Here is a 122,280-nt window from a genome sequence, read left to right as displayed (position 1 = left end):
TATTTTCTTTTAAGTATCTGAATAAAAATGTATAAAGATAGTTTTGATATAACACATCATCTATCAAATATATGCAGCCATTTTTTGGGTCCAATAGCTGCATGGTTCAATTTTTTTATTTATCAGAGACTTATATAAAAGATTATTTGTTAAAGCTTCTAATTTTATAGGTAAACCATCCAATATAAATTGGTTTCTTTTTATATTAACAATACTTTTTATAGAATTTTCCGATTTTAAAATTGCTGCCCAGTCTTTTGGTATAGATTTCTTTACTAAATTGATTTCAGCCAACCAGTTTGATTTATTTTTTAGTTTATTTAAAATGATGTCTTGAGAATTTCCCAAGTCAAAGTGAACTGCAGTTATTTAGCAGTTAATTAGCATTCACAGTTCCCACTTGACAGCAGTTATTTGGCAGTTCATTAGCATTCACAGTTACCAAATATAAGGCAATGATTAATTTGCATAAAGGCATTTCAATAGCATTCCGTAGCTGTTTCTTAGCAGTTTATTTAGCCTTCACAGTTCTTTGGCAGTTATTTTTAACGAAAAATTTAAATGAGATCTGAATATTCATGAGAACTGCTATAATAACAGCTATTAAATAATGAATATTCATGAGAACTGCTATAATAACAGCTGTCAATAATGAATATTCATGGCAACTGCTAAGTCATACATCCTAATATGGTTTTATAAACTGCTAATAACTGCTGTGGAATGCTATCAGATCTGCCAAAAGTTGCAATACTAAAAGGTGACACATGAATACTGGTAATCAATATACAGTGTACAAGATACGAAAGCAAAAATTATTAAAATTCTTATATTTTACTGTTAGTCTTTGTGAAATTTCAAAAAGTTGTACTTAAACTTATATTTGTAATTAGAGCAGTAACTATCCTATCTCCAATAAAGGACTTAATTTTAAGGGAACGTAAACAAAAATGTGAGAAGCACTTACTTTAGCTGGTCTTAGATCCCTTATTAATTATGTTAGTGGCCGTAATGATATAGGATCAATTAAAAAAGCACTTTAACTATCAAGACTTTTAAAAAAGCAACTTATTGAAGAGATATTACTGCTAAGAGGCTAATTACTACCTTGACTAAGTGATTTTCAAATTAGAAGTTATTTCATTTATCATTATTTTATTACCAAACATGCCAAATGTACTGTTTTTATTCTATTAAATGTGGAACAAAAGACAACAGTTATATCCTCTTTCTCTTTTGGAATTTTAAACAAATAAATTCTTGATACATGTAATATATATTATGTTTCTTTTTTTCTAAAACAAACTATTATGTTTCTTTTTTCTAAAACAAACTAAAGTAAAATTATATATTATAAATTAATTTCATTATTTTAACCAATCAGCTATTCACAGTCTACTGGTTTACCTCCCCCTTTTTTCAACTCTTGAATATGATAAGATTGTTTTTTTAACAAAATAATAGATTAAAATAATATTCATATCTATATTTCTTTCAAATAACATCTTGAGCTGTAAATATATATGCTAACATTCTATTACAATCCTGTCAACATCAGATATTCTATTTAAATAAACAACAATCCCCCTTTTTTGGGCTTTCTGTATGATTTCTGTTTCCCCCTTCAAAGTTATGTCAGATTTGAGAATATACAAAAGCATTAACTATAACTTTCAACTTACTGTACTGCAGGTGTGTAAAAGTATTCAATTCATCCAACATTAAGCTTATATTGACAAAAATACACTTTTTCACTAGCAAATATTATCTTCAAATAAATGTTTAACTTCAAGCTGAAAACATAGCCAGATCCAAGCATTTTTATAACAAAGAATTAATAGGTCAACTGCTATCGAACTGCTGTCATAACTGTTGTCCCGACTGCTAAGAGGAATGCTAAGATGAATGCTAAGACGAATGCTAAGCTGAATGCTAAGACGAATGCTAAGCCGAATGCTAAGAAATGGTAAAATGTGGCAGTTTTTCAAACTGCTATTAGATTGAATGCTTAGAACAGCTAAAGGACTGCTAAAAATATGAAAAACTGGTAAATAACAGCTAAAAAACAGCTAATAATAGCAGTTCAGTTTGACTTGGGAAATACAACCTTTTTCATCTATGATATCATTTACTTAAATAAGATCGCTTTTAATCCAATATTTTAAAAATATAACTTTATTTTCAAATTTAATAAATTTATTGTTCCATAATATTTGTTTTCTTATATCTGTAAATGTTTCTGGTTTTTAAGTTAGACCTCCACCAGTTAATTTCCAACATTTAATAATATCTTTATAAAAATCGGGGATGTTTTCAATGCTTTGGTCTGTCTTATCCCCACTGTTTGTTTGAAACACTAACCAGTTTGACCCAAAATTATAAAAATAGTGTTTAGGTATAATTGTCCACCCTCCTTCACAATCATTTACTAGTCTTTTTACCCACATAGCTTTTAAAGCAGTGAAATAACTTCTGATATCTATCATATTCAAACCCCCCTTTTCATATGGACCAATAATTGAATTTCTTTTTACTTTATCTGGTTTATTAAGATTTTTATTAATATTTTGTATATCGGTATCCCTCAATGATTTATAGCATGGACAGATTGAGAAGAAATGGTATTCATCCTCAATTTCTTGTCTGTTACAGGATAAGCAAATGCGTTTACTAATCTTTCAGTGTTGGTATAACACCCTCTTTCAATTGCTAGGGGATGGGCACTTAGTTTAAATTTACTGAAAACTGATCGGTTATTTTTGAATTTACATATATATCAATATATGGGGGCCTTTTTCTAATTGTTTTAGTATGACAAAAGAAATTTAATTTTTCACATTTATTGATAGAACAATTCATAATTTAATATTAGCCTGGTCATATATTCTTTGTTGGATACTATTTACAATGATTTATGTGATATTTTAAATTAAAAGTATCAAAAGTAAGATGAGCAAAACCTAATTTATTTAACCAGTCTTTTACAATGTCAAATGAATGTTAACCCATTTACTTGTTTTCTGTACATTATTATATATTTTATGGACTAAAGTGTTAGGCGAGTTTACAATGTGGTTTAGAAATTTTATAGCTGAAAGCTGAATTTTAAAGTACACAGGGATTCTGTTTGTTTCAGTTAAACAGGCTACATTTGTTGTTTTGCACTGCACTCCTAAAGTTTCTTTAATAAATTTAATATGTAAATGTTCAAATGGATCTGAATCTTTGAACACTTGGCTTACACCCCAAACTTCACTTCCATAAAGAGTTATTGGAACAACTAAAGTATCAAATAATTTTTCAAGCACACTGCAGGAATTATCTAAAGAGACTGTTTTTTTTAATTTTAAACCAAGCCTTCTTCCTTTTTCCATTAGATTTTTTTTTGAATGACTTAAACTTCCTGAACAATTTATAGTTATTTCAAGGTAACAAATAGATTTAACAGTCTCAAGATGTTCTTTTTCTACAGTAAAATAATTACAATGAGATTTTCCATTAGAATTGAATATTATAATTTTTGATTTTTGTTTGTTAACATCAAGTTTCCATTTAAAGGGAACAAAATTTAGTTAACTCATTTGAAACATGAAACATGAAAACTTAATTAAACACCTATTTCTACATATACAATATGTATTCAATGGCGTTGCACATAAATGACATATAAAATACAAAAATACTAAACAAAAATACAATATGTATGTACTATACCAAAAAATGAAAATATATACTGTCACATATTTTGAACTTTTCTGACTTTTTCTTGTGTATCACAGTGTGATACACAAGAAAAAGTCAGACAGTGTGATACACAAGAAAAAGTCAGAAAAGTTCAAAATATGTGACAGTATATATTTTCATTTTTTGGTGTGATACACAAGAAAAAGTCAGAAAAGTTCAAAATATGTGACAGTATATATTTTCATTTTTTGGTGTGATACACAAGAAAAAGTCAGAAAAGTTCAAAATATGTGACAGTATATATTTTCATTTTTTGGTGTGATACACAAGAAAAAGTCAGAAAAGTTCAAAATATGTGACAGTATATATTTTCATTTTTTGGTACTTTGGTAATTTGAACTTTTCTGACTTTTTCTTGTGTACAAGAAAAAGTCAGAAAAGTTCAAAATAATTTTCGAAATACAATGTTTTCAACCGACATTTAAAAATATCCAAAGATTCAGAGTTTCTTACATTTATACCTAGTTCATTCCACAATTTTGGCCAAATAGTACTAAAGCTTCTATCTAAAAAAGTTTTCTTTTTTTTTAGTGCATTTTGTAGCCCTTGTTGGGTGTCAGACAATAAAAAAATGTCATCTGCATAATAATGATGTTAGTTTAACATCTCCTATAATAATTGGTTTAGTGTTTGCATGATCAAGGTCATTTACAAGGCCATTTATATAAATATTAAACAAAGTGGGGCTAAGTACATCCCCTTGTTTTACTCCACAATTTGATATAAATTCATGGCTAAATTCAGCTAATACCATTTTGAAATTTAATTCTGCATTTGTTCCAAAGCAACTCCTGATCAGGTTTTAGAAGTAAACTTATCCCTTTGAAGTATAAATAATAAAACGGTCTGTAAATGTTTGTATGGATTTACGCTAATAATTTTTGTGCCCTTTATAGCTTAATTGTTGTTCTGTGTGAACCAATAGGCTTGGTTTGAAGGTCTTACATTGACCTATAATGGTTTACTTTTATAAATTGTTATTTGGATGGATAGTTGTCTCGTTGGCACTCACACCACATCTTCCTATATGTATTTAAGATATCTTGAATGAATAACATACATCAAACATTATCAAATACAATTACAACTACAATGAACTGTTACCAGAATCAGTATTACTATAGTACAGAGTCAGATGAATTAAACTAAAGAAAGCCATTTCTTAAATTTTTTGGTTCAACAGTTTTGATCAGGAAAACTAAGAAGAGGGTAAATATGGTAAAGCAGGTAAATATTGTGTGAAAATCTTAACTAGAAGAATGGTTCTGATAAGGCTAAACAAAAAGTATGTGTGTTTACTGTCATGACTGTACCCTAATTTTTATTTCTTACCCTACATATTCTATATATTTGACTGTCATGTCATAACAATATTATTCTCATAGACTCAATAACAGGCTATTATTTGAACTTGGAATTATTTTTAATTATGGAATTTGCATAATTTCTTGTGTCTTAATTTTTTAATAAATTCCATGTTTATTTGGTATTATAATCTTTTGAGCGGTTAATGACACTTTCCATACAACATATTTTGGTTAGATAGTGTTGTGTGCGGCACAGTACATTGTATTGAAAATATACTATTTTCTTTGTAATAGAAAGTGTTGTGCGCAGCACAGAACATTTCAGTACAGAAAAAACATGGAATTTATTAAAAATTTCAATAACAAGAAATGAAGCAAATTCCATAATTAAAAATAATTCTAAGTTTAAATAATAGCCTGTTCAATGTAAAATTTGTTATTAAAGATGAAAAAAATCCTTACCTCACTCATAATCTTCGGACCCGATTTTTTGTCAGCATGTAACAGTTAACCCACATACTATTTTGTTTGGCCTAAACTATAGAGTGAATATTTTTGTCTTTTTTAGACAGAAATGACAGCTATAAAACATACATTACATAGGGACGTCTTTCTACCTAATGATGAACAACTGGTAGCATTTGTTCATGTCACAAAAGTGGGACGGAAAAAGAAAAATAGTTTTCTTTGTGCTGTTTGTAAGTTGAAGAATTTTAACATTTATAAAATCAATAAGTTATTCATCATGACCATGGGCTGTGAGAACAAAGATCTTCTTAGTAAAATTTGATTCTGCATCATACATGTCATATACAAGATATATAGATTTTAAAAGATGTGGTATGAGCCCCAATGAGACAATTCTTCATCAAGTCATGATTTATAATTTAACCATAATGATCATGGTTAAAGTAAGGTCTATAACATGGAGCTTACACCAACAGTAATCAATAAAGGGCATAAAAAATTACTAGTGTAAAACTTATTAAACAGGATACCAACAGTCAAATCTACATGTATGTAAAAAATGAGAAACAAGAAACACTTATGAACCACATCAACAAATGAATGTTTGCTGTATATATTTGATAAAGGAAATAATTGCATTGTATATATTGTACATCTGACCTACATATACAGAACCAGCAAGGTCAGACAAATTCCAACTGAAATAGTTTTAATTCTTGGAGAGTTTATTGTGCATATGACAGGACTATAAATTCGTCTGGTTTGTTGAAAAGATGTGCCATCATGTGGGAACAATGTCTTTGGGCCATAATAAATAATAATTTTTGAATACCAAAACGTACCTACCCAGAAAAAAGCTGCCTACTCGAATTCTTTTATTGTTCTGATTTGAAGAAGTTTTTTTTTCAATCAAATAGGCATGAAGACTAATAAACATCTGATACTTCAATTTCTTTTAAAAAAAAAATGCCTACCTACCTACCCACAGTCTCAACCTTTTTAAGTAGGGTTTGGGCAAACCAAAATATTTTTAAGTGTGGCCTTGTTGGGTTAATATTTTGAGCCAACTTTAAATTACATGTAGGATAATTGTAGCTTATATTTAACTTCCAAATAGTGATCAATATAAAAATTTATTGGGAATTCACATTTGATAATTTGATATAGAATACAAGTACAGAAAATTTCCAATTCTTTTAGTTTTGATTTTTTAAAGAACACTTTTAAAAATAAAAAAGTCAATTTAAGTGTAATTATCATAACAAACGTCATTTAGAAAAGATAAGTTTACCCAAATTTTATTTTACCATTTACCCATAAATTTGTAAAAAGTAGTGGGTGCAGAATTAAATCATGTTGATTATAAGGAGTACATGTATTGAGTTGAATTGTTGGTTTATTTCAGTATCAACAGATATTACCCCTGTACAGCCAAGAGTATACCAAGTGAAGAAGGCTGACAAAGGGGAGTCATATAAGAAAAAGTTGTCATGGTTACTGAGAGAACTAAGAACTGTTGATGGGAAAAGTACAAATAAGGTTAGTATAGACTGTAGTAGATCCTATCACAGTTATATAAAATTGAGAATGGAAATGGGGAATGTATCAAAGAGGCAACAACCCGACCATAGAAAAAACAACAGCAGAAGGTCACCAACAGGTCTTCAATGTAACGAGAAATTCCATGTACATTTAAAAAGAAGATAAGATAACTCTTCACAAGAGACCAAATGACACAGAAATTAACAAATATTGGTCACTGTATGGCTAAAATAGCTTCCAAACTTGTCTAAATATGATGTTGACTTACATTAAAGTGAAACTATTTAGAAGCAACTTTTTTTGGCCAATGGGAACAACTTAAGGTGGTACCTAACACTACAGGGAGATAACTCTGTGAAATCAGCAGAACATTTTAATGATGTTGTGTTGTTAAGGGAAAATTAAGCATCTCAATGATCAAAATAAGTTTTTGTCAAACTGCTATGTAACCAGTGTAATTTTTCTGATAAAACGCTCGGTTCAAATTTTTTGAATTTTTTATACGACCGCAAATTTTGAAAAAATTTTCTTCGTATATTGCTATCACGTTGGCGTCGTCGTTGGCGTCGTCGTTGTCGTCGTCGTCGTCGTCCGAATACTTTTAGTTTTCGCACTCTAACTTTAGTAAAAGTGAATAGAAATCTATGAAATTTTAACACAAGGTTTATGACCATAAAAGGAAGGCTGGTATTGATTTTGGGAGTTTTGGTCCCAACATTTTAGGAATTAGGGGCCAAAAAGGGCCCAAATAAGCATTTTCTTGGTTTTCGCACTATAACTTTAGTTTAAGTTAATAGAAATCTATGAAATTTTGACACAAGGTTTATGACCACAAAAGAAAGGTTGGGATTGATTTTGGGAGTTTTGGTTTCAACAGTTTAGGAATTAGGGGCCAAAAAAGGGCCCAAATAAGCATTATTCTTGGTTTTCGCACAATAACTTTAGTTAAAGTAAATAGAAATCAATGAAATTTAAACACAATGTTTATGACCACAAAAGGAAGGTTGATATTGATTTTGGGAGTTTTGGTCCCAACAGTTAAGGAAAAAGGGGCCCAAAGAGTCCAAAATTAAACTTTGTTTGATTTCATCAAAATTGAATAATTGGGGTTCTTTAATATGCCGAATCTAACTGTGTATGTAGGTTCTTAATTTTTGGTCCCGTTTTCAAATTGGTCTACATTAAGGTCCAAAGGGTCCAAAATTAAACTTAGTTTGATTTTAACAAAAATTGAAACCTTGGGGTTCTTTGATATGCTGAATCTAAGAATGTACTTAGATTTTTGATTATTGGCCCAGTTTTCAAGTTGGCCCAAATAGAGGTCCAAAATTAAACATTGTTTGATTTCATCAAAAATTGAATACTTGGGGTTCTTTGATATGCCAAATCTAACTGTTTATGTAGATTCTTAATTTTTGGTCCAGTTTTAAAATTGGTCTAAATTAAAGTGCAAAGGGTCCAAAATTAAACTAAGTTTGATTTTAACAAAAATTAAATTCTTGGGCCTCTTTGATATGCTGAATCTAAACATGTACTTAGATTTTTATACGACCGCAAATTTTGAAAAAATCACGTTGGCGTCGTCGTCGTCGTCGTCGTCGTCGTCGTCATCGTCGTCGTCGTCGTCCGAATACTTTTAGTTTTCGCACTCTAACTTTAGTAAAAGTGAATAGAAATCTATGAAATTTTAACACAAGGTTTATGACCATAAAAGGAAGGCTGGTATTGATTTTGGGAGTTTTGGTCCCAATATTTTAGGAATTAGGGGCCAAAAAGGGCCCAAATAAGCATTTTCTTGGTTTTCGCACTATAACTTTAGTTTAAGTTAATAGAAATCTATGAAATTTTGACACAAGGTTTATGACCACAAAAGAAAGGTTGGGATTGATTTTGGGAGTTTTGGTTTCAACAGTTTAGGAATTAGGGGCCAAAAAAGGGCCCAAATAAGCATTATTCTTGGTTTTTGCACAATAACTTTAGTTAAAGTAAATAGAAAGCAATGAAATTTAAACACAATGTTTATGACCACAAAAGGAAGGTTGGTATTGATTTTGGGAGTTTTGGTCCCAACAGTTTCGGAATTAGGGGCCAAAAAGGGACCCAAATAAGCATTTTTCTTGGTTTTCGCACCATAGCGTTAGTATAAGTAAATAGAAATCTATGAAATTTAAACACAAGGTTTATGACTATAAAAGAAAGGTTGGTATTGATTTTGGGAGTTTTGGTCCCAACAGTTAAGGAAAAAGGGGCCCAAAGGGTCCAAAATTAAACTTTGTTTGATTTCATCAAAATTGAATAATTGGGGTTCTTTAATATGCCGAATCTAACTGTGTATGTAGATTCTTAATTTTTGGTCCCGTTTTCAAATTGGTCTACATTAAGGTCCAAAGGGTCCAAAATTAAACTTAGTTTGATTTTAACAAAAATTGAAACCTTGGGGTTCTTTGATATGCTGAATCTAAAAATGTACTTAGATTTTTGATTATTGGCCCAGTTTTCAAGTTGGCCCAAATCGAGGTCCAAAATTAAACATTGTTTGATTTCATCAAAAATTGAATAATTGGGGTTCTTTGATATGCCAAATCTAACTGTGTATTTAGATTCTTAATTTTTGGTCCAGTTTTAAAATTGGTCTAAATTAAAGTGCAAAGGGTCCAAAATTAAACTAAGTTTGATTTTAACAAAAATCAAATTCTTGGGCCTCTTTGATATGCTGAATCTAAACATGTACTTAGATTTTTGATTATGGGCCCAGTTTTCAAGTTGGTCCAAATCAGGATCTAAAATTATTATATTAAGTATTGTGCAATAGCAAGTCTTTTCAATTGCACAGTATTGTGCAATGGCAAGAAATATCTAATTTCACAATATTGTGAAATAGCAAATTTTTTTTTAATTAAGAGTTATCTTTCTTTGTCCAGTATAGCAAGCAAGAAATATCTGCAAGAATTTTTTTTAATTGGAGTTATCTTTCTTTGTCCAGAATCAACTTAAATCTTTGTTATATACAATATACAATGTATATTCACTTTTTACTACCAACTGATAAATTTAAATAATCTTTACCATTCAGTGATAACAAGCAGTTTTTTTACATCTTAATATTTTATGATGTATTTAAATGAGTAGTAATTGTTGCAAACTCCATTAGAATATTTTAATTGAAATTAGTTTTGGAATAAGGGAAAGGGGGATGTGATTAAAAAATTGGGTTCAATTTTTCTCATTTGAAATTTCATAAATAAAAAGAAAATTTCTTCAAACATTTTTTTGAGAGGATTAATATTCAACAGCATATTGAATTGCTCTTAGAGAAAACAAAAATTTTAAGTTCATTTGAATACATTCATTCTCTGTCAGAAACCTATGCTGTGTCAACTATTTAATCACAATCCAAATTTAGAGCGGAATCCAGCTTGAATGTTGTGTCCATACTTGCCCCAACTGTTCAGGGTTCAACCTCTGCGGTCGTATAAAGCTACGCCCTGCGGAGCATCTGGTTGATTATGGGCCCAGTTTTCAAGTTGGTCCAAATCAGGATCTAAAATTATTATATTAAGTATTGTGCAATAGCAAGTCTTTTCAATTGCACAGTATTGTGCAATGGCAAGAAATATCTAATTTCACAATATTGTGAAATTGCAATTTTTTTTTTAATTAAGAGTTATCTTTCTTTGTCCAGTATAGTAAGCAAGAAATATCTGCAAGAATTTTTTTTAATTGGAGTTATCTTTCTTTGTCCAGAATCAAATTAAATCTTTGTTATATACAATATACAATGTATATTCACTTTTTACTACCAACTGATAAATTTAAATAATCTTTACCATTCAGTGATAACAAGCAGTTTTTTTACATCTTAATATTTTATGATGTATTTAAATGAGTAGTAATTGTTGCAAACTCCATTAGAATATTTTAATTGAAATTAGTTTTGGAATAAGGGAAAGGGGGATGTGATTAAAAAATTGGGTTCAATTTTTCTCATTTGAAATTTCTTAAATAAAAAGAAAATTTCTTCAAACATTTTTTTGAGCGGATTAACAGCATAGTGAATTGCTCTAAGAGAAAACAAAAATTTTAAGTTCATTTGAATACATTCATTCTGTGTCAGAAACCTATGCTGTGTCAACTATTTAATCACAATCAAAATTTAGAGCGGAATCCAGCTTGAATGTTGTGTCCATACTTGCCCCAACCGTTCAGGGTTCAACCTCTGCGGTCGTATAAAGCTACGCCCTGCGGAGCATCTGGTTATATTTTTGTTACAGGGTCAAAGTAAATACTTCGTCAAAATTTTTTGAAAATTAAACGAGCCAAATTAATTTTAGTGAAAGTGTTGGGTACCACCTTAAATATGATGCTGACTTACATATATGCATTAAAGTGAAACTATTCAGAACCTTTTTTTTTTTGCCAATGGAAACAACTTAATTAATGCAATTTTCAAAAAAACATTTTTTAAGATTGTTTTTTTAATGTAATAGAATGCAATTAAAATTTTACTGTTCAATTATCTTTGCAGGAAACAGCAGAATTTGATCTCCATTTTGAGAAAATATTTAAATGGAGTGCAAGTAGTGTGGCAGAGAAAGAATCTTTTCTTTCCACTCTCTGGAAGGTACATTAAGTTATTTATAGTACTACTAGTCACAGTAAGGTCTTTCAGTTTTAAATTACTGTATTTAATACATTGAAATTTTGCTTATATTGGTAATCTGTAAAACAAATCATTGTTAAAACTTCTATTTCTGTAAAGGCATTATTAAACAATTTTGGATAGGTTTTACCACACTTCATTTACACATTACACAATCAGTTATACCAAAACACATGAAAAGTCACATTATTGGTTTGTATTATCAATTTCAATCCTTGATAAATATATGTATGTAAACACTTAATTTCACCTGAATTTGCCTAAGGTGTGATTAAAAGAGAGGTCATAGTGTATTGATTCATGACACAAAATTTCTTCATGAACAAACCAAAAGCAGAGGCGCAGTGCTTTTTTTGCTGTACTTTATTATCTCAAATCCACAGTGAGCTTAACCATTGAGCTATTGTTCACAACTTACTACAAGCTCAAGATGGCCCCTAGTACAGTTTGGAATGATTTATTTGTTTGTAGGTTGATAAGTTGGTAACACTGTATCTGTGAATTAGAAGCCTACATATCAGGTGGATGATATCTGTAAATCCCAAAATTTAATAGGTTTACTTAATAAATATACTTATAATACGTTTCTTACAAGCATTACAAAATATATGTGATATCAAAGCCTTAATGATTATTTCATCAATTGCATTTCAACAATTTTTGAGGACTGAAGATGGTATTGTAAAATATTGTCCTTTGACAAATGATTAATTTCACTCTACTGCATTTTCTTTTCAGTTAAGCCAAAGATACTTAATACAAAAGGCAGATTTTGTTAATGTACCAAGACATTTACTTCAAGGTAAAGTAGATTGTTCTGTAAGGACCATCATGTGGGAGCTGTAATTCAGAAGTGTTTATCTTGAGTGAATTTCCTACATGACCTCCTCATACATTGTCATATGAAAAGTGCCTGTTCAGATAATGCATATGACAATTAGTTTGTATAACATGTAGTTGATCAGTTGATATTATTTTTTTTTAGTGATATTTCTTTTATTTATTTGTTTTTTCCTATTACACATAAAACTGCATGCACTAACATTATTCTTAAAAATGTTTTAAGAAAACAAACAATGATGTCATCAAAACAGAATGTTCAGAACTATTAATGTTTATAACAAAAAACAATTATAAGTACAAAAAAAAAGTTTCACATATTTGCAGGTCAAGTGTCACAGATATCCAAATACATGTAGTGATAAGATCTATCAAGTCCTTTATTCTGTCATTTTCATTTTCTCCTGAATTGTAACTTATATAATACACAGTAACACCTTTCCAATTTCAGAAGTAAGTAGACCAACAGAACGAGTAACACAAGCAGCAGATGATATCGAGGTCTTACAAGAAGATTATCAAGCATTATCATCTAAAGAAGAATCAGACCTTGACCAGTTAATGTCAGAATGTCAGGCAGCTATTAGTAATGCTGAGGTGTTTTCTGAAAACTTGTCAAAACAGCTGTCAGTCTTAGATGGGGTAATTATTCTAATGGTGCAATAGATTGATTTTAATAAGATGGATCATAACTTTAACATTTCTGACTTGTTACAAGTGTTTTTTAATGGAAATTGTGAGTCATACCAACAAACCTACAATCTACATATACATAGATGTAAGATGATGTGGTATGAGTGCTAATGAGACAACTCTCCATCCAAGTCACAATGTGTAAAAAGTAAACAATTATGGATCAAAGCACAGCCTTCAACACAGTCTTGGCTCACAAGGAACAACAAGCTATAAACAGCCCCTAAACAACTGCTGTAAAACCATTCAAACAGGAAAAACAACAGTTTTATCTATGACAGTTATTGACTGTTCTATATACTTAAATTTGTTCAGACAAATAAAAAAAAGTAATAATACTCAAATTTACATCTTCAATATGCATGATATTATTACCACTGGATGTTAAGCAACCACCAGTCAATCAAGTTAACTGTACCTTCTCATCAAAAATGTGTAGGTAATAAATATTATATAAGGTATTTCTTCAGACATTTACTTTGACAGGTAAAACTTATAAACAACATTAGGAAAATATAATTCCCTCCTTTTTGTGTAATGCACACTTTAATCATGTTAATTGTTATTATATGTTCAAATGTGTAAAGGAAAAAAAGTTGATTTCAAAATAAAAAAGTTTTTTCTTTTATAAATTAGGCCAACATACACTCCATAATGGGTTCAGAAGACCAAGTTCTCAATCTAATGAGATTGTTAGACGATGGAATAAATCAGGCAGAGAGTATTGAAGGCAAACTAGAATCCTATGATAACATATTACAGGTAAATTAGTGGAGGATTTAATTTCGTTTATTTTGTAGGAAGAATATATCCATGAAAAACTTTCATATAATATCAGTTCCATTTATTGGAAACCACAAAATTAAATCCCAATGAAATTTGATGTAAAAACAAAATGACGAAATACTAACCCCACGAAAATTTATGTTTCTGCAGTATATATATGAAATATGCTTAGATTGTATATCATCTTTGTAAGTTATATTAATATTTATCATTTATTTAGTACAAAATACAGCTATTTTGTATATCTAATAAAGGTTCGTTTTTCCAATCTGTATCACCTACCCTGTATCGCATACCCCGTATCGCATAGCTAAACCCGTATCGCAAGGTAAAACCCGTATCGCATACCTTTTTTTTTTTTTTTTTTTTTTTTTTATACATCTAGTCAGTTTTTTTTGTTGTTTTTTTTGCTTAAGAATTATTTTTTTTGAATGACGTCATTGTTTGGTATGTAACGTCACGAACGTCAAGTTTTCATATTGTATGTGACGTCACGAACATCAAGTTTTTACAACATATTTTTGGCACACTAAATGCAACTATAAAATATACAAAACACTCAAATAAATACAATAATAAACAAAATATTTTCAAAACAACAGATTGTAAGGTTACCCAAATAATTGAGCAGTTATTTTAAGGCTTTGAAACAAGACAAAAGCAGAACTGAAGGTAACCCAGTGCTATGGATCAGAAAACAGTTCATATGATATAATACTCTTCTGTTGAAACATATGATAAAGCGTATAATACATGGCAAAATCCGTATCACATGCCGTATCACCCTCGACCAATATCATCCCTCGGGCCTAAAGGCCCTCCGGCTGATATTGATGTCTCGGGATGATACGACATATGATACGGATTTTGCCATGTATTATTCTCTATTTATCATATACTTGTATACAATATTACTAAAATTTTACAGTTCAATAACATTTGAAAATATCGAAAGGCTATGAAAGGATTACTAGGTTTATTGACCAGATTCTTTAGAATTTCAATAGCGGGCTGATAAAGGTACCTTTATTGACTGCGTCCGGATTGTTATCACATGCCTTTCCGTTAATTTCCGTGACGTTTATCACATGCAACTTCAAGCATTTCCGGAAATTTGATTGACGACGACAACAGAACGCGGAAAACGGCAAGTGATAAGATTTTTCCAAAAATAGTTGTGGAGCAAAAATGAATTATGTTAAACTTGTTTTAAAAGACATACGAGGTGGCAATATTATTGAAGAACATGACAAAACAAATAAAATGCTTGTTATATCAATAAAACAATAAAAGTAAAGAATTTGTTTAAGTTGTCTGTAAATATTTTCTGAAAGTGCAAAGACAAACAAAATTAAATTTTAATAGTTCTTGTCTGTATATCTTCTGCTGAAGTATATGATAAAAAGATAATTACATGTCATTTTTCATATCAGACCCTTTATCGGCCCTCGTTCATGATATCAGAATACCTTGGGCCGATAAAGATATCACAACCTTGGGCCGATAAAGGGTTTGATATGAAAAGTGCCATGTAATAATCTATACATATCATATAAAGAACCAAAGAAATGCATTGTTAGTCTTGTATTGATTTTGTATAAGGATTTTGACACTATTATAGATTGATATTGTAAAAAATGTCATCTTTTTTTGTTTCCCTTTTAGATATATGAATAAATATATAAACATCTATAAATAAGACAACCCTTAATGGCATCCTTTTATGTTATTTTTGTAATGGTTTATTTTTGTAAATTAGTTAAACTGTAAACAAATAGTTTATCACATGTTTAGGTTTGAATGAAGTAAATTATGTTTTCTTCATGAATGGTGAAAATGGTCAAAGGGAAGATGAGCAATACATAATGTAATGATCTATAAACAAGTTAACATTCTTGTCTGAAATAAATATTGCTGTCAGAAGATAAATTTATACAATTGAGGTTTGCACTATAACATTTTTATTCTATATATTTTATGATTTTATAGAATGTAAAAGAACAGATGGAAGTGATGAAAGATAAGGATACACTGATAAAAGTCAGGAATACAAACCATCAGAAACTACTGGAAGAACTGGATAATGTTGTGGTATGTATTCAAGGGCAGATAAATTTTTATGCCCCTGCCACTATCAATAGGGGCATTAAGTGTTACCCTTGACCGTTCTTCTGTTAGTCTTTTTGTTTTTCTGTCATTCTGTCCATAATATTGTGGTATGTATTCAAGGGCAGATAAATTTTGATGCCCTCACTGCTGGAAAATGGGGCATTAAGTGTTTCCCTTGACCACTCTTCTCTCAGTCCATCTGTTTTCTGTCAGTCTGTCCATAATGTTGTGGTATGTATTGTATGTCCGCACTGTAGGCAAAAGGAGCATAAAGTGCTACCCTTGACCGTTTTCTGTTGGGCCATCCGTTTTCTGTCATTGTGTCCATAATGTTGTGGTATATATCCAAGGGTTGATAATAAATTATGCCCCTGCCAAAAGCAAAATCTTTGTTTCTGCACTCTTTCTTAAGTTTGCTGCATACAAATTTTATGAAACTCATACACGATGCTAAGAACCAGATCTTGCAGACAGAGTTCAAATTTAGGCAGTGAGTAACTATAAACTTGGCTAGAGTTATACCCCTTTATAACTTGAAAATTTTCATTTCTGCACTTTAGCTTAAGTTGTCCTTAAATGAAACTCATTGAAAACGCTAAGAATCAAAACTTCATCAGATTTCATACGAAAGCTTTGACTCTGTTTAATTCTGTTAAAAATGAATTTTCTCTGTATTGTAGACACAACTAGACTTGGATACCAAACATCTGAAGGCTTTACAGGATGGTGAACTGTCAACTCCTAATGGAATCTATGAGTGTACTGCTGCTGCTCTAGCACTCCATAAATGTGTCAATATTAATATTCATCCAGGTAAGTGTCAGAGCAGGAGGTTATATGTCTTGCTTCCTCATTTCTGTCACGCTGGAATATCAGAATATTTACGAAAATATATCTTTTTTAATAAAAAAAAATATCATTGAGTGAATTATATATACCTTTGTAGACTACATTTTAATAAAATTCTTATGTTTTTGTGATTTTTTTGGATTTTATTTGTGGATTCATATTTTTTAAAAGAAATCTTTGAAGTGTTTGTTCTCATGTTGATTTTGTGCCTTGAGCATAAAGATATTTTAGATTTATCTTGGCTATCATTATTCACCAATTATCCTTTTTTAGCCTTAACAAAGATGGCCGCTGTAGAGGAACAACAGAAGAAGTTCACCAAGTTTGCTGCTGGTTTTGCCAAAAGACTTGCCCATCATCTAAATAATTTATTTATACATCAGGTATTAACTTTTCATCTGATTGAATATTTTAACAGTAAATTTAGATATATTCTATAGAAAGAAAAAAAAGAATGTTCAGATTAGGTGTATTTAAACATCTGTAAAACGAACTACTAAAAAAATTCAAAAGATTACATTTTTTGGCTACACCTTTAAACCATCACTACCTTATCTTCTCATTAAAGTGAAAATTGATTTTAAATATGAAAGTTACGCTGGAAATTGCTTCCTAATCTGGTATAGGCTATCTCTCAGTACAACATATGCTATAATGAATCACATTTTTACCTGAAATTTTAACTTCTGTTTTGACAGAGAATATATTTGAAATACAAATTCCAAATTGACTCCTTAAATTTTGTTTATATTTCACAAATATAGTGTTTCAACTTTTGTAAAATGATGGATTTTGTTTTTAAATCTAGCTGACAATATTCAGCTTTTTAGCTCACCTGGCCCGAAGGGCCAAGTGAGCTTTTCCCATCACTTGGCGTCCGTTGTCCGGCGTCATTGTCCGTCGTCGTTAACTTTTACAAAAATCTTCTCCTCTGAAACCACTGTGCCAAATTAAACCAAACTTGGCCACAATCATCATTGGGGTATCTAGTTTAAGACAAATTTGACAACCCATCGTTGGGTTGTTGCCCCTGAATTGGTAATTTTAATGAAATTTTGCTGTTTTTGGTTATTATCTTGAATATTATTATAAATAGAGATAAACTGTAAACAGCAATAATGTTCAGCAAAGTAAGATTTACAAATAAGTCAACATGATCGAAATGGTCAGTTGACCCCTCTAGGAGTTATTGTCCTTTATAGTAATTTTTTAACCATTTGTAAATCTTAGTAATCTTTTACAAAAATCTTCTCCTCTGAAACTACTGAACCAAATTAATTATAACTTGGCCACAATCATCTTTGGTGCATCTAGTTTAAAAAATGTGTTTGGTGACATGGCCATCCAACCAAGATGGTCGCCGCGCCTTAAAATAGAACATAGGGGTAAAATGCAGTTTTTGGCTTCTAACTCAAAAACCAAAACATTTAGAGCAAATGTGACAACAAAGTTAAATTGTTTATCAGATCAAGATCTATCTGCCCTTAAATTTTCAGATGAATCAGACAACCCATTGTTGGGTTGCTGCCCCTAAATTGGTAATTTTAAGGAAATTTTGCTGTGTTTTGATATTATCTTGAATACTATTATAGATAGAAATAACCTGTAAACAGCAATAATGTTCAGCAAAGTAAGTCAACATGACTGAAATGGTCATTTGACCCCCTAAGGAGTTATTGTCCTTTATAGTCAATTTTTAACAATTTTCATAAAATTTGTAAATTTTTGCTAACATTTACCTCTGAAACTACTGGACCAAGTTCACTATAGATAGAGATAATTGTAAGCAGCAAGAATGTTCAGTAAAGTAAGATTTACAAGCACATCACCATCACCAAAACACAATTTTGTCATGAATCCATCTGCTTCTTTTGTTTAATATTCACATATACCAAGGTGAGCGACACAGGCTCTTTAGAGCCTCTAGTTTAGAACACCTTGTAGGGTAACTCATATATTAATAACAAGATATTTATGATATCTTTTGCAAATTTATTAAGAAAATAAGTTTTGTATTTTACCCCTAGTTTGCTGAAATGGTAATAAGTATAATGAGCCAGTAATATTTCCAAATTATATTTCTGTATTACAGATAAGATTATTTAGAAATGACATGATCCATATAAATTTCTTCTTTTACTCCAAACTTAATGTTGACAAGTGGCACACATCCCATCTTTGGTCTATAACTTTATTTACTTGCTCTTTTGCTGTCATATTTAACAGATTTATACATTTGTAACTATTCTTCTCATTGTAATCACTTGTTCTATAAACTATAATATATTTGAATGCTTTCAAATGTATAACCTTTTCTTATGAAATTACAATTTTATGAGTTTGTATCTTAGGTCTTTATAGATATATTTCTGATTTCTATCCTAGATCCCTGATTTGATTTAAAAGAAATAACTGATTTAAATTATATTCTATAATTGTGTTTCAAGAAAGAAGGAACATTAAATCAAGAATATGCAAATATACATCAATTTAACTAATTAATCATGTGATTAAAGAAAGGAAAACCCATATTGGTAAGAACAATACACTAGGTTGTTTAATTTTTAAAGATAGTTATAGAAGTAATAGCTTATTCAATTTAGAACTAAAAATAGTCACAGGGCTTTTGGAGACATTATCCAGAAAGATTTAAGATTATAAACTAACTTAATACCATCATTTCTTTTTAATTTAAAATATTGTAAAATAAGATAGACTTTATGTACACAGACATCTAAGGATAATCTAATTACAATCCTACATGATTGACAGGGTAATGAAATGGGAGAGACATTATCCAGACAAGCTGCTGAGTATAAACTCACACCACATCATACCCGCCATAGAGATCTTACTCCTTATGCTGATTTAATGGCTTGGCTTAAAGCGGCTGATTCAAAGACATTCACTGACCTCTCAAAGGTAAGAACATTCTCTGTTAACTTTACTCACTCGGGTTTCAACAATTCAAGTATACTTGAACCACTCATATAAACCTTTCATACTCTGGTTCCAACCCTCACCAAGCCAGGGTTGAACTTGAGACGTCAAACCAATGAGATTTTTTCATGTTTTTTACATGGTCAGGGCCTTACCCTAGAGTTGCTTAGAGTTGTTCTGAATACCAACTCTTAGACCCCATTCACACAAGAATTTTTTTTTTTTATCGATCTAATCTGAATCGATCTAAATAAAACCAGTTAGCGTTCACATAATCTTTAATCATAATGATCTCTAGTGCGTTCACACTACAATTAAAAAGGCAATCTATCTAACCTTTTTGCCCGTAAAACTGTAAACACTGTGTATAAATAGAAATGATTTATCAAATGCATGTGTTGATACACTGATACAAACACTTGGGGAAAAAAATTGGATACTTGAAGTTATTGTTTCTCTTGAAGCACAAGTTAAAATTTTGATACTGGTGTTTTTGCAGTTTTCCGTTTAATATTAAAAAAAAATAACGGTAGCAACAAAGTTGCAAGACAACACTGGAAATACTGTGGTTCCTACAAAGAAAAAAATCAACAGAAGAAAAGAAGACACAGATTTCACAAGTCTATGCTACGGCGAAGACAACATGTTTTCAGTTTGATTTAAAGGTCTTTTAACACAGAAATATCATGAATATAGGTTAAAAAACAAACCTCTGAGATAGTTTTGCAGCTACACATGCGCATACGTTATTTTCGATTCAATAGTACTAATTTAAACTGATTTATGCGTTCACATCTAAAGTAAGATAGGTTTACTTTAGATTGATTCAAATTAAACTACCTCTTTTGGTGTTTTAGTTAAGACCGATTGAAGATCTATTCAATGCGTTCTCATTAGCCCTTAAACCGATCTAAAGTGAACCAGTCTAGTTTAAATCGATAAAAATGTCGTAGTGTGAACAGGGTCTTAGTGTGTTTACATGATACTCTTCAAACTCTGAAGTGGATTCTAGAGTGTCAAGTGAACTTGGCCTTAGAGTCCCACTTTTTATCATGAATCAGAGTGTATATCTGATTTACTGTCAATTTGATGCAAGGAATCATGGATCAGAAAACATGTTTTTACAAGAAAATGGGTCACAATGTCCTACAATTTATGTAGGAATTAAACAACTGGTGAATTTTTACTAAAGTTGATCTACAAGGTTAAACCACTCGCAATGCCTGTTCAGTCCTGTTTCTTGTCATCGCACGAAACCTTTTCAGATAATAAGGACATACTATGTTGTTGTGCATATCGACAGGAAATTGCAATTCACTTTTTTTTCTAGGAGTTACGTCCCTTTGAACTTACTTTAATGTACTACTGCAACAGTTTGTCATCGCAACTCCTCTCAAACCGCACAACAGAATTCCATGAAACCTTTTTAGCTCACCTGGCCCGAAGGGCCAAGTGAGCTTTTCCCATCACTTGGCGTCCGTCTTTAACTTTTACAAAAATCTTCTCCTCTGAAACTACTGGGCCAAATTTAACAAAAATTTAACAAAATTTGGCCACAATCATCATTGGGGTATCTAGTTTAAAAAATGTGTCCAGTGACACGGTCAACCATCCAAGACGGCCGCCATGGCAAAAAATAGAACATAGGGGTAAACTGCTGGTTTTGGCCTATAACTCAAAAATCAAAGCATTTAAAGCAAATCTTACAAGAAGTTAAATTGTTTATCAGCTCAAGATCTATCTGCCCTGCATATTTCAGATGAATCAAACAATCTGTTGTTGGGTTGCTGCCCCTGAATTGGTAATTTTAAGGAGATTTTGCTGTTTTTGGTTATTATCTTGAATAATATTATAGATAGAGATAAACTGTAAACAACAATAATGTTCAGCAAAGTAAGATTTACAAATAAGTCAACACAACTGAAATGGTCAGTTGACCTCTTTAGGAGTTATTGCCCTTTATAGTCATTTTTTAACCATTTTTCAGAAATCTTACTTATCTTTTACAAAAATCTTCTCCTCTGAAACTACTGTGCAAAATTAAACAAAACTTGGCCACAATCATCATTAGGGTATCTTGTTTAAAAATTGTGTCCGGTGACCCGGTCAACCATCCAAGATGGCGTCCATGGCTTAAAATAGAACATAGGGGTAAAATGCAGTTTTTGGCTTATAACTCAAAAACCAAAGCATTTACAGCAAATCTGACACGGGGGTTAAAATGTTTATCAGGTCAAGATCTATCTGCCCTGAAAATTTCAGATGAATCGAACAACCTGTGTTGGGTTGCTGCCTCTGAATTGGTAATTTAAAGGAAATTTTGCTGTTTTTGGTTATTATCTTGAATAATATTATAGATAGAGATAATCAATAAACAGCAATAATGTTCAGCAAAGTAAGATTTACAAATAAGTCAACACAACAGATATCTTCAATTGACCCCTTTATGAGTTATTGTTGTTTATAGTCAAATTTTTTACATTTTTCATAAATTTTTGTTGACTTTTAGAAAATATTTTCCACTCTAATTACTGGGTCAAGTTCATTATAGATAGAGATAATTGTAACAACAAGAATGTTCAGTAAAGTAAGATTTACAAACACATCACCATCATCACCATCATCAAAACACAATTTTGTAATGAATTTGTTTAATATGCACATAAACCGAGGTGAGCGACACAGGCTCTTGAGAGCCTCTAGTCAGATAATAAGGACAAACTATGTAGTTGTGCATATCGAACGGAAATTGCAATTCAATTTTTTTTTCTAGGAGTATCGCCCTTTTGAACTTATTTACTTTAATGTACTTCTGCAACAGTTTGTTATCGCAACTCCTCCAAACCACACAACAGAATTTCACGAAACCTTTTCAGATAATAAGGACATACTATGTAGTTGTGCATATCTACGGGAAATTGGGATTCAATTTTTTTTTTTAGGAGTTACGCCTCTTTGAACTTATGTACTTTAATTTTCTACTGCAACAGTGTGTCATCGTAACTCCTCTCAAACCACACAACATAATTTCATTTTACTTGTGAAGTGAGATTTTGTTTCTCCAGTGACAATATGAAGACGTGGGGTATGTGAGCGTGCTCACAAAGGTTCTTTAATATTCCTTTACATTTTAGATATTGCTATTGCTCTGTGTAAAATTATAACATGTATAATACAAATTTAATGCCTAAAACAAAGAACACAGAGCAAGACATGAAAGAGTTATTATTAAAGTAGAAGTATTGAAAAACAAAACACCAACAGATAATCTAGATATATATTACTTATAGAACTTACAATAATCATGTTAATACAGTAACATTTATAGCAATTTATTTAGCTTACCAGTAATTGAAATCATGATTCTTACAACTGTATAACGAACATTACAATACTTAATTGTTTGTTAATTGAACTGTATATCAACTTTTTGTAGGTTTATACAGAGAGTTTGAGTAAATTGTATAAAAAAGAAGTTCAAGATTTTATAGAATTTTCTAAACAAAGATTAACCACAATCCCAGATAGAGTAAAACTAGGTGGGTATAAGTGAAGATTTCACAGAGAATTAATTTGTTGTGAATTAGAGTTTTTACTTTTAATAATTCTACAGTGTACATGTACCATAGTTTAATAAAAGGTTGAAATAGAAATTATTATACCGGAACTTACACAAATAATTAATATAGGCAGAATGAAGAATTTCAAAAATTACTATTCTTGTCTGACATTTTCTCGAACTACTGACTATCGACAGCAACAATGAAATAGCTCACATATAACCAGTATTATAAACATATTGAGATGGGGTTTGCTTTACAAGGAGACAACCACACCTTCAACAATGATCAAACCTATGCCATAAAGGAAGTTATAAAAGTCTTATATTTTCAAGTCATATTTGAATGTTTGTAACAGGTGCACAAGCAGCCTCAATGTTGTCAGGATCATCAACAAGTTTACAGAGATTTGAGGCCAGTAGAAAGAGATCAGGCTCCATGCAGAGTGTAGATTCAGCAACTGTTTCATTCCATGGGTCAGATGCAGATATAGCCAGTCGCCATTTCTTTGATCAGGTTAGTGAGGCTATATTTATGGTCAAAACCCTTAAGATTCCAATGTCATGTTTCAAAAATTGCAATAGGCAGGGTTGGTACGGGTCCTTGAATCCTGGAAAAGTCATGGATTTTTATTATGGGGGGGGGAAAAGGCCTTTAAAAGTCATGGAAAGCTATATTTTCGTGAAAAGTCCTTGAAAAGTCCTGGAAAGTTATTATTGCTTGAACTGTAAACTTTATTAGGTGTCTAGAATCATTTTGCGTAGTTTTTGTAAAAACTGTTTTCTCAATAGAGCTACCAACAAGGTCCCAGTCTTGGTAAATGTAAAATAAGGATTTAAAAATTTGTTTCTTCATAATTTTAGGTGAAAATATACGACCGAATCTGGTTCCCTGTTATCCCATTATTTTTGCAGTTTGCTTCATTCAATAACATTATCAGTTTAAGATACCAGTTATAGGAATATTTTAAAAAAATGGCTTGATTTGATCAGTTGATACGAGAAAAATGCCAGGTAACTGCCATTTTCAGTTAAAATGGTTGGAAAAAACAGAGTGCAACAAATGGCTAGTGAGGGGGAGTAACGATTCAAAAGCAGAATGCAGCCTTCGTCTGAAAGAGTCTGACGTTTCAAACATGGGAGAATCTGCCTTGAAAAGCCACTGTCAGAGCTCCAAACACATATAACTATACTTCTACTACATTATTCAATTGATTAAAATATTTCAAAACTTGAATAAATACTTTTATACTGATGTGTAGGTCATCCTCTTTCAAAGAATCTCTATTTTACCTTTTGGTTTCCTGTTTTTCTGGGTATGGAAATTTCATAAAACATCCTTGAAAAGTCATGGAAAAGTCCTTGAAAAATGGAACAAAAAAGGTGTATGAACCCTGAATAGGCCTCCAGGTCACTTTTAAGCAATTGGCAGTTTTATGTTTAAAAATAAAATTGTATTGAAGGTCACAGGTGAAAAAGAAGATAGGTCACAAAGTTGCCTGCCAAATACAAAAATCCCATGGCAGTCCATTCAATTTCAGAGCACCGAGATCACACCAGTTTATTCATTGTGTTAATCATGATCAGTCTAGTGTTCTATGCTGTGTCTTGTAGAACAATAAACCTGTATATTTGTTTGTGCATAGTGTCTGAGATGCCTAATAAGAATTTGTCACTTCTTTTAATGTATATAGGGGAGAGTTTGTTTGAAATGTAGATTTTTGAAAAGGAAAAACAGTTGGTCCAAGGACACAGTTAATGTCCTTTTGTTATTTGTCTTTTACAAATTTATTGTCTAAAAGTAATGCACTACGAAATAACTGTGTTCTTTCCAGCCAGTTCTAGCAATGTCATTCCGAAAAGTTCAATTTTATGGATACTTGTAGTATGAATTAAAAGAAATATGGTGTAAAGTTGATTGACATCAACCCAATATAAAATTAATTGAAAGTCAGATTTTGTTTTGTGATTAATGATGTAAATGACTGAGTACCATTTTGTCCAAATGTTTACATTTTGATACATTCTAAGCTATGGAACATAAAATACAGGTTACTTTTTTACTTGAATTTTGGTTTAGGTATGCACTGTTCAGAGCATTCATGCAAGGTGGGGTTATCTGTGATCCTTAGATAATTTTATTCTAGTTTTATATTTTTTTTTAATCAAGTTTTAAGAGTAAATAATATTATTTTTGTTTTTGTTATAGGTACTGGATAAACTTTTGAGCGAGTTGGAGCCATTTTGTTTGGCAGAACAAGATTTTTGTGTCCGATTCTTTCATCTGATTGGAGATCCAATGAAGGATGAAAAGGAACAAGTCAATGTAAGATAGTTATTGTTTTTAAAACTTTCATGCAATTTTCAGCAGCATCTTTATTTGATATTACTAACCTGAAAATTTTCATAACAGAATGGTTTTAACTAAACTTGCCCCCTCTTTAAAAAGAAAAAGCCTTTCTTTTTATGCCCCATTTATGAGCATTATGTTTTCTGGTCTGTGAGTCTGTCCTTTTGTTCGTTTTTGATCCAGGTAGTTTTTGATGAAGTTGAAGGCCAATCAATTTGAAACTTAGTAAGCATGTTCCCTATGATATTATCTTCTAATTTTAATGCTAAACTAGAGCACACCCGTGATATCGAGGGTCCGTGACTGAATAAAAGTATATAACTATGCGCAAGCCTTATTTTAGTATTAGTATTGTCATCTGATAAAGTCATGCCGATTTTAAGATACACAGTTTTCTCTGCTTTCAAATCTTTCTGTTTTAACCCGTCGAACTGGAACTTATCAATTATTGGTAATATTAATTATTTGGAAACATGACAAAAGTTCCTGCAAGTGGAATGGGGTATTTTTTAATCAACAGATTTGTCCTTTATTAGTTATAAATAAAGTTGAATTCTTTGATTCGCTGTTTAACTTCATACCCGCTGACAAATTGAAAACTGTACCTATACGCCTTATTTTTAGTCCAGATTTTTAGTATTCATATTGTAAACATCTTAGAAAGTCTTACTGATTCAAATACTACAATAGGTAACAATTTGACAATTAGGAGTGTCAACCCTGTGATTATAACCCGTGTATATAGCATATTAATCCTGAATACATCGTTTGGTGGTGCGCCTGTCAGATGCGTAACGTACAGATAAGGTAATAGGTAACAGGTGACTATACTATTGGTATCGGTATCGGACTCGACCCGGAACTTCTTAATTATTGGCAATATTAATTACGTGGAAAACAAAAGGACCTGGAGTGATGTAATTTTTAATCTACACCTTTGTACTAAATTAGTTATATATAAAGTTGAATTCTTTGATTCGTCGATTTTACGTGATGAAGGCTGACAAATTGGACCTTGTCTTTTTAGTATTATAGATTAGAGATTTTTAATCCATTTTTCATGGTCCACTGAACATAGAAAATGGTAGTGCGAATGGGGCATCCCTGTACTTCGGACACATTCTTGTTGTTTCTACTATAACAAAGTGTACTTGATTGATATTTAAGCTGATTCTTATAGTTTGTTCTTATGTTGTACTTTAACACCACTGTTTCAGGTTAGGGGGAGGGTTTGCAAACTATTTCAATCCTGCCACATTTTGAATGTGGCTGTCTGAAGTTAGGACGCTGCAATTTAGTGGTTGTCTTTTTGATCCTTTATATCATATTTGTTTTTTCGTTTATTGTTTTGTACATTATTGAGAACATAAGCTTTCTCATTTACTGTGGATTCATTTATATTCGTTGGATACCAATTTTTTGTGGATTTCGTGGGTACAGGAGAACCAAGAATTTAAATGTTCAAGGAACTACAAATTTTCTAAAGGAATGAGTGTAGACTTTGCCAAAACCACAAAATTATTATATCCACGAATATGTAAGTTTCCCCCAAACCACGAAAATTGGTTCCCAACGAAAATAAATGAATCCACAGTTAAGGCTTAAATTAAAATATTGTTTGTTTGCCCTTTACCGACCGACCCTATAAATTCGTTCAGCTTGAAATCTTTAATTTGTGTTTACCAGCAATATTTTGTTTTATTTTATTTTTTTCGTTCCTACCAAAAATCTTATATTTGTATTTCCTGCTCAAAACTTTTTTACTGGAATCCTCGGGTCTGATCTTTAATGAATAAGGTCCAGTCCGTTTGGTATCACCTGAGCGTTTGACATGAACACTTTTTTTTTCTCATCACTTGGCATCCGGCGTCCGGCGTCGTCGTCCGTCGTCGTCGTCCTGCGTTAACTTTTACAAAAATCTTCTCCTCTGAAACTACTAGGCCAAATTTAACCAAACTTGGCCACAATCATCATTGGGGTATCTAGTTTGAAAAATTGTGTCCGGTGACCCCGCCAACTAACCAAGATGGCCGCCATGGCTATAAATAGAACATAGGGGTAAAATGCAGTTTTTGGCTTATAACTCAAAAACCAAAGCATTTAGGGCAAATCTGACATGGGGTAATATTGTTAATCAAGTTAAGATCTATCTGCCCTGAAATTTTCAGATGAATCTGACATTCCGTTGTTAGGTTGCTGCCCCTGAATTGGTAATTTTAAGGAAATTTTGTTGTTTTTGGTTATTATCTTGAATATTATTTCAGATAGAGATAAACTGTAAAAAGCAATAATGTTCAGCAAAGTAAGATCTACAAATAAGTCAGCATGACCAAAATGATCAGTTGACCACTTTAGGAGTTATTGCCCTTTATAGTCAATTTTTAACCATTTTTCGTAAATCTTAAGAATCTTTTAGAAAAATCTTCTCCTCTGAAACTGCTGGGCCAAATTATTTGAAACTTGGCCACAATCATCATTGGGGTATCTAGTTTAAAAATTGTGTCCGGTGACCCCGCCAACTAACCAAAATGACCGCCATGGCTATAAATAGAACATAGGGGTAAAATGCAGTTTTTGGCTTATAACTCAAAAACCTAAGCATTTAGAGCAAATCTGACATGGGTAAAATTGTTAATCAGGTGAAGATCTATCTGCCCTGAAATTTTCAGATGAATTGGACAACCTGTTTTTGGGTTGCGGCCCCTGAATTGGTAATTTTAAGGAAATTTTGCTGTTTTTGGTTATTATATTGAATATTATTATAGATATAGGTAAACTGTAAACAGCAATAATGTTCAGCAAGGTCAGATTTACAAATAAGTCAACATGACCAAAATGGTCAGTTGACCTCTTTAGGAGTTATTGCCCTTTAAAGTCAATTTTTAACCATTTTTCGTAAATTTTATATATCTTTTACTAAAATCTTCTTCTCTGAAACTGCTGTGCCAAATTGATCCAAACTTGGCCACAATCATCTTTGGGGTTTCTTGTTTAAAAAATGTGTCCGGTGACCTGGCCATCAAACCAAGATGGTCGCCACGTCTAAAAATAGAACATAGGGGTAAAATGCAGTTTTTGGCTTATAACTCAAAAACCAAATAATTTAGAGAAAATCTGACATGAAGTAAAATTGTTAATCAGGTCAAGATCTATCTGCCCTGAAATTTTCAGATGAATTGGACAACCTGTTTTTGGGGTGCGGCCCCTGAATTGGTAATTTTAAGGAAATTTTGCAGTTTTTGGTTATTATCTTGAAATTATTATAGATATAGGTAAACTGTAAACAGCAATAGTGTTCAGCAAAGTAAGATCTACAAATAAGTCAACATGAATGAAATGGTCAATTGACCCCTGTAGGAGTTATTGACCTTTGTAGTCAATTTTCAATCTGCTTCCTTTGTTTAATATTCACATAGACCAAGGTGAGCGACACAGGCTCTTTAGAGCCTCTAGTTTGAAGTTTCAAAGCATTTGTTTAAAATCGATGTTGAACCCTTCCTGAAATCATGATATGACATACGTTACTCTGTCCGTACCATTATCTTAAAGAGTAGGGTTCATTTACAAAAAAGTTCGTTTGATACAAAATTATTAACGTGTGTACAAACTAATTTGTAAACGGACGTTGTATTCTATGTAGGGATGGCCTTTTGTTATCCACAGGTCAGGATGATTATGTTGACAATGCCGCTATATTTTTTATTTCTGACATGAACCAAAAGTGACAAAACCCTGTAAAGTGGAGAATATCTGGCAGTAAAATCGCCAAGTTTTCCATACAGATCATTTATAAATGCGATGTAAAATACATGACAATTGAGTTTTAAGTCTTGTAGCATTTTTGAGTGGAATCAAAGGCACACATGAAATTTTTACACTCTAGGGACTTTTTCTACTAGTAATGTATGTCTGTCCGGACATATCTTACCAGTACAAAATTATCTCTTACAGAAAACCTTTAGGTAAGCGTACAAGGTACGTAGTACAGAATATAAGTGTAAGTTCAAACTCTTCAAAGTTCCAGGCATATAAACGTTGAAGATATGCGGCACATCTCTATATTTTGATATTTGAAAACAAAATAGTAGTGCATATGAATTAAACTAATAGTCCCAGAAAACTTATTTGCAAAAATAAAACGCACAAAAATGACATTATGCAGATTTTGTATCAATAAAATAAAATATTTTACCTACCTGCCTACCCATGATAAATAATGAACCGAGTTATTTTTATGGGGAAAAAAATAAAATATTTTACATACCTACCTACCCTGTTTCAAAACACAGGGTCGGAAAAGGGCAAACAAACAATATTTTAAATTAGGCCTAATTGTCTTACATTGTCTTTTTCCAGCCTTATATAATTTGCTGTGCAGTATATGTTTACTCATTATTGAAGACATTGTCATGACCTTCAATTACTTCTATGTCGTTTGGTCTCTGGTAGAGTTTTGTGTCATTTGTAATCATTGGACATCTTCTTTTTTTGTTTATATATAACACTTCATTAATAATCAATTAGAGCTTTTCAATATAAACCAACATTTTAATTCTGTAAATTCCAATTTTTTTTAAGCAAAAAATTGCAAAGGGATCAGTTTCACAAGAATAAGAACTTGCAATTTTAAATTTTGAAAGCATTTCCTGTAATCACCATATCTAATCTTGCATATGTGTCTATTTTTTAACAACCATGACAACTGGAAAAACAAATGCATACAAAATTTCTGAACTTCCATCATATGAGGTGTGTTGACAAAATCGCCTGCTTGATATGGAATTTTTTCAATTGATGAGCATAATATATAAATATAAACTTAATAGCCTAAACATTCTGTTTGTATGTGCCTGTCCCAAGTCAGGAGCCTGTAATTCAGTGGTTGTCGTTTGTTGCTGTCTTACATATTTGTTTTTTGTTTTATTTCTTTTTAGCATTTAAATTAATTAGGCTTTTAGTTTTCTAGTTTGAATTGTTTTACATTTGTGATTCCGGGCCTTTAATAGCTGACTATGTGGTATGGGCTTTGTTCATTGTTGAAGGCCATACGGTGAATTATAGTTGTTATTTTTTGTGTCATTAGGTCTCTTGTGGAGAGTTGTCTCATTTGCTATCATACCACATCTTCTTTAATAATTATATGAAAGATATGTATAAAAAAAAGAAATATAAAAAAAAGAAATATGAGACTAATGTTTATTTGAAATTTGCAAGCTGTTTTTACAACATCATAACACAATTGTTTATCCATAATTGGCCATTTCAGAATCTAAAGCATCATGGGTAATTTCATTGTTCGTACCACAAAGTGAAAATAACATTACGTCATTGGTTGAATTTCCATTGTTTATAAGGTTTTAAACCAATCAAAACGCTTTGGTGTACGCTTTTGAAAATATTACCCAGGATGCATTAGATTCTGAAACGGCCAAATTGAAAATCATGAGTTTAAAGATACAAGACTTTGCAGTTATTTAAGTAGCAAATTAAGGTTACAAGTAAAAGGCTACTTATTGCTATTTCTAAATCCATGGATTGATGTGAACAAACTTGACTGTGTAGGTCCATAAATATGTCCTCTTTGTAATACAAATATAAATATCGCCAAGGGACCTTATCTTCTTTTATATTTTTAGTGTAGTAAATTTTTGGAAATAACTAAAACAAAGAAAATACTTTAATACTTTTGTTATTGAAAGGGTATTTTTATAATTATCTTTATTCAATCATTAGATAGAAAACAGGAGAGAGCTAAAACATTTTTCTCTCAGCTAATACCAAGAAATTAAGAATCATACTTTTTTAAGGAGTGATCTCATATACATTCAATTGAATTTACCTTTCTTGTATACATTTTACAAAAATACAATGTTTCTTTTAATTTGTTTAATGCATTTGAATTGGTATCATCAACTGAGATGTCACCATTATCACATTAACCTGAAGTAAAGGGTCTATATATCATATTCATATAATGATTAATACTATACATTATTCCTTAAAACATTTTATGGAAATGTTATAATTTTTTGTATACCAAAGACTGCATTATATTTCATAGAAGACTTTGATTATACTATGATTCTTATTCATTGTGACCAGTTGTCTTTGCATTGGATTGTATGCTATATGTTCCAGGTTTTGAAGTCTTTTCATTTTAACAATTTGATAATGTTTCCCATCAGATGACACATGTTGTACTGATCCATCCTCACACACCACATACAGACTGCCATCTTGTAGTGTGGTCATCCTATAGGGTTGTGATGGTAATGTTAGGGTGTGATGTCTGTCATCAGTATAACTGTACCAGTGCAGGTTGTTGTTGATGTAAGAATCATCATGACAGTAGAATATTTTGTCACCAGAACCATGTATCCTTCCAAGATAACAGTCTGTCTTTATTTTCTGTATCACCTCTCCTATCTGATGATCTATGATCAGTACGCTGTACCAACCACCTACAACTAACTTGTTGTTTATAGTTGTAATTTCTCTCCACCAACACATGCCAGGTAGTGATATTGATTTAAGTATCAGTTTATTGTTTATGTCATACATCTCTATACACTCTCTACGAAACAGTGTAAAAGCTACTGTAGAGTTGTTGACTGCTGTTACAAACAATGGTTTACCATTTACAGGTATACTGTCTACCTGTGATCCATCTGTGTTACAGATTAGTAGTTTACCTTTACCCCAGTGATGTAAACACATCACTAGTCTACCATCATCCATCATCACCACATCTGTTACAGTGTCTTGAGTTTGATTACAAGTTTCTGATATCTGGCTGATCTGATGATGAAATTTGAAAACCTCTTGTCCTAGTGTGTATTGCTTATTGTTTGTGTGGTCTTCGTCTAAAGATAGAAATCGCACATAGTTTATTGTTGTATTAATTGTATTTTGATTTATACAAACATTTGAAATATGATCATCTAAAGAAATTAACAGTAACAGATAGACTTTCTCAGTTTGCAACAAATAAAAACACTAATATTTTGTATTAAGAATTTATAATCAATACCACAAAAGAACAGTTTTTTAAGGGATGAATGTTCATTAGACTTTTTTCAATTTTCATAAGTGTGATACAAAGGATTGTTTGCAGTTAATAAAGATAAGGAGATATACTATCTTATGCATGTATGAAACATATAGGCTCACATCATGAGAAGAATTCAAATGAACTGTCCTTTAAGTCTAAGTAATATATTATGTTCAATATAATACCGAACATATTTGACCAATTTTTTTTTATATTAAAACACAGGCGTTTGTTCACTTTCGTTTGTAACACATTGTTCATTGTGAAAAAATACATCATATTAAATTACCAATATATTTATACATACTTTTTTGCTCGGAGTTTTCATATTGACAAGAGCATCCATCTCTTCTGATGTACAGAAGTATCTCCTGTAAAGTGATAAATTAGTAACTTAGATTTGTTCAAAGAACAACTGTGCAAAACAAAATATATTTGATTTTAAACATATTTTATTCATTACATATGAAAAGGATTGAGCAACAGGCACAGCCTATAAAAGCTCTCTCCATAAAATTAAAATATATATCAGTGGAGTCAATGCAGCTTTTACATTGTATTGTGATGGATGTGATTTTAAAATACTATTGGATATATTAAAATCAACATTAAACATCTATTAGGCTACTTGATGATTGTAGAAATATTGAAAGTTTGGCAATGTTGTTAAAATACTCTGAAATGTTCAAAATTACTTGGCAAACTAGAGGTAAACAAATATGTTCCTCCCTGTCTGATCCAAATAGGAATGATCATTCTAATTTCTCATGTCTAAGGAGATTGACACACTCTTTTCACTGAAAGGATCCCTAGCAACTTTTTAGCTCACCGGGCCCGAAGGGCCAAGTGAGCTTTTCTCATCACTTGGCGTCCGCCGTCTTTTACAAAAATCTTCTCCTCTGAAACTACTGGGCCATATTGAACCAAACTTGGCCACAATCATTATTGATGTATCTAGTTTAAAATTTGTGTTTTTTGACCCAGCCAACCAACCAAGATGGCCGCCATGGCTAAAAATAGAACATAGGGGTAAAATGCAGTTTTTGGCTTATAACTCAAAAACCAAAGCATTTTGACATGGGGTAAAATTGTTTATCAGGTCAAGATCTCTCTGCCCTGAAATTTTCAGATGAATCAGACAACCCATGGTTGGGTTGCTGCCCCTAAATTGGTAATTTTAAAGAAATTTTACTGTTTTTGGTTATTTTCTTGAATATTATTATAGATGGAGATAAACTGTAAAAAACAGCAATAATGTTCAGCAAAGTAAGATTTACAAATAAGTCAACATGACCAAAATGGTCAGTTGACCCCTGTAGTAGTTATTGCCCTTTATAGTCAATTTTTAACCATTTTCCGTAAATCTTAGTTAACTTTGACAAAAATCTTCTTCTCTGAAACTACTGGGCCAAATTTGATCAAATATAGCCAGAATCATTATTAGGCTATCTAGTTTAAAATTTGTGTTTTGTGACTGGGCAAACCAACCAAGATGGCCGCTACGGCTAAAAATAGAACATAGGGGTAAAATGCAGTTTTTGGCTTATAAGTCAACCAGATGCTCCGCAGGGCGTAGCCTCATACGACCACAGAGGTTGAACCCTGAACGATTGGGGCAAGTATGGACACAACATTCAAGCTGGATTCAACTCTAAATTTGGATTGTGATTAAATAGTTGACACAGCATAGGTTTCTGACACAGAATGAATGTGTTCTAATGAACTTAAAATTTTTGTTTTCTCTTAGAGCAATTCACTATGCTGTTGAATATTAATCCTCTCAAAAAAATGTTTGAAGAAATTTTCTTTTTATCTATGAAATTTCAAATGAGAAAAATTGAACCCAATTTTTTTAATCACATCCCCCTTTCCCTTATTCCAAAACTAATCTCAATTAAAATTTCTAATGGAGATTGCAACAATAACTACTCATTTAAATACATCATAAAATATTAAGATGTAAAAAAAACTGCTTGTTATCACTGAATGGTAAAGATTATTTTAATTTATCAGTTGGTAGTAAAAAGTGAACATACATTGTATATTGTATATAACAAAGATTTAAGTTGATTCTGGACAAAGAAAGATAACTCCAATTGAAAAAAATCTTGCTATTGCACAATATTTTGCAATTAGATATTTCTTGCTTACTATTCTGGACAAAGAAAGATAACTCTAATTAAAAAAAAATATTAGCTATTTCACAATATTGTGCAATTAGATATTTCTTGCCATTGTGCAATACTTTGCAATTGAAAAGACTTGCTATTGCACAATACTTAATATAATAATTTAAGATCCTGATTTGGACCAACTTGAAAACTGGGCCCATAATCAAAAATCTAAGTACATGTTTGGATTCAGCATATCAAAGAACCCCAAGATTTCAATTTTTGTTCAAATCAAACTAAGTTTAATTTTGGACTTTAATGTACACCAATATGAAAACAGGACCAAAAATGAAAAATCTACATACACAGTTAGATTTTGCATATCAAAGAACCCAATTTATTCAATTTTTGATGAAATCAAACAAAGTTTTATTTTGGACCCCGATTTGGACCAACTTGAAAACTGGGCCAATAATCAAGAATCTAAGTACATTTTTAGATTCATCATATCAAAGAACCCAACCAATTCATTTTTTATCAAAATCAAACTAAGTTTAGTTTTGGACCCTTTGGACCTTAATGTAGACCAATAAGAAAACAGGACCAAAAATGAAGAATCTACATACACAGTTAGATTTGGCATATCAAAGAACCCTATTTATTCAATTTTTGATGAAATCAAACAAAGTTTAATTTTGGACCCTTTGGGCCCCTTTTTCCTTAACTGTTGGGACCAAAACTCCCAAAATCAATTCCAACCTTCCTTTTATGGTCATAAACCTTGTATTTAAATTTCATAGATTTCTATTTACTTATACTAACGTTATGGTGCGAAAACCAAGAAAAATGCTTATTTGGGTCCCTTTTTGGCCCCTAATTCCTAAACCGTTGGGACCTAAACTCCCAAAATCAATACCAACCTTCCTTTTGTGGTCATAAACATTGTGTTTAAATTTCATTGATTTCTATTCACTTAAACTAAAGTTATTGTGCGAAAACCAAGAATAATGCTTATTTGGGCCCTTTTTTGGCCCCTAATTCCTAAACTGTTGAAACCAAAACTCCCAAAATCAATCCCAACCTTTCTTTTGTGGTCATAAACCTTGTGTCAAACTTTCATAGATTTCTATTTACATAAACTAAAGTTATAGTGCGAAAACCAAGAAAATGCTTATTTGTGGTCATAAACCATGTGTTAAAATTTCATAGATTTCTATTCACTTTTACTAAAGTTAGAGTGCGAAAACTACAAGTATTCCGACGACGACGATGACCCAGACGACGACGCCAACGTGATACCAGTATACGACGAAAATCTTTTCAAATTTTGCGGTTGTATAAAAACCAATTGAAAGCATTAAGAGCAAATCTATCATGGTAAAATTGTTTATCAGGTCAAGAACTATCTGCCCTGAAATTTTCAGATGAATCAGACAACTGCCCCTAAATTGGTAATTTTAAGGAAATTTTACTGTTTTTGCTTATTATCTTGAATATTATTATAGATAGAGATAAACTGTAAACAGCAATAATGTACAGCAATTTAAGACTAAAAAATAAGTAAAAATTTATAACCAAGAAATCCACAGTCTAAAACTAGGAGACTGATATGAGGATTCGGTCACAACTAAATGTTAAACCTAAATAACCATGCACCATAAACTAGCAGTAATACACAGAAGATTAATTCCACTTAGTATATAATTTATTTCCAAGACTGGAACTTGTCACTAAGGCTGTGACTTCCAAACTTATCTCTTTTACAATATAGTACAATATATATATATGGGAATTAAACAATAAGCTAAGATCAATTATTACATAATGTGTTGACAAATATAAACAAGTTATTATCCAGATAAAGAAAGATAAATAATTAATACAACTCTTTTAGCAATGTCTCTAATTTAAGAAGGATAAAGAATTAAGCCCTGAGGCATTATTGTCACTTTGATTATAAAATGTCCATTATCAATTAGATACATATTAACTTATGGTCCAAGTAGAAAATATAATATAAAACATAATTAATGATAAATTCTTTAAGTCTCAAACATTAGCATTAAAAACCTAAACACATCTGAAAGTCATTTTAACTCTGTCATAAATTACCAAAATGGTCAATTGACCCCCTAAGAAGTTATTGTACTTTACAATCAAGTTTTAACAATTTTCATAAAATTTGTAAATTTTTACTAATATTTTCCACTGAAACTACACGGACAAGTTTATTATAGATAGAGATAATTGTAAGCAGCAAGAATGTTCAGTAAAGTAAGATGTACAAACTCATCACATTCACCTAAACACAATTTTGTCATGAACTGTCTGCTTCCTTTGTTTAATTCACATGTATACCAAGGTGAGCGACACAGGCTCTTTAAAGCCTCTAGTTTAAGTGGTCTAATAATTGCAAGTTAAAATGACATTGACCTCATTTTCATGGTTCAGTGGTTATAGTTAAGTTTTTGTGTTTTGGTCTGATTTTCTTATACTATATGTTATAGGTCTACTATATTTGGTGTATGGAATAATTGTAAGGTGTACATGTCTAGCTGACAGGTGTCATCTGACCTTGACCTCATTTTCATGGTTCAGTGGTCAAAGTTAAGTTTTTGAGTTTTGGTCTATTTTTATAATACTTTATGCATTAGGTCAACTATATTTGGTGTACGGAAATATTTTATGATCTATATGTCTGGTACACAGGTTTTATTTGACCTTGACCTCATTTTCACGGTCCATTGCTAAGTGTTAACAGTGTTTGTGTTTTGGTCTGTTTTTCTTAATTTATAAGCAATAAGTCAATTATATTTGTTGTATTGAAGAATTGTTAGCTGTACATGTCTGCCTGGCATGGTTCATCTGACCTTGACCTCATTTTCATGGTTCATTGATCAATGTTTAGTTTTCTTGGTTAATGTTGAGATTATGTGACAGTTGTAATAAAGCTTTATATTAAGGTCCATCAACATAATATCAACGATTAGTAAAGAAGGTGAGACATTTCAGCGTGTACACTCTTGTTTAAAGATACAAAGTCAGCAAGATACATTTAGTGGTTATGAATGTTATAATGTATTTACCTGCATGTAAGCATTTTGACCTTGTATGTCAGATCGTATACCTTGGATTGAATTATCCATCTGAAAATAAAGTAAAAACATAAACTATGTCAGCTGGAACTATTTTTTTTCAGTAAAGACAATCATACTTGCCCTGTGTTAAATACTATACTTTGGCCTATAATGGTTTATTTGTGACTTGGATGGAGAGTTGTTTCATTGGCACTCATACCACATCTTCTTATATCTATTTGCAAGCCTATTTCACTTTATTCTACTAAATTTAAACATTGAACCATCACAAAATGCTGTTAAATATCCGACAGATCTTAATCAATGTTTCAGCAATCCTTCTAATTTCATGGTTTTTTTTAGTGTTTTTTTTTTAATATAATAATATATATCATATATTTAGTACAAAATACAGCAATTTTGTATATCTTACAAAGTTTTGTTTTCAAGTATGTATCAACTACCCTGCATCGCAATACTCCTTATCGCATAGCTAAACCTGTATTGCATAGCAAAACCTGTATCGCATACCTGGCGTGACATCATTATTCGAATGACGTCAGCGTTTGATCTCTGACGTCAAGTTGCTTTTTCCATAAAAAAGTGGTATCATTTCAACAAGTTTGATATGAATCAGTCATGTTGTTACTTTGTAATATATTTTTTTTTACATGTAGTTGAAATGATGGAACAGTATCATTATTGAAATACATGATCTTAACAGTATATTGAGAATGTAATAAGGTTATAGGGGACATTACAATGTGGATATTCAGCTAATAAGGAAGTCTGTAAGAAAGAAGTCAGCTGAAAAATACAGGAAAATCATAATTTCCTTCTTCTTGCTTATATTTTCGGATGATTTAAAAGAACCTGGGATATTCCATGAATCCGATTCTGTTTAAATATATGATAAACAGAATATAGTTCATGGAAAAATCTGTATCGCATGCTGTATCACCACTCAACTAATATAAGTCTTCAGGACCTTCAGCCCTCTGGACTGATATTGGTTACGCATTTGATAGGGATTTTGACATGTATTATTCTATATGTATTCATCAAACCTTGATTGATAAAAATTTCACCAAGAGTCAAAGCTTCTCTAGATCTTCTCTATTACCCTATATTCGACTGATTATCCAGGGAAATAAACAGCTGCTTCAACTTATTAACTTACAAAAAAGCAAGATTATCCTGTACACATATGGTACATCAACTAATTATTGCTAAAATTCTTTTTCATTCACAATAATACTTTTGATTTCTATTCATCTGTATCTACTCTCTTATTTAATTTATTTTCAAAAATACATAATAGACATCAACAATTTTTGTTCTCTGCTCGGAATCATATATTATATCAAAATAAATCGTGTTGCCCAATGAAATCCAGTATTAAACAAATGTATAGAAATCTTTCGGAATATGCATGACATATTTGTCACTGGCCATTGAAGACACACAACTATTAATTAATCCACTAGGAATTGGTTACACTTAATATTAATCAAACTTTTTAATACAGTTTACTCTCGTTGTCTCGAACTTGTTTGACTCAAAATTTATAGATGAGTTGAAGTTTTCACGTGAACAGGACATTATTCCATACAAAAGTATGTAATTCCACTCCAGCTAGATGAGTTGAAATTGGATGAGTTGAAATTTCGTTTGAGTCAAACTTAATTTACAGTCCTAAGGTTAACAAAAGCAAATTACTCTCTTGGAAAAGCCATAAGATTTTTTTTAATTTAAACAATTGAATAAGTAAAAATAATGTTATTATGATAATAAAGGAATGTGACATCCAAATACAGTGATCTGATACTAAAATATCTGTCCCCTTGCCATATTCACCCAGATTGAATATTTTAATTTAGATATCATATATTTAGAAACATTAAATGTAATGTTACTGGTTTTTAAGGAGTACCTTGCAGGATATTGCAGTGGCAAAATAAGTCTATTTTTTGGTTCATTGTTTTATTTAATCCATACAAAACATATACAGCCTTCCTTTTAACAGTCAGTGGAATTTGAGCAATTTGATGTCTTTTTTTTTTAAATACCTGATATAAGAACATAAATTTTTCATACATTAATCTACTATTTTCATAAATAAAAAATTCTAGACATAAACATTTTGTGTCTGCCTGAATTCCGGTGTCATTGTAATTATAATGAGACATTGGATCATCTTATCAATACAGACGAGGGACACCTTTTATAATCAAAAAGGTAGCATAAGCAATATAAAAAAATCCAGCTCATCTAGGTGCATGCGAATTACAATGTTTCTCTTTGACATTCTGATTGGTAGTTCCACTGATTCTGTTTATATCACCATTGACAAATATTATTTTAAATCTATAATCAAAAACAATAATAATGCAAGTTACCTCATCAAGCTTCTTATGGAGGTCCAGTAGGTTAAGAGTGTAGCTGTTACACAAAGACTCATCCAATGGTCTTTGCTCTATCCTTATCAAGTCATCTTGTTTACTAGGGTCAAGTTGTAGAACAAAATTTGTCAGGTCTGTCCATAAGCTCTTATATTCTGTCTGTGATATTCTACCTATGGTATTGTGACTCAGATAGTCATTCTTGTACTGTCGTAGCCCCTGTACTGCTGCATTGTCGGCTGGTGTCAGATTATTGCAGTTCAACAAAATCAGGCTTGATAGGGTGATATCAAGATCTTCTAGTTGAATAGGATTGGCTGTGAACTTGCAGTGACAGTCGTGAAGGACATGCCCAGGTTTCTCTGAATATAAACGTTTCCATTGACAATATATAAGTGGCAATGATGGATGGTTATAACAGTTAAGCCCATCAACACAGCATCGTGCATTTCTGTGTCGTAGGTGAAACAGGATATGTATTACTGGCTGCGTATTAAGGAAGGCTTGTAGAGATGTTAGTCCTTTACTGGTGTAGTCTCTTTCAAGTCTAGTCCGAAACAGTGGTGTCACAACCTCCATTATAACAGATCCTACTATAAAGTATCGTCGCTTATCATCCCTGTCCATCCTGTAATGTAACAGACAACAAATAAAGATTTCAAGCATCTTAGTCAACACAACTCTCAACTCTAGTGTTTAAACATTTACTGTAATCTCAAATGTTTTCTGCCAATTTAACTGTTTTTATATATTTCACAAGAGGCACATACACTGAAATGTGTCTCCTTCTTGATGAACCATTGATATTAGGTTGATAGTCCTAACTATAAAACTTTACTACAAGTATCACATAAACTTACGTGATCCAAGATAATGAGGCCAAAGTCAGATTTAAACCAAACAAAAAATACATGTCATGCATGTACATCTTACCATCATTCAATACCCCAAATAAAGTTGACCTATTGCTTAAAGTTTGTAAGAAATAGACTTAATAAAAAAAAACCTAAACATTGACAACTGAACCATGAAAATGAGGTCAAGGTGAGATGAACAAACATACAAACATATACACCTCACAATCATTCAATGCACCAATTTTAGTTGACCTATTGCTTATAGTATATAAGTAACAAACTTAATTAACCATGAAGATTTAACATTGATATAAGGTATCTATAAAGTATGAAGCATCCAGGTCTGCCACCTTTTAAAATGTAAAGCTTTTAAGAAGTGAACTCAACACCCATTCTGTTGCCACCGCCAGATCATTATCCCTATGTCCAGCTTTAAAAACCATAGAACAATCAGAACATTTATGAGGTTACACATCTTATACTTATGAGACTTCTGTATTACTTCAGGAACTGCAGGAAAACATATTGTTGCAAATGGTGGATTACCATTAAATTTACAATATATTGATTAATATTTGTAAAACGAATCAGTTTATAGGTAAAAGAAAAAAAAGAAAAATACACTAACATGTACAATAATGTGCATGGTCTAAAAACTTTATAAAAATGAAGTTGGACATTTACCAACTGTTTTAAAAATGTAATAATAATTTTTTGTCGAAATCAGTTTTAGTTTTATACGTATACCCTTTGAACCTTTATGTAGACCAATTTAATTACGAGGCCAAAAAATCAAATATCGAAATACACTGTTAGATTCAGCCTATCAAAGAACTACATATATTATTTTTTTGTTGAAATCAAACAGAGTTTGACCAGGCACCCTTTGGAACTTTATGTGGACCAATTTGAAAAAAGGGGCTCAACTTTCAAATCTAAATACAAAGTTAGACTCAGCATATCAAGGAACCCATGGCTAATCATTTAATGTTTATTATAATGAAAGCAATTTTTATTTTGAACCCTTTTAACCTCAATGTGAATCAATTTGAAAAAGGGGCCCAAAAATTAAAAAAAATGTTAATCCACAGTTTTAGCAAATTAAAAATCCCAATGATTCAATTTTAATGAACCATAGGAATAAAGTTTAATTTTGGACCAATTTAAAATCGCTTTAAAATGGATAAACATTTGTGTAAGTTTTAGACTAGACACCATTTTATCAAACATTGACAAATGATTTAAATGAACTCCAAAGAATGTTCAACAAGTTTGTAGTGCAGGCATGAACAAAACTAGTCTGAAGACTATAAGTTGGAAAATAATTTGTTGCAGATCGACTGCTTAAACTGAAAGTAAAATGATTATAATATTGAAGGTCAATATATCACAATCTATGACTTTCTATGCGAACATTCAGTTTACTTTTTATAGTGTTCTGGTGTGTATACTCACTTCAAGCTTATGTTATATATGTTTTAGTCTTCATGAAATTTTCTGGTTGACAATGGTGAGATCATGTTCTAGTCATAACAATGTCAAGGTTGGTTGGAAATACCCTGTTCTATTTATATCAATTGCAAGATAGTTTGGAAATACCCATTTCTATTTATGATTTAAGTCATGTGATTATTTCCAATACAAACTCATAGTTAACAAACTATACACACACATCAATTGATTTTTGTATTTATTACACAAGTATTCTTTTTTACTTCAGCTAAATCTATAATTTTGTTTGATATTTATACTATTTCTTATGTCTGGTTTATTGGTCAAAATTCACCTATGAAAAGCTCTAACAGTAATCTTCATAATTTATGTTTATTGTGTTTACTGATCGATGTATCAATCTATTTAGATAATGTCAGTTTTGACTGAACAAAAAATATGATTATCCTTTTTTCTTTCTCAAGTTGACTAAATATTTCAATAGATATAAAAGTAAATTAAAGTTATTGGAGACCCCCTCCCCCTTAAAAAAAGGAACAAATAAATAAAAGCTGATTAACAGATTTATTAAAAAAAAAGGTTGAAAAAGAAAAGAAAAACAAAGAAGAAAAAAGGTTAAAATTGATAAATAATAAAATAAATCAAATTCAAATTCATTTTTATTTCAGTGTTAATAAACTGAAGTGCATTCAATGAAATATCAACATGTTTGTTCTTTTTATTAATTATTTTCTTAGACAAATGCAGTTCCAGATGTAGCAGTTTTATACATTGTTGTTCTATCTTTTCTAGGAAGAAGAGGCTGAGACAGGAGATATATGGATGCCAAGAAAAGAAATCCCTGTCATAGAGTATGTATTTTTAAACAAATTAAAGATGTAGTACTAGTATAAGCCAAAACAATTTCAACACTAGAGGATAAATAATAATTCTTTATTGTTACTTGTGTCAACAATAAAGAAGGCAGGTCTAGTAAACATGCAGTCAGTCCCTCTGTTCATCTAAAATACTCTATGTAGGAAATTTTCATCCAACTTTCCTTCTATTGAGGGAAGTTATTTTATGTTTGGTCTAGAGATTCAGAACGTTGAGTTTAAGTATGTAAGCAATTTCTTATCAGCAGTGCAACAACTTCATGTTTATCAATAGTGTGAACTTTTACAACACTCACTGCACAAGGAAATTTTTTGTTAAAATATTTTACCGCTTCAATGAGAGGGAACGATATGCCATGCTTCAGTGAACATGCAAAGCTCTGATTCCTTTCACGGATTTGGCTATACATTTTCGACCTTTTGGATTATAGCTCTTCATCTTTTATATAAGCTTTGGAATTTAAATATTTTGGCCTAGAACATCACTGAAGAGACATGTATTGTCGAAATGGGCATCTGCATGGTGCATGAAAATTGGTACCATTCATGTTATTAACATAAATAAGGACATAACTTTGAAGTTTTTATTATTTAAGGTGCATATAATATGAGGGGATTTGAATAAACAACTGTATAATTCTCTGATGCTCTCCCCATCCAAATAAAATTCATATATTGTTGTACATTGACATTACCTCAGACAGATATTACCAGCACTATACTTGATGATTTACATGCAGAGGACAACTATTTACACTGAAATCTTTGTTTGACCTTTCTTTTCTCTAAATATCTGTCTTTTACGAAACTATATTAAATGCATGAGGAGAGACAACAGCAAATTAAAGGCTAAATAACATATAAATCAGAAAGCTTTTCTTAAAACTTGTATTTTTGGGGGATTTTGTGGTTGCTGTGGTTTGTTTTACTGTTCGGATCATATTGTTAGTGATACCCTTTATTCTTTAAATGTATTATTTTTAACAGGTGAAATAGCTTAGATATTATAAAAAAAATCTTTAAAGACTAATATCTGAAGTTGAGGATATCATCATTCAAAAATAAATAGCTTTTGGCGAACACTTTCATGTTACACTCTTTGTAAATGAAACTTATAAGCCACATGTAAATTATTTATGTTTATTTACCCAGAGTTGAGCATGTAGCTAAGTAAGTATACATCACATAGATGAGTATGTTGTAATAAACTCTGATGTCTTACATCTGACTGTAATCTTACTTTTTTTCAGTAGCAATGCTATACTAACACATAACTCAATTCTTACAAGTAGTTAATTCAAATAAAATTGTATTGAGAGAAACTCAGTAGTTATGAACATTAAAATCAGGGTTAATTCGGTAAACTGCCTTTTCTTGACAGGTAAGTAAGTATAGCCTGCCCTTTTGTTTTCAATCCTTTTACTTTTGAAATAACTCAAGATGAAATAGAAATATCGACAAGCACTGATAAGATTCATTTGAAATCTGAAATTTAAAAGTTCACTCTGTGTAATCCTTCTCTAGCTGTTTAGAAACCAAGCAATGATTTATATGGCTTTGTATTCGCTTATCAAATTCTTAATTGTATATAAGCCTCATAAACTGCTTTGATAACTTTTAACAAAATGTCACCAGTGCTCCTGTTGTGTTGGTCAGTCACAATGATAGGGTAAACTGTTCAGAACTGAACCATAATCTCTTAAGAACAGCTAAGGCAATCAGTTCTAATCATAAAGAACAACATATAATAGGTCATATACTGCAGCTGTGATATTTGAGCAGTCAATTTGCATTGACTATATTTTTATATGTGAAATACAGTCACTGACCGTGTATCACCTTGTTTATGACGTTGACAATGGTTTTCTGTATAGTTTTTTTTATGACGTCAATAAAACATACAGGTACACGGCAATTTTGCGTTGCCCACTCACAACTACCGAATAACGTTATTAACCCTAAATACTTCATTTTGAACAGCGATAAGAGTTGCATTATATAAAGAATAACCATACATTGTCTCGAAATATCAACCTGTTATTTATGACAAAGTATGGTTATTCCATATTTATACATACAGATAGGTACTATTTAAATACAGATTAAATAAAAGGTCACCAACAATAATATGAATAAAAGGTGATATTGTGTTAAGGTCAATGAGATAGCAACATAACAATGCAGGAAATTACAAAAAACAATCTTACAAATTGAACTTATTGGGCAATCTATTAGATGTGGAACTGATTTTGCTATGCTATATATATACTCTATTGTATAGTATATACTCAAGTCATTATGATTTTTAAATAAAAAGGATAACAATTCTAAAAGCGAATTACAGATGTAACACATAACTTTAATTGCTGATCTCCTTTTGGTAGAGCAGCATTATAAAATTGGAAAAGTCAAAGGTAAATCTCAATCTTCTCTGAATATCTGAAGGTATCATAGATTGTGGTTTAGAACATTTTGTACGTTAGGGCAGGATATTGGGAGAGAAGGCAAGGATCAGTTATATATCCTTGGTATAGCATAAAATGACTATAGGGTTTACAGTGTACATAAATATAAAATGGTTTAGTCATTTAGCAAATTGATATATAAAAGTATTTATTCAGGACTGAGGTTATGTAATAAGCTTTTCATTGATCTTGCAAAAATCTGTTTTTCAAAACCTCATATGAATATGTTTCATGACATTTATATTTTAGGGAATATTTTATGGAAAATTTAGGTGAAGGTTTATATCAGAAACGTAGAACTGTTCTAATGTAAGTTAGACATGGGCAATGAGCAGCATACCAGTTTGATTGTTGTCATGTGGCTTCCATTCAAGCTTTCCCACCTCCACAAAGAAAACTCATTGATCCCAGTAAAGAACAGATTAGTTTCCTTTCCAAAATTTGAAATGTTTCACCAACACAAATATGTCATCTAGAGTGCTGAAAATCAGCACACCCTTTATTTTATCTGTTTTATGTATTCCAAGACCAAATAAATCCTAATATCCCTGTCATTGTTCCAACACATATTTATTTTTTCTTCAATATAATTTGAAGGTAAGAAAAAAAAAATTTTCTCTCTAAAATGCATTGATAACTCAAACTAATAACAGCACTAAATTGTAAAGCAAATATTTCCCAGGAATTAAATGAAAATTTATAAACAAGATTTTTCTATGAAGATATTAAGTACAGTTTAGTTGTTTTACTATTACTCACTGCACTTGAGGTGCCTGTTAACTGCCATTGTAAAAGGACAAACAGAGGTCAATGGTTCTGCTTTCCTCAACAATTCACTGCAAACAACTTAATAATTTGATAAAATATCATTAATTTATTTTGAATAGTATAAACACATTAAATCTAGAGGAGAATCCCATTTGGTTTTATGGTTGCAATAAACATTTATTTGAGGTCTACAGATAACATTGGGTATACTAAAATAACAAATAGAATCGCTGAAGAAACAATTTTAAACTCCCTAAAAAATCCAAAAGAACTTCAGCTAAGGTCAACATTGCCTCAAGATTATTTTACATGAATTTCAAAAAAAATTGTTGAACAATACAAAAAAGATAAAATAATCAATTCAGAATTGAAGCACTAACTTAACAATAGTGATAAGTATTTCAGCATAACATGGCTGAGCTAAGTGAGAATTTTTTTTATACATTTTATCATGATTTTGATTTTTCTGTTATAACTTATAAAAAGATATCACTCTGTATCCTTCAAATCCTCCTGTGAATGTTGCCAATAGCTGTTGTTATGCTAGTATGAGTATGGTACTTTGGAATGTTAATTTTTAGATTTTCCTGCCTGCACTTATTTTATGATAAATGAATTGTTAAATTTTGTTTAGCAAGTATATCATATAATTTATACTTTGTAAAACATATTGTAGATCTCCATTAAGGCATATATAAAATAACTAATTACAGAGAAAAAGTTCAAATAGAGAACGCTTGACTTAATCATACATGTAAAAGCTTCCACTATTTTTACAGGAAATATAGATTTTGAAATAAAAGAGTCGTCAAATTATATTTGAACATAATAGCTTAAAAATATAATTGAATGCAAAAAAGATATGGGAGGTGAAAAATCTATTTGATATTGTATGCTTTCATCATGGTTTTTCAATTTTTAAAAATAACCTAATTTCTCATTTTCTCATACAGTTTTCTGTTGAACATGTACTTTTTATTAGTGTGTTGTGTTATGCATGTGCACTATAAATATGTATGACAGATAAACATTTGTATACCAAGTATGACTATGTTTGTTTCGACACAATGCTAATTCATTTCAGAAGACATTCTAAATTTCAGCCAAGGTAAAAAATGTTTGAGTTGCAGGATTGTGTACTTTGCAAGCTTATTTTTCAATGTAGTAAGAAATTCATGCACCTGGAGGATTCCTTCAGCTGACCCCTAAACAAATATATATACTAGTACAGTGATAGGGAACCCCATACTCGACTCCAAATTGTACACAAGAAACTAAAATTAAAAATGATACAAGACTAACAAAGGCCAATGTACTTTCAAAATGAGTAATTAAAGTATATAGTTACTCTTCTATTGTAGTATTTTTGTATCACTCACATATGATGACAATGTAGTACATAATTTATTAGGCAAACTGGTAGATAAATACTTAGCATTTGCTGCTTAAAGTTTTGAATAATTACAATTTAGTTATATAAGTTCGATTTGTCAACTGTTAGAAGCATTTTGATGATGAAAGGTTCAATATTTTTACTAATTTGTGTCAGTAAATCTTTTTTCCATTGAAATTTTTGACAATGATATGTGTTTTACAGGAACATGAGGGAAAAAATGATTACCTGAGTTTTCTTATGGAATCTAGATATTTGTAAATTTAAAATAGGATGACCTGTTTTTACAGGAGGCAGATAAATGAAGAAGTAAGAAAAATGATGGGTGAATTATTTACCAATCTGGAGGAAGAATTGGAGGGGTTTATTTTCTATGCTGATAAATTGGATGGATTGTAAGTTCATGTTTATGTACACCAATGCAAGATTTTCCATGATGATATTTCTAGTCTACTGATTTTTCTTATTTTGAATATATCTAAAAAGACAAGATAAAATTAAGAATGGAAATGGGGAATGTGCCAAAGAGAAAACAACCCGACCATAGAGCAGACAACAGCAGAAGGTCACCAACAGGTCTTCAATGCAGCAAGAAAATCCCACACCTGGAAGTGACCTTCTGCTGGCCCCTTAACTAATAAATATACTGGTGAAGTGATAATGAAGAACTACTATGTCATTTTTAGCTCACCTGGCCCGAAGGGCCAAGTGAGCTTTTCCCATCACTTGGCGTCCGGCGTCGTCGTCCGTCGTCCGTCGTCGTCGTCCGTCGTCGTTAGCTTTTAGAAAAATCTTTTCCTCTGTAACTACTGGGCCAAATTAAACCAAACTTGGCCACAATCATAATTGGAGTATCTAGTTTAAAAAATGTGTGGCGTGACCCGGTCAACCAACCAAGATGGCCGCCACGGCTAAAAATAGAACATAGGGGTAAAATGCAGTTTTTGGCTTATAACTCAAAAACCAAAGCATTTAGAGCAAATCTGACATGGTGTAAAAATGTTTATCAGGTCAAGATCTATCTGCCCTGAAATTTTCAGATGAATCGGTCAATCGGTTGTTGGGTTGCTGCCCCTGAATTGGTAATTTTGAAGAAATTTTGCTGTTTTTGGTTATTATCTTGAATATTATTATAGTTAGAGATAAACTGTAAACAGCAATAATGTTCAGCAAAATAAGGTCTACAAATAAGTCAACATGACCAAAATGGTCAGTTGACCCGTTTTGGAGTTATTGCTCTTTATAGTCAATTTTTAACCATTTTTCGTTAATTAAAGTAATCTTTTACAAAAATCTTCTCCTCTGAAACTACTTGGCCAAATGAATCCAAACTTGGCCACAATCATCTTTGGGGTATCTAGTTTAAAAAAAGTGTGGCGTGACAACCAACCAAGATGGCCGCCACGACTAAAAATAGAACAAAGGGGTAAAATGCAGTTTTTGGCTTATAACTCAAAAACCAAAGCATTTTGAGGAAATCTGACATGGGATAAAAATGTTTATCAGGTCAAGATCTATCTGCCCTAAAATTTTCAGATGAATTGGTCAATCGGTTGTTGGGTTGCTGCCCCTGAATTGGTAATTTTGAGGAAATTTTGCTGTTTTTGGTTATTATCTTGAATATTATTATAGATAGAGATAAACTGTAAACAGCAATAATGTTCAGCAAAGTAAGATCTACAAATAAGTCAACATGACCAAAATGGTCAGTTGACTCGTTTAGGAGTTATTGCCCTTTATAGTCAATTTTTAACCATTTTTCTTAAATTATAGTAATCTTTTACAAAAATCTTCTCCTCTGAAACTACTTGGCCAAATGAATCCAAACTTGGCCACAATCATCTTTGGGGTATCTAGTTTAAAAAATGTGTGGCGTGACCTGGTCAACCAACCAAGATGGCTGCCACGGCTAAAAATAGAACAAAGGGGTAAAATGCAGTTTTTTGCTTATAACTCAAAAACCAAAGCATTTTGAGGAAATCTGACATGGGATAAAAATGTTTATCAGGTGAAGATCTATCTGCCCTGAAATTTTCAGATGAATCGGTCAATCCGTTGTTGGGTTGCTGCCCCTGAATTGGTAATTTTGAGGAAACTTTGCTGTTTTTGGTTATTATCTTGAATATTATTATAGATAGAGATAAACTGTAAACAGCAATAATGTTCAGCAAAGTAAGATCTACAAATAAGTCAACATGACCAAAATGGTCAGTTGACCCGTTTAGGAGTAATTGCCCTTTATAGTCAATTTTTAACCATTTTTTTCGTAAATTAAAGTAATCTTTTACAAAAATCTTCTCCTCTGAAACTACTTGGCCAAATTAATTCAAACTTGGCCACAATCATCTTTGGGGTATCTAGTTTAAAAAATGTGTGGCGTGACCTGGTCAACCAACCAAGATGGCCACCACCGCTAAAAATAGAACATAGGGGTAAAATGCAGTTTTTGGCTTATAACTCAAAAACCAAAGCATTTTAAGGAAATCTGACATGGGATAAAAATGTTTATCAGGTCAAGAACTATCTGCCCTGAAATTTTCAGATGAATCGGTCAATCGGTTGTTGGGTTGCTGCCCCTGAATTGGTAATTTTGAGGAAATTTTGCTGTTTTTGGTTATTATCTTGAATATTATTATAGATAGAGATAAATTGTAAACAGCAATAATGTTCAGCAAAGTAAGATCTACAAATAAGTCAACATGACCAAAATGGTCAGTTGACTCGTTTAGGAGTTATTGCCCTTTATAGTCAATCTTTAACCATTTTTCATAAAAAGTAATCTTTTACAAAATCTCCACTGAAACTACTAGGCCACAATCATCTTTGGGGTATCTAGTTTGAAAAATGTGTCCAATGACCTGGCCATTCAACCAAGATGGCCGCCACGGCTAAAAATAGAACATAGGGGTAAAATGCAGTTTTTTGCTTATAACTATGAAACCAAAGCATCTAGAGCAAATCTGACAAGAAGTTAAATTGTTAATCAAGTCAATATCTATCTGCCCTGAATTTTTCAGATGAATTGGACAACTGGTTGTTGGGTTGCTGCCCTCCAATTGGTAATTTTTAAAGAAATTTTGCCGTTTTTGGTTATCTTGAATACTATTATAGATAGAGATAAATTGTAAACAGCAATAATGTTCAGCAAAGTAAGATCTACAAATAAGTCAACATGACCAAAATGGTCAGTTGACTCGTTTAGGAGTTATTGCCCTTTATAGTCAATCTTTAACCATTTTTCATAAAAAGTAATCTTTTACAAAATCTCCACTGAAACTACTAGGCCACAATCATCTTTGGGGTATCTAGTTTGAAAAATGTAAGAAGCAAAATCGTTCAGTAAAGTAAGAACTTCAAACACATCACCATCACCAAAATACAATTTTGTCATGAATCCATTTGTGTCCTTTGTTTAATATGCACATAGACCAAGGTGAGCGACACAGGCTCTTTAGAGCCTCTAGTTAGTTTTTATAGTTTGGATAATATGGAGTTTTCAGGTTTTAGTAAAATAGTAGCAATTAACAAATTTTCTCAGAATATGAAAGAAAATATCAAAAGAAAGCTCAGTAGTATTGATATACATAGTTGTAATTTGTTTTTACAGTTACTCCATGTACATGCTAGTAAGAATGAGTCAACATGTAAACAATGCACAAGATGCTGGTTCATTCCTTAGTGTTACATTTGCAAGCTGTTTGGTGAAGATAAAGAGAAACTTTGATAAATTTGTTGTAAGTACTGTAATAAGGCTTGATATGGATAACGAATTATTTGCTGTGAATAGGGAATATAGTACCATTATTCACAAATAAAAAAAAAAACAGAATGTGGAATATAGTGTCTTTTTATCCCAAATCTAGAAAAATGGAAACAAAATTTGAATTGATTGTAAGTGTTTATGATTGCTGAAAAAAGACTTCTGTTCGAGAAAGGCAAAAGGCTCACTTGTTTGAGCATTAAGCATTGCAATTCCAAGAGTTGACACAAATACAAGATTGATTATTGTGCTTCTAGAAAAGACTGCAATCCAATAATGCTATCAAAACTTAAGAATTGCAATTTTTTTTTAATATTTTTGCACAATTCTGAATTAACAGTAATCATAAAAATTTAGAAAATTTAAAATGTTTCCTTTGAAATCCTTTGATATCCTGTAAATTTTTACTTTTGATCCATTGTAACTGCAGTACCCAAACAGTAGTCCATACAAAATTCCACAGAAAACTAAACATTAGCTTGACAAGCGCTTGTCATGTTCAAAGTTGATGTATATGTATAAATAAAAGCAACAGTAGTATACCACTGTTCAAAACTCATAATCCATGGACAAAAAACCAAATCAGGGTAACAAACAAAAACTGAGGGAAGCGCATTAAATATAAGAGGAGAACAAGGACACAACATTTAAATGTAACACACACATGAACAGACTAAACATTAGACAAAATCCTATGTGAATAACAAATATAACATCAAAACCAAATACATGAATTTGGGATAGATAAGTACTGTGACACGTCTTAAAGTAATGTGAATTTACACTAAAAAATAAGAGAAAACAAACGACACAAAGGAAACACAACATTAAAATGTAACACACAAAGGAAACAAACTATCATATAACAATGGCCATATTCCTGACTTGGTACAGGACATTTTTAAAGGAAAAAATGGTGGGTTGAACCTGGTTTTGTGGCATGCCAATATAAATGAACAATAAACAGACTTAACTTTATGAATTTAAACAACATCAGGTTGGCAATTTATCTGACAATTTTAAAACACACTCTGGTTAGAGGTAAAGGGGTATGATCATTTTTTTTTTAATTTAATAGCAAAACCAAATAGCTGCAATTGAAGAATATAAAGTTCAGAAGAAAAGCAGATGTGGTATCATTGGATTTGTACATAATTTTGGGGTAAGCTGGTTTTAAAATAAATACTTCCTATCAACAATTCTGATGGTTTATTAAAAACAAGAACTATATTGTGTGGCAAACATACATATATGCTATTTAAATGATTATGAATACATTAGCAGAACATGTATCAGTAAATTTGGCATTCTCTTGTAGCGATTTTTAAAGGCAGTGCTTTAAGGCCTGACTTTTAAGTCATGAGGTTCATCTTTTCATACTCAATCTATGCTGGGGGTCTTTTGGCCAGAAATAGATCCGGAAATGTTCGAATTTCTCCTCTTCTTTTTATGGTATGATATGGTTTTTGTTTCTTTCATTTACATTGGGGACTAAAGAAACGATCAGTGTGTATTGTTTGTTTTGTAGAACTTGCTATTAGTGTGTATTTTGCATTATAAGCAGTCAACCTGACTACAAACTATCATTATTTGTATATTCCGTGAGGAAAGAGGTCGGGTCAAATTCAAGTGTTATCTGACATATAAAGATTCCTTAATTAGTTCAGACGTTGATATAACAATGAAAAGTCGACTGAAAATGATTAATATTGCATCTTCTATAATTCAAAGCGGAATTCGGTTTATGAACGAGAAACCGTTAAGCGTTTTCAATTTCGGTATTTGTTATGTATGTTGTCTACGTATTATCCTGGTTCCCGGTACTACGTTCCGGATATTAGCTATTTGATATATTTGATGTGTAACATTACAATCGGGTACCAGCCAATCTACGTGTGTATGTGTACATGATTTCCCGCCAAAATGACCGACTTAAAAAATAGTCCATAAACGTTCCGTATAAATATGCAAATTCATAATTAATCGTAACTTTTTTTTATCTTTGCATAATAAATATAACAAAATGGATTCAACAAAATTGAAAATAGCATTATTTTACGAGGATTTCTCATATTTATTTCACTTCCGGGCGCAGTAATACGTATGTTTTGAAGAAGCTCGAAGAATTTGACAAAGTGAATTGAGAAGGAAACGGATAGATATACGTCCTTGTTATCAGGTAAAACAATTTAAATGTACAGAACAAACACATTTACTTCACACAAATAGTACAGGCTTAAGCTTTTTATTGTCTAGCTTATACACGACTGTAGTCAAGTGTTTAAACAGTTAAACGACGGCGGTGACCTACAAGGTACGGGTCATACTGGGTCAAGTCTAAATATGTAAACATATCCACGTGCTATTAGGTAGAAGTTAGAACGCATCGTAATGCAATATCTACAATTTTTTCCTCCTTTATACATCGTTTAACCAGATATAATTCTCCTTTTTACATCGTTTAACCAGATTTATTTCTCTTTCAAATACACTTAAACACGGGTTGTATGTACGTATCTTTTCTAGTGTTTTCTTGTCCTTATTAAAGTTCATTTGTTGATGTTTAAATATTTTTGAACGACTGAACACAGGAGTGAATGAATGCAACAATTATATATACTGACTTGGGCTGTACAATGATAGTGTACGTATATCATACAGATAATTATTCTAGCAGTAATTATGTTAATTTAGGATGTAATGTCTAATGACAGGAATTCATGAGCTATGCCTCAGGCTTTCTGAAAAAATATCAATGGCAATGTAAACAGGAACAAAACATTGACAGTCACACGAATGATGCTCTCTTCTATGTTATATAGTTATTTAGGTATATGTGTTGCACAAGTTTCAATTAAACTTAAGTTATAAAACTATTTTCAGGGCACAAACCCACTTTAAAGAGACTTGTCTACTGCCATACCCATCCTATTTTCATGCACCATTTGCAAGCAAGAGACTGAATGGTTTGCAAAATTAAAAATCAGGACGGTGTTCAATTAAAACAAGCTGAGAACTAAACTGGATGAATATTGTAGGAGAAATCTAGAGGAAAGTTTTGATTTGTGAAATTGGTTTTCCTGAAAAGTCATTCATCCTAGCCTGCAGAAAGGAACTATAACTGTCCACCACCAACTGACGAGCTAATGTTGAGCTTCACATATGGAATTACTCAAATACCATCAATATCTATGTTTTCAGCACAGATTTCACAATTTATGACACAGCTGTGCTTTTTTTATACCTGTTAAAGAGTTGTATACTAAATTTTATTTTTTTATCAATAAATATATATTATATATAAATATATATTATATTAATAGTGTCATCTAAGAACTTGTATTTTGCCAAAAGATGCATACTAGTGAATGAAAGTGATGCAGTTCATTTTGCTTTGGTATATAGAATTGAATTACAATTGTTCATGTTATTGGAATGCATATAAAAATACATATGGTACAATGTATATGATATTTAGTGAGTTTATCAAGCAAAAGTGAATAAGAAATAGGTATAAGCAGTTACAGGTACTACTGTACAATATCAAACAATGAGAAAAACTCATACCGTAAAGAGAATTTCATATTTACAAGTAAGTTTTGTTTTTGCGTTGAATAATTTTCTTCTATTGTTTTAATTGCAAATATGGGAAGTGGTTAAAATGCTAATGAGACAGTGTTATGGCCACAGAGCCTTAATTGAAAAATTCTCTTTCATTCATACCGGTAGATTTTGCCAACTTTTCAAAATGCACATGGGGGTTTTACGTGAAAGATGGTTCATATAGTGATAAAAAACCTTCAAGGGGGCCTTCAAATGGAAGCAGGACAAGTCGCCCCACTTTTTAAAAAAAACACCACTAACTGATTTATCAAATCGCCCCACATGTGAAATTGGTTAAATCATGTTTAATATTACTCCTGCCAACTTGCCCACATGTGAAATTGGTTAAATCAGGGTTCTCGCTAAGGATTTTTGAAGGCGAGTCCAGGGACTCGTAATTTTTGGCCACGGTGAGTCATGGTAACTGTGTTCAGTTTATACAAAATATTTCAATATTGATGTATTTGTGGACTCAACAGTTTTGAAAATGGTGAGTCCAGACAGATTTTGATGAGTCCAGGACTCATGGACTTGCCTTAGCGAGAACCCTGTTTAATATTACTCCTGCCAACTCGCCCTACTTATAAAAAAACGGTAATTTTTAGATTAATATATATATAAATAATTAAAAATAAAAACTCGCACCACTTTAATGAAAACTAATCTACACAGAATACAATCAAACGGAAAATTAATTTAATTACAATGTACTATTATTGATACATACTGAAATTATAATTCTAAAAAAAACTGATTGTTGAAGAATAAATGTAAGTTTTGAAGCTTAGTTATTTGCATAACAATTGAAAAGAAACCTGTTAATTGTATCATAGTGCAATATAAGGAATTGAACTTATATTCAATGGGATAACATCTTTTTCCATACGTGGGGCGAGTTGGCATTACTAAATTCATCCTGGTTAATAATATATTTATCTAGATTTCACCGATTTCCATTAGGTGGGGCCAGTTGGCAGGAGTAATATTAACAGAATTTAACTTATATACAACGGTATATCATCTTTTTACATAAGTGGGGCGAGTTGGCATTACTAAATTCTTCCTGGTTAATAATATATTTATCTAGATATTATCGTTTTCTATTAGGTGGGGCGAGTTGGCAGGAGTAATATTAACAGGATTTATCACAGTTCACAAGTGGGGCGATTTGGTAATCCAGGTTGGGGCAGTTTTTTTTTTAAGTGGGGCTATTTGCTAATGGGGCGATTGTCATGGATTCCCTTCAAATATATTCTAATGTGGTTTTTGGCTTCTTCTTGCATTAACAAGCTTATAGCCATTGTTGAATTAATTGTTTTCTTTAATTAGTCGACAAAATTGCTCTTACAAAATTTCCATTTGGGAGCCTCGAGCTCGATGGGGGAAATACTCTGCAAATACTGACAGTTGGCAGGTATGGTCATCAAAAAAGTTGACATGTTACTATGTACATTTACCATTATGTTACATGATGTTCTTGCTATACACACAGTACAGAGACTAGTCAATCTTTGTGAACTATTTTTTATGGGAGTCATAGAATATGCGTATACATGTACAATCAATAATTAAAAATAGTCTATTTATATTGAAAAGGAAAAGTTCTTATATGTCTAAAGAAGAGGGACGAAAGACACCAAAGGGACAGTCAAACTCATAAATTTAAAGCAAACTGACAAGGCCATGGCTAAAAATGCATTTCATGGCGAGGCACAAAAAATATACTGTAAACAGCTACTAGTAGACTATAGATATAGGTGAACTAGGTACAAAAGAACTCTAAATCTTAAATTCTACAAACCACCTCTGTTCTATGGAAGATAATGATATAACTGGACTAGAAATACACACAACCTGTAATTAACTGCCTTTACAGCGCTTTCGCGCTTTGATTATTTTTATTTCTGATATAGGATTCTCATATTTATCATTTTTATCCGCCTATTTATCGGATGTATTATGGTACACCCTTGTCCCCTTTTCCGTCAGTTGTCAACTTGTTGGACATAAACTCAAAAACATTTTAACCAATTTACATAAAACTTTGATGAATTGTTTGTTTCTATTGACGTGTGCTCCATTTCATTTTTATAAATTTTAGATTTAATGTTTACGAGTTATGGAGCTTTATTCATTAAAAAAGGGGGATTTTCCAGTTTTCATACAATAACTCAAGAATGCTATCACCAACTTACAAGAAATTGTGGTGAATTGTTTATATTTATTGACATGAGCTCCCTTTTTTTCGGAATTTTGGATCCTCAATGCTCTTTAACTTTGTACTTGTTTGGCTTTATAAATATTTTGATATGAGCGTCACTGATGAGTCTTATGTAGACAAAACGTGCGCCTGGCGTACTAAATTATAATCCTGATTCCTATGATTACTATTTCAGTTTTTATAAATTTAGATTTTACATTTCTGAGTTACATATAAAAAAAGGGGCATTTTTCAGTTTTCAGACAAAAAGTCAATAATGCTTTCAGCAATTCTTTAGAAACTTAATTATCAATTGATGTAAGCTGCCTTTAGAATTTGATAAATTTCATGCTTGACATTTCTGGGGTTTTATTCATCATAAAGGTTTTTTCACAGTTTTTAGACAATGACTTAAAAATGATGTCAGCCATTCTCATGAGACTTTAGCGAATTGTTTATATCTATTGATGTAAGCTCCCTTTTGATTTTCATAAATTTCTAATATGACATTGAGTGTGAATGTAACTTTATTTATTGATAGTCGGACAACAGATTTACTAAATAGTGCGCAACAACACAGAGTAAAGCAAGACATCTTTTAATGAATATCAATTCAATTCATAAAATCAATTTTAAGTTCTTTGCCTACATTTATTCAGAAACCTATAATATGTCAAATATTTAATACAATTCAAATTCAGACCTGTATCAAGCTTGAATATTATTTCCATGTTTGCAGCAACTGTTCAGGGTTGGACCTCTGCAGGCATATCCAACTGCACTCATTCAGTAATTGCTAAAATCATTTATGAGTTTTTTCATCATGTGAATTTCTCACTCATTATTAGTAATAGGATAACCATATTTGGTTTAGTGTATGGGTTCCGAGAAATGCCTACACGTCCGTCTGCTCCATCAGATTGGGTTTACCTTACCTTGGCCTCATTTCATGGATAGTGGTCACATTTAAAGTAATATGATAATATTAAAAAAATTGTTACATTAATATTAAAAAATAGTATTCAATACATGTATTAGAAAAAATGTCCTATTTATTTATATTAAAAAAAATCATATTTTAATATTCATAAATTGAATTTGAGACTTTCTACATATAATCAAAGGTCAGTAAAGTAGGCGAGAAAATTCATCGTGTGCAGTTTTGTGTTAAAATATTAGGGTTCCTATAAAAGTAATATTGATCATTGAATACACTTTTGAAGAAATTGGCAACTTTTTTAAGCTCACCTGGCCCAAAGGGCCAAGTGAGCCTTTCCCATCACTTGGTGTCCGGCGTCTTCGTCCGGCGTCATTAGCTTTTAGAAAAATCTTCTCCTCTGAAACTACTGGGCCAAATTTAACCAAACTTGGCCACAATCATCATTGGGGTATCTTGTTTAAAAAAAGTGTGGCGTGACCCGGTCAACCATCCAAGATGGCTGCCACAGCTAAAAATAGAACATAGGGGTAAAATGCAGTTTTTGGCTTATAACTCAAAAACAAAGCATTTAGAGCAAATCTGACATGGGGGTTAAATTGTTTATACGGTCAAGATCTATCTGCCCTGAAATTTTCAGACGAATCGAACAACCTGTTGTTGGGTTGCTGCCCTTGAATTTGTAATTTTAAGGAAATTTTGATGTTTTTGTTTATTATCTTTAATATTATTATAGATAGAGATAAACTGTAAACAGCAATAATGTTCAGCAAAGTAAGATTTACAAATAAGTTGAAATGTCCAAAATGGTCAGTTGACCCCTTCAGGAGTTATTACCCTTTATAGTCAATTTTTATCTATTTTTCGTAAATCTTATTTTCTTTTAGAAAAATCTTCTCCTCTGAAACTACTGGGCCAAATTAAACTAAACTTGGCCACAATCATCATTGGGTATCTAGTTTAAAAAATGTATGGCGTGACCTGGTCAACAAACCAAGATGGCCACCATGGCTAAAAATAGCACATAGGGGTAAAATGCAGTTTTTGGCTTATAACTCAAAAAACAAAGCATTTAGCGCAAATCTGACAAGGTAAAATTGTTCATAAGGTGAAGATCTATCTGTCCTGAAATTTTCAGACGAATCAAACAACCAGTTGTTGGGTTGCTGCCCCTGAATTTGTAATTTTAAGGAAATTTTGATGTTTTGGTTATTATCTTGAATATTATTATAGATAGAGATAAACTGTAAACAGCAATAATGTTCAGCAAAGTAAGATTTACAAATAAGTTGACATGACCAAAATGGTCAGTTGCCTCCTTCAGGAGTTATTGCCCTTTATAGTCAATTTTTAACCATTTTTCGTAAATCTTAGTTATCTTTTACAAAAATCTTGCTGTTTTTGGTAATTTTGAATATTATAGATAAAGATAAACTTTAAACAGCAAAAATGTTCAGCAAAGTCAGATTTACAAATAAGTCAATATGACCAAAATGATCAATTGACCCCCTCAGGAGTTATTGTCCTTTATAGTCAATTTTTAACAATTTTCATAAAATTTGTAAATTTTTATTAACATATTCCACTGAAACTACTGGGCCATTGAAGTTCATTATAGATAAAGATAATTGTAAGCAGCAAGACTGTTAAGTAAAGTAAGATGTACAAACACATCACCATCACCAAAACACCATTTTGTCATGAATCCATCTGCTTCCTTTGTTTAATATTCACATAGACCAAGGTGAGCGACACAGGCTCTTTAGAGCCTCTAGTTTTATGTTAGTTTTTGTTTTATACCAGAGTTTTCCTAATCAAGCAGAAAGTATATTTATTCTTTATACTGCACTCTTTCTATTTGAGCAGTCAAAATGCGTTGACTGTATATTTCTGTGTCATATACAGTCACTGACCTGATATCACTTTTCCTCATGAATATTTAAATTGAAATTGCCGAAATTGTAATTAATTATTCATGCGACCTATTCAACCTGTTCTTGTTTCCAATGTATACAACGACTCAAACTTCTTTCTTTTACAATTTTTAGAGAGAAAAAAATATTTCACTTAAATTGTTATGTTTTATGCTTATTGTTGATATTTTAGTTCATTCTCAAACAATAATTCTTTCACCATCGATTAAATGTTTCATTAGGAAATGTACATTTTATTGTGTTGTATATTTCTCCGCCTGCATGATATGAGGCCTTTTTATAAAAGGGGGAGTTTCCCTATGTTTAAATCAAATATTAAAATTAACACATTAAACAACAATTGAAAATGTTTTTTTAGATTGCAGTATAAAGACAATAATAGTGCATTGACTTGACATATCAACGATATAAGGATTTGGCATGAAACGGGGAAAATGCTCGGCATAGCCTCGCTTTCCCCGTTTCTAAGCCTCATCCTTATATCGTTGATATGACAAGTCAATGCACTAGTATTGCTATGTATTAGTTTAATACAGGAGTTTGCTTATCAAGCAGAAAGTATATTTGTTTTGTATTTGTTTTATACAGGAGTTTGCTAATCAGGCAGAGAGTATATTTAAAGGATCAGACAGACACACTCATCTAGACAAGTCTTACTCTGCTCTAGTTAAAGTTGTGTTTCAACAAATTGACAGGGTATCAACAGAACATGGGAAAACACCGAGAGAAGTTGTTATGTTAGGTAAATATATAATGTATTTCTACCATTCATATTTCAGTTATTGTTCATCTGTTTTTAGCTCACCTAGCTCAAAGATCTATCTGCCCTGAAATTTTCAGACAAATTAGTCAACTCCTTGTTGTGTTGCTACCCCTGAATTGGTAATTTTAAATTTTTTTTGAAGTTTTTTGTTTTTATTTTCATTATTATTATACATAGAGATAAACTATCAATGCAATTATGTACAGCAAAGTAAAATTTACAAATAAGTCAACATGACTTAAATAGTCAATTGACCCCTTAAGTAGTTATTGCCCTTTATAATCAATTTTTACCCATTTTTGTAAATTTTATAAATTTTGTTAATTTTTTATGCCACACCTATGATAGTAGAGGGGCATTATGTTTTCTGGTCTGTGCGTCGGTTCGTCCATCCGTCTTTTCATTCCTCCGTCCGTCAGTTACACTTCAGGTTAAAGTTTTTGGTCAAGGTAGTTTTTTATGAAGTTGAAGTCCAATCACCTTGAAACTTAGTATACATGTTCCCTTTGATAAGATCATTCTTATTTTAATGAGAGAATTTACTCCAATTTCAAGGTCCAGTAAACATAGAAAATGATAGTGCGACTGGGGCATCTGTGTACTGTGGACACATTCTTGTTACTAAATATTTTTAGTGAAACTACTGGGCCAACTTCATTAAGGAATAAAGTATGTTTAAAATCAGGATGTCCAACATTTAATGTCTGCATGTAAATTATGTAATGTCTGTGTTCACTGTAGAGTGAATGCTGCCTAAACTCTTTAAAATTATACTTCAAGTTCAGTTACCTATACATGATATACAAAACTGGTCATAAGTAGAATCACAAAAATATAAATTTCTGAGGAAAATTCAAAACAAAAAGTTCCTAATCAAATGGCAAAATCAGAAGCCCAAACACATGAAACAAATGGAAAACAACTGTTATATTCCTGACTGTAGGATTAAACTTGGTTTTATAGAAAGTTACACTTCTTCACTTAAAATTCAATTATATTGACAACTATATGTGAACAGTACAGACAGAAAAAGCAGGTATACAAAATTGTTAAAACAGGGGTACCACCAGTTTTATAAGCTGAGTAAGTCATAATCTTCTTTTTCTTATGTTTCAGAAAATTTTCATCACATGGGTTGTAAGTATATTTAATGTACAAAACAACAAAGACCTTTCTGCTTTCAATGTATCACTAAGTTGATATTTTAAACTTAAAGAAAATAAAAGGGTATGCAGTTGAGCTGCAATAGCCATTTAAAAAAAAAATCTAAATGGTTTTCAACGAAGTGGTAAAAAAAAAAAAATTGGGGGGAAAAGTAACTGCTCATTTCTTTCTCACTTACAGCATCAATACCATGTGTAAAAGGTATTTAACAAACAACAAAAATTTCAAACGGATGTTCACACTTCCTGCAGTTTTTGTCTTTTTTATGATACCCTTAATATTTCAGGGGAAAAAGAATTATCCATATGCATGACCTTTGGATGTTATAGGTATATGATACAATTAGTGTCAGTATTCAAATTTTAAACTCAATAGAAAGGAAATATATGTTACTGTTTGATATCAGTGATAAAGGTGTAAAATTTTCCATTTTTATATGGGAATGTGCACTTAAGAATAGAAAACCTATTTTCTTCAGTTTAGAAATGGCCCCTGCATCATGATTTCCTTATAAATAAACAGAAAAATTCAATGAATTGATAAATTTATATTTCTTATATTGTCCATTTACACTACAACAGGTGAGTGTTCCCCTGTAATAGAGGAGAAGTGTATTTTATTCAGTTTTCTATAAAATCTCAAATGCAGTAAGGATTTATTTTGTTATGTTTTATTATACTGTTTTATTGTTCCATATATTTTGAATGGAAACATTCACCCTACCATAATGAATCCTTGTACTTAGTGGAATTATATCTTCCAAACAAGGATATTTAAATACATTTGTACATCCTATAATCTCTTTGTTTTTTAGCTGTGTTGTCACAGTTAAAGATACCATGTTTAGATGGGGATAGAAAGGAGGCAAAGCAGGTTTATCAAGACAACTTATCAGTTTACACTACAAACTTACTGGGTAGACCACTGGAGAAAATTCAGGTACTTATATAGATTTATATAATGCAATAAAAAAGGATGATACAAGGTAACATCATTTAGACAACACCCACACATATTTTTATTTGAATTGGACATCGGGTTAAATTTACACATTCAGTAAGAGGGCCAATGTTTAGCTAGTTATAAAATGAAGGACTTAGATTATGAGCAACAATCAGCAGAATGTTCATTATATCTTGCCAATATTAAGGGCACTTTTTTGTATTTAAATCAACAAGATGGACAGTATTATAGAATTAGTGATTTTTAAATGAGGTAGATTTGTGGTTTTATTGACTTTTATGCACTGAGGCCAAGGGCAGAAGTGAATTTCTTTTTTATTTCAAAGTCTTGCTTACCTCCATCTTATGATGCACAACTAAATTCATGTTACAATTTTTAAAATAAAAGCTGTCAAATAGGAGTATTTGATACTATCTGTCAACTAATTGTTTTGAATAACAAAAATCTAGGTTATAAGTGGTTTGAGAAATAAGATTAGAGAGATGTTTACACATCAATTTTTTGCAGGTATTTTTTGAAGGAGTAGAGAGTAAAATTGCCTCAGGTGTTAAACCAGAGGAAGTTGGATACCAGTTAGCTTTCAGTAAACAGGAACTAAGAAAAGTTATCAAGGAATATTCTGGAAAAGAGGTAAGGAGACTAGTTAGCCCTCAGTAAACAGGAAATAGAAAATTTCGTCTTGAAAATTAAAAGTAATTCAGATCCATTCCTCATCTACAGTACAGGACATTTTCCTACCTTTAAAAGTTTTTTTTTAGGTAGAATGAATAAAGTAATTGTAATGTATACATAATGAAACAGAAATCTAACATAATGTTTATATTACTCTATAACAATGCAGTTTAAAGCATGTCTTTAGCAGATAGCTCATTAGGTGTGTAGATACATTGTTTGGATTATAAATAAGAGATTTTAAAAATAAAACTTAACAAGTGGTGTCCAAGTCTTGGTACAGGTACAGTGCTACAAATATATACCACAGGTTTAAACAAACTTTATTCATTGAGAAATGCCTGTAGGAATCAAGACTACACATCAGTAAATTCTCAGTTTGAGATTTGTCAAAGAGATTGATCATATACATTAATATCTAGTTGAAACCTTGCGGTTTAGAACATGATATTGTTTGTAATTTCTAGGGCAGCCTTTTGAATTCAAACATGACTTTAAATTGCCATATTATTTTCTAGGTGAAGAAAGGCTTGGACCATGTTTACAAAAAAGTCGAAAAACATTTATGTGAAGAAGAAAATTTGTTACAGGTAACAGAGAAATATTGAAAAGAGGCAACAGTAATCTACTGGTGTTCAAAAGTCATAAATCGATTAAAAAAAAATTATATAGGTTACAAACCAGAACTGAGGGAAATTTGAAGTTTGGATATTCAAAACACATGTATTAAATAATGGCAACAGTAGTATACCGCTGTTCAAAACTCATAAATCCATGGACAAAAAACAAAATCGGGATAACAAACTAAACCGAGGGGAAACCCATTAAATATAAGAGGAGAATGAGATAAAAATTCACCAAAAAATTCCTTTCATGATAAGTTATTTAGTAACAGAAAATGTAAGGTTGGTAAATTTTGATTAAAGTGTAAAAGAAGGCAAACATGCAAGACAAAATAGGAGGGAACAAAACAATCAATACAAATGTAGAATACAATTCTTTTCTAGTTTATTTAACCTGCTAACAACTTTCACTTCTTAATGAATTATATCAAATGTTCGAAACCAATTAAAGAATGTTATAGCAACAAATAGGATAGAACATTATTTAAACACATAATACAGCACTTGAAAAGGAAGACAAAGCAGACACATCACTAAAACAATGAATAAGTTTTAAATGTTTTATGGTTTATTCCTAATGATGAATAAAGTTGGATATAAATTGTCAAATATTACAATACTTAAAAAATGTAACTCAGAACATTGTAAAGTTTATAATCACAGACTAATCCACACATGCATTTTTTTGTTTTTTTAGGTAGTATGGTTTTCAATGCAGGAGGAGTTTATCAAACAAATCAAACATTATGAGGACCTTATAAATAAATGTTATCCAGATTCCGGTATATCATTATCATTTAGTGTCACTGATGTTCTTCAATTCTTCTCAGAAATAGCTCAGGCACATTGAGTGGTCAGTTGCAGAAAAATACAAAGGCAAAAGATTTCTAGGCTGAGAGAGTATACACATCTATACAAATAAATAAAGGCAACAGTAGTAATGCATAAGTGTTTAAAATCATTTCCCATAGTTTTGGCTACCTTCATCAGTTAAAAAATTTATTAACTATATGTGAGTGATATGTACCACCTGATGAGAAGTTAAAACACTGAATATGCTATAAAGGATATATCCTATGAAACACCATGAAACAAACAGATTCTTTTATCTATGGTTTATAAGAGCCAAATAAGTTTAATACTTGGGAGCATAGATGTACACATATTGAAATGATTTTGCATTTGAATCGTGCACCAATTCAATATATGTAATTCGTGTTAAACTATAACTTATATATAAAATGTATTTATGACAGTGCTTGCTTGTTAATAAAGTGCAATATTTTTGTTCATTTAATAAATATTTCCAAATGAACTGCTTTCTTCCTTGTCATTGGTAGTCTTATATGACAATATTCTAAATGTTAATTAATGTTTTTTTTCAGGCCTTAAATGCAATGCCTTCAGAAGGATTTATTGTAGGTCAGATTTTAGTGGGAAAAATTAATGCATCTACATTTGCAGATAAGTAGTCTTGAATGGCAAAGGTGACTAGATTACGAAAGCATATGAGCAAATTATGTAATAAAGAGATAAGAATAAAAAACTTAATTAATTATTTTGAGTGGCACATGCATTGGATTTTTTATGGATTTTAATTAAGATTTGTTTCAGCAATCATTGAATAATTTCGTTCATTAATAAGTGTTTGACCATTGAGTATTAAGATAAACAAAATATAAAATATATCATGATTTACTAGGTACAATCTAGACGTCTTTGACCTTTATAAAGTTCATGTCCAATATAGCTAATAAGATATAAAATACTCATCAATCATGCATCTCTGTTTAAGGATGCAGTTGTTTTCATATGCTTTATTGAATAAAATTAACGGTACAAATTTTCTTGCACCAGATGCACATTTCAACAATACATGTCTCTTCAGTGATGCTCGTGGCCAAAAAATTTGAAATCCAAAGCTTATATAAAAGGCGAAGAGCTATAATCCAAACAGTCTAAAAAGTGTAGCCAAATCCGTGAAAGGAATCAGAGCTTTGCATGAGGGAAACACATTCCTTAATTTATAATAATTTCTATCATTTTGTAACAGCAAATTTTAAATACACAAAATTCGTATTTTGAAAGGTCACTTAAACTTTGAATTGCCTTTCATTTTTGTATTTTTAAGGTAGGATTGAGTATACAATTTGTTGCTTCAAGTTTAATTCACATGCCTATCGTTTATTATTTAGTGGATTGTAATCGTCTAAAAAAAAGAGTTTGAATCATATTTTCAGTAAATAAAGATGGTATACGATCCACATTTCAGCGTTCTTTGTGTTCTACCTTCCATTAACTATCTAAAAAAGTATATGATAAATTCTGTTTGAAGAAAAAGGCTGAATGAAATGATATACTATAAACTATATTCTGCAATGCACTTAAACATTCTATCATTTGTTTTATTCTCCTGTACACCATTTTCTACAAAAGGAAAAGGAAATTTGTTTTCCATTCATTTGATGGGTTTGAGCTTTTTTTTTGCCATATCATAAGGGAGATTCTGTTTCATTTTTGTTGGAGTTCGATATTTTTGTTTTTTTGCTTCTTTGCTTCAGCAAGTGTAACATTTGATTCAGATACAAAGAAATAACATAACGATACATAGATATAGGAAGATGTGGTGTGAGCGCCAATGAGACAACTCTCCATCCAAATAACAATTTTAAAAAAGTAAACCATTATAGGTTAAAGTACTGCCTTCAACACGGAGCCTTGGCTCACACCGAACAACAAGCTATAAAGGGCCCCAAAATTACTAGTGTAAAACCATTCAAACGGGAAAACCAACGGTCTAATCTATATAAAAATTAAAAAAAAACGAGAAACGAGAAACACGTATATATTACATAAACAAACAACAACTACTGTACATCAGATTTCTGACTTAGGACAGGTGCAAACATTTGCAGCGGGATTAAACGTTTTAATGGATCCAAACCTTCTCCCTTTTTCTGAAACAATAGCATAACATCACAACATAGAAAATATAGCTTGTTTTAAGACCTTATCTGGTGGAGGATACCACCCTCACAAAATACAATGCACTTCATTGAGATGATGTCCAAGATATATAATCCTATTTAAGGTTTCTGATCACATTTTGACAGATTGCCACCTTTATCACTCAAAAGGGGCTAAAGACGGGACATTCAAACCCATAGATCGAAAATAAACTGACAAAGCCTTGGACAAAAAAGAAAAAGACAAACGAATCAACGAAGAAATCGAAAGACTCAGCAACACGAACCCCACCAAAAACGGGGTCATCTCAAGTGATCCAGAAGGATAAGCAGATCCTTCTCATGTCGTGTTATTCATACCACTACAAACCCGGTTATTAGTCTGACTCGGAGGATCAAATTAATGAAAAGGATCAGGATTTAAATTACGATATTAGGAACATATTCAATATCATCTGTGAAACAGGTATTCCATAACGGTCAACCAAGTCTATGATACTGTAAAGATACAATTAGCGAAAAAAACAAAAAAAATGGTGGTGCCCGCCTATTTTTCTATGGTCATTTGAATTAAACAATTTAAATTTGTTTACCCAATCAGTAATAAAATCACAGTTTTATAATTAAACATTTTTTCCCACATTCATTAAATATGAATTGTACAGGTACCAATCTGAAAAAAATTAACTCAGAAAAAAATATAACTGGTGTTTATATACAAAAGTTAAAAATATTTTACTTTTCATGTCAAATCTTTCATGGTGTCAATTTAAAACATTTAGGATTTTTCTCTGCCTTTTTTTTTTTTTTTTTTTTAAAATCGTCATTTCAGCTTGTTTGTTAAAAATGATTAGAAATTACAGAGGGTTTCTTATCGTCGAGTTGCAAGTTGCGAGTTAAGAAAGTCGAGTTGCGAGTTGTAAAAGTCGAGTTGCGAGTTTCAAAAGTCGAGTTGCGAGTTACAAAAGTCGAGTTGCGAGTTACGAAAGTCGAGTTGCGAGTTACAAAAGTCGAGTTGCGAGTTACAAAAGTCGAGTTGCGAGTTAGGAAAGTCGAGTTGCGAGTTACAAAAGTCGAGTTGCGAGTTACAAAAGTCGAGTTGCGAGTTACAAAAGTCGAGTTGCGAGTTACAAAAGTCGAGTTGCGAGTTAAGAAAGTCGAGTTGCGAGTTACAAAAATATTGTTTACACCGAATTGTCAGGTTTGATTCACATTTGATAAACAAAACATGCATGTACCCGAACTTAGTTATTCCCGTGATTGTGGGATTTGAAACAGTTATATGTGATACTTATTTATAAGAGTCTAATATAAGTTAAGTTCTGGAAGCATTTAAATTTTTTTTTTTATCCTTAATGGACGAGATCGATCTTATTTAATCCAAATGAATGCTTTTACACTACAACATAAAAAGAAAACGATCTGACCACAAATTACCGCTTTCGTAAACAAATAATCTTAAAAATAGTAAAGAAAGTTCTGAAAATCGCGCGAACTATAACACATTACAAAATCATTGAGAAAATAGTTTGCTCATTGAATTTCGTATGGACTTATTAATCATTATTTTGGATCATACATCACAAGTCATTTAACAAAGATATGTGTGTAGACTATCGCTAAATAACGAACGACCAATGCAGTTGAAGATGATGATTTGCAGCAAACAAATAGAACTTATTGATTTAGAAGATAATTAAAAATAGCCGAATATATGTTTACTTTGAGTATTCCATTTATCATTTTTAAACACGCCAAACATGCGCAGATTTATTTTCATATCTGAATATAATATTCACCTGAAAAAAAAGGCGATCGATCTAAACATTTACACTTGTCAAATAAGATTGATCTTTTTAAAACTACATCGATATCTGGAAGTAGACTTTTTAAGACCGATTGAAGATCGATCTTTTCCGTTTTCATTATTCCATCCATCGTTTTGAAAAACGTGTGTTTTTGCCGCCAAACATAGGTAGTAATTTCCATGCAATCGTGAGAGATATGTACAATAAAAGTGAATTATGTGCTAAAATAGACAATTTGCTTACTTCTAATTTTTATTCCCAAATTGGAGTTAACTAAGGGGATATTTTGAATCCCAACCTTTTCAAGACTTTTATAAATGAATTTTACCGGATGCATTTAATGAAACCCCATATGCTGTTGACTGCCTCATATATGCAGGAAATCTTGTTATTTTTGGTCTAGTTCCAATGCAAGTCTTTCAAAAACGACTTGATAGTTTATCCTGTACTGTAAAATGGTGTTTAGAGGTCAATCTATCTAAAACCAAAGTTAATATGTTTAACAAACCTGGAAAACTTTTAAAAGAACATTTGTATTGCGAAAAAGATATAATAGAATGTGTTTACAATAATAAGTATCTAGGTTTAAAATGTATATTGACTTTTTAAGCATGGAAAGGGAGAGTTATACAAAAAATCACTATAAGCAATATTCAAATTGCGAACTTCATCATCTTACAATCCAAGTAATTTAACTCTATAACATATATATGACCATACAATAAAACCTATTTTAATGAACGGCAGTGAAATTACAGGAATGTTCAAAACTATCTCTGCAGCATGCCAGAAAGAAAGTGAATATTTATTACAGCACCTTTACATATGAACGAATTTTTGTTTAAGAATCCAATTTAAAATATATTTAAGGTTAAACAAATAGTCTTTTAGGTGTAATACCACCAAATCATGGTATGTCACATCCGGTTGTATACGAAAGTAGGTCGAAAAAAATATCCCCTTGAATTTGACCATTGTAGGTAATTAATCCTACATTTTATTGCAGTAAAACTATTTCTGTGTCATAAACATATGTCTTGGGTATTTCAAAACACCAGTATTTTTTATTTGTGATTTCTATAGAAAATTTTGTAATCTTGAGGTTACATGGTGACTTAAACCTTGTGCACAGATAGAATAAGGGGAGAAATTTGATTGGTTAGCTTCCAATGATGGTTATTTTCTTATATGCAATGAAATGTGATGTGAATTTTTTTCTATAGAACTGGACAGGATAAAACTTTACTCATGCCAAGTATTTCTTTATTTAAAACAAAAACAAATTCTGCACAATTTTTTGAAAAGTGTAATAAATTAGATTTTTATTTCAAATTAAAAACTTGTTTTTCTAAAGAAATGAATCTACATGAATCTTTAAACAATTTCTTAATGAAGTGTCGTCATATGTAAAATCAGAATCAGTGCCCACGATCTCAAAATAGAAAGAGACAAGATATAAAACTTTGTATATAGCAAGAGACCATTTTAAAGGATTTGTAAGAAATGTAGTTGAAGATGAACAACATTTCATTACAAGTTGTCCAGCATGTACAAAGATGATCTGTAGGGAGATGTTTTTCAAGGAGATATTTTCAGTATTTTTGCTAATTTTTCATATCTCTCAAATGAGACAAAATTTGTTTTGTTATGTATATTTTAGAATGTGTCTGTACATAAATATTTAGGGAACTACATGTACATTTGTATATTATTACAAGTCTAGATGTTAAACGAAATGTAAATGAATATAAAAAAATATGTTACTTAACAATGATATTTGTAATGATTTTATAGATCAGGTCCTGTCTTGAATTAAATGTATGTGACTTATTTAGAATAATATTTCGTTTCAATGTATAAAGTATGGCAGTGGCTGTTTTGTCGACTCCCTTCGGGGCTATTTTACCAGCTCCAGCAGAAAAGCGACTTATAAAGAGTTTTGATATTTTGCCGGTTTTAATTATTAAGTTAAAAATAACTTATAATTGACAATATCAAACATGTGAACACTATCAAAATCACGATGTAGCAATAATCATTTTATACTTTCCAATTAAATCTTACCTTTAAATGGTGCAAATGTAGTTATTACAATAGTATCTTTGACAGCTACATTTATAAAATAAAGAATAAAAACGGGTCAAAGAGACAGCAACCAAATCAAAATATACAATTCAACCAAAGGTAATTGGGTCTACAACACAGCGAAAATTCACACACCTAGAGGGAGTCCTGAGCAGGCCCCAAAACACAATATTAGATAGATCAAGAATAAAGACGCCATTATATGCTGCTAAATATAAAGATGAACCAAAATTAAAACATATACAAGAGCAACAAAGGCTAAAGGTTCCGAGTATTATAGGTCAGACACAAAAATGTGGCTGGTTTAAACTGGTTTTATTCACGCCCATCATATCCCCTTTATCTCTAGCTAGCCAATGTATAAACATATATAATTTTAACATCCTCAATTTTGAGTGTCACTGACAAACAATATATTTTGCGGTCCTTAACGAATATTGCCCGGCTCTGCAGCTGCCCCAAACAAGCCCACTTTAAACAAAATCTGCATAAGGGATGTTTTACATATAATGTACTATAGTTAGTTGTTATCTCCCTTTACGTTTAATACGACGGTGCTTTGTATGAAATTTAAAAATAATTAAACTGCAAGCCATCTGCTGTATTTCAAAAGGCTATCTGCTTCTTTAGAAAATACTATACGTAGATATTATCTAGTCCATTTTATATTTAAAAAAGACTCAGATAAAGTCCAAACCACAAAAATAATCAACAACACTATGTACAATTCTATAAGCAATCATCATTCCAAAATGTTATACAGTTACACCAAATATTAAAATATTTTAGTTTCCACATTTTTACGCAATTCGACTTTTGTAACTCGAATCTCGACTTTCTTAACTCGCAACTCGACTTTTGTAACTCGCAACTCGACTTTCTTAACTCGCAACTCGACTTTTGTAACTCGCAACTCGACTTTCTTAACTCGCAACTCGACTTTTGTAACTCGCAACTCGACTTTTGTAACTCGCAACTCGACTTTTGTAACTCGCAACTCGACTTTCGTAACTCGCAACTCGACTTTCTTAACTCGCAACTCGACTTTTGTTACTCGCAACTCGACTTTTGTAACTCGCAACTCGACTTTTGTAACTCGCAACTCGACTTTCGTAACTCGCAACTCGACTTTTTTAACTCGCAACTCGACTTTCGTAACTCGCAACTCGACTTTCTTAACTTGCAACTCGATTTTCTTAACTCGCAACTCGATACTCGACAACAAGTGAATCTCGAAATTACATATCTAAGAAATTTGAAAAGAAAAAAATTGATATAGGTTGTACATTTTTCTGGTTAATTTGTTTTACCACATACCTCTGGCCTTTGTTAGTCTTGTATTTTTTTAATTTTAGTTTCTTGTGTACAATTTGGAAATTAGTATGGCGTTCATTATCACTGAACTAGTGTATATTTGTTTAGGGGCCAGCTGAAGGACGCCTCCGGGTGCGGGAATTTCTCGCTACATTGTTGGTGACCTTCTGCTGTTGTTTTTTTCTATGGTCGGGTTGTTGTCTCTTTGACATATTCCCCATTTCCATTCTCATTTTTAGTCAATGGTATGGATACTAAGGTATACATCATCATTATGTTTTGGGTTTCTTAATTGCTATTAATCAGAGAAAGTTGGTTTTTATATCATCAAAGCTTGGTAAATAGTGATATGACATATTGGTTTCGTCTGATGCGGGGTATTAGCATATATTTATTTAGACTCGTGTTAATTGTCTAAATTGAAAACTACGTTCAAACCTATGATTGCGTTGGATATATATATATATTTATATAAACGAGTCTAAATTGAAAACTACGTTCAAGCCTATGATAGCGTTGGATAAAAACCGCAATTTTTATACGTGTGCATGTAAAACAAATTTCGTTATAGAAGGGTCTTAAAACAGCACAAACAACATTTTTCAAAAGACCAAAAAAGTGAAAAAGTATATTTAAACAAAACGCATTTGACTAAAAGGTCGTACAACTGATGTTCTTTAACACTGCTGACTGCCATTGGCGATTGCCAAATAAAATTGATCACAAAATGTTACAAAATGGATGAATTTAATACTAAACAGAAAACTTGTGGTCACAATGTTATGCCACAAACATAAGGTGTCAATACTTTTTTGATACACCATATCTGGATTTCGACAATAAATATCTCTTCAGTTATGAGGGAATTTCAAATATGGTACAATATTTTGAAAAATTATGATGGTCTGCATGCTTTACAACACACAGTACCTCATAACAGACCTATGAACCCGAGCCTCAGATTGTGTTATCTTCTTGTGAATCAAAACAGTCGGGTTTTGACACATATGTATCAGCATTTCAAACAAATGGAAACTGGATGTAGATATAAGAAGATGTGATATGAGTGCCAATGAAAAAAACTCTCCATCACAGTCATAATTTAGAAATTCAAAGCCTTATAGGTCAAAGTACGGTCTTCAACACGGAGCCTTTGTAGACTGGATCTATCCACGTAACAGAATGGACAAATGTTTGGTCGCCTTGTTGTCCGCATATACTATTTGCATCAATGAATGCCGATGTGTGTCGTAGCTTAGACTCTCAGATTCGTACGTATAATAGTCCCAGGTCGTAGTTATAGGCCTCCAACAACGAGACAAAACATACCGTAACGTAGGATATAAAAGACCCGATATAAAAAATATGAAACATTTTAAGTTGATTACAGCTGATTCAATTGAGTGTGTAGGCAAAGGTAATATTTTTGGTTAGCTAATGTATAATCTTGGTTATCTGTCTGATGAGTCTACTTTTAAAGGAGGGTAGTTTAAATGACCTATTAATGACTTCACGGTTCAGCTAGCAAGCAAGCTAACCAAAGATATTACCTTTGTCTTCACACTCAAAATAATCGGCTATAAATTAATACCAGTATTATACGCCCTATTGACAAAATATATTCAACTCTTTTGGATTAAATGTTCAAAACACTGACCTTCCACAACAAATTCCCACAATGAGCCCCTTTAATCTGTATTTCATTTCGATTTTTAATGTCAATTTGATTTTGAATGGACAAACTGTTTTAACTGGCAATATGAATCAATTCAATCTGAACCTGAGAAAGTTCGAATAGAGTAAAAATGAGTCAAGTTGATCCTTAATATCAAATAAATACCAACAAACACCATATATATTATCTATAGTAAAGGATCCCGCAAATTAATGTAAGATACAATCACAAAAAATAAAATATATATATATGACTATAGATAATTTAGCTGATCTGTAAAAATAACATCTCCATGCCTTATAATTCATGTACTGTAGTACGCCGCAAGATTAAAACTGACGTGGAAAGGTAACACATGGCCAGCGAAAGCTTCATTTTTATGAAGCCGAGGCGGTGGTGTGGTCTAGCGGGACGGCTACAGTGCAGGCGATTTGGTGTCACGATATCGCAGTAACATGGGTTCGAATCCCGGCGAGGGAAGAACGAAAATTTGCGAAAGCAATTTTAAAGGTCTTACATTGTTGGGTTGATGTTGAGACGAGTTGTATATACATAATGTACACAGCCATGTATCACCATCACTGCTGGTGATCCTATGGATTAATCTGTTGTAGAGTTGTCACTGGCTCAGACGTACTTATAAAAAAAATGTTTTTTTTGTGATTGTATCTTACATTAATTTGTAGGATCCTTTACTATAGATAATTTAGCTGATCTGTAAAAATAACATCTCCATGCCTTATATATCATGTACTTTAGTACGCCGCTAGATTAAAACTGACGTGGAAAGGTAACACATGGCCAGCGAAAGCTTCATATTTATGAAGCCAAGGTGGTCGTGTGGTCTAGCGGGACGGCTACAGTGCAGGCGATTTGGTGTCACGATATCGCAGTAATATGGGTTCGAATCCCGGCGAGGGAAGAACAAAAAATTATGCATATCTCTGTAATCTTTGCGCCGTGTTTTGAAATTTTAAAACTGCATCAGCGTCTGGTGTTCGCTTAAATTGTATAAATTCAAGATTTAGAAGAAGTTTCTCAGTTTGAATATATTGACATGATTCATTTAACATCGTGCTATTATTGAAGAAGGATATTTGATATCCGAAATATCTAATATTTGTTCATTTTATAGTTATTTAATGGTGATGCTGTACCCTTTTTGACTTGTAATATATTATATTTTGTAGTGTACAGAATCATATTACAAGATCCATCGCCCTGTAAGATTGATTGTTGACTATTTATTCAGTCATTTGATATATATGATGTTTAGACGAGTTGTATATACATATATATATGTATATATGCAAAAGCAAATTTACAGATCTAACATTGTTTTGTTGACCCAACAATGTTAGATCTGTAAATTTGCTTTCGCAAATCATTGGTTCTTTCCTCGCCGGAATTCGAACCCATGCTACTGTGATATCGTGACACCAAATCGCCTGCACTGCAGCCGTCCCGCTAGACCACACGACCACCTGGGCTCTCAAAAACAGAGCTTTCGCTGGCCTTCTGTTACCTTTCCAGGTCAGTTTTAATCTAGCGGCGTACTACAGTAGATGATATATAAGGCATGCAGATGTTATTGTATATATATATATATATATAATTAGGTGCAAAAAAGGTACATATGAAACCTTGTTACAATTGCAGTAAGATTGGTTTCACAACAAAAACAACATGTTTTTTAAGTTTTGAAACCATTTCCTGATTTCTTAATGTCTTATTTTGCATGTGTTTAATGCTCTACACGTAAAAAAGAAATGGACCTGACAAAATGTTAATTTATTAAATTATTAAAATATCAGGCATACTACATCTAAAAAAATTACATATCCTAAAAATGTATCTTAAAGTGAAAAAAAAGAGAAATATGAGACGAATCTTTATCTAAAATCTACAAGCATTCAATAGAGAACAGTATTTACAACATAAAAATTATAAAATTTAAAAAACTGTTTAATAATAATAATAAATTCTTTATTCAAAGAGAGTAACTCAATTGTAAATAGTCTAGTTTTCATTGAGACCCTCAAACAAACTACATGAATTCAGTTAAAATATACCTCAAACTACAACATATCATAATAGTATATTCACAATCCAATCATCCAAACATACGGATGACAATACTTGAAAAAAATTGATTAAGTTTTCATTTTCTAAACATAAAACAAAGAAAAAACTAATTATTTGACTTACATAGAATTTTCAAAGTAAATTATTATAACAATGTTTCTTGAATAATTCCGAATTATGACAATCTTTTATTGTTAGTGGCAAATAGTTCTATACCTTGGTCATGTTGGTTGCAGAATACTTATAAAAAATGTATTTGATCTTGGAACAAAAAAATCATCGTTTGAGATAGATCATAAGTTGCAGTGTTGAAAATGGTTATATTCAACATTGCCAAGTAATCAGGTGTTAGTCTGGTTATAATTTTATACATTAGTATCGATTGCTGATTTTTTATTCTTTTTGTAATGCTAGCTATTTTAAAGAAGAAGCATAAAATTAGATTGAACAGAACTTTCACATTCAAGTATAATTCTTGCTACTTTTTTTTTGAAGTTTTATGCTTCTATCTGAATCTTTTTGTCATAAATATCACCAAACGGAAAAAGAATTGACATTCTCAATACAAGTTTCGTTGTTAGTATTACAGGGCCCAGTTTCACAAAGCTGTCTTAAGACTAAGACATGTCTAAGGATGGTCTTACGACATATCTTGGTCCTAAGTGGGTTTCACAAAGTGGTCCTAAATTAGGACATATCTTAAAGTTGGTCATAAAGTTAGGACAACGCGAGAGGTGTCTTATGATGGTCTTAGGATAGTTATACGTTTATTTATATAAAATACACTCAACTTTTATATTAATTTTGAAAAAAAATCTTATTATCAACTTATTATCTATTCTCCTGTTCCTGCTTATGACGTTATCGTTCTAGATTGACTTATTATCATGATTTGTGAACAATGAAAATTCGATGAATTGATATCAAGATTGCACGATTTTATCCCTTAACCTTTTATAACCAATAAAGTCGAAATTGAATTCAATTCACTTGTACCAAAAAAAATGTCATCATTTTATATTCTTTTTTCTTAATTTTGAATTAGAAGTTTCATATTTATACTGATGTATTGTTTAAAGATTACTTTATTTTTTATATTTGATTTGCAAATTATGTCATTATAGTAATCAATACGGTTAGAATAATTTATGGTAAGACAAACTATACATTTACATGATTTTTTTTCGTAAATCATATTTATATTAGAAATTTAAAGACCTTGACGTTACGCACAGTATTGGTGAACCCTACTAGTTCCGCGTTTTTTCTTCCTAATTTGAGCATGTTTTTTTTTAGAATAAATGAAAACTGGTATGATATGTTATGTCTAAAAGACTATAGTTTTATAGTAATATCTTTGAAATAATAAAATTATAACATAAAATTAAATCAAACACTAAAGGGAAAAAAACGTCAAAAAATATGAGCGTAACTTGTAACATGGAAATCGAGTTTATGCGAGTGCGACAGCTTTAGGATGTCTTAGATCATTCTAAGACAACTTCGAGACGAGGTCTGAGATATGTCCTAGGATAGTCATAAGAGGATCATAAGACATGTCCTAAGATATATCTTAAGATAAGACATGTCTTAAGATAGCTTCGTGAAACCGGTCCCAGGATTCTGATAGTTTTGTAAGTTTTGTTTTGAACTGAATTTCATGCACTTTGTTTTTTGTACATTAAGTAAAAACTTTCCTTATTACACAAAGATTGTTCAACAAAAATAAAACAAAACAAAATAAACAAAACAAAATAAACAAAATGCCCCCAAAAATACATCACAAGCAACCCAACAACCAAAACAAAACAAATAAAACGGCAACCCCCTTTTTGTTTCCATATAAAACAAAAGTAAAAAAAACATCCCTATAGATTACAAGTTTAAATTGCTTTAACGATGTTGTCAATTGTCGACAACTATATCATATATACTGACTTCACAAGTAAGATGACGCCAAATTACCGGCTTTCCTTTTTAAAAACCAGACAAAAAAAAATTTGAGACTTTTATCACGATTTTTCCGACGTAGTCGGTATAGTTTCGGTTTGTGCCCTTTGAACTTAAGGACACTTAACTATGGTAAGAGAATACGCATGCTGGAAAATCCTTTCTGTGATTGGACAAAATGCTGTCATGGTGGGTGATTTGGTTGTGTTTGAAAAATCATCTCGTTAATTATATCGTGATGGAAAGCAAGTGAAAAACTATAAATTTTTTAACTTGATCTTACAAAGATTTATATTCTTATTAAAATAATTGTTTCTCCAATAGCTCTTTGCATTACTGACAGCTGTTTATTCGTGACAATTATATAATTTTTAATGTAAACTTTGTAGTACGAACGTACACGACTCTTAGAAAGTGCACCTACGCATGTTAGATTTCCGCGGGGTTTTGGTATAGCATTTAAACAATTTTGCCATATGATTTAAATGCCATACAATCTTGGTGTAACAATATAACAATATGAAATTTAATGCACAAAAACACATATTGATTCTGATGATTAAACCTGTAATGTTATTAAATGTTTCTTGATATTATACTCCGTTAACTCTGTAAATAAATCATAATAAAAAATGTTAGGAAAAACATTTGTTTTTAGATATTTAGAGGAATCAAAATATTTAACTTTATGTTGCAAATTTTGCATTGAAAGGCACAATCTTTTCAATGCATTACTCCTTTGAAATATGGATATCAGTGAACTAGAGGCGCTAAAGAGACTGTGTCGCTCACCTAGGTCTATGTGAATATTAAACAAAGGAAGCAGATTGGTTCATGACAAAATTGTGTTTTTGTGATGGTGATGTGTTTGTACATCTTACTTAACTAAAACTTCTTGCTGCTTACAATTATTTCTATCTATAATGAACTTGGCCCAGTAGTTTCAGTGGAAAATGTAAGTAAAAATCTACAAATTTTATGAAAATTGTTAAACATTGACTATAAAGGACATAACTACTTAGGGGGTCAATTGACCATTTCAGTCATGTTGACTTATTTGTAAATCTTACTTTGCTGAACAGTATTGATGTTTACAGTTTATCTCTATCTTTAATAATATTCAAGATGATAACCAAAAAACAGCAAAATTTCCTCAAAATTTAAATGGCTTATATCTAGAAAACAAGCATATGAACATATTTTTCTTCTGGTTCCTTTAATAATGCCCTTACAAATTTAAACTAGTGTTATGAAAAGCTTTTATTTGAAACTGAGTAGTGAACTTCCTTAAATTATTTTGATTATTCCATAAGACATGCTATACAAATGTTGAAATTTCTTGTATGACCTTGACTGCATTATTTCTCATAGAAGACATTGCTTTTTTTCTGGTTTATTGTTATTGTAACCAGTTGTCTTTGCTTAGGGGGTCAATTGACCTTTTCAGTCATGTGGACTTATTTGTAAATCTTACTTTGCTGAACAGTATTGATGTTTGCTTTATCTCTATCTTTATTAATATTCAAGATGATAACCAAAAACAGCAAAAATTCCTTACAATGACCAATTCAGGGACAGCAACTCAACAAGAGGTTGTCCTATTCATCTGAAAATTTTAGAGCAGATAAATCTTGACCTGATAAGCAATTTTACCTAGTCAGATTTGCTCTAAATGCTTTAGGTTTTGAGTTATAAGCCAAAAACTGCTTTTACCCCATTGTCTATTTTTAGCTGTTGCGGCCATCTTGGTTGGTTGACCGGGTCACCGGACACATTTTTAAACTCAATACCCAAAGGATGATTGTGGCCAAGTTTGGTTTAATTTGGCTCAGTACTTTCAGAGAAGAAGATTTTTGTAAAAGATTACTAAGATTTACGAAAAATGGTTAAAAATTGATTATAAAGGGCAATAACTCCTAGAGGGGTCAACTGACCATTTCGATCATGTTGACTTATTTGTAAATATTACTTTGCTGAACATTATTGCTGTTTACAGTTTATCTCTATCTATAATAATATTCAGGATAATAACCAAAAAACAGCAAAATTTCCTTCAAATGACCAATTAAGGGGCAGCAACAACAACAGGTTGCCAGATTCATCTGAAAATTTCAGGGCAGATAGATCTTGACCTGATAAACAATTTTATCCCATGTCAGATTTGCTCTAAATGCTTTGGTTGTTGAGTTATAAGCCAAAAACTGCTTTTACCCCATTGTCTATTTTTAGCTGTTGCGGCCATCTTGGTTGGTTGACCGGGTCACCGGACACATTTTTAACTCAATACCCAAATGATGATTGTGGCCAAGTTTGGTTTAATTTGACCAGTACTTTCAGAGAAGAAGATTTTTGTAAAAGCTAACGACGACGGACGACGATGGACGACGCCGGACGATGCCGGACGCCGGACGCCGGACGCCAAGTGATGGGAAAAGCTCACTTGGCCCTATGGGCCAGGTGAGCTAAAAAGGAGAAAAGTATAATTTTGTCAATCCTTCAAAAATCGCTATAATAAATGCATGCCATAATTTTTGAATTTACAATATATAAATCTTAAAGATATGCCATAATAAATACAAGAACTAAGGGATGTTTGCTTGTCATATTTTGAAATGTTGTCAGATTTTAACAATTGTCTAGGCATCCTCTACGGGGCGCCGAATGGGACTCTTGTAGTTTTGTACAAAATTCAATTCTGTCATAACAAAATCATTTTTGTCTTACAAAACTATGTGCTACAGACTTGTTTTGTGAGAACTTCAATTTTGTGATGACAAAATTCATTTGTGTAGACAAAATTCATTTTTGTCATGACAAAATTCATTTTTGTAGACAAAATTCATATTTGTCATGACAAAAGTCAATTTTGTGTAAAAAGGTATGCAGATATAAACATATTTGCATACAAAATTGATTTTTGTTACCTGATATGGAAATTAAATCACAAAAGTCAATTGTGTGAGGTAAGATTCAATTTTGTGAGACAAAATTGACTTTTGTGAGACAAAATTGACTTTTGTGAGACAAAATTGACTTTTGTGAGACAAAATTCAATTTTGTCAATTTTGTTGAGACAAAAGTCAATTTTGTTTATTTTGTTGAGACAAAAGTCAATTTTGTCAATTTTGTTGAGACAAAAATCAATTTTGTCAATTTTGTTGAGACAAAAGTAAATTTTGTTAATTTTATTGAGACAAAAGTCAATTTTGTCAATTTTGTTGAGACAAAAGTCAATTTTGTCAATTTTGTTGAGACAAAAGCCAATTTTGTGACGACAAAAGTCAATTTTGTGACGACAAAAGTCAATTTTGTGACGACAAAAGTCAATTTTGTGACGACAAAATTCATTTTTGTGACGACAAAATTGACTTTCGTGAGACAAAAATCAATTTTGTTGAGACAAAATTCAATTTTGTCAATTTTGTTGAGACAAAAGTCAATTTTGTCTCACAAAAGTCAATTTTGTCAATTTTTTTGAGACAAAAGTCAATTTTGTCAATTTTGTTGAGACAAAAGTCAATTTTGTCAATTTTGTTGAGACAAAAGTCAATTTTGTCAATTTTGTTGAGACAAAAGTCAATTTTGTCAATTTTGTTGAGACAAAAGTCAATTTTGTGTAACAAAAGTCGATTTTGTATGCAAATTAGTTCACAGAAACCAAACTAAACTAATTTGAATACAAAATTCACTTTTGTCGCCCAATTTTCAAATTAGGAAACAAAAGTCAAGTCTGTGTAACAAAAATGAATTTTGTCATAACAAAAGTGACTTTTGTCCGCTGTTAGATAATTTTGTATGACAAAATTTTAAATTAGTAGTATGATACAAATTTTGTTAAACTGAACTAATTTTTGTTGAACAAAAGTCACTTTTGTCCGTACAAAATTGAATTTTGAGTACAAAACCACAAGAGTTTCATTCGGCGCCCCGTATCCTCTTGTTTTATCCATTTGAATACTTTAAAAAGTTTTGCCCCCTTACCCCCATTTTTCTTTTATAAATATTTTACATGTATAATTATAAGCCCTCTGTTAAAGTCTTATACAATCTTAGTTTTTTTTCATATTCTTTGAGAACTGGAATTCGACAATGATGAAGCTAAAATTTTGAGATTTTCCCGCCAAAATTTAAATGGCTTATATCTAGAAAACAAGCATATGAACATATTTTTCTCTAGTTCTTCTGGTTCCTTTAATAATGCCCTTACAAATTTAAACTAGTGTTATGAAAAGCTTTTATTTGAAACTGAGTAGTGAACTTCCTAAAATTATTTTGTTAATTCTATAAGACATGCTATACAAATGTTGAAATTTCTTGTATCACCTAGACTGCATTATTTCTCATAGAAGACATTGATTTTTTTTCTGGTTTATTGTTATTGTAACCAGTTGTCTTTGCTTTCGATTATATGCCAAACAATCAGTTTTTTTAAGTCCCTTTTTGGTAACAGTTTTATACTGCTTACCATCAGATGACACATGTTGTACTGATCCATCCTCACACTTCACATACAGACTGCCATCTTGTAATGTAGTCATAATCATGGGTGTTGATGGTAATGGTAGGGTGTAATGTCTGTCATCAGTATAACTGTACCAGTACAGGTTTCTGGTGTTAATGTAGTAATAATCGTTGTAGAATATTTTGTCACCAGATCCATGTAGCCTGTAAGTAACACAGTCTGTTTTTATTGTCTTTACCACCTCTTCTTTCTTATGATCAATGATCAATAGTCTGTTGGCACTACCACCCACCACTAGGTGGTTGTTTATAGTTGTGATGCCAATCCACCACCTCAGTCCAGGCACTGCAATTGATTTGATTTTGAGTTTATTGTTTATATCATACAGCTCTAAAGACTTACTATCCTTCAATGTAACGGCTACTGTGAAGTTGTTGACTTCTGCAACACAATCTGGTCCACCATCAACATTTATACGGTCTAAATGTGATCCATCTGCGTTAAAAATCAGTAGTGTGTACTGGTGAGGTAAACACATAATCACTCTTCCATCATCCACCATCACTATATTGGCTACAGTTCCTTTGAAACCTTTAGGAATGTGGGATGTCAGGTTAATTTGGTGATGTAATTGGAAGACATCTTGTCCTAGTTTGTATTGTTTTATTTTGATGTGGTCTTTTTCTGAAGATAAAAAAAAACCCAAATAGTTAATAACTGTATTTGCTTTATACACATATTGTGTTTTGTTGTTTGTATTACTAGTTTTTTACATGGTCATTTAAATATTTTAACAGTATCAACTAAACTTTCATAATGTCACGTAGGTATAGTGTCCGCATAGGATTGTGGTTTTCATAATTAATTTGATCGGGATTTTTTTCAAGTGTGACCAGTGAAAGTGATTTATAATGTAAACAAACAGGCCTCCCTTTTAGTAAAAAAGTAAAGAAGATACTAAAAACTTGAATTAAAGACCATTGAATATTAGCTAGTATTTTTGATAAACAGATATTACCACTTTACATTATTTTGTTTTAAAAACGTGTAATTTGGCATTACGGAGCTTTATTCAAAAATATAGAATACAGTCCTTCCATGCAAAAAGCAATACAAATGTCAATAGAAATGTGCACATGCAATCTCTATATACTTATATATGCAGACACTTTACACAAAATCCTATTTTTTGCATAACAAAATTCATGTCAAAGGTACCAGGATTATAATTTAATACGTCAGACGCGCGTTTCGGCCATATAACATTCATCAGTGACGCTCAGATCAAAATACGTCAAAAGCCAAACAAGTACAAAGTTGAAGAGCATTGAGGAGCAAAATTTCCAAAAAAATGTGCGAAATACGGCTAAGGTAATAAATTCAAAATTTTTTAACTTAACTTACTGAGCAAGTAACAATATATTAAACCAGATTGATAATTACCAAGTATATTTCATAAAAAACGCATCGTTCATTTACATGCTGACTTCTTCATATTAGTATACAGATATGAATTTCAGACAGTAAATAATTCGTATTGCAAGCAATCACATAGTGTGTAAAGCGAATAAAAGTGTGTTTATTACAGGAACGTTCATAAATCAAGAACGTACATACTTTTTTTTTAAATTGTTAATTGGATGGAGAGTTGTCTCATTGGCACTCACACCACATCTTCCTATATCTATAAGTGTACAGCGGTGTTGAAAATATCATCATTCTCCAACTGGAGGAGCAGCCACATGATGTGTGCATCTCAAACACCGGAATTTCATAAAATTCTGTACATACTTGATTGCACCGTATTTCTTATTTAGCGTTCGTTTATCTCTTTTTATTTCCGGAAATAAAATTGAAAATAAAATCTGATTACAAACTTCAACTTCACAATTTCCAACACCGACATTGCTGCGCATTTTTTTAATATTATCTATGCAATTTCTTTATATGATAGTTTTTAACCATTCGTTTGATGTGTTTAAGCTTTTTATTTTGGCCATTTGATTACGGTCATTCTGTTTAGGTATTTTTGTTATTTCATTTTTTTGGGGGCGAATAAATGTTTCTAATAGGATTTTTATTTGGACAAAATATTTACAATTTTATTTTTATTTTCTTTATAAGAAACAAATATTTACCGGTCTTGAAATTGAAATCAAGAAATTGATCCTACTATGAAGAGGAGTTTAATTAAGCGTATGCTTTGATTATTCAAATTGTAATAATGCACCGGCATGTTTTCATTTCCATCAGAAATTAAAATAATACAAATTGAAAATATATATCTGTGAACACATATTATATAAACATTTTCATGAGCTAAGTTGTCATGTCTTCGATATTTTTTAACAAACCTATTAGATTATCTACTTCTAAAGGGGACAGTGAAATAGACATATGGTCACTTTAGTCCTTTTCCGACAAACCCTTGCGAAAGTGGGACATTTGTTTGTAATCGTTATTATAATAATGAAATTTGATACGGCTGTCGTTCAAGTGAGAGGTTACGCGCTATAAACCCAATTGCAATCAACCATTATTTACATAAGGAATCCTATACCAAGTCAGGAATAGAACAGTTGTTATCCATTCGTTTTAATGTGTTTGACCTTTTGATTTTGTCATTTGATAAGGAACCTTTCGTTTTGAATTTTCCTAACTTTTTTTTGTGATTTACCTTTTAGCTGCATTGCATTTAAGATCGAAGCAACTTCCGGCCAGATCAAGAATAGGGCGTGTAGAGTTAATGCAAAGCTAATTACACGTTGGTAGCCTTTGCAACAGCTTATTGAAGAATCTGTAAGTGGCCTGTCGGAAGGCAACATTTTTGTTCATGTCCAATATACGATCAGTCTTAGTGACAGTGTACCCTTCCCAAACTTTATACCAGAATTCCTCTGTTAGGGGAACTACTTGTTGGATTTATTGTTAATTAATTTGTTTTCGTTACGAACATACATGATGCATGTGCCACTGGACATCAAGCAAACAACAATAAAAAATCAATTGTCAGTTTATTTTGCGTCGATTGTAGTGAAAACTTGTAACGCATTCATAATAAGATGAAAATAAATGAAATGAGAATGATGAAAATGTAAAAAAAACAACAACCACATCAAAGAACAGATAACAGTCGAGAGTCAATAATCGGACTTCAACACACCGTGAAAATCCCGCACCCGAGGACGGAAGTCGTGGATTAAACTATAATACTCGCGCAATAGCAGTAAATCGATCTAATCGCATGTAAATTCACTCGAAAACACAGAGCTTCATTCTATAATCAAGGACCTATTCAATCGAAAAAAAACCTACCATTAGTGTGAACAAATAAAAAACACTCTTGAATTTAGTCTTTTAATCAATTCTCTTTAGCAAAGTGCAGCTTTTTAGATAATGAAAGCTCTGTAGTTTTTATTTTTTTTTTCATTTGGGTAATATAAACGGTTACTGTCAGCCCTATGAATCAGATGACTAAATTACAAGGTATACTTTCGAGTACATGTATAAAAATACAGGTTCACATTATGACATTATTGCAAATGAATTGTTCTATAAGTCCCATATCTTTGTTCAACACTACAAGACTCATTTAATCAGAAAACAAATTGTGCTGTCGACTGTGAAAAAAAATATGTTTTTATCATAATATTCTCAATATATATTTATACATACGTTGTTCAGACTTTTCACACAGACAAGCGCATCCATCTTTTTTGATGTAAAGAAGTATTTCCTGTAATTTGATAAAATTAATTAAGTTCATAATATTATATCAATATGTGCATAGCTTAAACCTATTTCAATGGAGTCAATACAGTTATATTGTAAATACTGTGGATTTTGATATGTGGTTGATAATTCATTAAAATGTTTTGGCAATCTTTGTAGACTGGAACATAACATATGGGCATCCCTCACTCATGGCTACCAAAATAAAAAGTTTGCAAATGATGGGTTGTCTGTTTGTCTACTCTTAATTCATGAAAAATTGGCCATATCTGGTCAGAATAAGGATGTTCAGTATAATGCGTTATGTAACATGTTTGATGGAAGTACCACACTATTTCAACATCGATTAACCCTTTTAAAACCTTTCAAGGTGTCTTAACTTGGCTAGTAGAAAGGCAAAATTCTTGGTTCTATCCAAAGTAAAAAAAATATTTTAATTGACAGCCTAAACCAAAAAAAAAAACCAATTTATATCAATCCACTTTGAAAGACTGACTTCTCAGATTCATTATTGATTCGTTTTTTTCGGAATGATTTGCCACTGGACAACCAATTTAAAACTGCTAATTTAGAAATAATATATGGTTATTCTACATTTATGTGTTAAACGTAAGCTTTTTTCATAACAATCATATCTATCTGGGAGGGCCTAGATCAAATTTGAAATAAATAGGCAGGAGCCTCGAATTTATGATGAAACCAATTTTACAAAATCGAAAAACAAGGTTATTGGCAAGCTTGGACAAAATAGGTTCAATCGAAATCGCCTTAAAAGTTTATCAATGCACCCCCTCCCCTAAAAAAAATTGGTTGCATCCTTATTAAAAACAATGGACATTTATCTAGCTGAACGAAAGTAAAATGTTTACAAAAAAAATTAGAAAAAAACCCACATTTACAGAAAAATAATTTACCGCAAACGTTTTAAAATGTCAATATTTTCCATTAATTTTTATCCGTCTTCCGTCTTCTCGGGACTGAGGAAATTATCGACCTTACTATACCAGAATACAAATAGGTATGCATGATCGGCGTTCTATCGAACTGACAGAAAGCAGTTCAACTATCTGACTATACCTCGTAAGTCGGGTCAATTAAGATAAACGGTACTGTAGTTCCATCGGTTTACATTAAATAGGCTTAGTCATGTTTGTACAAAAGTTGACAGAGTAAGAGGTCGACAAGTTTACACTAGAAAGGTTAACAAGTTGACCTAAGAAAGGTCTTCAAGGTTGACAAGTGTTAATTATCTCAAATATCTTTCCCTTTTCACGAATATGACCTACCGAATTGCAATTTTAACCGGATTTGTAATAACATAAGCAACACGACGGGTGCCACATGTGGAGCAGGATCTGCGTACCCTTCCGGACCACCTGAGATCACCCAAGGTTTTGGTGGGGTCCGTGTAGCGCAGTCTTTAGGTTTCTATGTTGTGTCTTCTGTACTATTATTTGTCTGTTTGTCTGTTTGTTTTAGGCCATGGCGTTGTCAGTTTATTTTCAATCTATGAGGTTGACAGGCTCTCTGGTATCTGTTGTCCCTATTTACCATGAAGCCATGAAAGCTACCCAAATTGAAACGTCAGAAATTTCAAACGAATCAAATAAGCTGCTTCTTTCAGCTTTGATTGTCGCTTATGCCTCTAATTTGGCTCAAATATTTAAGACAATGCAACAGGAAAAAAATCTTAAGATTACTATTTCCGAAAACCCTACTCGGCAGGGTTCACCTGTTATGGTAATGTATTGTTTTGATTGACAGCTAAGCCAACACAAAATTGCCTGTGATTGTCAATTTGTTAAGATTATACGATGATTGTCGTCAAAGGGTCCAATAATCTTAGCATCAAGTCACACTTCGTTGACATACATGGTTGAGATATTATAACGCATTCTGCATCATTGGATACCGTATCTCGCCTTGGATAACATACATGTCGATTGGAATTTCTTTTGTTGAAACGCCGACCTCTTCTTTTCCCGCGACAGCTTGCTCCTTTCCAGAGTAAGAGTAACTACCTTTCATCAGGGATGCTTCGAATGGTAATAGTAACATTGCTTTGTGTACATTCCATTCAGCGTCATCAATCTTGTGGCCGGCAATACAGGTCAAGCAAATCGTATTTTTAAGAATTTAAAAATGACATGCTCCTTACCTCTTTCTCGATTTTCCCGCGAAATAAGCCCAACCAAAATGAAAGGAAAAATATATGAAAAAAACGATGTCCATGCTATAATTTTGAACAGGCATATAGAGTTGGTTAATAAGAAACAATTTACATTTATTTTTCATAGAATTTTATTTTTATTCATTAAAAAAAGATCGATATTCTGACCATCATGACTGTAGGTAAATATTCATACAAAATTCCCTTGATGTCAAAAGGGATGGCAAAAAAAGAGTTTTCCTGTTGAATAAAACCCAGAACTATTGCAAACTATTTTGAAGCAATATCCCAGAAAGAAATAACGTAATTGCCGTAGACTGAAAAATCCCCTAATTGACAGTAGAGCAAATTGATTGGATATAACGAATTGACATCACGTGATTTTGACGCCATTGCAATTTTAATGTAAACAAACAAGGTCAGAAGGTTCCGTATGGGACATCATCGTACATTTAGTTACTGACAAACAATTACGAGTTATCAAGCTTGCCAATGCATGGTTATAAAAAATTAAAGCTAAGTCTACAGAAAAAATAAAAAAAAAAATAGCCTTAGTATAACGACTTATCATTACACCTGGATAAACGTTTTTTTGATAGATTGTGGCACACACTACACATATCATTCATTGAAAAGTGAATACAAGCTGAGTTATCAATAAGACAAAAAATATGTTTGGTATTCTTACAAATATCAACAAAAGCCCTTACTCATGTTAATGGCAATCAAATAAGATAACACCCAAATAATCAAGGTATTTAAATATGCATAAATAGAATGAAATTCAAAACAGTGGCTGTGGCTATTGATTGACAGATTAAATTCATCCATTGACTGGGACAATTTACGTGAACGGTTGTCTGTAACGACCACTGATCACGACGTACCTACCATAGACATTTAAACTGTGGGGTCACCAAAGGTTTCTAAACGCCTTTAATCATAAAATAATTCGAAGAATTAATCAGGAATAATCTTTATGTTTTGATTTATATACTTGATATAAATCAAAACATCGTGTTATTTCTGATTAATTTTTCGAATTACTTTATTTAGGTGTTGAGAACCTTTGGTTACCCCATAGTTTAAGAGTCTTTTAAAAGTGTATAGTGAGCAGTGGTCGTTACATACAAACGTTCACCTAAATTGTCCTAGTCAATGGATGAATTTAATGTGTCAATCAATGGCTACAGCTACACTGTTTTGAATTTCATTCTATTATAAAGACACTACAACCTACATGTATATATTTACCTAAATTACTGAACTTGTACAAGGTCCTTAATCTTTGATCAACTTTATCCTTTTTAGAACAAATACGTTCAAACCTCATTTTCCCGTATACTCTCTGGCACGCTTTATTTACAAATAAGTTGAAAAGAAACTTTTTTTTTACGAAAATAGGAATCATTGTTAACTGTTTATCATTCAAAATATACTTGTGTACCCTGTGAGCAAAGTTTGCTTGTTCGTTACGTAGGTTCAGATATAAGACAAGTGTACTAAACTGTCGCTCGTGAAATACGCTATTTAAAATAGATTTGAACTTAATGGAAAAAGAGAGACACACACAATTTTACAACGACCAAGTTAAGGTGTATTACGTACGTCGAAATATTCTTTTTGTTTAATTTACAAGTTAAATGGTCAACGTTAAATGAACATATTTTGAAATGGTAAGGTATGTTACGTATTACGTACGTCAAAAACCTACAATTCTCTAATAAGCATCAATTGAAGATAAATGACAAATATCTTAATTGGTTATCAAAGGTAACAGGATTATAATTTAGTACGCCAGACGCGCGTTTCGTCTACACAAGACTCATCAGTGACGCTCATATCAAAATATTTATAAAGCACAAAGTACAAAGTTGAAGAGCATTAAACGTGATAGTTTTCAGGAAAAGCTTGACTTTCCTTATCTATTTGAGGTTAAATATTTGAAATTTGAACTGTTATGTCCTGATGCATACTTTACTATATATGAATATTGGATTAAGATAAAAAAAATAGTTGGATAATTATTTTTTCTTAACCCCTTGAATTGCTCAATTTGGATGTAAAATTACTAATATTATGTGTATAAAATTTCTTCCTCAATCATTTATTCCTATATATCAGTAACTTTTAAATAAAATTGAGGTGTTGGTTTACATGCATGTAAATAGTATATAGTGCCTGAAATTCTTCTTATTTTCGTTAAAATTTAAGATGTTTTGAAATGCTTAAAATGTAATTAAAACGTATTTGCAACGCCAAGCTTGTAGCTTCTGAAGATCATTAACCTTATGAAACATTCAGGTGTTAGCTTACAATTTTTTTTTTTAAACAGTAAGTTGCAACAACCTCTGTGTACCAAACAGTTTTCAAAAGTTGGCATAATGCCAATTTGTAACATTTGAGGGTTATACTCGTGTTATACAGTTGAAACATGTTGAACTTGCATGATATCAATGAAAATAACTACATTTGCTAATAGTTTGCAAACAAGATAATTTCACAAATGGCAATTTTTTCATTAGAAAATGATAGTGCAAATACTTAAATGTGTTCTCATGTGTTACCCTTCCAGATACATGACACATAGCATTATTTTTCAAAGCTAGCTTTAGGACGATTTTTGGCATATTGCATGGTTTTCTCATTCAACTTTTTGTAGAAGCGGGGAGATCCTGTTCTCATTAGTATTATTTCATGCATATAGTCGTGTTAGATTATAAAAATTTGCACAAAACATTATTAAAAAAGAAATTTCTTCAAAAGAATTCACAACATAGATCACTATCTGCATGTGACACTTAGGCAAACCAAAGATACTTGCGGAGCTGTCATTGTTCCTCGTATTATATTTATAAAATGATATAGGCAAATCATCGTCAGTCCAAGTACGGATAAATCAGTATGTGATTTTCTGTTGACGTTTTCCTGGTGAGATAGATCATAAGGTAATACCGCTTTGTGGCCCAGTCCAATACGGTACAAATGATTGGAAGGTTTACAGAGGGTTTGTATGTATTTTTTTTTCATTGTTCATTAATTTTGTCAATGTTCAATTTTGACAATCATGTCCGTTTCTCTAGTCCTAAACCTAACGGTATCTGGGTGTATACAATAGACCAACTTCATTTAGTTGATTATATGAATGTTCATTAAATCAATTAAAGCAGGAGAGATATTACAGCATGTCTATTCTTATTGTTATTTTTGTTGCATATTATTAGGTTTCACAAAGACTTTCAGGATTTGACCTCTTCCAACATATTTCACAATAACTGTTATTGCATTGTTAACTCTCTAAATATTGAAACAATAGAAATAATAGCTGTCGTTTCCCTTATCGCTTTCAAGTTATTTGGGTTGTGTGTTTGATCTGTACTATGTTAAAATTCCAAAAGGAAAGACAGTTCGAGAAGGAAAATCCTGAATAGCACATATGTGTCTACATTTAGTTTACAAATGCAATTGTAAAGAATTCTGTAATTTATAACATGTTGGCTCTTTTGTATTCATGAGTAATTGTCTTAAGGGCTGTCATACAACAACGCATTTTTTAAAAATATAATAATGTATCTACCTGCATGTGAGCATTTTGTCCTTGTATTTCGGCTCGTATGCCTTGAATTGAAGTATCCATCTGAAAATAAAGTAAAACATTGGTTATTTATATTGATAATATTCATAATTTATATAAAGGCATTAATATTTGCAATTGAAGGATACTTTATTCTTCTTAATTCATACATTTAACCATTATATATCAGACCGATATTAAAGATACTCTCATTGCTTCTGTAATCAATATACAAGATATAGTGTGTTTAAGTATATAATATTTCAAAATAAATCTCTTTGCTAAATAAACTCATCATAGATACCAGGGCTAAATAAAATGAAATAAAAGAAATCATTCACAACATTCTTCCTGAATATGCATGAAATATTTTCCACTTTTCAGTTTGCAAACAACTATTATTCAATCCAGTAGGAATTGGTTAACCTGTTTTTTTTTACACTGAATAAAGAAGATGTTTGCATACAGTACGTTTTCAAAAATCAAGCTTTATAATGTTTCGAATATCTTATTCAGATAACATGATATCCTTAAAAATCGAAATGTGTTGTGATTTGATTTGGACGAGTTTCTTCTATTGTTTGTTGAACATTTTCATTCAAGTGGCAAATTGATTCTTCACTTTATTTTTTATATAAACTGAACAAAATATATACAGCTTAGTTTAAATAATCAGCCTGATAACACATCTTTAGAAAATTCCCTTCTCATGCATTAAGCAATTGTTTCCCCAAAACTAAAAACTTGACATAATAATAGCCGTTATGCATTGTAATTCATAAATAAATCTTGTAAAGTAACTTGACATCACCATATCAATACAGATACTGGACATTTTATATTATCCAGTAGGTTGTAAGCCATAAAAAAAAACATCACATTCGGAGACATGTGGTTTCAAAGAAGGCTATTGATTTATCAAAATGTAACATATGTGTTATGGGACAAGTGTTATGTTAAACGTGATGAATGTATTGGTTGTCTATCAAATTTCAGTTGTCATTTGTTTTCATTGTATGATAGTAATATTGAAAATTTACATTTTATAAACTACAAATTAAAGTATTAGCTTCAAAAATTGAAAGTATCTGCCCTTCTTGAATAACACTAGTTATCTATCTGACATTCCAAATGGCTATTTGTTTGTCTTATTCTTGTTTTGTGTGAATGACCATCAACGGAGGAAATAAATTGTGATTCCCCAGACGACACCAGAGGAGCAAAACGTGGTACCCTGTACGTCAGTACGAAATTCACCAAATCAGATTCACTACTCTTAATTTAGTTTGCCGTAAACAAATATAATGAAACAATGTTAAATACCACAAAACATGCTTGATTTTTGATGGAGTCACCCTTGCCGTTCTACCCCTGTATAACTTTACGTGAAAGTGGGGAATCATAGGTGTTCCTTGTAAACAGGGACACACTCTCCTTTTATTCTCATTATTTCTTACAAAATCAATAATATTGAAAGTTACCTCATCAAGCTTCTTATGAATGTCCAGCAGATTAAGGGTGTAACTATTACACAAAGACTCATCCAATGGTCTTCTCTCAATCCTTATCATGTCATCTTGTTTACTAGGGTCAAGTTGTAGGACAAAGTGTGTAAGGTCTGTCCATAAGCTCTTGTATTCTGTGTGTGATATTCTGCCTGTGGTATTGTGACTCAGGTAGTCATTCTTGTATTGTCGTAGCCCCTGTACTGCTGCATCTTCGGATTGAGTCAGATTATAGCAGTTCAACAAAATCAGGCTAGATAAGGTGATGTCAAGATCTTCTAGTTGAATAGGATTGGCTGTGAACTTGCAGTGACAGTCATGATGGACATGCCCAGGTTTCTCTGAATATAAACGTTTCCATTGACAATATATGAGTGGCAATGATGGATGGTTATAACAGTTTAGCCCATCAACACAGCACCGTGCATTTCTGTGTCGTAGATGAAACAGGATGTGTATTACTGGTTGCGTGTTGAGAAAAGCTTGTAAAGATGGTAGACCTTTACTGGTGTAGTCTCTTTCAAGTCTTGTCCTGAACAATGGTGTTACAACCTCCATTATCACAGACCCTACTATAAAGTATCGTCTCTTATCATCATTGTCCATCCTGTAAAATATTTGTAAAATTCAACAAATAAACATTATCCCCAGGATAATAATTATGCTTATTTTGTTTGAAATCCCTATTCTGTGAAAACAATTATAACAGTGGCGGATCATAAACTTTTCATATGGAGGATCCAGCTGACTCGGGGAGTCTGATCCAGTCATGCTTTAAGCCTCAGTCACACCTTACCAGATATCTTGGATGGACGCCTAACGGAAAACTTTTTTTCAATCCTTTCATATTTGTAAGATGTCCGTTCTTATCGGTTAGTCATCCGTCCATATCTGTTGCATGTCTGTTAAGCGTACGTTTTATCTGTCAACGTCCATTCTGTCCGATGGAAAATTTTGAGCATGTTCAAATTTTCAATGGTGGTCCAATGAAAAAAATGTCCATTGGACGTCGGTTAGGCTCCCGTTTAGTACGATACTAGTCTGTTTTGTTTCCCTTTTGTATCCGTTATACATCCGTTGGAGGTCTGGCAGATAAATCCTTATCCATCTTATCTGTTAAAAGGTGTGACCGAGGCTTTAGTGATTCCCTATTAAAGTAACCAAATTTTTCACCTTAGGTAAGCCTTTATGGAGGATAATGTTGTTTGATTACAGTGGCGGATCTAGAAATTTTCATCATTGGGAACTGACTGGCTGCTCATGAATCAAGAGGGGGCCCACTTCGGTCCTGCTTCAGTGATTCCCTATATAATCAACCAAAATTTTCTTAGAAAAGGGGGACCCTGAATAAACCTCTGGATAACCAATGATATGCAGTCATATTATTTACCTGCATTTGGACTGAAAGTATAATATTTTTTAATGTCAACTTATCATGCTTTTCACTATTTATTTAGTAGGGTATTTTATATTTAAGTGTTATCATAGTAATGACATGTATACTCACATCAAATATATATAATAAATGGTGTTGTCTTGTAAACTTCAAGAATAATGAAACTTCCTATTTGAAAATGTCAAGGTAGAATGGAATTACCCATTTCTATTTATAGCACAAGTCACATGATCATTCCTAATACGCAGTACAAATGATTAGTTATTTATCATGTTTATGTCAGATACAAACAAGTTAAACATACACAACATCAAGTTAACTTATGTTCAGTTTCTACATAACTATTCAATACCTCAGTATATATACATGCAATGATATTACAATATTCATACTATTTCTCATGTCTGTGGTTTATATTAATTCATCTGTGAAAGGCTAAAACAAATGGTTTACTGTGTTTATTCATGTAACATGTGTAAGATGTTTTTAATTTTTTAAAAGTCTAAAAATGTTGTGTTTTATCTTTTTTGTCCAAATTGACTTAAATGAATCATTTATAGCTACAATAAAAACAGAACCCGCTACCCCCTAAACACAGACATCAATAAACAAATGTAACTAGCTAACAATATTTTAAAAAGAAATGTTAAAGCTTTAAAGAATATGAAAAATGATTAGAATCTAGTGCAATTAAGATATAGTGCATTCAATTAGATATTCATGTGTTTGTACTTTTAATTAATTATTTTCCCTTTTAAATGACATTAAAAATATTGAAGTTCTTATATATTGTTGGAAACATGTTATTTTTAGGAAGAAGAGGCTGAGACAGGATATATATGGATGCCAAGAAAAGAAATTCCTGTTATAGAGTATGTATTTTACAATACAAATTCAAAACTTAATGAATTCTTTTATTGGAACAGTATATTAAATGCTGAGTTACACATAGATCAAAACTGGAATTTTCAAATGAAAAAACCCCCAAGAAATTCCTGTAATAGAGTATGTATTTTGCAATACAAATTCAAAACTGCAGGATAGAATGAATTATTTTATTGAGACAGTATTATAATGCTGAGTTACACATAAATCAAAACTCGAATTTTCAAATGAAAAAAAAACCAACCTACAAACCAGCTTCACAGAATACTTTTGTATTGTTTATGACAGTTGAAGACCATAACCATGGTAAATAGAAATTTAAAAGACTAATATCTTAAGTTTGGGATAAGATCATCCAATATAAAAAGCTATTTGGGAACACTCTTATGTTACACTCTTTATAAATGAAACCTATAATTCAGTTAATTTGTTAAGCCATGTGTAAATAATTGTTGTTTATTTACCCAGAGTTGAGCATGTAGCTAAGTAAGTATAGAAGCACATCTATAATTATAGATGAGTATGTTGTTATAAACTCTTACATCTGACTGTCGTCTGACTTTAACAGTAGCAATGCTATACTAACACATAACTCATTTCTTACAAGTAGTTATATCAAATAAAATTGTATCAAGAGAAACTCATTAGTTTTTCAGAAATTATTGCCAGGTTTTTATTATTTGGAAAATGCGACAGACTTGTAAACACATTAATTTAAACTCACATTTTCAAACATTTTATATGAATTAAACAAGATTTTTCTCTAAAGTTAAAATCATACTTCAGTTTTGAATAACAAAATCGCAATAACAAATGCACGCAATAATTTCTGAATTTACCGTATTGAAATCAGTGTTAGGTAAAAGTACCAGATTACTGCCTTTTCCTGACATGTACAATGATGTAAGTAAGTATGGCCTGACCTTTTGTTTTCAATGCTTTTACTTTTGAAAAAGCTCTAGAGGAATTAGAAATAACAACAGTTGTAAAATATAAGACGAACACATGTATCCCTTATACTGTAATTTCATTATCTTTCTCTTAAGTAAGCTTCATTGAAATCTGAAATTTAAACATTCACTCTGCATATATAACTAGCTCTAGCTGTTTAGAAAACAAGCAATGGCAAATTTAGCTATGTATCAGCTTCTAATATTTTTTCTTCTACTTTTGATAAAAAATAATCAGGAATATAAGAAAAGAGAAGAATTAAACCTTTGTTTACTTGAATATATAAAGCTTCAGTATCTCAAATCATCTCAATAGCTGAGATGTTTAGAACATCTTGTACTTTTTGGCAGGATATTGGATACAGGACAGTGGCAGATACAGAAATTTTCATAAGTTGGGGCCCACTAACTGACCTAAGAGGGGGCCCGCTCCGGTCACGCTTCAGTGATTCCCTATATAAGCAACCAATTTTTTTCCCAAAAAGGGGGGCCCCCCTAAATCCGTCTCTGCAGGAGATTAGGCAAGGGTAAAGTGATATGTTCTTTTATGGCATACAAATGACTATAGGGTTTACAGTGTATGCAAATATAACATTGTTTAGTCTTTTAGTAAAGAATTTGTTCAGGTTATGTAATAAGTTTTTCATTTAACTTGTGAATATTTTTTTTTTATTATTTCATATGAATATGTTTCATGACATTTATATTTTAGGGAGTATTTTATGGAAAATTTAGGTGAAGGTTTATATCAGAAACGTAGAACTGTGCTAATGTAAGTCAGACATTGACAATGAGCAGCATACCAGTTTGATTGTTGTCATGTGGCTTCCATGCAAGCTTTCCCACCTCCACAAAGAAAACTTATTGGTCCCAATATACACCAGATTAGTTTCCCTTAGTTACCAAATTTTTGAACATGTTTCACCAGCACAAATTATCATCTATAGTGCTGGAAAAATCAGCATACCCTTCATTTTGTTTATTTGATTTTTCTGTTATTAACTTATACAAAGATGTCACTCAGTATCCTTCAAATCCAGTCCTGTGAATGCTGCCAATAGCTGTTGTTATGCTAGTATGAGTATGATACTTTGAAATGTTTATTTTTAGATTTTCCTGCCTGCACTTATTTTATGATAAATGAATTGTTAAATTTTGTTTTGCAAGTATATCATATAATTTATACTTTGTAAAACATATTGTAGATCTCCATTAAGGCATATTCAAAATAACTAATTACAGAGAAAAAGTTCTCATAGAGAACGCTAGACTTAATCATAGATGTAAAAGCTTCCACTATTTTTACAGGAAATATAGATTTTGAAATAAAAGAGTCGTCAAATTATATTTGAACAAATAGCTTGAAAATATAATTGAATGCAAAAAAGATATGGGAGGTGAAAAATCTATTTGATATTGTATGCTTTCATCATGGTTTTTCAATTTTTAAAAATAACATAATTTCTCATATCCTCATACAATTTTCTGTTGTACATGTACTTTTTATTAGTGTGTTGTGTTATGCATGTTTACTATAAATATGTATGACAGATAAACATTTGTATACCAAGTATGTTTGTTTCGGCACAATGCTAATTCATTTCAGAAGACATTCTAAATTTCAGCCAAGGTAAAAAATGTTTGAGTTGCAGGATTGTGTACTTTGCAAGCTTATTTACCCCCCCCCCCCCCTCACACACACACAAATTACCAGAGGGGGCATTTATGTGTTATATTGTCTGTACATACATCTTAAACTTGGTTTCCTTTAGTTAGCATCAACCAAATGTTATGAAATTTCTACACAATATGCTTATTAAAGATTATGATCACATTCCAGTTGTGTCACTTTCATAATTCTTGAGTTGAGACCTTTTATAACATAATATGCAACGAGGGCTATATCATGAATATCAATAATATGGTAATTTTTTCAATTTCCTGTTACTTTAAATGTATTCGGCACAACGTTTTGGAATTTTGGGTTGTCAATGCTCTTCAACTTTGTGCGTTTTTTGGATTCATAACTATTCTGATCTGAGCGTCACTGGTGGGTCTTATGTAGAAGAAACACGCATCTGACGTGTTAGAATATAATCCTGGTAACGTTGATAACTTTTTATGTCTTATGAATTCATTCTCCATTGATTTTGTTGTATTGGAATCCTTTCTTAAAATTGAGAATGGAAATGGGGAATGTGTCAAAAGACAACAACCGAACCATAGAGCAGACGTCAGCAAATGTCACCAACAGGTCTTCAATGTAGCAAGAAATTCCCTCACCTGGAGGTGTCCTTCAGCTGGTCCCATAACAAATAGTTATACTTGTACAGTGATAGGGAACCCCATACTCAACTCCTAATTGTACACAAGAAACTAAAATTAAAAATAATACAAGACTAACAAAGGTCAATGTACTTTCAAAATGAGTAATTAAAGTATATACTCTTCTATTGTAGTATTTTTGTATCACTCACATATGATGACAATGTAGTTCATAATTTATTAGGCAAACTGGTAGATAAATACTTAGCATTTGCTGCTTAAAGTTTTGAATAATGATAATTTAGTTATATTAGTTCGATTTGTCAACTGTTAGAAGCATTTTGATGATGATAGGTTCAATATTTCTACTAATTTGTGTCAGTAAATCTTTTTTCCATTGAAATTTTTGACAATAATATGTGTTTAACAGGAACATGAGGGAAAAAAATGATTACCTGCATGAGTTTTCTTATGGAATTTAGATATTAGTAAATTGAACATACCTGATTTTGTTTATGGAACATATATATTTGTATATTAAAAATAGGATGACATGTTTTTACAGGAGACAGATAAATGAAGAAGTAAGAAAAATGATGGGTGAATTATTTACCAACCTTGAGGAAGAACTAGAGGGATTTATTTTCTATGCTGATAAATTGGATGGATTGTAAGTTCATGTTTATGTATACCATTGCAGTATTGTCCATAATAATATTTCTTGTTTAGCTGAATAATAAGATTAAAAACAAGGACTGCTATGTCATGTAGGACAGGATTTGTTGCAAGAAAATGTATAAATCTTCTGTTGATAAAGTAAATGTTGTATTTTGCTTAAGAGAATAATGTTGACAAATTATATAATTAAACATTAAAACTAATCTTAATAGTATTTTAAACTATGACTGGGAAAAATACAGAAAATTGATACATTTGAGAGGAGTGTTAGTATTATAAGTCGTGAATAAGTTATTCTATTGTCTTTTACTGGTAATTATGCAGTATTTCAGTCTGTCATTATAATATTGTGATCTTTCAAATATGGCTAATATGGAATTTTAAGCTTAAGTAGAAATAGTAACAAAAAAAAACAATTTTTCTTAAAATATGAAAGAATTTTTGTAAAATATTTTTTTTTTTATTGATATACATATTTGAAAAATTTGTTTTCACAGTTACTCCATGTACATGCTAGTAAGAATGAGTCAACATGTGAACAATGCACAAGATGCTGGTTCATTCCTTAGTGTTACATTTGCAAGCTGTTTGGTGAAGATTAAGAGAAACTTTGATAAATTTGTTGTAAGTAGTGTAACAATGTGTAATTAGGCTTGATATGGATATTACATTATCGCTATTTTGTGCATTTTTCTTTGAACTTTTTTTGTGATAATTATCATATCATGCTTCTTGCTTGAGGTGGAAAAATTATCAATAGAAACTAAGGAGGCCATGTGGCGTTGCTAACGAAATTGACATGATTTGACAATGTCGTCATAGGTAAAATAGCGATAAACTCATACCTGCCTGAAAAATTTCTTCAAATAATATGAATGTGTGCTCATTTGTACTTAAAAAGTGGTTTTTAATGTCCTAACTTTGAGGGGGATCCCTATGTTTTGTGTCCAACCTGATAAGGGTCCTTCTTTGTTTATAATTTTAAATTGGAAAAGTCAAAAACTATTTAGTATCCTTACACATTAAAATAATTCCTGGTTTTACAGCTACATGTACATATTTTCTGCTGATATAATAACTAGAATCATAAACATTAAAAAAAAGGGATGTAAATATGACACTTTTTCTAGACTACAAAACAGCACGCGCAAAATAGTCGTCGCAAAGAATTTTAATCTTTGAAATTGTTGTCGCGCTCTAAAACTCCCATGGGCATTTTCAAAAGTTGGCAGGTATGCTTACATCCCTTTTTTTTAATGTTTATTATTATTATATTTATTAAATTATTATTGTGATTTTAGGATATACTTCAATCCAATTTAAAAATTAACAGCTGATATTGATATCAATTACAATTTTAAAACACAGATTAGAGGTTAGAGGTTTGTTTATTCATGATTTTTTTTTGTCTCATCTCCATAGCAAAACCAAATAGTTGCAATAGAAGATTATAAAGTTCAAAAGAAAAGCAGATGTGGTATCATTGGATTTGTACACAATTTTGGGGTAAGTCGGTTTTAAAATACATACTTCCTATTAACAATTCTGATTACTTATTAAAAACAAGAATTATACTCAGGAATTATATTGTGTGACAAGCATACATATATGTTATTAAAAGGAATATGAATACATCAGCAGACTGTATATCAGTGTATTTGACACACATTCCTTTTTAGTGATTTTTATTTTTATTTTTTATATAGGATTCTCATATTTATCATTTTTGTCTTGCCTGCAATAAAAGTTCCAGTATAAGAGACTTAAGTGTCCTCTGGTTTGTCAAACTACTAGTGGAAGCTAAATACTTAAAAGGTTGGATGTTTCATATCTTGTGTTCTTCAATATGTCCAATATCGTTGACCTAGTTTTCATGATTCAGCAATTGCTTATTTTTTTTTCATGTGAAATAGTTACTCATTAGTAGTAGGATAACCATATTTGGTGTATGGGTTCCTAGAAATGTCTATATATCTGTCAAATCAGATCCACCTTACCTTTGCCTCAATGCATAAATCATGTAAGCATTTAATTTAGATGAACTATATGTGGTGTTTGTAATCTTGATCATTAGTGTGACCTAAAGACTAGTAAGTTAATATGGTATTTATTTTCTGCAGGAGTTTGCTAATCAGGCGGAAAGTATATTTAAAGGATCAGACAGACACACACATCTAGACAAGTCTTACTCTGCTCTAGTTAAAGTTGTGTTTCAACAAATTGACAGGGTATCAACAGAACATGGGAAAACACCGAGAGAAGTTGTTATGTTAGGTAAATATATAATGTATTTCATTAATATTTCAGTTATTATTCAGCTGATTTTAGCTCACCTGGCCCATAGCTCTATCTGCCCTGATATTTTCAGACAAATCAGACAGCCCTTGTTGTGTTTCTACCCCTGATTTGGTAATTTTAAGAAAATTTTGCAGTTTTTGTCTCGCCTTGACGAAGTCAAAAAGCGAGACATAGGTATGCTGTTTCCGGCGTCGGCGACGGCGTCAACAATGTATTAGTTTGTGATTAGCTCAGTTTTATGGGGAACCACTAGTGGTATGTCAATGATAATTGGTATGCAGATGTATTACCATTGCCACATCTCATTGCCATGGAGATTATTTGACTCCGCCCCCTCAGTCATGGTCTATTGACTTTGAATGGTTTGCTTACTTTACATGTATTAGTTTGTGATTAGGTCAGTTTATGAAGATCCACTTGTGGTACGTCAATGATAATTGGTATGCAGATGTATTACCATTGCCACATCTCATTGCCATGGAGATTTTTTGGCTCCGCCCCCTCAGTCATGGTCTATTGACTTTGAATGGTTTGCTTACTTTACATGTATTACTTTGTGATTAGGTAAGTTTATGGAGATCCACTCGTGGTACATCAATGATAATTGGTATGCAGATGTATTAGCATTGTCACATCTCATTGCCATGGAGATTATTTGGCTCCGCCCCTCAGTCATGGTCTATTGACTTTGATTGGTTTGCTTACATTACATGTATTAGTTTGTTATTAGGTAAATTTTTGAGGATCCACTTGTGGTAGGTCATTGATGTTTGGTTTGCAATTGTATTAGCATTAATTGACACAATTCATTGCCAAATTTACAAATAAGTCAACATGACTTAAATAGGCAATTGACTCCTTCAGTAGTTAATGCCCTTTATAATAAATTTTTAACCTTTTTTGTAAATTTTATAAATTTTGTTAAATTTTACAAAACATTTCAGTGAAACTACTGGGCCAATTTCATTCAGGAATAAAGTCTGTTAAATGCAGGATGTCTTACATTTAATGTCTGCATGTAAATTATATAATGTCTGTGTTCACTGTAGAGTGAATGCTGCCTAAACTCTTTAAATTATACTTCAAGTTTAGTTGCATATACATGATATATAAGACTGGTCAAAAATAGAATCACAAAAATACAAATCTCTGAGGAAAATTCTCAACTTAAAGTTCCTAATCAAATGACAAAATTAGAAGCCCAAACACATGAAACAAATGGATAACAACTATAATATTCCTGACTTGTTACAGGTATTTTCTTGTAGAGAAAGTGTAGGATTAAACCTGGTTTTATAGAAAGCTACTCTTCTTAAAATTCAATTATATTGACAACTATATGTGAACAGTACAGACAGAAAAAGCAGGTAAACCACTTTGTTAAAATAAGAGTACCACCAGTTTTATAAGCTGAGTAAGACATAATCTCCTTTTTCTTATGTTTCAGAAAATTTTCATCACATGGGTTGTAAGTATATTTACTTTACAATAAACAAAGACCTTTCTGCTTTTCATGTATCACTAAATTGATATTTTAAATTCAAAGAAAATAATAGGGTATGCAGTAGAGCTGTAATAGCCATTTAAAAAAATGTCTAAATGGTTTTGAACAAAGTGGTACAGAAGGACAACATTTTTGGAAAAATAACTGCTCATATCTTTCTCACTTACAGCAACAGTACCATGTGTAAAAGGTAATTGACAAAAAAAACCAGATATTTACACTTCTTGCAGTTTTGTCTTGTTTATGATACCCTCCATATTTCAGAGGAAAACAAATATAATTTCTGACTCAAAGATGTTGGAGGTGTATGATACAATTAGTGTCAGTATTCTAATTTCACACTCAATTGTAAGGGAACATATATGATACTGTTTTATATTGATGATAAAGGTGTGCTAATTTTCATTTAAGGAAAAGTGTATTTTGAGTAGAATTAGGAGAAACTGTATTGTATTTTAAAGTCATAAGAAACGAGTGACCGGTGAAAAATGATGTTCTTCCAATTCTTGAATTAATGCATACAAACATAATAAACTTAGTCTTCTGTGCACGAATTTATCATTTTTTTCGTGTAAATTTTGTATAATCGTCATTTTTTTTTCAATCGGTCAGTGTTGTTGTGAAAATATGGCAGGTAATTAAAGTTCGTGTTTTAAAGCCGAAGTTTAACGATGGTCACCTGTTTGTCAACAATCGACAAAAAATAAACAAAAAAGCATGGAAAGAGAGCACGTGTTTAACATGTAAATTCAGATAATAGTTTATTTTAAGGACATCCATGCGTATTGTGATCACCGGATTTTTACGAGATGGGTCACACTGAGGTCACTTTGCATACGGAAAATATGTCGGGTGAATTGCTTGCTGGAAGCAAGCAATTAAAATAAAGTAAACTTCTTCTAAACATGAATAAATCAAAGAATTTTCTTCAGAAAAAAGTATATGTACATAAGTTTTATAATGAAAACTATCCATTTAATATGCATTTTTATTTGAGGTTTCTTATGACTTTAAGTTTGGCCTTTGTAAAATCAGTTAAGATATTTTTTCAGTTTGAAAATTTTAATTGACCATTGCAGCCTTAATGTTCAATAAAAACATATGTATTCAATAATTTTGATATTGTCAGTGTATACATTTGTATTTACAAGTGAGTGTAGTATTCCCATTCAACAGATGGCTAGTGTCTTTTATTTTGCTTTCTTTCAAATCTCAAATGCATTCTAATATGACGTACTCCTTTCGCATTGTAAACAACAATGTGTGAAAAATCTCCATATGTCTATACTAAGCGCAGACTCAGAGATATACATGATAATGGATGTTACAATACACCTCCCACGTAAATCTACATGTATTTGAACCTACTTTGCAAACGCTTTGCCAATTTTATTGTATTAGAAATTGTAATAAAACAAAAGACAATTCAAAAGAACTTTTATTATTATTCAGATGCAAAATAAAAAGAATTAATTATATATTGCAACTAGTTTTGTTTATTTCCTAAATATAGTAACACAGTAACACTATATATTTTGTGAAATGTCAATTTCATCATGGAACACTTTCTCTACAACCAGGGGTTCATTAAGGGATGAAAAGAAGCTTGATATTTATGAAAGGATTTAAAAACTATCAATATAGTTGCAGTTTAAAAACAATATTTAGTCAATGTCACAAACATATAAACTTTTTTGTAACCATTGAAGTTCGTATAATATTGTATTAAAATGGAATTATGGGGTAGGTTTTGTTTTGTTTTCCAATTTGATTTCAGCAAGTCAACATGGCAGCTCCTTCGTTACGAAATGTCATTTTGGATTTGACGGTAGTTTACCAGAAAACATGTAAATTAAAAATTGGAAATATTGGGTTTGAGAATTAAACATATTTATTAACGGTTATTATAATCAATGCAAGCTTAAAAATTATGAGAATATTTTAGCGATATCTAACAAGGAGTAAAAAAGAACAGCTTCACACACAGCATACCCACCCTTGCTTCAGTATTCGAATGAACTTGTTTGTCCTATTAGAATCGAAATGATTCATGGAAGCCATAGATTTTCGTAAATTTACATATGGCCTGGGCCTTGGTATTCGTTAATTTTATCCCTCGCTAACGCTCAGGATAAAATTCGAATATCACGGGTCATGTGTAAATTTCCAACAAATCTATGGCTTCCATGAATTATTTCTTAAGTAAGTCATGATTTAATATTAAATTAAATTGTTTTTTATGCTTTGAAATAGTCAACCTACTTTTATGAATCCTTGCACTTAAAGGAATTATACATGAAAGATTTCTTAAGTAAGTCATGATTTAATATTAAATTTAATTGTTTTTTATGCTTTGAAATAGTCAACCTACTTTTATGAATCCTTGCACTTAAAGGAATTATACATGAAAGATTTCTTAGGTAAGTCATGATTTAATATTAAATTTAATTGTTTTTTATGCTTTGAAATAGTCAACCTACTTTTATGAATCCTTGTACTTGAAGGAGTTATACATGAAAGCTACAGCCATTGTCTTATGATATTAATGTTGTACATTCAAATATCTGTTTTTCTGTTTTAAGCTGTATTGTCACAGTTAAAGATTCCTTGTCTAGATGGAGATAGAAAGGAAGCAAAACAGGTCTACCAAGACAACTTATCAGTTTACACTACAAACTTACTGGGTAGACCACTAGAGAAAATTCAGGTATTACTGTAATAAATATAGAAGATAGGATGGAACAATAGGATGGACAATACTATACCATTATTGTTTTATAAATGAGGTAGATATGTGGTTTTATTGACTTATGAAAAACTGATATAAAACTGAGGCCAAGGGCAGAAGAGAATATTTTTTTTTCAAAATCTTGCTTTCCTTCATCTTATGATGCTGAACCAAATTCATGTTAAAATTGCTAAAAGATTGATATTAAATAGAATTAATTATACCCCCACTTTCAAAAAAGGGGGGTATTCTGTTTTACCTCTGTCTGTCAGTCCGTCCGTCAGTCCGTCCCATGAATATTTTTCGTCGCATTTTTCTGAAATTTGGTTTCAAGGTTTATCTAAGTCATTTATACCGTGTGATGCTTTTTCAGATTGATCACTTGACAACTTCCTGTTTACCGACCACTTGTATGATTTTACACATGATAGCCAAGTTGAAAATTTTCGTCACATTTTTCTCAGGAACTACAATACAAGGATTTCTGAAATTTGGTTTCAGGATTTATTTAAGTCAGCTATACCGTGTGATGCGTTTTCAGATTCATCACTTGACAACTTCCTGTTGACCGAACACTTGCATATTTTTACACTATTTATATTATCCACTTGCGGCGGGGGGATCATCAGTGAGCAGTAACTCACAGTTTCACTTGTTGATACTGTGTCAACTGATATTTTGAAAAACAAAAATCTAGGTTCTAAACATTTCGGGAAATAAGATTAAAAATAATGTTTACACATATCAATATTTTGCAGGTATTTTTTGAAGGAGTAGAAAGTAAAATTGCCTCAGGTGTTAAACCTGAAGAAGTTGGATACCAGCTAGCATTCAGTAAACAGGAACTGAGAAAAGTTATCAAGGAATATTCTGGGAAAGAGGTAAGGAGTCGAAGTTAGCACTAACAAAATATAGTAAATATTCTTCAAAGCCTGAAAGATAAATAATACATTACTGTAGTTTAGGTAACAATATTCCTCAACCTCATCTATACTACAAGGCAATTGTCCCAGCTCTACAAGTTTTTGTTTAGGTTTAATGAATAAAGTTATTGTAAATATAAAAAAGAAGATGTGGCATGATTGCCAATGAGACAACTATCCACAAGAGACCAAAATGACACAGAAATTAACAATTATAGGTAACTGTACAGCATTAAATAGTAAGCAAAGTCCATACCGCATAGTCAGCATTAAAAGGCCCTGAAATGACAATGTAAAACAATCCAAAACTGAAAACTAACTTATTTTAAAGTATACATAAATGAGGCAGTAATCTACCAATATATTATATATTAGCTTATAACAATGTGGTCTTTAGCATGTTATTTTGTGAATAATCAATATGTTTGGCAGAAAGTTCATGAGGTATGTAGATACATTGGTGGCAGATATATATAGTTGTGTTTTGGTAGAAGTACACTACTACAGGATACACTACATGTTTATACAAACTTTGTTCATTCAAAAGTGTCTGTAGAAATCAGGACTATTATCAGTTTGAGATTTGTGACATTAATATCTAAATGAGGATCAGTACATAATATTGTTTGTTATTTCTTAGAGAGTTATTTAAACATGAATTTAAACATGACTTTTAAGATGCCAAATTTTTTCTAGGTGAAAAAAGGCTTGGACCATGTTTACAAAAAAGTAGAAAAACATTTATGCGAAGAAGAAAATTTGTTACAGGTAAAAGATAAATATTGAATAAAGGCAACAGAAGTAAACCAGTGTCCAAATGTCATCAATCAATTTAGAAAAAAACAAATCAGTGTTACAAAACAAAATGGAGGGATAAATAAAGGCAACAGTAGTATACCAGTGTTCAAAAGTCATTAATCGTTAGAAAAAAAACAAATCAGTGTTACAGACCAAAACCCAGGGGTAAATAAAGGCAACAGATGTATAACGATGTTAAAAAGTCACAAAAGATACCAGAGGGACAATCAGACTCAGAGATCAAAAATAAACTGACACCAACATGGCCAAAAGAGAAGAAGACAAACAACAGAACACAACAGAGAAAACTAAATACTAAGCAACACAAACCCCACATACATCAGGGTTGATTTCTGGTGCTTCTGAAGGTTAAGCAGATCCTACTCCATATGTGGCACCTGTCCTGTTGCTCATATTATTACAAACCCCGTAAAATGTCTCATTTGGTAGGTCATATTCGTGAAAGGGAAGGTGATTGTAGTTACGTTATACAACATACAGAACATATAGGATAGAACTTTATTGCAACACAGAAAACACCACTTGAAAACGAAGACAAAGCAGACACATCACTAAAACAATGAATAAATTTTAAATGTTTTTTGGTTTATTCCAAATGATGAATGATGAATAAAGTTGGATAAACATTGTCAAATATTGCAATACTTAATGTAACTCAGAATTGTAAAGTTTATAATAACATAATAATCCCCACATGTAAATCTTTGTTTTTTAGGTAGTGTGGTTTTCAATGCAGGAGGAGTTTATCAAACAAATCAAACATTATGAGGACCTTATAAGTAAATGTTATCCAGATTCTGGTATATCATTATCATTTAGTGTCACTGATGTTCTTCAATTCTTCTCAGAAATAGCACAGGCACACTGAGGGGTCAGTTACAGACATGTACAAAGGCAAGGGATATTAGGCTGAGAGCTGCACAGTAAAGGCATTTAAATGAACATGTTTGAAATAGTTTCGTTTATTACTGTTTCTACTTTCATCAAATAATTGTTTTTAACATTCATGAGAGTGATATATACCAATGATTATACCTGATGACAAATTGTAAACACTGAGAGTCCATTTAGGATTTGTCATATACAATACGTGTGAAACTATTAAAGCAAGTACCTCTTGTTTGTATTGTCCCATTATAGTTATTAAGTGCAAGATAATCGTAACACGGTTATCTTTGAATTGCACATGTTGAATTAATTCAAATGGAATTGAGATTTTTATATATGTTATGCTTGTGCTATTAGTGGTCAGTTACAGAAAAATACACAGGCAAGAGATTTAAGACTGAGAGTTGGAGAGTAAAGACATTTAAATGAACATGTTTGAAAAAGTTTTGTTTATTACAGTACTGTTCCTACCTTCATCAGATTTTTTTTAACATTCATGCGAGTGATATATACCAATAATTATACTTCATGACAAATTGTAAACACTGAGAGTCCATTTAGGATTTGTCATATAAAACACATTTGAAACTATTAAAGCAAATACCTCTTGTTGGTATTTTCCCACCATAGTTGATAAGTGCAAGGTTATATTTGAATTGCACATATTGAATTAATTCAAATGGAAGTGAAAACCAATTTTATACATGTATATGTTATGCTTGTGATATTAGTTGATATATATACAATGGATGTATGTCAGTGCTTGCTTGTTAATAAAGTGCAATATTATTGTTTGTGTAATAAAGATATCTAAATGAACTGATTTGTATGTATCATTGGTAGCCCAGACTTATATTACAGTGCACTTAATAGTGTAAATTGATTTGTTGTTATACTTCAACTAAAATGCCTTTAGAAGAATTTATTGGCGATCAAATTTTATGCAAAATTTAATGCATCTAGATAAGAAGACTGTAATAGCATAGATACGAATATGATGGCATGCGAGGAAGCTAGCTAACAAAGAGATATGAATAATGGTTTAACAACTCAATACGTTATTTTTAGGGACATATTGTTTGAAAAAATAGATGACCTGCACAAACATCTTGATTATATCGATTTTGAAGAAAATGAATCCTTTTAAAAACAAATGCTAGTAATTGTTTTAAGTTTACCTCAAAACGTTAGGGCTAATTAAAAGGTAACCTATATTAATACCTACAGACAGTTCTCAATATGTACGTACATAAACTAGTGTTTAACAAGTCACTAAGATAATAAAATTGAAATACTTCATATTTTACTAGGTATATCCAAACCTTTTTTTGGTCTTTATAAAGTTTCATGATGAATCTAGCTAGTCGGACATAAAATACTTTACAATATTTGTTTAAGGATGGTTTTTTGTTCACTTGCGTTATTGATTGATCATTTAAACTTTGAATTGTCTTTCATTTTCTTATTTTAAAGTAGGAAGGAGTAAACAATTTGATGCTCCCAGTTCGCTTTACATTTCTTTTTTTTTTTTAAATCTAATTGTGGATTTGAAATCGTCTAAAAAAATAAAATTTAAATCATATCATGAAACAAATTAGATGTAATACGCTCCCCATTACAGCTTTATTTTGCTTCTATATTGCACTAATTACATAAACAAGTATATGACCACTTAAACATTCGGTTTGAAGAAAACGTCTCAGTTGAATGCACCTGTAAAAAACGATATTTTTTTTTCCATTCGTTCGATGTGTTTGAGTTTTTCATTTTGCCATTTGATAAGGGACATTATGTTTAATTCAAGTTAATTAAGGGTACCAGTTCCAAGAAAAAGAGTATAAAAGAGGGACGAAAGATACCAAAGGGACAGTCAAACTCGTAAATCTAAAACAAACTGACAACGCCATGGCTAAAAATGAAAAAGACAAACAGAAAAAACAATAGTACACATGACACAACTTGGAAAACTAAAGAATAAACAACACGAACCCCACCAAAAACTAGGGGTGATCTCAGGTGCTCCGGAAGGGTAAGCAGATCCTGCTCCACATGCGGCACCCGTCGTGTTGCTTATGTGATTACAAATCCGGTAAATAGTCTAATTCGGTAGGACAAATTCATGAAAGGGAAGGGGATTGTAGTTACGACGTAAGGAACATATCCGATATCATTTGTGAAACGGTTATTCCATAACGGTCAACCAAGTTGTGATGGCGTCCGTAAAATTTACGAAGGGATGATTTCAACTTCACCATTTGGAACTCTTGGTTTAATAGCTTCCTTGTGAGCAGTAACCCTCTATCAAGACAATCATGATAGGAAATGCAAGCACGGGAATATCGTATCAATTGGGAGATATATACCCCGTATTCAGGTGCTGCTGGAATGTTGCTACTTAGAAATGGAAAGTTCACAATTGGAAAGCTGAAATCATCTCTTTTGTCGTAAAGTTTTGTCTTCAACCGACCCTCATTGTCAATTTCTAGATGTAAGTCAAGATATGAAGCCGACAACTTAATCATGTTAATGTAAGCTGATCTAAACTGGGTTTTTTAATTGTAAAACATGCTTTACAACGGATTTAGGTTTTAAATGATGTACTATTAGACTATACATCTTGAATATACAAGTAAAAGTAAACTACATCTGCTCACATCGATATTCATTTAAATTGGTCAACTTTTATATTCAAATTCATTATTCAGTGGATATGACCCCTTTAATTATTTTCATGCTTTGATACCAACATTAAGAATATGATATAAATGATAAATTAAGAGATGTAAGATTGACAATTAAACAATTATATACAAATGTAACAGAGTTCAAATGACATAAATTTAGGCAATTAAAAGAATTCATCACACGACATGGTCAAATATTAAACAATCATCAAGTTGTTAGACGATATGTTAAGTACTACAGAGAAAAAATCTCAGACAAAAAAAGCACTGAATGGGTATAATTTTTAATAGATTTGACATCTGCAGGATTGTGCTTTCTACGCAGAAACTGCTCTAACGAAGTTATGAGGAGGAAAGATGAAAAATGACACTCCGTAAATTTTATGGATCCCATCACAAATCGGTTGATCCATACGACGTGTCTGTGTCTGAAAACGGCAGTAGTTATCTTATAGTTTTTTTCTGTGTGTGTTGCATTGTCGTTTTTTTTTGCTCATCAGTATTTCTGCTGTTTCGTTGTTTTCTACGTTACAACAAAATGTCATGACAGTCCATCCAGAGTACCAAAGTTCATCCCATTTTTTGTATAGGGTTCATGTTAACGGACAGTTATTTCTTATATGTTGTTTTTTCGAGGCTGGTTGTTTTTGATTTTTGTTTGTTTGTTTTTCGTGTTTTGCCATGATGATGTCAATTTGTTTTCGGCTTATTAGTTTGAATATCTCTTTGATATCTTCCCACTATATTTTTTTGTGTGTGAAGTGCCAGACATGCCTACTTCTAGTCGAGTTTGTAACTGCTTTTATCATATAAGTGGAGTGTTTGTTAGAAAAGTTGATTTTCTTAACATTTTGTTTTAAATAAGATAATAACTTATTTGTCTTGTTCAATTTTCTTTGACAAAGAAAACAATTCTAGCAACATAAATCTTAAAATTTAGGTTTCATGGATCCTTAAAATATAAATTAAAAAAAAAATGCGGTGAAACTTAAATGAAAGCAACACATTTATATAATCAATTAAAAGTCAGATTTCGATTTTTTGCTATTTTGCTTAATATGTTTTAGGTTATAACACAAAGGCATGGAACATTAAATACAGACCTCATGTTATTTAAATTTTGGCATGGACATAAACGGTTACCAAATCTCCTGCAAGGTGGTTTCACCTGATTATTTAAATTCAGTTTTATATTCTAATTAACTATACAGAGAAGGTAGCACACATTGTGTTCCTGTTTCTTGTTGTAGGTACTTGATGTTTTTTTAAATCTGGCTTACAATATTCAGCTTTTTAGCTCACCGGGCCCGAAGGGCCAAGTGAGCTTTTCCCATCACTTGGCGTCCGGCGTCCGTCGTCCGTCGTCCGTCGTCGGTCGTCGTCCTGCGTCCGGCGTCGTTAACTTTTACAAAAATCTTCTCCTCTGAAACTACTGAACCAATTCAAACCAAACTTCATCTGATTGATTCCTAGTGTATCTAGAATAAAGTTTGTGTTTTAATTCCCATTTCATCAAAAAACATGGCCGCCATGGCTAAAATAGAACATAGGGGTAAAATGCAGTTTTGGGCTTTTAACTCAAAAACCAAAGCATTTAGAGGAAATCTGACATGAGGTAAAATTGTTAATCAGGTCAAGATCTATATGCCCTGAAATTTTCAGATGAATCAGACATCCCATTGTAGGGTTGCTGCCCCTGAATTGGTAATTTTAAGGAAATTTTACTGTTTTTGGTTATTATCTTGAATATTATTATAGATGGAGATAAACTGTAAACAGCAATAATGTTCAGCAAAGTAAGATTTACAAATAAGTCAACATGACCAAAATGGTCAGTTGATCCCTTTAGGAGTTATTGCCTTTTATAGTCAATTTTTAACCTTTTACAAAAATCTTCTCCTCATAAACTACTGGGCCAAATTTTACCACACATAGCCAGAATCATTATTAGGCTATCTAGTTTAAAAAATGTGTTTAGTGACCGGGCAAACCAACTAAGATGGCCGCCATTGCTAAAAATAGAAGATAGGGGTTCAAATGCAGGTTTTTGGCTTATAACTCAAAAACCAAAGCATTTAGAGCAAATCTGACAATGGGTAAAATTGTTTATCTGGTCAAGATCTATCTGCTCTAAAAATTTTAGATGAATATGACAACTCGTTGTTAGGTTGCTGCCCCTAAATTGGTAATTTTAAGGAAATTTGGCTGTGTTGGGTTATTATCTTGAATATTATTATAGATAGAGATAAACTGTAAACAGCAATAATGTACAGCAATTTAAGACTAAAAAATAAGTCAAAATGACCAAAATGGTCAATTGACCCCCTAGAAATTATTGTCCTTTATAATCAATTTTTAACAATTTTCATAAAATTTGTAATTTTTTTCTAACATTTTCCACTGAAACTACACGGGCAAGTTCATTATAGATAGAGATAATTGTAAGCAGCAAGAATGTTCAGTAAAGTAAGATGTAAAAACACATCACAATCACCTAAACACAATTTTGTCATGTACTGTTTGCTTCCTTTTTTTAATTCACATATACCAAGGTGAGCGACACAGGCTCTTTAGAGCCTTTAGTTTTGAACACCTTGTAGAGTACCTCAAATGTTAATAATACTTTTTTCAAATTTATTTAAAAAATAAGTTGCATTTGAAAGTATAATGAGCCAATAATATTCCGAGAATATATTTCTGTATTACACATGTTTTACATATTAAGAATATTTAGAAATGACATAATATGTGTATATTACTTCTAACTTTTATATTGACAATTGAAAAAATACCATCTTTGGTCCATACCTTTATTCACTTGCTCATTTGCTGTTTTAATTTTTCGCACAGTAATAACTTTTCTTGTCATTGTAATTTCTTATTCTATAAACTGTTACATGTTTTGAATGCTTTCAAATGTATAACCTTTTATTATGGTATTACAATTGTATGAGTTTGTATCTGAGGTCTTCATAGATATATTTCTGATTTCTGTCCTAAACCCTGACAAAAATTGCTGATTTTGAATTATATTCTATGATTGTGTTTTAAGAAAGAAGAAACATTAAATTAAGAATATGCAAAGATACATTATACACCAAATTGACTAATTAATCATGTGCTTTAAGTAATGAATACTCATATAGGTAAGAGCAATGCACTAGGCTGTTAACTTTAAAAAATGGTTATAAAAATAAATTAATTGAGCTATGATTCATGGGATACCAATTTTCTTAGAGATCGTGGGTAAAGGGTTACCAGGAATTTTAATATTAAATGAAATACCATGTATAAGACTTGCATGCAAACTTTTATGACAAAACCATGAAGTCCAATACACATAAAAGTACGATTGTTCTTCAATCCAAGAAAATTGATGCCCATGAAATTAAATAATCTGCATTACTTTGTGCTTAAAATGGTCACAGACTATTTGGAGACTGTATCCAGATTGACATAAGAGTCTTTACTAACTGAATACTAATAAATGTTCAAAAGATTTGGAAATAAGATATACCGTATGTACACAGACTTTTTAGGATCATCTCATTACAATCCTACGTTGACAGGGTAATGAAATGGGAGAGACATTATCCCGACAGGCTGCAGAGTATAAACTGACACCACATCATACCCGCTGAAAGCTGCTGTTTCAAAAACATTCACTGACCTCTCAAAGGTAAGACTATTTTCTGTCTGTTACGGTCTCCCTTTTTAGCTCGCCTGGCTCTAACGGCCAAGTGAGCTTTTCCTATCACTTGGCGTCCGTCGTCCGTTTTCGTCCATTACATCATACTCGCCATAGAGATCGTACTCCTTATATAATCTAATTTAAATCCTATGTTCACAGGGTAATAAAATGGGAGAGACATTATCCCGACAGGCTGCTGAGTATAAACTGACACCACATCACACCCGCCATAGATATCTCCAGGGTTTCCGCTGGCGGTCGCCATTTTCGCAATTTGCGAAAAAATAATAATTGTGGCGATAAAAAATCGTCATTTGCGAAAGAATTTGGCGAAAGAAATATATAAACCGATTTATTTTCCTCCATCTTGTTTATTTACTTTTTTTCGAGATTCTCGGACTTTACCCGATCAGACAAAACTCGGAATTCACCTTGACCTCATTAAGATTTAGACAGAAAATCTATAATCAGCTGATTGCATTTTATAGCTATCGACAACAAAGGACTAATTAATAAAGGTGTTGATTGAATTGTTTCACAAAAGGATATGGTCAAATGGCTTCCGCTATAAATGTCACATACAGAATTTATTTACATCTTTGCGACGCACGTGTTTGAAGCAAACTTTTGACATCTCTCCCTTTAAAGATAGTTTTGAAAAGAAAGCTGTTGTGACGAAAATTGTTCAAAAGCAAGAAAAATTTCCGATTTAAAACTTTAATTCTTTTATCCTTTGACTTTAATAAAGTCGTTTGAGTGACACATGCACGTGTTTCAAGCATAGTTGTACGTCTCAACTTTTTCATTTACGATGGTCAAGAAAAGAAAACTGTCGTTATGAAAAAATCTATCCAAAAGGCTGGGAACAACCCCTCGAATGAGAGTAACCCTTCAATTTAATGACTACACATGAAATGAGGGATCAATTTCATGAGATAAAAGCTTTTGTTTTGTTGTAAAAATTACTTCTTAGTACAAAAGGGCACAACAGGAAAAATATATTTATGTTACTTGGCGAAAAAAATAATAAAGTGGCGAAAAATATATTGTTTTGGCGAAAGAGGTGGCGAAAAAAATAATTGACCCAGGGGAAACCCTGGATATCTCACTCCTTATATATTCTAATTAAAATCCTATGTTCACAGGGTAATAAAATGGGATAGACATAATCACGACAGGCTGCTGAGTATAAACTGACACCACATCATACCCGCCGTAAAGATCTTAAATCTTTATGCTGATTTAATGGCTTGGCTAAAAGCTGCTGATTCAAAGATATTCTATGACCTCTCAAAGGTAAGACTATTTTCTGTCTGTTAGAGTCAACCTTTTCATCATTTATCAGGGTTTATATCGGGTAAATTATAATTGCAAACGATCATTATGTTTATCAGTAGACCCAGATTACCATTTTAAGATATCTTATTTTTAAAGTATGACAGGAAAAGGCTGAGTTGAACTTTCACCTTATACTCACATTGCTATTACTTGAATCTTTTAAATCAAAAGATTAGAAATCTAGATCTGATTAAGTTTTGGTAAATGACCATTTATGAGCGTTTGTGTCTTGATAATATGAAAGGGTAAATGGGTGTTACGAGGCAGACTATTCAACCTTGTATGGTAGGGAAAAAACTAAGAGTCTGAATATTTGACACCAATACCAAAATTTCACATTGTACATTCCTAAGAAGAATATTTTTAAAAACAAAACACCAACTGTATAATGAACATAACATTACTTAATTCTATCAATTATTTTTCAACAACTGGAAAAACAAATACATACCAAATTTCTGAACTTTCACTAGTTAGACATATGAGGTGTGTTGACAAAATATCCTACTTAAGGATGAACCTAGGTGAGGTATTATAATTTGTGTCAGATGTTCAAACTCCTTTGTGTTTTTCCATACAATACAAGTTAAATATTTTGCCCCATAACTGCCATTTATCTTTTGATATAAGACTTAAAAGCTCATAAAAGGTCATTTAACAAAAATAAAGCACATTCTAGATTTTCGTTCTTTGAATTTGAAACTTACGATGAAATTGTTTTCAAATGATGAGCATAAAACATCAATTTAAGCTTTACATCATAAACTTTCCTTATGTATGTTCCGGTCCCAAGTCAGGAGCCTGTTATTCATTTTTTTGTTATTTTTTATTAGCATTGGGACAACATCCCTAATGCGCCTCGAAATGATAACACAGCCTGAGTAATTTTTTTGTCTTATTTCAGTTCCAGACATATCAATACTTTTCTAACCTGAGATGACAAACTAGAGGTTTTAAAAAGTCCTGAATAACTGGTAAGCATTTTGTTTTATTTGGAAAGCAATAGTTTATTTATGGTATTTATGCAATTCAAATTACAGTCGGTATGTTAAATATATACTGATATGAAAACTGTTGATATGGTCTTGGCATTAAATGAAAATGCTTGGTTACTGATCTTTTCGACTCCATATTTCAAGTTAAACTTTGCGGCAACTGTTCCTCATGTAACACTGCAAACTATAATTAGCATTATTTTGATATGTCGTTATTTAATGACGCCATATTACGTGTGATGTCACAATGTTTCCTTTAAAACCTCATGCCGATATCTCACTGATAATAGATTTTCACTGAAATACATGTAAAAAACATTTTTTCTCAAATACAATCATGTGAAAGAACAAGTTTTGAAAATTTGCACTTCATTACACTCTAATTATATGATTCAAATGACTTTTACAGTAGTTTATAGTGGTTTCAACAGTATAACATACCAGGTTTCCACTGGCTAGAATAATTAAGTATTTTGGTGTTATTTTTATGAAATCTTCATTTTTGCATAATTTCGCTGTCAAAATGTACTTTTAGGCATCAGAAAACTTTATTGAATGCTTAAACAGGGTCTGTGTGTTGTAATTTAAGGTTACATTCAAATATTTTGTCCTTCTTTTGACTAGTGAAGGTATACTGTAAGAAATTAATAAAAAAAAAATATAGCAACAAAAGTGTCGTTGCCTTATAGTGCTGAAACAACTTTATTTTTTTTCAGAAATGGACAAAAATACACAGATTTATTTAGAATGTCATACCGATGAAGATCACATGAAAATATTTGGAAAAATCAAAACTATGGATTGCAATATGGGACAACATCCCTAATGCGCCTCGAAATGAGGAACTCAAAAGTCACGTGTAAAGAAAATATCTCTGTGTAGTGATACTGGACATGTTTCTATTTTTAACAAATGACTGAACTTAATTGTTTGTGGTGATTAGGAAAGTAGAGGAACATAGAATAAATGTGTAAAAACTATGGAGCTATTGGATGTTTTCAAAGTATTAAATTTCCAAAGAACTTATTGTGTTAAAAAGGGGATATTTTACCACAAGGAGCCGCATCACAAAAGGATGTTCGGGGTTTGCTGATTTACGGAAAAAGTCATCTCACTTCGTAACCCAAAAACTTAACCACATATGTGAAAGTGTCACAGCTTCGAAACGAACTATCATACATATCCAAGTTTACGATATGGACTGAGCTACAGGAAAAAACGTTACCATTACCGCCTATGTAAAAACAATTAAAGATATTGAGCCATTTAAATTAATAAGGCTGTTAGTTTTCTAGGTTGAATTGTTTTACATTTATGATATGGGGGCCTCTGTCGAGGATAAATAGAGACAATCAAATTACGCGGGATTCGTACATGTACCTATACGCGTAACCGCTATCTTTATGTAACGTCATGGTTGCTATGTATTAACGTCATTGTATGGTTCCCGCATTAAATCATCCATTTGTATAGATGCCTTTTTCTCTATTCAAAACACAACGCAACTCATACGATCACTAGATTGGTACCGAGACCAGGAGAGAAGATGGATTCCTCGAGAATCAAGTCTTTTCGAGCTTGAAATAGAGCCGCTGTTACAAATTTCTTCAAGAAACTAGATGAGCTGAACACAGATTTTGAGATGGATATAGACATTGCAGGTCCAATTATTGACGATATAGTGAAAAAACAAAGTGTAATTCTTAAACTGGATGAACAGATTTTGGAAAATACATCGGATGAAGATATAGAAGTTGAAATCACAGATGCAGATGAGTATAATTTAGATCTTGAAACAAATTTACGCCGTTATAAGAAATTAGCACAAACAGTTACACGTACATCTACAGAATTATCCTTTGAAAGTATCCCAAATTCACGCCCCTTCATGAACATGCATGAAGTCAATTCAGAAACCCGTCCTGTAATGAACAGAGAATTCATCCCAAGATTTTCGTCACAAACTAGTTCCCTGTCTAGTCAAAATCACCGCTTGCCGAAGCTAACCCTACCTTCTTTTTCTGGGGATATTCTTTAGTGTCACTTCTAGATGCAGACGCTATGAATGTCATAAATGGTTTATAAACTTGTCCAGCTCAAATTATTACAAAGCCGTGGAGTTGTTGGTAAATCGCTTTGGGAAAACACACAAAATTGTGAACGCTTACATGAAAGCTCTTTTAGATTTGCCAGCACCCTCATACACATTAGATAGTATCCGTAATTTTTCGGATAAGTCTGAGGTTTATATCCGTGGATTGGAATCTTTAGGACAGTGCTAAGATACGTATGGTTCCCTGTTAATCCCAGTTATGCTTGGTAATAACTACTAATAATACTAGTGCGTCTAATAATATACCTACCGCAAGTTTCCATGCCGGCATTGGTAAGAAAAATGGGAATTACGTAAATAAATCAAAATCCTAAAACTATTCTCAAGTAAAATGTGCATTTATTGCAATGATTAACATTTCCCTGCAAAGTGTAAAAAGTTCACCCACAGCAAATCTAGAATGGATATGGTTAAGAAGAGAAACCTATGTTTCAATTGTTTGGGTAACCATAAAATATCAGAAAATAGGTCGAAAAACACTTGCCGTACATATAAACGTAAACACCACACTAGTTTATGCCATGAATCTTCAAGTCAAAATTTACAGAGTCAGAATATTACAAAACGGCACGCCAATCATGCACACATCTGCTAAACAGGAAAACTCGACCGTCTTCTTGAAAACAGCAATCGCTCCAATATGATCACAGAATCAGTACGCCGACGCTCACATCCTTTTCGACGAAGGAGCGCAACGATCATTTATGACACAGGAAATAGCCGACAAGTTGAACGTCAAGCCAGACGGAAAGGAAACCCTCAACATATCTGCCTTCGGAAATTCAGACAAGACTGTCGTCACATGAATAAAGCCACAGTGTTTTAGAAGGTATTAATTGTACCTACCATAGCAGCGCCGATCCAGAATAATCGCAGGTACATTTCGCAGCAAATACATTATTTGAAAGGACTTAAACTAGCCCACCCGTTATTAGAGGATAATAGCTTTGATATTTCTTTACTCATTGGAGCAGACCACTACTTGGATGTAATCAAAGATAATATGGTTCGAGGCGACGGACCTACAGCGATGAGCTCAAAGATAGGATATTTGTTATCTGGACCACTTACATGTACAAGAGGACAACTCAATTCACACATGATGCATATATTATCTAGTCACACAAAAGAGGACTATGCTATTGAGATATTTTGGAAATTGGAGTCCCTTGGTATACAAGAAAACGACAAACTTAACACGCAGAAACAGAACATCAAGGAATTTTCATCAACATCGATAGCATATGAGGATGGAAAGTACGTTGCAAAACTTCCATGGATTGAAGAATATCCTGAATTACCGACAAACGAGATGATTGCAAAAGCAAGGACCCATAGAGTAGTTAACCGCTTAAATCAGGAACCAAACTTATTTAAAATATATGGCGATATAATTAGAGAGCAGGAAAAACGTGGTTTCATCGAAAAGGTAAGAGAAAATGAGGACGAGCCACAGCGCATACACTACATACCGCATCACCCAGTCGAAAAGGACTCTACAACTACTCCAATTAGAATTGTGTATGATTGCAGTTGCACAGAGAACGCAAAAAGTCCGAGTTTGAATGACTGTCTTCATTCATATCCGCCAATTTCAAATGACATAACAGAGCTACTTACCAGATTTCGTACTCAAAAGTTTGCAGTGACAACAGACATCGAAAAAGCATTTCTGCAAGTTGGACTTCATAAATCTGACCGTGATGTAACTCGCTTCTTTTGGTTAAGTGACCCAACAGATTCAACCAGTCCGTTTACAACATATCGTTTCAAGTCAGTCTTATTCGGAGCTACATGCTCACCATTTATACTGAATGCAACTTTATTAAAACGCTTTGAAGAGAATCCTAGTCCAACAGCTTCAAGAATTACACAAGATTTA

The 122,280-nt window shown here is 31.7% G+C and overlaps 2 protein-coding genes across 15 annotated transcripts in view; both read left to right on the top strand.

Annotated features, from left to right (window-relative positions):
• The first annotated feature begins 5,620 nt into the window (after positions 1–5,620).
• On the top strand, positions 5,621–109,572 carry LOC134696767 (exocyst complex component 1-like). 14 transcript variants are annotated; one of them, XM_063558703.1, is made up of 25 exons: positions 5,621–5,749; positions 6,925–7,058; positions 11,587–11,682; positions 12,460–12,523; positions 13,013–13,203; positions 13,891–14,016; positions 16,030–16,131; positions 16,830–16,962; positions 17,272–17,381; positions 19,771–19,920; positions 23,375–23,477; positions 23,857–24,014; positions 25,707–25,823; positions 43,590–43,648; positions 44,825–44,842; positions 46,387–46,446; positions 100,305–100,409; positions 100,915–101,041; positions 101,840–101,923; positions 102,538–102,691; positions 104,163–104,183; positions 106,802–106,926; positions 107,706–107,828; positions 108,567–108,638; positions 109,405–109,572. In XM_063558703.1, exons 1-25 carry the CDS (start codon positions 5,626–5,628, stop codon positions 109,555–109,557), a joined length of 2,709 nt encoding a protein of 902 aa, XP_063414773.1. In that variant the 5' UTR covers positions 5,621–5,625; the 3' UTR covers positions 109,558–109,572. The 14 variants fall into 14 exon arrangements, with proteins under 14 accessions (XP_063414773.1, XP_063414775.1, XP_063414774.1 ...); XM_063558705.1 differs by lacking the exons at positions 100,305–100,409; positions 100,915–101,041; positions 101,840–101,923; ... (1 more) ...; positions 104,163–104,183; positions 106,802–106,926 and adding exons at positions 48,589–48,693; positions 51,906–52,032; positions 53,137–53,220; ... (1 more) ...; positions 62,612–62,632; positions 63,474–63,598; XM_063558704.1 differs by lacking the exons at positions 100,305–100,409; positions 100,915–101,041; positions 101,840–101,923; ... (4 more) ...; positions 108,567–108,638; positions 109,405–109,572 and adding exons at positions 48,589–48,693; positions 51,906–52,032; positions 53,137–53,220; ... (4 more) ...; positions 64,813–64,884; positions 65,615–65,983.
• Positions 109,573–121,401: 11,829 nt separating this feature from the next.
• LOC134697664 (uncharacterized) overlaps positions 121,402–122,280 on the top strand; it is a 1,326-nt gene continuing 447 nt past the window's right edge. The window contains exon 1 of the mRNA XM_063559948.1: positions 121,402–122,280. This exon is cut by the window's right edge and continues 447 nt beyond it. Within this exon, the coding sequence (XP_063416018.1) occupies positions 121,402–122,280 (879 nt within the window).

The sequence above is a fragment of the Mytilus trossulus genome, chromosome 14 (genome assembly GCF_036588685.1).
Source record: "Mytilus trossulus isolate FHL-02 chromosome 14, PNRI_Mtr1.1.1.hap1, whole genome shotgun sequence".
NCBI classification, from domain to species: Eukaryota; Metazoa; Mollusca; class Bivalvia; order Mytilida; family Mytilidae; genus Mytilus; species Mytilus trossulus.
This window is presented reverse-complemented; position numbering and strand designations above follow the sequence as displayed.

Coding starts and splice junctions, on each gene's coding strand:
- LOC134696767 (XM_063558703.1), top strand. CDS start 5,626: ATGACAGCTATAAAACATACATTACATAGGGACGTCTTTCTACCTAAT. Junction 11,683..12,459: donor TTCTTTCCACTCTCTGGAAG/GTACATTAAGTT, acceptor TTTTCTTTTCAG/TTAAGCCAAAGATACTTAAT. Junction 16,132..16,829: donor AAGAACTGGATAATGTTGTG/GTATGTATTCAA, acceptor TCTGTATTGTAG/ACACAACTAGACTTGGATAC.